This window comes from Mytilus californianus, unplaced genomic scaffold (assembly GCF_021869535.1).
Source record: "Mytilus californianus isolate M0D057914Y unplaced genomic scaffold, xbMytCali1.0.p SCAF_11, whole genome shotgun sequence".
NCBI classification, from domain to species: Eukaryota; Metazoa; Mollusca; class Bivalvia; order Mytilida; family Mytilidae; genus Mytilus; species Mytilus californianus.
This window is the reverse complement of record NW_026262593.1, coordinates 27,139,156-27,283,334: the sequence shown is the minus strand read 5'-3', so window position 1 is coordinate 27,283,334 and position 144,179 is coordinate 27,139,156. Positions and strand designations below refer to the sequence as shown.

At 31.5% G+C, this 144,179-nt stretch overlaps 2 protein-coding genes across 5 annotated transcripts; one reads left to right on the top strand and one right to left on the bottom strand.

Annotated features, from left to right (window-relative positions):
• Positions 1-61,293: 61,293 nt before the first annotated feature.
• On the top strand, positions 61,294-102,477 carry LOC127719826 (uncharacterized). Of its 4 annotated transcripts, XM_052226135.1 has the most exons (7): positions 61,294-61,458; positions 89,695-89,727; positions 91,261-91,299; positions 95,632-95,667; positions 97,450-97,476; positions 99,243-99,437; positions 101,838-102,477. In XM_052226135.1, the coding sequence occupies exons 1-7, from the start codon at positions 61,384-61,386 to the stop codon at positions 101,868-101,870; spliced, it is 438 nt and encodes a 145-aa protein (XP_052082095.1). In that variant the 5' UTR covers positions 61,294-61,383; the 3' UTR covers positions 101,871-102,477. The 4 variants fall into 4 exon arrangements, with proteins under 4 accessions (XP_052082095.1, XP_052082098.1, XP_052082096.1 ...); XM_052226138.1 differs by lacking the exon at positions 91,261-91,299 and having other exon boundaries at positions 61,299-61,458; XM_052226136.1 differs by lacking the exon at positions 97,450-97,476 and having other exon boundaries at positions 61,299-61,458.
• Positions 102,478-119,817: 17,340 nt separating this feature from the next.
• LOC127720850 (uncharacterized) lies at positions 119,818-131,503 on the bottom strand. Its single transcript, XM_052227599.1, has 8 exons — positions 131,338-131,503; positions 127,844-128,888; positions 125,327-125,619; positions 124,448-124,585; positions 123,100-123,198; positions 121,715-121,806; positions 120,555-120,702; positions 119,818-119,948 (listed from the first exon to the last, which is right to left on the bottom strand). Exons 1-8 carry the CDS (start codon positions 131,501-131,503, stop codon positions 119,818-119,820), a joined length of 2,112 nt encoding a protein of 703 aa, XP_052083559.1.
• Between the last annotated feature and the right edge of the window lie 12,676 nt (positions 131,504-144,179).

The following is a 144,179-nucleotide window of genomic DNA, read 5'->3' as shown; positions in this document are numbered from 1 at the left end:
CTTAAACGTTTAGGAATTTGGGGCCAAAAAGGGGCCTAAAAACAAGCATTTTTCTAGTTTCCAGACAATAGCTTGTGTTCAAGTGTATGGATCTCTCTGAAATTGTACTGTAAGGTACCATACCACAAAGGGAAGGCTGGGATTGAGTTTGGGGGTGATGAATCATAAGGGGGTTCAAAAAATTGGGGGGGGGGAGGGATTTTTTTTCCTTTTTTTTTCTTTAAAATTTTCCATTTTAAATTGGTTATTTCTGATTTATATATAAAAGCAAATAATAATGATATGGTTTGAATAGGTAAATTTAAAATTTGTAAGTTCTTAGACCACATTCATTCTGTGTCAGAAACCTATGCTGTGTCAAATATTTAATCACCAACTGTTCAGGGTTCGACCTCTGCGGTCGTTTTGTGGTAATGGTGAGCTGCTGATATATCCAGTACCCCATTTGTTTTAAGTATTTTGAATAACAAAAATATGCGTTGATGATTGAGGTTTTAATTACATCTATGAAAAAAATTTGATATCTGTCTCAGACTCAGACTTATGATCATATCAGCAAGCTTTTCATATACATGTAGTGCATTCTTATTTCTTGACCTTTTCATAATTTTCATTTTTATTTTGTGACCTTATCATATACCATAAAGCTTCCCTTACCACTCATTACATAGTTAGTGCCCCGCTTTTTGTTAACAGTTTTTTTGTTGGATTAAAATGTGGTTGCCAAATTTGCAAGTTAATATATTTTATTTATTTCTGTTTTAAGATAGAAAATACAACGTAGAATGATAATAAAGGCTTGAAATAGTAGCTGGCTATGGTTTCAGATTTATTTTAATTTTTTATAGTGTTCTTGATATTTTGTCAACTACATAACGAAAATGATTTTGCTTGCTTTAATATAACTTCTTACACCCCTTTTTAACTAGGAAGTACCTCAGCACTAACTCTACATATCATTATAATAATGGAAGCATAAAAAGATAACTCTGTAAATGGTATCAACAATTATTGGCTTATAAGTAAGTAGAGGTAGCCCTGTATTTTATAAATTATTCCACTTGGTAACAGATTTTTTTTTCGAGATAACAATCACTACAAACCAGTAAAAGTCTAAAATGGCCTATATCTGTACTTGACTGTAATGATTTTTACTCGACCAGTCTGAATTGGTCTGAATTTTACTCGACATTTAATACTCGACCCCAGTCTTTTTTTTTTTTTAAATAGATACTTGTTTATTCCAAAAAATTTCCTGTTTACATTTTCCTCAGTTGCCCAGGATGCAAACTGGGGATTCCCGTTTACATTTAAAACCAACTGTCCGGGAAGCAGGAGGCTGAAAAAAGTGCACGGTATTACCTGAAAAAGTAGTACATGCATAATAATACTTATTATTCTATTATATGACAATGAATGAAAAAGAACATCTTTTTAGAATGTAGTACTAGTAATAAATAATATAACATTATAACATAATCGAGTGCACCTCTAAACCATGGATTACCTAATACAAATTAAAGAGACATAAAAGGCAGACCACATAACATCGTGACTGTTATCTCCTACAAGGTTTGTAATTATCATATAAAATTAATTAATGTGTTTATTTTTTCTTTGTGTATTGTATTATTAGATAAATAACAGGGTACAGATTTCAGATGGGTTATCATGTATGATTTCCAAAGATTCAAAATATCTGTAGATGACATTTTTATCCCATCATATTTGATTTTGTTTCTTATTTTCCACAAGGACCATTTTGTCAAAATAAAAAAGAGATTTACAAGTAAAGTGTGGTTCGATTGACCACTGCTATCTCCCAAAAGCATAAAATGTTTTAAATTTTCATCATCTAATTGAACATTCCAAAATGTGAAAATATCTTTGATTTTACTAATGATTATTTTGGTTGTATTGCAATCGAAAAATAAATGTTGCAAATTTTCAGTATTATTGACCGTTTGGCAAATATGACATTTTCCATTTGACAATTGCATTTTTTTAAGTCTACTTTCCGTATATATGATATTGTGAATGCATTTCCATTGAAATTCTTTTATTTTATTGGTGATATTAACTTTTTTCAGATTGTCCCATACTATTTTCCAATTAATTTCGTACCCAAAAATTTCTTGCCATTTGTTTTGACATTTTGGATATATATTCTTATTAATTGTGTCTCGAATATATATACTCGACCCCAGTCTTAACCATACTCGACCGTACTGATTTGTACTTGACCCTTATCTTTGCCATTGAAAATAGTCTAAACTATTACTCGACCAGTCTGAAACAGTCTTAACCCATTCTCGACCTGTACTCAACCAATTTTTTCAGTCTAAACTGAGACTACTATAACTGTGTTATAGTAGTCTCAGGTCTAAACCATACTCAACCAAAGGTCTGAACAATACTCGTCCAGTCTGAACCATACTTGACCAAAAAACCTATACTTTTTTTTAATTTTAGCTGTTAAAATTAATTTCTTTTTTTCTGACATGACAACAGCCACAATAAAATAAAGATATATATAAAAACATATTTTTACATACTTACATGATTCTCAGATTTATCAAATAGAGATAGTTAAATTAAATTATCTTATACAATAATTTATTATATTAATTTTAAAGTTTTAGAGTTTTGTTAAAAAAAAGATTTTCTTTTAACTAAAAACCACACCTTTACTGAGGGTAATAAAACCTTATTAACATGATTAAGGTGCTTCTTGTTTGGCATGTTTTTTTTAAACTGAATTTTCCTAAATTCCTAAAGAAAAACTATATACGTTTCATGGTTACATACAATAGTTATATAATTATCTTTTTAATGAAGTAACAACAGCCAAAAAATCACTGGAATTGTTTAACCTTATATTAGAAATATATCTTTTCTTAATATAATTTGGGATATATTATATATAATCAGAAGTCCATTACTAGACTAGTAATGGACTTCTGATATAATATATATCAAAAAGGGATAAAAAAATTAAAGAAATAGATAAAAAAAAAATTCTTCTGATTAGTGGTAAAGTATAAAGTAATACCTCCTGCTTGGGGCAAACTCATTAAAAAGATCACACCTGGTCAGAGAGTATTAATTTCTAATTAACATTCATTAAAAATTGCAACATCCTGTAAAACTTAAATCGCAAGGCCTTTTGAATTCACTAGATAAGTAATACACGAGTTTAAAAAAAAGGGCTTTTTACCTGTAAAACAACATGTACTGAGGTAATTAAACCTTATTAAAGTTCTTCTTGTATGCCATGTCTATAATTTTGACAAAAGTTATTTGAATTTAATTGAAATAAATTTTTTCTGCAACTTTGGAAACACATTTCCTTTTTTAAATGGTTATCAAGGATTGCTATGGAAGTTCTATTATCATGATTATATTAAATTCTTGGTTTTACAAAATAAAGGTGTGATTTTTAAAATTTATTAAGTTGCTTTATATACTATTATAAATATATTTTAATGAAAAAAATGTTCACTGCATTATTAACTAAACACAACTGACACCATAAATCTATTCAAGGCTTAAGTAAATGGTGAAAATTTTCCAGTAACCATAAAATATATCTGAAACATTCAAAAAAATTTGAATAACATTGAAAATATTTGTCACAATTCAGTTTTGAGATTATTTGATCAGCTTGTTTTATTTTTATTTTAAAGGTGATATATATATGTAATTGTTGATAAATATGGTGTTGAATTTATATCATGTTTATTGTGAAATTTTGGTTTCAATGCCATATTGAATACATTTTAAATTTCAAATTGTTGTTCAAATTTCTAGCCAGGGGAAATAGCTGTTAAAACAGTTCCTAAATTGATGAAATACAATAGATAGATACAAAAATTAGGTCTAGCTAGGTTGGTTAAGACTTAGTCAAGTATGGTTCCGACTAGGTCGAGTATGGTTCCGACTAGGTCGAGTATGGTTCAGACTAGGTCGAGCATGGTTCAGACTAGGTCGAGCATGGTTCAGACGAAAATAAAATGGTTAAGTACTGGTCGAGTAAAGCTCGAGTACAAGTTCAGACTGTTAAGTATGGTTCAGACTACAGTCGAGTATTATCAAGTAAATTTCAGACCAATTCAGACTGGTCGAGTAAAAATCAGTACAGTCGAGTACAAATATAGGCCATTTCAGACTTTTACTGGTTTGTAGTGAATGGAACACCACGTCCACATCTATATCATTATAATCAATTTTCTGTGTTTTATAGAAAAAGCTCAGTGTATGTGATGTCGAAGTATCAGTGGTATTAAAAAATGCCCAAAGTGTGAATATGTCCACTACATAACGGTCAACTACATAACAATCACCTAATTTTGTTATGTAGTGAACATTTTTGTTGACAATATCGTTATGTAGGTGACAAAAAGCAAAAGTCAAAATAGGTCGTTGTACACTGTAATAACTAAAGTAATTAGAAAAAAGTAAATTTATCTTATAATATTTTAGCAAAAGGTCATCATTCATTAGTACCAAACATTAAGATATCAACATAATTGCTATCGGTATGTAGTTGACAAATTCCGTAATTTCTGTAATCTCATTTTGCTTTCAAAATGATCTTCTCAGTTTCATTAAGACGGCATATTTTAGATTTTGTTCATATAAATAATTCAGAGTTCATTAGACTAATTAAAATTGAATTAAATTGATAAAAATATTTTCTCAATTTCTATCTAAAATATGGACGGATTTTGAAAATGACCCATATAGATTACTCTAGAGAACATTTAAGCATATATTATTAGATGGTTATTTGGTAGCTTTATCCTGGGGACTATTTTCATATCCACTGTATGTTATATATATATGAATAGTGATCATTTTAGCATAAAATGTAGGTGATTATTTGGTTCAAAGATGCCCTTAAGATATTGAAATGTCAGAATGATTGATTCACTCTTAGTTTAAAAGATATGTATCTAAAAGATACTCACGAGACATCATCCAATATACAGTTGAAGGAAGTTAAAATTAAAATAAAATTTAAAGAGGTATCTGTATATGATCAAAGTATACAGTCTTGTGAAAACATCTGTCTATTGAATCGATTTGTTCATTGATCAATTTTATTGTCATGATTAATGACCTTGGTGTTGAAATATCAGAAATTAAATTTCTACAGGATTTGAAAGTTATGAAGTGGAAAGAGTACAATTGTGATGCAAATTTCAACTAAATTGATCTACATGTACCTGATAACTTGAAATACTAATATTCTTCAGGCAAATATTTCATTCACTTTAATGCATGTTTTGTCTATTATCTGGAAAACTGCTATAGATAGAGAAAATCTGACAAGGCAGAAATATTCAAAATGATCAGATTTTCCTACTATATATTTTTCATCAAAACTCTCAAGACGACTTCTATAGGAGTTAGTTTTTTCTTAAAAGACGAGATTTAGTATTTTCTTCATTTTTGCTGATTATCTTGAAAACTATCATAGAAAGAGAGAAACTTAGAGCAAATATGATCAACATGACTAGTTCTACAAATAAGTCAACATGACTGAAGTCGTCAAACAAGTCCTTATTGAAGTTATTGCCCTTTAATGACAATTTTTATCTCAATTGTTTGCATGTTTATAGATATAAGAAGATGTGGTATGAGTGCCATTAAGCCTGACAACTCTTCATCCAAGTCACAATTTGTAAAAGTAAACCATTATAGGTCAAAGTACAGCCTTCAACACGGAGCCTTGGCTCACACCGAACAGCAAGCTATAAAGGGCCCCAGCGGGTTAAAACGTTTTAATAGGCACCAACCTTCACCCTACCTGAAACAATAGTGTAACAGCACAACATAGAAAACACTATAAAATATCAATTGAAATGGCTTAAATCAATCAAAAGACATATTAACAAAAACAAGTGAACATACACTGAACGAATAAATTCGATCTATGACACAATGTAAATACAAAATTAATAAAATAAGGGGGTTAGGTGTAAAACAATATCAGAAAGACAACAATAACCTTGGAAAAAATGCTGCCAAATAAAATAACGTACACAGGTAAATAAAAATAATTTTGTTGTAAGGTATACATGGAGTACGGGAATAATTTTTACTAAATAAATAATTTTGTTGTTCCTAGTACGAGAACAAAAGTGAAATTTTTTTTATCGTCATACTACACACTTATTATTAGGTATTATATATTAAGGATAGTGATATAAAACTGATTAAGTAAACATTAAATAACAAAAATACATTACAAATTGTATCAACAGGTCAAATTAACACGCAAGTACGATTTGAAAGTACTCGCAGTTACTGAAATCTAGTTAAAAGCCAAAAACAATAAAAAATCATGCATCAGAGACTAAAATCAACTAAAACACATCCCAGGGATTTAGTATTTTAACGTCATGGACAGTCAAAGAAGACATGACTTGTGCAATGCCAAAATAAAAGTATCGACAGGCAGTAGGATAATTAGGAGTTAACCTGTTAATAAATGTGTATAATGTAATATATAGATAGAGTATTATATATGTGTTTGGCAAAACCTACAGAATGATACAGAGAAACTGTAAACTGTAAACAGCAAAATTGATCAACAATACAAGATCTACAAACGGGTTAATAAAGTCAAAATTGTGAGCCCACTACTTTAAAAGTTATTGTGTTTGAATGACAATTATCTAGCCTCTTTGTATTTAAGGGAAAACTATAGTAGATAAAGACCTAAAAACAAAAAATTAGCAATACAAGATCAACAAAAATGCCAATACAAACGAAATTATTGGATGACTCCTTAAGGAGTTATAGTCTTAAAAACAATTTTGGACTACTTTTCATGTCCATCATATACTTTTTCAAAGATCTTTGGGGTGAACGATCCTTAGGGTAACTAGTACTAGGTTTGAGTTTTTTTCACAGCGAGTCTATAAACATGGCCACATTGGCTAAAAAAGAACATAAAGGTAAAAGCATGCATTGTTTTATATCTTAATAACCATAATAAGTAGAGAACGTTTGACGGGGCAAAAATGCTCAGAATGTCAAGAAATACCTATTTCTTTTTTTCAACAAAATTATCAGATGATTCATTAGGAGTTATTGGCCTTAGATGACGATTTTTGGCTCATTTTCATATTTTGCCTACTACATTTGGTAGAAACTGTTGATTGTAAAAACAGATCAGCAATACATCATCTACAAAAATGCCAATCTGTATCTGTATATGTATAAGGAAGTTCTCCTTCAAAGGAGCACTTCGTTGCAAATATATATTCTTAAAATATTCTTTAAAGTCTATATGTACACTAAACTTAGAGATAAAAGGTATAAAAATATACGCCCCGTTGGGTGCACATTGGCTACAGTCGTTGACCTTTACGCTTGCTGGAAGGACAGGTTTTAAGAGTTCATTTATTTGGACATGCAAAGCAAAACAGAGTTTCCTGGTTATAATTATATTCGACTTTCTAGCAATTGTCATTACATTTGCACCTACAGCCACAAGCACATAGAAATTGACTTGGGTCTAAAATAAGCTGCATATCTATTGCTACATTGGTTAGGTTTAAGCATTTAGTACAGTTTCTAAACCTCCGGAGAAAGCCTTCCAGTTCATGCAGGTATGGAATACGTGTATCATGCAGAGTCTTACAGTCGAGAAGGAAATGATCTACCGTTTCCACAGTTTCTTTGCATAGTAAACAGGTTGGATCTACAACATTTTGGTTAAACGAAGCCTTGTTGCTTTACAGGTAGTAGGTTCCTGTCAGGAGCTTTAGTTTTGTTTGAAGGCGGCTAATATCCTGGATTGAAGAACCAACGCTTGCAAGACAGCGATGAGTGTTGCGCCAGAGTATCTTATTAGTGGATATGTAGCTGGGAGAACTATATAAAGATACTTTTGTTCTTAATTGTTCTTGCCAGACATTTTCAACTGCTTTTTTGACTTGTGATTTCCATCGATTTCTATTGACTGGATTGAGCATATGACCGAAACATTGGACAACTTCAGTCTCTTTGAGTAATTATTGCCCGTAAATGACGATTTTTTTTAATTAATCTAGTGCTTTTGTCCATTATCTCGAAAACTGAATTAGGTAGGTAGAAACTGTAAACAGCAAAAATAATCACAAAAACAAGATATACTGTTTCAAATATCTTCGCTGTAACAATTCCAACACAACTTGGGTGAATGATCCTGTTGGTACCTAGTATTATTTTGGTGTTTTTCCCGTCCAGTCAGAAAACATGACTGCATGCCTAAAAATAGACCATTAGGGTAAAACGCATTCAATGTCTTCTATCTTGAAACCATAAAAGTTGGAGAGGATCTGACAGGGCATACAATGCTCAGAATGTCAACTTTATCATACCTCCTTTTTCCCCAAAATAATCGTGTTGCATTGTAATAATTTATTTTGGCAAAAACATCAAGTGAACGATACGAGCTCCTGAGAGCCTCTTATTTATTCATAACAAGGAAATGTGGGGATTTACAATTTTGAGATGGCAACTCAATGACACACTACAACACAATAAAACACATTGAGGCTTTTTGACCCATTGCAATTCAATCTATCAACATCTCACAGAGTCCATCATAAACACTTATGATGTCTTCATAGGAAGTACATGTACTAAACAAAATGAGGCCAAACCTTGTATAAGTGCTATCACATTGTTTGACTCGTAGTAGACGGTTTCCCTCAAGTGCGAGATGTTGTGGGTTTCGTCGATAGCCTTTTCAAACAAAATATTTGATAATTGACGTTTGCATCTTGTCCCCTTAGCATGCTATATTAAGGAGTAAAAGCTAAGACCGGTCAGTTGGAGAATGTTGTGTCTAATAGGGGTGACATGTCTTTGAGTGGGGCCTGTTACTGCTTTAAAACTATAACTTGGCGTGTGGGTCTACTACAAAGCAAACAAATATTCTTTTGGAGATAAGTTCATCTGTTAGAAATGCAATTTATATTTACTGCCAATTATGGCTGTATAATTCCCTGTCACAACGGATAGCCGGGCTATAGAACTATCGGGCGTCCGTCCGTAAATCAGTTTGGATCATACTTTCCCAAGGATTGTGGAAACCGGATTTCTCATCATGTATTAATCAAATAACTAAGATTGTGTATAATTCGTCAATCTATGCATTTATTGTCATTTTCTTCACAGTATAGCCACAAACGGCAATGCTTAATAATTCTGAAAATTGAAATACCTTTATATTCAGGGCAAATTGGAATTGAAAGCTACTTTTTGCTCAAGGCTTTACATGATTACATCATTTTGAATGTTTTTCTACTTTGAATAACCGTTTACATTAATTGATTTGTTTTGAAGACTAATGTTTCCATTTCTCTTTTTGTTCACCCTCAATGCGTAACGAAATTAAAGAAATTAATATTGAAATATTTATAGAACAAGAGAGGGTCAGAGAAACTAGTTCTTTGCTTTGCACTTTTTCAATAATGCTTCTTACAGTTCGTTGTAAGTTTGCATACACATATATTTGGAACCCATTGACTCAAAAAAGTCAAAATCTCATATCATTTTTGCAGAGACATATAATACATTAGTAGTATTATATGGAAATCTGTAAAAGTAAAATGAGCTTAACAGAGACTACCAAACATGTATGCCTTAAAGACACGACAAGTGATATATAAAAATATACACAACTGTTGAAGACATTCCTTATTTCAAATGGGCACATGGACCTGCGAAGAAGATAGACTAATTTAGTTTTAGATTTTAACCCTCCCTTTTATCTCGATCAGTTGTAATTCCAAAAAATCATTGAAAAAATTGATTGATTTATTGTTTCTTGCTTAACGTCCAGTGGCAATTCAGTGCGAGATATTATTTTAACAATTAATACAAGAGGTTGGTTCTGTAAAATTGGACGGCGGGAAAATTGGACTGCCTCTCAAAAACATTAATCTGTGGAATAGAGTCAGAAATTAAGCAACACAGCAAGCCACCTTCGGATCCCCTGCAAGAGTTGTTGCAAGGGTACTTTAATATATAGAGAGCACCCTCTCTACACGACACATCAGATTAAACGTCCCCATTCTGATCGGACATGGATGCGAATTGATAAATCCCGAACATCCAATCAGTATGGCAAGCCGTTTTACTATTTATTCTAACTTCAAGATATCTCATATAATATATAAGATATCTCATATCATATATAAGATATCTCATATAATATATAAGATATAGCATATAATATATAAGATATTTCATATGATTTATAAGATATCTTATCCGAAAACTAGATTATAATAAGATTATATCACGAAAGGCTCCACAGTCCGCAGAATGAAATGTCACCTTAAATGGACACATAATTCTGAATCCGATCCGATTAATCTTTACTCTCACTCATATACGTATGTCGCGTATTTATAGATACAGCGTAAACAATATATAAGATATTTTATAGACTATAAGATATCTTACAGACTATATAAGATATCTTACAAACTATATAAGATATATTACAAACTATATAAGATATATTACAAACTATGTAAGATATCTTATAAACTATATGAGATATCTTATAAAGTTTATTAGATATCTTGAAATTAGAATAAATAGTAAAACGGCTTGCCATAAATCGGACGCCCCACTTTGGCACGGGTTTTCTTGCCAGTTTGGATGAAGACCAAGTTGACCATATTTCTATACCTCATCAGTCCCTCTTGGGGTACAATGTATGAAGAAATAAATTCCAAAAAAGGATACCTTAGCTTTTAGTACAGGTTTAAAAGGTAACAAAAGGCATAAGCTAAACAATAATAAATAAACCAATGGATGTATGGATTGGTGTTTACGGAAATACTACATGCATATATATATATATCAGAATGAGAATAAGTTAATGTGATATGAATATGAACTCTACTATGTATTGACCGACAAGCTAAATCCAATTTTCACAAAAGGCTCCACAGTCCGCAGAATGAAATGTCACCTTAAATGGACACATAATTCTGAATCCGATCCGATTAATCTTTGCTCTCACTTATATACGTATGTCGTATATTTATAGATATAGCGTAAACAAAATACCAATTTTCAAGTTTTTGGTTTGATTAGACTGGGGAATGAAAACATGACCTCCCGCACTCAAAATGATCTCGTTAGCAGTATACCGAGGCATTCTGAATCAAAGCATGACAATGCGTGCAGACTAGTTACTGAAAGTACGTAACCTGCTCATATGAAATCGTGCCGTCCAACAATTTAGAGTTGACTCTAGTTCCAAGGGAGTGAATATTTGTCAAAAAATAGTATAGAAGACTTGATATTGTTCAATGCCAAGTAAATGTACATTATTTCGTCGAAGAGATAATGAAAGAAATTAACAGTGTAGTCCCACATATATCTGAGGCAATTACTGAATGACAATTATGTAATTATCCGCTTTATCAATATGTCTGTACCTTGAATGGCTTGAAAACGTACATGTATGAAGAACTCCTATTCTTATTGCAATTAACGAGATAACATTAAAACCATGGGCGTATAGTGCTACTTAACAAATTCAATAACATATTATCTTTTTTAGCAAACTTGTTAATATTGTTGGCCACGTAATGAGATAGATAACTTTCGTTACTCCAGTTTTAAACGGTTTTTTTTTTGTAATGAAACTATTACATTCAATGAAATCTGAGATTTCACTGCAAACGCGCATATCAAACCAACTGAGAAATGTACAATCCATATGAAAAGCTAACGAAACGCCATACCAAGTAAATGAAAATTGACAATAATGAAAACACGAAGAGTTCCGTTTGTCAAAATGTTTGTATCAAAATTACCAAGTAAAACTCAGACAGTTGTGTAACAGCTTAAACACCTATTCAAATTAGTTGATAAGACTTGACTTATCAGAACGACACAAAGCACACAAAAACACTTACAAAAAGGAAAAAAAAACCGCAAGGTACTCGCCGTTACTGAAACCTAGTTCAAATCCAATTCCAACCAATAGATAAACCATGTTTTCACAGAATAAAAGAAAATTTTTGATCATTTTCAAAGAGTATGGCGTTTGATATATTTTCAGGTATTATTGACAATACATATCAGGTGTTGTTTCGCTAAGCCTGAAAATAGTCTGAAAGTTCTATATGCATACTCGCGAGTCTTATTGTTGGGAACGTTACTGATAATCAAATCTCCGAAAGGAATTGTTTTATTTGCGGCAACATATTCAAGCTTTTAAAAGATAAAATGTGGGATTGATTCCCATGAAATAACATCAAATAATCACAACAGGAAATCCCTAAATAAGAATATCACTCAACCAATAATTATGACGCCATTGTAATTTATTTAACATGATCTTGGGTTAGGTAGGGGTTTTATTTCAGTAATTTTTATGCCATTTTTCTTTAACCATTATTTGTTTTTGCCAATTATTCTCTATTCCTTATATTTTGGCAACCTGTTAGTTTCTATTCTTAATTTGTCGGTCTTTTATTCTCTATTCTTCATTCTGCCCTTATATATCCTCTATTCTGTAAACCCCTTCCATATCCTCATATAAGATCAAAGTGTACCACCATCTGAAAACGTCTTTCTGTCATCGTTTGACCCATTGATCATGAAAGCATTTGCAATTGCACGATCGTTGTTATTGACATGAGTAAATATCTATGAAATTAATTATCTACTGGAATCAACGTTAAAAAATGGACTGAAGTGCAACTTTGATGCAAACATCTGATGCTGACTTCAGTAACAAATATATTCAGCTGATGACGTGATATGCTTATTTGTTTTTCGGGAAAATATTCAACTTTTAATTCAAAGTGTGTATTCATTTAAGTGCAATATCTATTTTTATTGGATGTTTTGTCAATTTAAAAGATAGTTAGCCAATAATTATTAGATAATTATGCATTTTCCGTCTCATTGGATTAGAAATAAACATTTTTAACGTCTTCGTAAGAATCACTATATCAAATAAAATCACATATTCAAGTAATCGGAGATTGCTCTGACGTCTAACGGCCTTTTTAAGACTTGCTGTGGCCCACTAAAATAATAAGTTGAGTGATGATATTTTGATGCCAATCAGATTCTGAACCATCATGCACCTGAAAAGAGGTTACTTACATGCATGTATTATGAGTATAATCATGTACAAGATGTATGTTTGATTCTCTCCTTCACGACTCTCTCTAAAAAAATAACATGTTAAACAAGAAATACGAATAAAAGGAGATGTAAAAAAAAACTGTTTTAAGAATATGACCGTGAACCTGTTACCTTGTCAATGCCCAGACAAATTAACCTTTTGTTAAAATATAAGACAATAGAATTTTAGCAGGTGAAATAACGAAAGCTTAATCTTATTTTTAACACCTTTGTTTCATGTAGGCTTACTATCATAGATATTAACATATCGTTAGGTCTAAATTGTCGCACTTCGAATTATGTTATTGTTGTAATTTGTAGCCTACATCCTTGTTTTTTCTCTCTCTCTCTTCAAACTTATGAGTGGATTTTTAAATAATAGATACAACAATCAGGAAGTGTAGTTGAATGCACTTACACCATATGTATTCTCGAGAATGTACCTTTATAGAAAGACAATTAGATTTTCTATGACAACTTAGATACAACAACATTATTGAATCAGTCGTATTGTTATTCATTATGCATTCACAAATTTCCGAATTGTATATGATATATATAAATTGTACTAAAACCGAAATTTACAGAGGTTGCAAATTGGACATAAAAAAAAGCAGACAGCATTTGATAGAATGATGAAGTGTTTTTTTTTTTCGTAGTGATTGCAAAAGAAAAACACTTTTAGATATGTAGAACGTTACAAAACCTTACTAAATTTAAAACGAGTTTCTGGTCAGTTTTGGTGAATTCACATTGAACTATTACCTATCGAACAACATGTAACATTGAAATGCACCCTAGAGTATTAGCAATAATGAAGACAAGTATTAATATTGGTAATAAACTTTTAACCGTTCGTAAATTAAACGGCAGTCTGCAGACGAGGTCGGACATAAAGGGAAAGGAGATTTTTCGGTTCAAAAGCTCCAATGCATGCGGCGACTGAATTATGTCACTGTAGGATAGTAATATAACACTCTAGTTATGAACATGTACATGTATAACAATTTTATGTTTAAAATTACCATGTCAGCAGATATAAGAGCAAAGGATTTTTTAAAAGATGAATTAAAGGAGATCTGGGATAAAAACAAATTAGGTTATCAAGGTATATGTTTGACACGGGTATATTAATATCTGAAGGGCTCAAACTAGACTGTTTATTTTTACATCTGAAGAAAGTTGCAAGAAGCCGTTCATATTCCTTTCTGCTAGTCTGTTTTGGCTGTCTTTCCCCGCGTTGGTTGATAATCTTGTATCAATATTTGTATTTGTAGTTGTATTTCAAATTTGGTATCTAGTCATTTAGAATCAAGGTTTGTTGAACTTTATATATATGTAAGCCTCAAATCTATGTCCAGCCTCAAATCTATGTCCTTCTCGCAAATCTATGTCCTTTTTAATATTGCGTCATAGACGTTCCAAATTTATGTCCTTTATTGTCTCAAATCTATGTCTTTTATTGTCTCAAATCTATGTCCTGTATTGTCTCAAATCTATATATATGTCCTTTATTAACTCAAATCTATGGCAATTTTTGTCTCAAATCTATGTAATTTTTTATTAACTGTGTATTTGCATTCAGGTGTCACAGGTCAAATTTATTCGTTCATTGTGTGTTAATTTACGTTTTTTGATTGAGTTAAGCCTTCCAATTGATATTTTATAGTGTGTTTTTCTATGTTTTGATGTTATACTATTGTTTCAGAAAAGGGAGAAGGTTTGGTACCATTAAAACGTTTAATCCCGCTGCAAATGTTTGCACCTGTCCTAAGTCAGGAATCTGATTACAGTAGTTGTCGTCTGTTTATGTAGTTCATACGTGTTTCTCGTTTCTAGTTTTTATATAGATTAGACCGTTGGTTTTTCCGTTTGAATGGTTTTACACTAGTAATTTTTTGGGGCCTTTATAGCTTGCTGTTCGGTGTGAGCCAATGCTCCGTGTTGAAGGCCGTACCTTGACCTATAATGGTTCACTTTTATAAATTGTAACTTGGATGGAGAGTTGTTTTATTGGCACTCATACCACATCTTCCTATATCTATATAAACACGGAATCAAGAAAAGCAAACAATTTGAAAATGTTGCAGTTTTACAATAAAATGTAAATCATATAATAATTACATTCGCATGTAAAAAAATTTAAGCACACATATGGAGAACACATCCCAACTTAACATTGAATTTTGGGAAATGACTTAATAAAACAAAAATCCTATAAGGCCGTACTTATTAGACGGGCGTAAATTTTCGCATGGCGAAACAAACTGGAAAAAGATTTAAGAAAAGGACACAGATTTGATGCCGTATCTTTTTTAACGGACATAGATTTGCGAATCACGTCACGATTGAAAACAAATTTGAAAATAGGACACAGATTTGATGCCGTATCTTTTTTAACGGACATAGATTAGCGATTGACGTCACGATGGGACACAGATTTGAGAAACGGACACAGATTTGAGGCCGTACACAGATCTGAGGTTTACATATATACATATCATATGCGATGCACGAACTTAAATCGTTGTTCAATCTTGGTATAGACGTTCGAAGAAGCGGCTACCTAAACAGGCTGTTTAACCCTACCCATTCTGTACCTGTACCAAGTCGGGCTATATGGACCGTATGTTGTTCTTTTTTTTTTTGTAAATGTATTTGTTTGTACGTCTATTATTTTTCGAAGAAGTCGGATGCTGGTTGTTGATTTAGTTTTTGTCTCGCCTGCGACGAAAGTCACGGAAAGCGAGACATAGGGATTGTTTTTCCGGCGACGGCTGCTGCGGTGGCGTCAACAATTGTTAAGTTTTCTGCTTAAGTTAGTTTGTTAGGAACTACTTGTGGTAGATCATTGATATCTAATACGAAGTTGCATTACTATCAGTACATATCAGTTTGACGACTCTGTCGAGGCTCTGCCCCTAGGTCATGGTCCAGCAACTTTGAAGTAACTAACAATTTTCAATGTTAAGTTTTCTGCTAAAGTTAGTTCGATAGGAACAGAAAATTTACTACTTGTGATATATCATTGATATTTAATACGAAGTTGCATTACTATCAGTACATATCAATTTGACGACTATTTTGAGACCCTGCCCCCTAAGTCATGGTCCAGTGACTTTGAATTAATAAGGATCTACTTTGTGATAGATGAATGATATTTTGTATGAAGTTGCATTACTATCGGTACATATCTGTTTGACGGCTATTTCGAGGACCTACCCTAGGTCATGATGCAGTGACTTTGAATTAATTAGCAATATTCAATGTTAAGTTTTCTGCTTACGTCAGTTTGATAAGAACTACTTATGACAGATCAATGATATTTTGTATAAAGTTGCATTACTATCAGTACATCTCAGTTTGTCGACCATTTTTAGGCCCTGCCCACAAGATCATGGTCCAGCGACTTTGAATTAAAATAAGCAATATTGCTGTACATCAGATTGTCTTTTTCTGAATTTTATGTAGACAGGCGAGACTCTGTGTCAACAGTTTATGTTTTTACTTTTGGGCTTCCTGTTATCCTTTGTAAGCCCTGTTGGACGTATATTGCTTAATTTACGTATTTGGCTAACGTATAATGTATAACATTCTGAATGAGTCACAATTTGTATTGTTTTAAGTCTTTACGGAAATGCATTTAAATATTATTTAATTGATTTGTTTGCTGGAAGCAATGTACAAATTAGAGTTTCAACAAGGAGCGATTTCATTTAAACAATGAATAACGTATCTATAAGGAATAATATCAAAAATATGGAGCAATAAACAATTTTCCATGGTGCAAGTATAGGTTAAACGGAAGACAGATCATAATACTTAATTTGTTTTTCGATAAACATAATTTCTAAGTACCAGGAGCTATAATAGATCTCAGATTGTAGGTGCTGGTGTCACTATTGCGTCCGTTGTTACATATAAATCTTTTTTTTTTCATGTATGTATTATATAATTACATTGTACAAAGATAAACAATACTTGATTATTAAGTGGTTGCATAATTGGAATTTCCCCAACATGAATAATAGATATGATAGGAAATTGCTTCTGAAATATGAAATGTTTTGCATGACAAATCAGAAGAATTGTCTTTTATACTCCGTGATTGGTTAGATACCTTGATACTCCCATAATAATTAGGCGCTTTGCCAGAAGGAAAAAATCACCATTTCATCATCAATTATTCTGTTAATATATCTATGCAACGCATTCGGTCCCCCAGTTGATAACAATTTATAAGTTATTCATAGGAACAAAATAGTTGTCATTTTTGTGTGCATTGATTGGGTGTCACGTTTATCTGCCATGTTTTTTCTTATTTCATACAGATAAACGATTGAACAACGGAAACAAAATAATAATATATTTAAAATTCGTAGCCAGGGGTCAGGGGTGGGACCCCCTTCCACCGAAGGTAAACCACATCATTAAAGATTTTCATATTATCAAAGATGTTTGATTTTTAAAGTCAGAGCGTTATGACCCCATATACCCACTTCCCCACCCTCGTTCCGAGTATGCAATTGCAAAAGCTTCCAAATAACAGTTGAGTGTTGATCTTCTTTCAGAGGAGCAATCAAATGAAAATTTATGAATGGCAAATGTATGGAATTCCAAAGGTATAGAAAATATCGAATGTCAAAAATCAAAGACGAAAATGAAAAGAAATATCTAACATATCAACTGATAGGTCCAATGAAAAAAATGTGTTTTATTCTTTACTTTGAAAAGTAGAAGAAATATTTCGCAAAAAGAGGTCGATTAAAGCAACTTTAAGTTGTCAAGACACATGCACGACAGGAGTTCTCATTGCTTTTTCGAAGTCTGAACTTATAAACAATGGCAATAGATGCTTTAACAAATTGTTATTCTTGGTATTCAAACTTTTTGGTCAAATAAACTACAAATCTTCATGTTTAGCGAAGTTATAAAAGGTTAATATTGGAAGCTGTATAGTTGTTTGCGGAATATATATCCATAAACTTTGTTTGTTTGGTCTACTAGTTGAATATATAAATAAATGTAGGATGAATAAACAATCAAGGAGGGTCCAGAAGGTGGTCTTCATTTCTGTATTTAATTTTTTAGGCTACATTTTTCGATTCTTTATTTGATGGCCAATCATTCTATATTCTCATATAATTTTTTTCAAAAACAAATGTATGTGTACACACGTTTGATAATGTACATGTTATTGATAACATATTTAGGCTTCGGATTAAGTGATTTGTGCTGTAATATTGTAATTTATTTGCAGTTAAAATCCATTTTACATGCTTGTTAAATTACGAATGAGCTATACCAATAGTTATCACTCTACTGTCTAAATTTAGTTGCTCTATCCTTGTTCTTTTAATTAAATGATGTTTGCAAACAGTTTGTAAAATAAAATATTCTTTGTTCCAACACCAGTATGAAATAATCGTACGGAGAAAAAGATATGGGATTGTTCATGTGTGTCTTTAACAATTCAATTCAATTCTATAGTTTATTTATGTCTCAGCTTATGCATACAATTACACAATACAATTATAAAAGCTACATTTTTTTTATACACACTCCAATCTATATAGATTTATGAGAGACTATAACTAATAAAACAGCATGTATACACATTAAAAATTAGACATGAATGATAAAATTATACAGCTTAATTATGATATTATTTACAATATAAAACTTCTCGGTGTCTTTTCGAAAAAAACATTACAGGTTTTGGATCATAATCTTATCATGATTCGAAAATAAAAATACCATTTTCTGACAGTCTATAAAACTATCAAAATGTTCATTAATTTTAAGAGATTCAGTAAAAAGATCTAAGATCATTATAAACAGGACAATGTAAAGTACACGTAACATGATATTCATCTTCAACAGTATTGAAACAATAAAATATCTCTCTTCCAGTCGCAAATTTTCATACCTCTCCCAGTTTCCAGCCTAATAGAAGCCACACCACATCTTAATTTTGCATAGGCACTTCTTTAACTAAAAGGTATCATCAGTTAACAAACCTATGATATAAATAATATATCAATTAGAAAGTTAAAAGTTTTGTTTTTTATCGAATTATATATTAGGTTTTCATAATTTCAGGCTTTTGAAATTTTTTCAAAGACATTTGAACAAAGAATGTCTCGACACACCATTTACTTGTCCACTACCCCTCCCCCGAACTACATGGGAACGGATTAATACAGTATAACTGGATCTTAATAATTATTCAAATTCTTATGCTATATTCATATATTGTTTAATTCAATTTGATTTATGAAAAATGTTTTTTTATTAAAAATACATTTTTGTAACTCCTTTTTGCTTGCTGCATAACACAACATTTTTTGATTGAGCTTTTAAATTGGTTTTATCGATAATTCATTGTTACCGTGTTGTCGTCCCGAATAAAAAAATATGTTGTTGAAAAAAGAGACAAAAGACCAGAAAAGCAATCAAAAGTAAAACAAACAAAAAATGACAAAACCATGTCACAAAACGAAAAGCGTTGAAAACAGTCCACAAAACACTTCATAAAGAGACAAAGTAACAACAGTTCGTTGTGTAGTGTTTTAGTACGTATACCAAACTAAATATTGAGCAACACGAACCCAACAAAAAGTCGGGGTGATCTGATAAGTTCCAGACGGATAAACACATGTGGCATCACATGTGGCATCCGTCGTGTCGCTCATTGCAAGTACAAATTAGATGAAAAGTATCATTTGCTAATGTCTCAAATGCGTCAATTGGACAACAATACTTTATAAATCTCGTGCGTCAGACGCGTTTTTCTCGATCAACCTTCAAAAACGCTTATACCAAGTTGAGATTTTTACACAATGTATAGAAATGGCGTTTTTATCGAAGGGAATATATAAATACATGCAACTGAAATATATTATGCCTAGAATGCTTTGTTTTTAGCGTGCGAAACTATTTAGAAATAAATATCAGCACGACATAACATTTTTGTGGTTCTTTTTATAAAAAAATATCAAGACAAATACATCTTCTTGCATCAATTTTAAATGATCTAAACTTAAACTTATTTAACATTAAAATGTAATTAATATTCTAATACGTGGATGCTCAGATGTTGAAAGCCCATATTTCAGGAACCAGTTAAACTATAAACAACTAACAATAAAATCAACATGAAATTTGATAAAAACAACAATTATGCACAACCGCTTCAGATTGATTATTTTACTTTGTGGGAACGCTTTTGTTTACAGCATCATGAGCTTGGTTTGTTTGTAGGTTGCTTTGTTTCTGTCTATTTACAACCAGATTTCCTTAATTAAGAAAAACATTAGCACGTATTGTATATCACGTAGGTTGCGCCATTTAATCTGTTAGTTTATAACTCTTTTTGAATATGATACTTGAAACTATTCAAATGATCTTAACCAATAAATAACTTCTTATTTCAAAAACCCTGTTATTAAAAAAAAAAGACAAACAATTGAATTATTTAACATTTTCTACATTTTGAAATCGTGCTGTTAAGTATGGAATAAATGCTCATCCCGTTGTCAATTCTTATCCTCCAGGAGGTTTTCCATTAATGGTTTATATAACACTTTATCAATTTCAAACGAAATTTTTATGTAAAACTTGATATTCTGAATTACATGAATGAAAATGATTTTATAATATCGATTACTAATTCTGCTAGAATAAATTAAATTTGAATGAGAAACAAATATGAAGTTACACTTTCTCTGCACAGGATCGGTGATAATTTGTTTCTCGGTTGATAACTAGATGCATTTAAAATTGATATTTTTCACATCCTAAATCCCGGCAGTGTAGCTCAAACGAAATTGTTTTATTTATAGAAAGACATTATAGCAATTAGTATCATTTTTATATTCTTATTTCAATAGTTGCTTGTGGTTCGTTTAAACAGACAAGTACCCTAAATATTAATGAACGAAATGTCACATGTTACGTAGATAATTTGGATTTCTTTGTATTTTCTTTTCTAAAATTAGGGACAGCTGTTTTTAACGGAATAGATAAATAACGATATTTAATACATATACGTGTATGATGATAAAACAACCTCTCTTTATTTATCCATTGATTGCTCCTGTACTAGATCGATATTAACCCTGGTCCATTGATACATCCCCTTTTCAAAGAGCTTTTTTTAAACTAAAAAAAAATAATTTCAGGATATACTCACTGATAAGATTAATAAAATTTCTTTATTCACTTTTTTGTAACTTTCCTTTAAACTTAGTTTATAATCATAAATGTTAGTAAAATTGTTATGCAGAGGAATTGTTTGTGTAACAACGCATTTTCCCCAACTTACTTTAAAACTTCTTCTCCACACTGGTTCTCAATTTACCATTTACCATTTATCATTCCCCGAAACATGTTTGTATACACCACTTAGCACTTTTTATAAACACTTATTAATGCTTTGCATAAACTTATTCTGAAAGGATATCAGTTATAAATAAATTGAGTTTTACATTGTTTGTTTTTAAAGAATCGAAACATAACTTAATTTTCTATTATCTTACAGTTATAAACACATAATGGTCCTACAACCTGTCCAAACTTATATTATGATATTGCATAAGGTCAGACATTTTTCAGACTTTTTTCAGACTGTTTATCACGTTTTTATATTAAATCTTTTAGAGGTGTTCTGATTTATTTCATAGTCTGGGAAAACATGATTTAATTTATTTGTTGAAAGATTTGAACTAGTTCAGAAAAAACTATTAGTTCTCTTAAATTGGTACCTTGTGTTTTTGTCTTCTATATTTTAGAGTTTTGTGTGCTTTAATCCAATTTAATGACCCGAGGCTTTTCAGGCTTTTGGCAAGGTATTTTTGAGGTGTATTGATTCATTTCATATCTGGAAAAACATGGTTTTATCTATTATTTGAACGTTTAAGAACTACGAGTACTTTCACATCGGTACCTTGTGTATTTGCCTTTTATGTTTTGGATTTTTGTGTGCCTCAAGCCGATTAAATGACCAAGCCTTTTCGTGATTTTGGCAAGATGTATTTTGTCTGGTGTTATTTGGTCTGTATGGCTTATTTCCTAGACCCTAAAGGATAGACAAGTTTTCGAACCCAAGGATGGTCTGCTTTACAAAAAACATGTCATTCTTACAAATAAGATAACCTAACATTGCTTGTATTGCATGAAATGAACAAATCTCAAAATTTTATTATTGCATTAAATTATTTGTTTAAGTACATCAGAATGGTCTGTCTTCAATTAATTTGACTTCTACATACCTTTAAGCTTTATAATATATATCGTGTGTTAGTACACATTTTAATTTATACCTTTTAAATTATAATTAATATTTATACTACTAATTAGTTTGATGCAAACGAAACGCTCGTCAGGTGTACCAAATTATAAGCCGAGTATCTCTGATGAGTTTTAACAACCACTGGATCAATGCCACTGCTGGTGGATGTTTCGTCTCCGAGGGTATCACCAGCCCAGTAGTCGGCACTTTTGTGTTGACATGAAATATTATTATATGTTAATTTTCTGTAAATTTACTGCTTTAAATTATTCGAAAAACTAAGGTTTTTTAACACCAGACAGGTATAGATTGCCTAATAGCCGTATTCTTCACAATTTTTCTAAATTTTCGAATGCTCTTTAACTATTTTCATTCGAGCGTCACTGATTAGTCAGATGTAGACGAAACGCGTGTCTGGCGTACCAAGTTATATTGGTATCTTTGATAAGGGTTTTTTTACAGACTTTAAGTACACATTATCAGAATGTTTACATCCGCCTTCTTTCATTGGGTGATACAGGTTTGTTGTGAATCTATACTTCAATCTAGTAACATTAAACCCATAAAGCTGGAAAAAGGACACCAGTTGGGTTATATTCTGTTTAAATATGTTCCACGTTGTAAGACTATAAATATCTTATAAGACCTTAGTATGCAGTTGTGAAAAATTTGAAAGTAATCATCTAAATCAAAAAGAGTGCTTGTTATATCAAATAATATTAAGATGTTCGAAAAATGCTGATAACTTGAAGCAAACATTCTGTACATATCATAATTTGAAAAAAAATTACAACTTGTACATAACATGTACATATATAACCATGATCATATCCCATTCCACAAAAAAGGCTGAAAGCTAATATTAAATTGACACAACAAAACACTTATTCTTTAACCTAAGTATTGCATGAATCAGGACAACAATAGTAAATAACAGATATTATTCCACTGTATATTAAATTTGATAGCTAAATCAATGTTTGATTGGTTGAGACCATTCCACGTGACACTGAACAAAACTTCATATTCCCCTCTGAGTATCATATTCCACTCACATCACATTACACAGTCACGTCTCAGTCATTACAACTGAACGGACGTGCTGGGTCAGCTCTCCTTTACCCGATGAGGGTTTACAGTTAGATGGATCAACGACTTACTACTTTCGATGACAGAAACCAATCCAACGCTGTACAGACTACGTTAGGCTATAATCCGCGTAGGGCAAATTCCCGCGCCAACATACACTCCAAAACCCATTATGGATGGGGGAGTGGTATGCCGAGTGACGTCCGAGGGCTGTATCCTAGGTGTTAGATGATGGACCACCATTTCACTGTCTCACGACTTTGGTCCTGATAATGCTTCCTGTCATCGTTAATACTACATCCGAGACTCATCTACCAGTACTCCATCATCGAGGTTAGCGGGCTGCCAAGCTGACCAACCTGGCCCTGAAAGCAGCCGTTGTGAAGACATAACATCAAAATAGTCAACAAAAGAAAAATCAAAACAACTCACAAAACCAAGATGGCGGCCTACCAAAATGGCGTCCACCACCTGTTCCTGACCGATGGCACAAAATTATTTAAACGCTCACCAAACGCCTTCGGGCACCGAGCCGACCGTGCAAGGGCTGTATAGCCAGTCAAGGTCGTTAAAAACTTCCATTTGTTTGTATTCCACTCTGAACATCGGGACTTGCCCATGCGACGTTACGCGCGGTTAATATAAGTAACGTTTTGAACGTTTTTAAATTGCGATGGTAAAGTCACTATCGTGTTCAAAATTATTTCAGACGTAAAATAGATAATTATCTTTTGATCGGCACTGTTTATCAATGTTTTAAATTATGTCGTGTTTAGTTATGAAAACAAGTGGTTAAGAATAATGTATATAAATTATTGTTTTATGTTCAGTTACTTGGTAGTAAACAAAGTATAGGCAGTGGAATAAAACATTCATTTCCCTTGACTTAGGGAGATATGAAGATTTCTTCACCCTCGAAAAGTCATATTTCCCGAGGGCGGGGCCCTCGGGAAATATGAATTTTCTTGGGTGAACAAATCTTCATATCTCCCTCAGGCACGGGAAATAAATGTATAATGTTACACAACATGCTGAACGGCTTGAAATTTTCAGCATCAATTTATTTATGATAAACAGTATTTAATACTACATAACAGTATATTGTGAAGAAACTTAAAATATATCTAACATATATGAAATCAAATAAAATCAAATTTTGAATCAGCAGGAAAAAAAATTTGTAAAATATATTTGACTAGCATGACAAATTAATAGTTGTTGTATCCAGGAATGTTTTGAATTCCATAACGCATAAAACTTTGATTATTCGGATAGCTTGTTGTTTTCATTTTTTACTGCAATGGGTTGATACCTATGCTGGTGGACTATCAGTCCCCGAGGGTATCATCAGCTCAGTAGTCAGTACTTCGGTACTGACATGATTTATAACAAACTTTTCTAAAATTTTCCGTTTATACATTTTGAAATTATAAAGAAACTAAGGTTTCAACTCCCTCAGGCAAAGTTGACCTTAGATGGATTTTTTAGTTTTTTTTTTGGTCATATAGCTCTTCAACTGTTCCGGTTCTTATAATCCTCGGCTTTCAAATATTCGCCTTTGAGCGTTCTTGACGAAGGTTAATCAAGAAAAGCGCTTTGGACGCATGAAATTATTTAATGTGTTGTTTTCATTTTTTACAGCACTGGGTCGATACCTCTGTATCTATACCTAAGAATATGGAATATAAGTATTCATAGGAATTGTTATAGAATCAATTGGGTTTTTTAACTGTAAACTGCAATTTACTTTGATGTTGTCAGTCAAGGAAATGGTTGTCATCTCATTATCAGTGATACATTGAAACTATAGGGTCCTAAATCCTCAAGCCATAGTTCACATAAGGTGGGGTTTTTTTATACGTCCATCATAATCAAATAGCTCCATAACGGTACCTATATTTTTGCACCAGATGCACATTTCGAAAATAAATGTCTCTTCAATGATGATCCATATGCTTATGCTAGAAATTTAAGGCAACCAGGAGAAAAATATTTGATCTTTTCTTAAAAATTGTATTGTGCATGAAGACAAATTTGACTTCTGTTTTCTTTTTTATTGACTACAATAACTAAAAAAAAATGACATTTTACAATAAAATAGATAAAAGGTCAGCCTCTCACGAAAAGATTATCGCAACTATTTTGTTTTCGAACCGAACTTACAAAAATCACATCCCATTAATGTGCCACACATTTCCTTTCATCCGTTCTAATTGAAACATACAAGCTATTGAAGCAAGTGGTTGAGTTGAATTCATCCCTGTGAAAGATTTACGGACGCCATCACGAGTTAGTTGACCATTATGGAATATCTGTGTCACAGATAACGACGGATATGTACCAATTGTCGTAACCTCAATCCGTGCTCGTTTCCTCGATGATGATATCACTGAATGAGACATGTCACCACATTTTCACGTGAATGTCCTCATGCCAAATTAATTAATCATCAATAATATTTCCTCATATAACTATCCCCATTTCACATCTCACCATTTTCTCTTTCGCCATACTCGTTTAAATGGAATGTTTACAAGAGTCAAAGATTGTATATTTCATTTGATATGATCATTTTGTTTAATTGTTCTGTCTGTTTACGTGTTTATTATTGCCTTTTGTAACGTCAGACATTCGATTTTTTATTCCTCTGATATATCTTTTAAATACTTATGATAGTTCTGATTCTGAACATTTCAATATTTGAAATATATTTATATAATGGTTATTCACGAAAATAACAATATGTCTGTAGTGAAATATTTATAGTTAAATGTCTAAATGCTAGACGATATGTTAATTAGCAGGCTGTAGCCAGGAAATCTCTCAAAGGGGATATTTGGGTTCATGACGCCCTTCCTTCAATATCAAATTTTCAATCTAAATCACGTCTTAAAAAGTTTTTCTTTTCAAGGATGATTGGTTTGTCCGAAGTCCTCAATCCCCACTTGCTCTGTGTGTAATAATGGTTACTTGTTTATGGTTCTGGTTCTGTCTTGGATACAACTTTTAAGTTTGTGATTCAAATGAGATATATAATTATGTATAGTTTTGGTATTTACTATACATATTGATATACTAAATATAAATTACAACCGTATGTATGAACATTTTATTTTTCATTTCATTGCGGTCTCAAATGATGATAGTTTATTGATTGTTAATGTGAATGTCATGTTGCCCATCAAGGGTCACTGCGGTAAGAAACATTTTCATTCGTATTTGTTCAAAATTTACTGGTAATTTTTTGTTTGTTTGTTTGTGCTGACTTCATGTGTTATTGATGAATTGTATATTGTGAAAAAAATAAAAAATAAATGAAAGAAATGTTGCGTACTGCAAACTTCTGCCATAATGTGTTTTTCTATAATTTTTTTATGATTGATTCGTTTCATTTATGTGTGGTGATATTAAAACAATTGAGAAAAAAAACCATTCGTACACCATTTCAAACCAGAAAAAATATTTATCCGATGGAATATTGTAATATTTGTTTTTGGTTGACTCAACATTCACAGTACTGTTATACAACGTGTTAATGATATTTACTGTCTAGAACTTTATGAAGAAAAAAAAAACAAAAACGATAAGAGAAAGAATCAGTATTGTTGTTTATCTTTTGAAGTATTTCTTCTGTTTGATAAAGTGTCGATACTAAGGTTATGATTGATGGCCCTTGCTTTTATTGGATCAACATTTTACAGTACTTTTGAAATAGGTTAGCACAGCAATCCTTCGGCATATTTTCTGAAATGAATTTACACTGAATCTTAGATCTTCTTTTAGTTGTATGCTATGTGGTGTGTTTGACATAATGATGTCACGTAATATTTCTATTAATTTTAAATAGCCTTTGACTCATAAAACTGACACAAAACACGTAGTTACCAACCTTAATCAGTGAGTGGTTATCAACACAATACAAATTCAGCTTTTTGTGCTCAAAATGAAGTTTCAAAACATTTAAACATTTATTATTAGCTCTTGGCTACTTAAAATACAAATGCAATACTTTAGAAAAGTACAAATAATTTATGTTTCTATTCAATTCAGTAATTGACTAGCTTAAAACATTTTTTAATGTACTCTGAATAAATGTGGTAATTAAAGCAAAGAACCCATGATTTCAAAATTAAAACAGTATCAGAAATGATATATCTTGAATGATGACCAAATTGAATTGCCTTTATTGGCAATGCACCAGTAGTAAACATAGACATCAAATTTTATTGGACAATATAAAACATAGAAATAAAAAGAAAAACAATTCAACAAAGTAGAAATTTGAATAGAATAGAAATAAAGTCATTACCGTCTTCGTTATATAAACAAGATTTTAAGTTAATTAATTTTACCCATCTTCGCCAAGCTAGAACTTTTTTAAATAAACCCTTGTTATAATGCATGAGTGTTATAAAATTTATTCTTATGTATGTGCAATATTTATGATGAACATTCAAACAAATTATAGGTAACACGTGTTGTCATATACTTCAATATATTATGAATTCAATACAATTGTACAAGGATTTTCTACGAGATATTTTTCTTTAATGCCAAAAAATAACATACTTGATTATGAACAAAAAAGGCGGGATATACCTAAGGAATAATCAAAACTCATAAGTCGAAGAGAGACAAACAAATCATGACAACAATTGAAAAATGACAACAAAAACCAACAATAGCAGCCTGTAAAACACAACATAAAAAAACCGAAAGCTTACCAACATGAACCCAACCAAAAACCGGGGGTAATCTCGGGAGCTCAGAACATCTCTGTCTCGTTTCTTTTCTAGATTTTAAGAAAAGTGTAATAGCAGATGGAACCTGGTCAAATCCGAAGTGTCTGTGTCATATCTAACCGTTAATCATTTGGATTTGCCTATTTTTCTGGCCATTTTCGTTTTTAGGCTTAAGGGGACGGATACTATTTGTTTTTTATGCTTTCTTTTCACTATGACTTTTTATTACACTAACATAGTGATACAATATGAATGGAAACGACTGACAACCCCGTAGAAAATGTATTTTTCCTCAATCTCTTTATTTTACCTGACATTGTATTGCTATCTGATTCATTATATATCTAGTTACAATTTAATGTTATACCTTACAGACCACAACATAATTACAGCGTTTTAAGTGTATAAAACAATTTCAGTTTTAATATTTTGGAAACAATACACATAATTCTTGATCGATTGAATATAAAATTATCTTTGTCATAGCACACTTATAAATAAAGGCAATAATAGTATACGGCTGTTCAAAAGTCATACCTATGGCATTTTGAACAGCAATAAAATCATTTATTTACACATACTTCATTTTGTGCAGTACATATATGTTTTTATTACGTTTAAATACTAATGCATCCTTTAAAACTTTTAAAAATTGAAAACATAATTTTTCTTGATTATTAGTTGTCAAGCAAGTGAATAAAATATTACAATTTGGCATGGTCTATCATATTGTTAAATCAGAGCCTACTAAACTACCAACGAAAACTGTCACTATATTAATAAAATCATTAGGAATAAAACAAAATGTTCTCTTCAATTGTAAGCACTTGCCTTTTGTTATTTAGGATGAATAAAGAACATAAATATGATTAAGACTAAAAGCATAATACTATATGAGATATATATATATGCACCATGTCTTGTTCATTTACCAAATAAAATTCTTTTGTCCTTTATTTTTATAAAGACTCATCAGATACCAGGCTTAAAAATTTTGGGTACGCCAGACGCGCGTTTCGTCTATCATCAGTGGCGCTTGAATCAGTTAAAAGGCAAATCATACAAATATAAAACAGCCAGAGAAACATATTTTGTTATAAAGCAGAACAAACAATAAACACACACCAACCATGTAATTGTATTTCCCAGGAAAATCAGACAATCCAGGAAAAAGTAAAATAACAAAAATACCGAACTCCAAGGACATTTCAAAATGGAAAGTCCCTCATCAAATGGCAAAATCAAAAGCTCAAACACATCAAACGAATGGAAAACAACAATTCATATTCCTGACTAGCATACACTTATTATGATAGCAATGTCAAACTTTCGAGTATATGGCAATTTTAAAATGATTGAATTCAAGGTGTAAAAAAATAAGTGGTATAAATATCACGATGACGTATTGAGCGCTATGTAACATGAAACACTTTTTCACTCTTTAAAAAGGCAGCTGTAAGCAGAATAAATGTTACCATTACTGTAATGTGTATTCCTTTGTTAAGCTACCCATGCGGATCCTATTGCCTATATAAATATTTTCTTATTTTTCCATTTAGTCATTAACTTGTCCTTATAAAGGATCAAATCTTCTTTATGCAAGAATAATGCTTACAGACCGTCATAACTCAATTCTTACATTAAATTGACTAATATAAGATCTTAAATCATACTGCACTAACCATTGTCCGAAACACTGATAATGTCTCCAGTCTGTGTTAGCCCGAAATAAATTCGATTAACACCGTTATTTTCTTACTGAGATGAACATAGTTGACAGATATATTTTTCCCTCAAAGTGTCATTGACATTTTAACATTTTTCTATCCACCTCCTAAGACAGCAATGGGTTGTAAATTGTGTAGTAAAATACCTTTTGGAATGTTTCAGTTAGCGTATTATATAAAAATAAATCACTACTTGAGTAAGGCAATTGAGAAAAGTGTTTTGTCATTTCCAGTGATATATCACAAAACAGTAATTGAGCAAATATAGTGTGGAATATTATATGGTAAAATATTAATTGCACTAACATGCTTGTGTAATATACTGCATGAAAAGTATCAGCAGGTGCATTTTGTAAGTTACCATAGACTTTTGCTAGAAGGCTTCAAAACATTCTGTTATCTATTGCAAATCTTACCAAACTTGACTCATATATTTGAAAGATAGACTTGAACACTGAGCAAAACGATGGAAATTGCATGAGCAGGGGGTTAGGCTTTCGGAGGTATTTGAACAACAATGGAGTAGTATTTATACATAATAACATTTTAAAAGTTTACCAAAATCTTAACAAGATGTAGTTAATTCAACAGATTTAAACATTTCTTAACAGTATAATAGGTATTTACGTTTCATTTAATCAAAACGATCATAATTTGATTGTGAGTTTAAAGATATGAAAATTAACCCTTTTTTTTGTATTTGAAAATATTTACAAAAAAGAAATAACATTCACCTTAAACATATTCATGATAAAAAACAAAAACGAAACTGAGTTCCTGGTATGGGATGATCTATTCCATTCAATTTAAAACTGAATACATCAGTATATCACTGCCTGTTGCATTATATTTGCGCGCAGTTTTTGGTTACATTTGCGCGCATTATTTCATAGGTAAACTCAGGTAAATACAGGAAGATTATACTTATTTATTTATATTTAACTATTATATTCGAGCAGGATAAGTCCGTTTTATTATGCACAAGCACTTAGTCCTGGACAGATAAAAGTGTAAAAACATAGCAAATCTAAAGATTTTAAGTTCTGATTTTACATGTCGTAACGTTCTGAATATTTGAAGTCCACTGCTTTAAGAAAACACAAAACACAAAAATACTATAAGTACATGAATGTGCTGCATAAAATTGCTCATTGTACTGAGCTTGGAATGATTCCGGGCTGTTTGTAGTATAAAATTGAGAATGGAAATGGGGAATGTGTCAAAGAGACAACAACCCGACCATAGAGCAGACAACAGCCGAAGGCCACCAATGGGTCTTCAATGCAGCGAGAAACTCCCGCACCCGAAGGCGTCCTTCAGCTGGCCCCTAAACAAATATGTATACTAGTTCAGTGATAATGGACGTCATACTAAACTTCAAATTATACACAAGAAACTAAAATTAAAAATGGTACAATACTAACAAAGGCTAGAGGCTCTTGACTTGGGGCAGGCGCAAAAATGCGGCGGGGTTGCATGGATTCTGCTGATGGTAGCGATGCCCAAAGACTTTGAGGAAATGGAGAATTGGCTGAAATACCTTTCCAATTATTTACGGTGCATTGCCATGAAATATCCGCTGATTTGTGTGTTCCGTCCTAGAGGGCATTACCAACCCAGTAGCCAGCACTTTTGTGTTTATATGAAATATCATTGATATGTTCAGTTTCTGTATATGTACTGTTTACAAAATGTTGAATTATTTAAACACCAAGGTTTCTTAATCCCATGGCAACGTTTTGTAATTTTTGGTTTTAAATCATTTTCAACATTTTATTTTTGATTTGGCCTTCCAACTGTTTTGATTCGAGTGTTACTGATAAGTCTTTAGTAGATGAAACTCGCGTCTTGCGTACCAAACATTAAGCCTGTTATCCTTGATGGTGTTTAAGATATATCATTTTCAATGATTTTGAGTCTTTTTACGCCATTTACAGAAAGGATGAGAAAATCCTATGTTTTTTTTACGAGAAATATTATGTTAACAATAAGATGCTGATAACATCTGGTAAAGTTTTTAGAAGTATTCAAATGTCTGTTGCACCTGTAGCCATGTAAACATGTCAAATATAAGCTAGAGAGTTACAGAGAGAGGCGTGTTTAAGCCGAATTCATTGTTATACAACAATATAAGAAATGATTCTAAATAAACGCTCAATTGATCAAAAGAAACACATATTGCACATTGAAATAAACTCCTCATCAATATTAATGTCAAACTTCAATTGAAAAGAATCATTAAAATACAAAGAAATGAATTTCAAATATAAAAAATAAAATGTTTTTTATTCCATTTTCTAACATAGTTTACAATTTTCATAGGTATTTTGTTTAAGCTAGATATATAATTTATCCCTATGAGAATAATTCTCAGTTTGTTCATTGTTTTCATTTTTGTTTGAACTACTTTATAGATGCAGAGCATCTGATTATAAAAAGTTAACGGAGTCACATCAATTGAAAACAGTTAATGGAATAAATTTCTAAAGAAAGAAATTCAAAATATAAAACCAAAATGTTTTTTAAATTTTCAATTCCATTTTCAAACATAGTTAAGTTTACAATTTTCATACCTGTTATTTAAGCTAGATATAATATTGTTCCCTATGAAAAAAATATTTGTTCATTGTTTTCATTTTTGTTTGAACTACTTTATAGATACAGAACTTCTGATTAGAAGATATTAACAGAGTCACAGATTACATCATGTAATATCATTTATTATTTGTAAACTCCAATGTTTTTATGAATACTTTACAAATCGCAACCATATGTTCATGTTTTCGCATAGATAGCTCAAATCGTTTTGTTCGAATGAAACGACAGGAATATTTAGTATACATTATATACTTAATCAATGACCCTATTTTGTTTATTCAAAACACTAGATTTTTCTAAGTAGAATGCCCCTGGACTGACGTATCGAAGTCTTTATCATTCTACGAAATTCTAAAGGTAGACTTGTACTTATTATCTTATTCATTCCACCAGTTTTCCTTAAAGTCTGTTTACATCATATATACGCATTGTCGTTCTTCTGAGGTTCACTCTGCAAATTAACATTTCCTTCATCTTGAAGAACATGCCTTAAATCAACATTGACAATGTCGATGACGAAATATGATGGTAAATACTTAGTACTTGACCTCCATGGAAATTGAGTGGGAGAGATATTATATTGAAAATAATGTTTTTATGATGGTAATAATGATTTTTATTTGTTGTCTTAACAAAAATATTTTATAAGGTTAGTTTCAGGATTCACAAACTGAAAGTGCAAGTGCAAGCTATATTACATCTTGACAACTGTAGTTTAAATGAGAATGGCATACATGTTCCAACCTTCTTCAAATATTTACAACGTATTGTAATATATAATGTCGATATATAATTTTTAGGAAAACTACTCTTTTACATCGGGCACCACACATCGGGAAAATGGCGGTGCGTCAACAACAGTTTAAAATATAGCAAACAGTTGAAATGATTATCACACAAGTTATACATTAGAATGTTGTGAGAACAGATTATAATAGAAGTATAAAAGTGTTTAAATCATTATTAATGTTTATGTATAGTATAAATACTTCACCCCCAGTTGTTTGGTTGCGTTCGTGTTGCTCAGTCTTTAGGTTTTTAAGTTGTGTTTTGTAAACTGTTGTTAGCCTTTTGGTCGTTTTACTTTTTTTTCCATGACACTGCCTGTTTGCTTTCGACTTATGAGTTTGATTATCCCTTTGGTATCTTTCAATTATCATTATATATCCCGAATCCATAGGTTGCACAGAACTATAAAAGTAAGATGAGAATAGACCGCTGTACATATATAAACGTATCGTTTGCATACATTAACGTGGTATTTTTATGTATACATAGCCTCAATCATGTATAGTTTTACTAGAGACAACGGTAGTACCCCTTCTTCCCCCCTTTTTTTCCCTCATAGCTAACTTTTTTTTCTTAATTTGCTACTTTTTATAATAAAAACCAGGACAAAAATATTGTCTTCATATTAGTACTTTATCAATCAGAAATTGAATTCACAAGGTGTCATGTATATTTCCATATTTCTGGAGAGCTTATTTATAGTATCAATGACTACCACCAATTGACATCAAATTTATGAAAATTTGGAAGCTTTTACAAACAATTCTTAAGAAAATACTTTCCTAAATGTGTTAACACAGCGCTTCAAAGTTGACTTCCATCACCTACGTTGGGGACACAAAGGCCAGCCTAATGCCAGGACAAGAATTTGTTTTCCACAAGGTTGTCCGACTCTTTTATCTACTCAATGTGATTGAGATTGCGTTACTAAAGGTTAGTGAAATTCTTGGTATAAATATAGGACCTCAGATAATGCGGCTTAACACTGTATTTAGTGGAGGATTATTTAATCACGAAAATGTAAAATAATATATGGATTCATGGTAATTATATAGTTTATAACAAATAACTGTGAAACTATAAAATTTGCTTTGGTGAAGACGACCTTTAAGTTCTTTATTTGATATTCTAATTTCTACTTAAGTTTCTTCAAACTAAATGTTATGTACGATTTTCTGTTGTTTAAAATCTAAATCTATAAAGGCATCACACTGTATCCCCGTTTATGCATTAATATTGCTCATCAAATCGAGTATTAACATTTTGGTTGATAAAAACAGTGTTAAAACAACAAATTGCATTTCAATGTTAAACTTCAAGAGTCGGGCAATTGACAAAAAAATCAACCATATCCTTAACAGGCGTAAGAAGGTATTTATATGAAAATATATAAATATGTCGTGCCTGATTCTTTCCCTGTGTTGGCTTTTATTGGATGTTTATTGGATGTGCTTTCTGTTAGACCACTTATCAAGATTAAGAAGGGGAAGGTTTGACGACGTCTAAAAACAGTATAACACCTCTGTTCAAAGTCAGGAATATCATTGTTAGATGTCTTTTCATATCTTCATGTTTTTCTTACTTTTTGAATTTCGGTGTTGATGGAAGGTTTTTGATAATCTTTTTTTTTACTTTACGATTTGGAGCTTGACATATTTTAAAGATGTCTGTCAATTGTTTAAGTTTTATATTGGCATCTAGATGCCTTTTTGTCATATTTGGCGTTGGACCTGTCTCATTAACGTAAGTTCCATGTCTTCTTTAGTCAAAATTCTTTCATGATCGAAGACAAAAAAAGATGGCCTCTTGGCTATTGAATAGGTAAGCACCATTTCAAAATATGTCTCTCTTATCAATAGAAATGCTTGATCTTTAAAGGACATAATTTTAATTTTTCATGGATAATTTTCTTTTTTTAATAATTAACCCGTGTTACACATTGCAAACACTGCTATATTGTTATCGGGCTGGCTTAAATGTTCAGAAAAAAAATCATGCGGTTACTTGTTTCGGGAGACATGATGTTCGATACTACAAATATGATCATAGATCTTAGATTATCAAAAGCAAATTAGCTTTTGTAAACTAAGATTCTCAAAAACTAATCAGCGTTTGTGATCAATTCTTTGGTATTTTTGGTTTCTTATGCTCTTTAATTTCGTATTTTATATGGCCTTCCAGTCGTTTTGATTTTAACGCCTCTTGCTTAGACAAGACGCGCGTCTTCCGTAATCAATTCATAGCATGTTATCATTAATGAGTTTGTACATTTGCTGGATCAATGCCACTGCTGGTATCAACAGCCTATGACTAAGCACTTCTGTTTTGACATGTTATATCACTGATATAGTATTTATTTTGTTACAACATTTTTAAATTAGCCGAAACCCTTAGGGTTTTGTACCCAAAATCACAAATAACATTAACAGTATTTTACCACAGTTTGTCGGTATTTCTTAGCTTTCAATGCTTTTCATATTCGTATAAGATTTGACCTATTTTTTTTTTTTTGATTCAAGCCCCACTGTCCTGTGAGAGAGAAACGCTTTTGGCGTAACAATTTATAAGGCTTGTGTCTTTGATGAGTTTTTTTAAAAACTTGCCTAATAATTGGTATGTTTGACAGTGTACGTCTAGATGACTTAAAATGGAACAAATTTTACTGCAAAAGATGCACATTCCGACAAAACATATCTTCCCAGTGATGCTCGATAGGAGAAATTATGTAAATCCAAATCTAATACGAACATAAGCACATTTAAGTTTTTTTTACAGACGATCAAAACGAGTGAAAATAAAAATGCGTGTTTTCTCCATAAACTTTACTTGTTTATATGTGGTAACAGAAAAGGCGTGTATTTATATCTGATGTTGTTACAATGTTTAAAAATAGACTCGAACATTATCTCAAATAATATGCTGAAACAGAAGAAATATTTCCATAAAACTGGTGTGGAAAAAACTGTCACAACTTCTATTACAGAGCGTCGTATTCGTATAGAATATGACAATGCCTTTGCTCGCTTTATTAATTTACATACTGGTGGAATGTTCAGTGGATGGATAGCTGCGAAAACGACTATCAGCTTTCCAGTGTTTTTGTATTGCAAAACTGGTAGCATTCATGCCTCAAACCGATGTGAAAAATTTGCAGACAGTGTCATACTCCTGATAAGTACACAATTTAACATTTTGATCTGTATTGTACAGTACTTGAGGATGTTTGTGACAATTTTTCGATTAGAGTGCTAACTGTATTTGGAATTCAAATTATGCTCTTCTTTACAATCTGTTCTCATCATCCACGTGCGTTCTACTATACGTTCCAATTGAACAAACAAATGTTGTCATAGATACTCACTTGATATGGAATGTGATATAAACATCTTTGTGAACGTTTGCGCCAAGTTCTTACGTGACACTGCTTGTGTGTTTTCTCTGAAGACGAAGATTTTCTTTTGGTCATTTGCTTGCCAAAAACATTGATTATTTATGAATAATTTGATTTTATAATTTTATAATTGTTATATATATTAAACATCTCTGTACAAGGGGAATTAAAAGATATATGTGTAAAGAGTACTTTGACGCAAGGAAAGCTTGAGACACAAACAGCTCCTGTTGGTAGTAAGTGTTCTGAAATTAAAAGATATCAAAATAAATTCTTTTAAGGCCGCAAATTGTTACTTTTTAACAGATTAATCTTAAAGTGACCATGGTATAAACACATTCGTTATTAAGCTTATACCTATAACCATTACCTACATGTGTATGCCTTGAATGTTTTGTCATTATTCGTGTTTTAAATTCTAATATGGGTTTTTGAAAATCATTTGACTTTTTTTTATTCTTTTTTGTTAATTCTAGTCTCCCTTTTGTTGAATTTTAAAGTTTTTCTTCATTTAAGCATCATTATTGATAATTGGATTTTATTTTAGCTTAATTACTATTTCTTTAAATTTACATTATATTTTATTCATACAGTTACTTGTATCATCATTGTTCTTTTGTGACACTCTATGTGTTCTATATATATCTCATTTTGAATTATGATACGTGTACCTATGATAGCAAATATCAGGATAATAACTCGATTACAGTTTCTATTTTGGAGTCTTCGGTGTTGATTGTTGCCGAATATCTGTAATTCATGATGATGCTTTTACTGCCGACATTCATTCAAGGCAACCCACTCTTTCGCAATTATTTGGTCGGTACTTCTATAGCCGGGTAAAATGGCGTTCCGGCTAAATGGAAATCAAGAAGGAATATTTCGCTCCTTAAACTTTTATTTTAGCAGTCCGGCATGACCAAACAACAAACTCCAAACCAAATGTAAAGTAACATACAAACAATAACAATATATATAAGCACAATCAATTAAAGGATTAAGAAGACTAACATATGCCAAATAGAAATAACAATAGATTAGAAGAGTAATTAATGCCCGACACGTATAAGTAAATTATTGTCTAAACTGTTACAGAGAAAAAATGATTAAATGAATAGAGTAAATGAATTTAAGTCCTTTGTCCAAGATTATGACACATAATCTGTGTAATGAACTTATGCCTAAATTTACGACAAAGTTCAGAATAATAAAATAAATGCAAAACAAGAATATACATTAAAACAATTGAATTCATAAAATGTTGTTTAAAAACTAATTTCATTGCACAGTCCAAATTGTCCGGTCATATATTCCCGCGGCCCTTGAAGACACGACCCGGGTCTTACTATTTATCTGAAATTGTTACGAAAGTTTCTTCTGTGGTTGTGGCGTCCTCTGTAATGATAGTTTTGGTTTGAATAGTTATCTTCTCTTGTATTTTTCCGAAAATTGTCCAATTCGTCTTCTAGTTTTGTGATTCGATCCCGCATATGTTCTTTATCGCGTTGTAGATTGAATTGCTTATCGATTGCTTCACATCTTTGATCGTACAGCCCAAAATTAGATTCTTCAAGGTTATTAATGCGTTCACGTAATTTTTCCATTTCTTTTTGGTCATCAGCGTTTTGTTTTTGAAGTTTTTCTAGATTGCTAACAACACTGGTATGCTTTTGATTTAATTCTTTAAATTTCTTTTCATAGTGTACACTTTTAATTTTGAATTTAACTCTCTCGGAATTCACTCGGTCGTGCCTGAGTCTTACGTTATCTATGAATTCCTTGTTATATTCTAAGGTTGGAAAGAAGTCCATCAGTTCTATGGTATTAAGTTCCGCACAAGGAAACATTGACATAGCTTTCTGTTCTTTGAATTTTCTCATTCTTTCTGCGTCACGACGTAACTTGGATTTCGATTTAACCTTAACAACTTTCACGTCCGGTTGTCTGTGAAAATTACACATTCTTGCGTAATGTCCAAAACTTCTGCACTTATAGCAAAATGACGTTTATGCTATACAATGTCTAAAATGAAATTGATTATTCAGTCTTTCCACAAAACTTACATAGGTAGTTGTCCATATGTTGAAAATTTCTTGTCTGAAAGGTAGTTCAATGATCAGACATCTGGTATCTCCAGTCTCGGCCAAAATTTCTGGTTCTCCGCGTATCCATTTTTCTGTTTGCTGGGGGATCAGCTTCACAGGTAGAACAAGGTATCCGATAGATGCGTTGCCCGGATGTCCTAACACCAGATATAGCCGGGTAAAATGGCGTTCCGACTAAATGGAAATCAAGAAGGAATATTTCGCTCCTTAAACTTTTATTTTAGCAGTCCGGCAAGACCGAACAACAAACTCCAAACCAAATGTAAAGTAGCATACAAACAATAACAATATATATAAGCACAAATAACAATATATATAAGCACAAGCAATTAAAGGATTAAGAAGATTAACATATGCCAAATAGAAATAACAATAGATTAGAAGAGTAAGTTAATGTCCGACACGTATAAGTAAATTATTGTCTAAACTGTTACAGAGAAAAAATTATTAAATGAATAGAGTAAATGCATTTAAGTCCTTTGTCCAAGATTATGACACATAATCTGTGTAAAACACTTATGCCTAAATTTACGACAAAGTTCAGAATAATAAAATAAATGCAAAACAAGAATATACATTAAAACAATTGAATTCATAAAATGTTGTTTAAAAACTAATTTCATTGCAGTCCAAATTGTCCGGTCATACTTCACTAATTTGTCAACATGATGTTCTTATATTACTTTCTTTGGAACATTTTAGCGTGTGTTATTTGGTGTTTTGTAACGCTTCCATGTGATTTCATTCTATATGATCATGTTTAACGTTTAGGTTACCAAGATTTACCAAATTCAGTGGCCCACAATTCTAATTTTATATAAATGTATTATTTATTTGAAAAAATAGAAAGAAAACAAAGAAAAACAGTTCAATATATTGATTCTAGATATATATGCCGGCTTGCTATCTTGAACAGCACCAGGATATACAGTAGACTTCTCCGAGTTGATATATTGCAGTTGCAGTTCTTGCTTTCCCTTTTACGATTTTTTACTCATTGCCAGGTTTTTTTTTTAACTGAAATGAGCAACATGACGACTGCCACCAGTGGAGGAAGAACTGCATATTCCCTGTTTTATGTTGATGCGTAATCTTTGATTTTCTTTGTAGTATTTTGTAGACTATGGTTTGTCTATTCGTCTCTTTTCTAGTATGGTATATATCGTCCCCTTGTTATCTACTGTTCTAATTTACCACATAACGTTATACTTCTGGGTAAAGATTGAACAATAAGAGATCATAAAAACTGAGAATAAATCAGGTGCTATTGAAAGTCAGTCCTTGCTCCATTTGTGCATGCCGTCGCACTGTTAATGTTTAAGTCTACTGGTAAGGCAGCATGAAATGGCATATTTGTTAACCTTTCCTTGACATAATCATATTCATAAACTATTGGAAGGTATGCAGTTTCTTCCCCTTACATATATATCTTTATGTGAAAGCTTAAAATCATCACACAGTTTTAAAGCACATATAAAAGACAGGACCATTACCCGGAAAATCAACATATACATTCAATGTGGAACAGATTTCTCAGGGCATCTCAGATCAGTCCCGGTTTTTGGTGGGACACGTGTTCCTCTATCAAAACATTTTCTAAGTAGTGTTTTATTGATTGTTTGCCTTTCTGTCGGTTTTTTTTTGCCATGAGTTGACAGTTTCTCTCAGACTTAAGAATTTTTTATGTCCCCTTGATATTTTTCGTCTCCTTTTCAATACCATGAAGTATACTACAGTGCAAAATAGAGAAGGCAACACGAATCCGTCTGACAAAAGGCTTGGTCTCACTTCAACTAAAACTCTGAGCAGTTTTTGCTGTACTAATGGCAATCGTAGGGTTATTCGTGACAAAAATATGTATTAGCCGTTTTATTGGTAATGTCAGAATTAGAACGGATGGTCACGTTCCACACTTCAAAACGGACGCACCTCTTGACATTTTTAAATATTGTTTAAAAAAAATGATTTTGATAAAAAGTTCTAATTTCAAGCTACTCTTATTTTCGCGGCTTCTAAGGTTTGTTATATTTATTATTTATTCATGTCAAAATTAAAAGCATCATGACGTCACACCAAAACGACATTGTATGGTGTCAGCTATTACATCTTTCTGACATCTTTTAACCATTACAACATATATATAGTGTACAATTTTGTCTATAACTTTTTCAATTGATAGAATCATATTTTCTGGTTAACATCTTTTTTTGAAACACTAATTGATATATGTCATGAAACTTTTTTAAATATAGAACAATAACCTCTGCTTACAGGGTGTTATCAGCTCGGTTTTGATAATATTATCTTACATCCTATCCATTCTAAAAAAACTATGAAGAGAGTAATGTCCGTTTCATAATTTAACGTACAAGACATATTCTCTGGACTAATGCATCTTGATATCTTTGAGCATTTTCGCCCGTAAATAAAATCATGTAACATCCCACAATCGCTATTCTCATCTTTTGTAGTTGTCATTTTTGATAAGCATGACATAATCGTTCTACTAAAACAAATTGATTGGTTCCACGTACATGTTCTGTCTTGTAACGGTATTTCATGACCGTTGGCTTCACCTTTTAAAGGATATTGACAGGATCTTTATCTAGTTTTGTTATTCCTAGATTCATTGATACTCTAGACTGCGTCAACATTTTGGAACTGTCGCTTATGATAGTAAATTTGAAAAGCATGCATACTGAAGGAACCATACAGACTATGAACGACAAAGAGATATAAATAAACTGAGATTTGCTTAAAGGTGCATTAGCTGTCAAATTCATTTTCACCGATTTGACTCAAATTCTCATATTTGATTTATAACATACTAAAACGTATATCCAAATTACAAAAAAAGTCTAAAATAAACAATTAACAATGCATGGACTCGATAATATGTATCAACATTTCGTGTATTTTTTGTCTAGACGTCATCTAATTAACAATCGAGATGACCCCCGAAGACTGCCGACGGTCATATAACCCGATATAAAAATAAATATAGATATAAACAGATAACGTCCATGTGCAATTGGATTTTTCTAGGTCTGTTTGATTTCATATTGTAGGTTAAAAAGTATGTTTATCGTCGTTTTTATCTGTGTAAGAATGATTTTTTTTGAGGATCGAATTAGTCAACCTAATGATTCATCCTTGTTTAACTTTCATTGTTGACATTCTTTTCCTTTTAATAGCTGCATAAATGCGTAACCCATCTCCAGCTAACGGGTTAAATTAAAGGTGGCATGAATACGGACTCAATGAGGTCGAATTATTCACTTGCAGTGATCTCATTTTGACAAAATTAAACTAAATTGGCTGCTAAGAGCGAATTAGTATTTCACTATATCACTTTCATTAATGATTGAACAAAAAAAATCATATTTTATTTTTTTTTATACCTCTTAGCTAATGCTCCTTTAAATTATTCGATTTTTTACAATATTTAGTGATATTTAGAAGCAACAGTGGTCTACTGCTGTTAAAATCTCATAAAATTCATTATAAGAAGATATAAATCAAAGTAAAAAGAAATCGAGAGACAAAAAAATAATATTATATCGTTATCTCAATATATTTATCGTTATTTCGATATAATTAAATCGTTATCTCGATATATTTATATCGTTATCTCGATATTTATATCGTTTTTATATCGATATATTTATTTCGTTATCTCGATATAATTATATCGTTATCTCCATATATTTATTTCGTTATCTCGATATAATTATATCGTTATCTCGATATTTATATCGTTACATCGATATAATTATATCGTTATCTCCATATATTTATTTCGTTATCTCTATATAATTATATCGTTATTTCGATATAATTAAATCTTTATCTCGATATTTATATAGTTAAGGTGGGGTGGTGTTATTGCACCTTTTTTGCAAATAACTCAAAAACTTATACATATATCAAAATTCTAGCAGAGGGTTAAATTGATTAGTACATAATGATCTGCCAAAATTTAAGTTTAGGTTGATCGGAAAACTTATTAAAGAGCTATGGGCCTTTATTTGCAATTTTTTCAAATCTTCATCTTAGTTTTGACAATATCTTGAAAGTCGTAAAAGCTAGAGCCTTTTTTTAGTTTATCATCAATATTCCATAGTATTTCCTGTTTACAATTATCTTACTCCTCTAAGGTTCACTGTTTACAGAAATGTCATCTATCCAGGAGCAATAGAAAGCTATCAAAGTCCACTGTAACCTTTATTTAACATTGAGTTTAAAAGAAATACATAGTTCCCTATGCATTATGATAAGCGCATACAATATCAAAAAAATATAAATGCATGATAATTACATAAAGGCTTTCATTGGTAGTAGATATGGAAATATAGAAACAGTAATTTAGAAAATTTAGGCGAAATGTGTTTCTTACTCTAAAAGAAGAATATAAATATATGCAGTGTTGTCTATGTATATGTATTTTAAAATACGTCTAAACATCAGCCCAACACTGTTAGTCTGTAAATTTGCTCTCGCAATTTTTTTGTTCTTCCCTCGCCGGGATTCGAACTCATGTTCCTGAGATATCGTGGCACCAAATCGCCTTGCACTATGCCTGACGCGTTAGACCACTCGACCACTTAGGCTCTACAATGATAAAGCTTTCGGTGGCCGGATGTTACTTTTCCTCGTCGTATATTTTAAAATATATATACATATACAACACTGCATATATTTATATGCTTCTTTTAGAGTAAGAAATACATTTCGCCTAAATTTTCAAAATTACTGTTTCTAATTTGTTTTTATCGATCAAATCAAATCCATTCAATTCAAATTTTAGATTAACAGCTAGAGACTAAGTTTAAATTGGAAATTTTTCAGATCAGTAAGCGCTACAATAAAGTCTTGTGGGCAAAACTTCCAGATTTTGCTTCTCTTAAAATACCCAAATTTGCAGATTTTCGCATATTTTTGCTTATTTATTGAAAACTAAAGACCCCAGGTTTGCTTGAACATATTTTTTTTATTTTATTATATACACAAGGTCAGTAACTCGACCCAGAGGCTCCTGAATTGGGACAGGCGCAAAAATGCGGCGGGGTTAAACGATGTTTTGTGAGTTCTCAACTCTCCCCCTATACCTTTAGCCAATGTAGAAAAAACAAACACACAGCAATACACACAGTAAAACACAGTTTAAAAGAAGTCCTAGTCCGATGTCAGAATAGGTAACAAAAGAAACTAAACAAAATGACAATGATACATAAACTAACAAAGGAATACTAGCAGTTCTGACATGCCAGCTCCAGACCTCAATTAAATTGTCTGGATCAACATCTTAAAATTTTCAAAGGTATATTTCATTTTCTTTAAAACGAGTCATAAACCGACATTTCACATGTTATAATAAAAAAGTTATGCAATGAAACATCTCATAATTTGAACCTATTTACCGAGGTCGGATAACTATCGGTCAGCGCCGGCTAACACCACTGGGAGATTAATCGAACATTCTTCATTTCGCGCGCTTCAGATGGATGCCAAACCTTGAAAGACATTAAACAGGCTTATTTTTTTTTTGATCCGCTTGCTTGATATGTCAATTTCTGTTCACATTGATTGATGTTTGCTTAACGTCCAGTCGCAAATATTTCATGTATAATCAGGACGAAAAGAAGAAAGCGACAGACAAGGGAAGCCGATCGAACTGCCGGTGCAATGTAATGTCGTTAAAGTTTTATATTAATCTGTAGCTGACGCGAAAATGCGTAGAACTGTCGATTTTCAATATAGGTCCCAGACACGCTTGAAATAGTATATATATCTGTAATATACACGAGGTCGGACAATTATCGGGGAGCGTTTGCTAACCCACTGGAGGATCAATCGACAGATACAGTAACTCCTAACAACAAAACCATATTTCCCTGTGTACATTTTTTTTATTACAATAACGCCAATTTGTCCCAGGAAAGAGTTATCTTATCAATTCTCTTACTACATCTCATTTATTACGACCTCGTATATATTAAAGATATATATACTAGTTCAAGCGGGCCTAAGGCATTTAAAACTTAATGTTAAATAAAGGTTAACATGGACTTTGTTAGCTTTCTATTGCCCCTGTATAGATGGCATTTCTGTAAACCGGGAACCTTAATCTGTTACCTGGACGACTAAGATAATTGTAAACAGGAAATATTTTGGAATAATAATAATAAAAAAAGGCTCTAGCTTTTCAAAATATTGTCAAAATCATAAAAAATTGTGAAAAATTGCAAATAAAGGGCCATAGCTCTGAAACGAATTTTCCGATCAACCTGAACTTAAATTTCGGCAGAGGCAGATCATAATCTACTGATCAATTTTACTCTCTGCTAGATTTTGATATCTGTAAAAGTTTTTGAGTTATTTGCAAAAAGGTGCCATAACCCCACCTTAACTATATAATGATATCGACATAAAGACATAATTATATCGAGAAAACGATATAATTATATCGAGATAACGAAATTAATATATCAATATAACGATATAATTATATCGTGATAACGAAATAAATATATCGATATAACGATATAAATATTGAGATAACGATATAAATATATCGAGAAAACGATTTATTTATATCGAATTAACGATATATATATTGAGATAACGATATAATATTATTTTTTTGTAGGTCCTCTATGGGCTTCCGTACACGTTTCATTTTGGTTGAACTACTTAAAATTATGTTGTCTCATTCATATCTCCTTATGTCTGTATATGTGAACATGTTTGTAATTACTTATCCTGAGTGATGTCAATAATATAGGTAATACCCAAAAATGTATACTTCTTTGACTCTTGAACTTGTTTATAAATGCATCTCTCGTTTTATCATACAACATAATAATAACATGACATGATATTTGTACACGCAGAATTCAATTATATGTACACTTTTGTTAGTATAGTAAAATGGCCGATTGGAGGATAAAAGGATATTTTGGATTTATGTTAATTATACAGCAACGCAACATCACACAATAAAACCAGAAAAGGCATTTAGAGGTCAGCATGTATTAATTTTCATTATCTATACCATACAGATAATTATGTCAAACAATGAATCGTATATTTTTTTTCTAATTTGATTGTGTCTAAAAAAAGTCAAATATATTGTATAGATATAAGAAGATGTGGTATGAGTGCCAATGAGACAACTCTCCATCCAAGTCACAATTTGTAAAAGTAAACCATCATAGGTCAAAGTAAGGCCTTCAACACGGAGCCTTGGCTCACACCGAACAGCAAGCTATAAAGGGCCCCAAAAATGACTAGTGTAAAACCATTCAAACAGGAAAACCAACGGTTTATCTATATAAAAAACGAGAAACACTTATGAACCACATCAACAAACGACAACCACTGAACATTATGTTTATTATTTAAAACGTCAGACGTTGATTTAGACAACACAAGACTCCTTAGAGCGCTCATATCAAGTTGGAAGGACAACTAAACTACAAAGCTGGAGAGTATTGAACACAAAAACATTATGTCAAATCTGGGTAAGGCCATCTATGCTTGAGGGTAGAAAACCTTAGTTAGTGATTCGAATAATATAAACATTATATGGATAGCAAACTCAGAAAGTGACGATATCAATATTTTTTTTTTATGTGAGATTATTTAACCGTTGATCTAAAAAGTTATTTTATATGGTATTGATATATATGTTTTTGTGTACGCTTTAACTTTATCAGCGGAATTTAAATTAAATAATCGGATAGATTTTTTAATTAATTTTATTTTGTAAGGAGAGGGGAGCTGATTTTCAATTACGTGAAAATGATGTACAATGGCTATATCGATGACCATCATTATTTTAGATTTGATCGAAAACATGTCTTCGCAGAAACGCTGAATTCACAAAGAAAATATGGATTAAACGATTGACAATTTCCAAGAAAAAAGGATATTGAGTTCAATTTTAATAGTATTTAACAATCTACTGAGAAAGATGCGTAGCTTTGTAGTTCTAACAGGAGAATAACTTACGGATTTTATTTGTGTCGAGGCTGCTTGGCAATGTTTCTTGTACGTCATTTAAACGTCGAGTAATTACTGCTTATCATTCCCAAATCTCGTTAAATATCGCTTTATTTACGATGTAATTGTGCACAGTGATCATGTTTGTACAACTTGCATAAAATTAAAGGATAGCTCATATTGACACTAGTAGTAGAAGGTTAATCGATTATCATTGAAGGACCAAACCATTGATTTAAAAAGAAAGACATGATGAGCCCTGTTTTGCACGAGATCTAAAAAGTAAAATCACACAAAAATACTGAACTCCAAGGAAAATTCAAAAAGGAAAGTCTCTAATCAAATGGCAAAATCAAAAGCTCAAACACATCAAACGAATGGATATCAACTGTCATATTCCTGACTTGGTACAGGCATTTTCTTGTGTAGAAAATGGTGTATTGAACCTGGTTTTATAGCTAGCTAAACCTCTCACTTGTATGACAGTCGCATCAAATTCTGTTTATCATGATAATTAAAATATGAATTGGTTCCTGATATAAAATTTTTTATATAATTGTAAATAGTTTACAAAATGACATATTAGTGAGACAGCAGCCTATAGAAGTCAACATACGGTCTTTGTACTAACAACTTTTAACCAAAAACAAGTTCATATACATTTACATGTATAACAATACATTACAAAGATCGGAAAACAAGTGACTAGTCACTTATGCAAATTCCTGTCCTAAACATATGATCTTCAACAATAGGCCAATATATGTACAATATAGTTAGCTCTGAATCGCTCCGATTAAAGAACAGTTGAGAAGAAAAACAGATACTTTCAAGGATTTGTCACTAATACAAAAATCCTTAAGGCACTGGCCTTCAACTTTTGGAGGAGGGCTTGGATTTTGAACTAAATTGTTTGATTTTTTGTTTACTGAAGAAATATAATGTGTTTCAGAAGGGGGTGAAAAAATAGTTTGTTTCTATTGACAACTAGTAAAAAAATGAAATTAACTGATTTGATAACAAAAGATGCATAGTCGGTGCCTAAACATTTAAAGATACATGTAGCAAAAACAACCACTGGCGGTGTTCTTGATTTCTTGCAATCTGTGGCGGGGTTAAACATACAGTGTAGGACGGGGCTGCTACTTTTTGGAGTTGGTATAAATATGTAGAAGAATTATATATGCTTTTTGTAACCAATGATTTTTAGCTTTTTGATTGGTTTTTGGCATTAACAAATTGCATCTTTGATACAACGTTTAAAATTTTCTCCTACCGTTTTAAATATCTTAGCAGACTGATGCTACAGGTATCAATAAATATATTCAATTAATTTCAAGTATTAAAGTTTTATTTTCCAAATATAGTTTGCAGCTTACACGTTTTACATTAGAACATTGATACGCTGAATGCATATTGTTTACTGATGGTTAATTTTTTTACTGCATCCTTTAGACGTCACGTAGTTCTCAAATCTTTTGGGATGTCGTTTTGTTTATTTGATAATCTGACGACATATATGTGTAAAAATGAAAACAACACTGCTACATTATATTCATAAACTGAAAGATGAAACTCTAGTTATACGATAATGAATAACCCCTAAACAATTATGTAGTAAGTTTTGAAATCGAAATACCATATAGTTCTTATTACATGTAATAATGATTTTCTGTACATTATAAATATAGATCATGTTTTTTTTATATCCATGGATTGTGCTGTCCCATGAAGGTTTACTCCTACTTCTACTTTCAATGAAATGTAAGATGTGATACTGCTGATACTTGTCAAAGGTACATGAAGTTACTGTCGCTTTAACCACTCATTCTGGACTCTCTATTGATAAAATAAAAAGATATAAATTTTTAATATTTAACTTAAGTTTTCTTGCAAATGCATGGCAAGTCCATGGCATTCAGCATTATTTATATTTTTTCTAGAACAGAACATAATTACTGACAGAAAAAGGATACAATTTTCTCATTCAGTTTATTACAATAAATACTATTTTGTCTTTCCATTGTAAACGTATTCTTATTATATGATATAATAATTGTTTACTAACGCACTCATTATTTAAAAAAAAAACAAATACGAAAATGAATTGTCTGCAGAATAAAGAAAACAAAATTATACACAATACACAAACATTAAAAAGACATGAGAGATTTGTAACTTATCATTTCCAGTTAAAAACACATTTTCTTTTAAAAGTACCAAGATTTTCACATACTAGTAGTTTTATTTCATTTGGTAGTTAATACCAAAGTATAAAGGAGCTATATGTGAATGATTCTTTCATCGGATTGGTATTAGGCTTCTTAGATTTCTGCTGTTTAGGTTTATTATTGGACAACAGAGTTCTTTAAGGTAATTGGGTGCTTCATTATTGAGAATTTTATGAACAAGAATCAATTATTTTAAGAAATCCTGGATTTGAAATTTAACCATTTTAGCACTTCAAATCAATTTACAGTAGTAGGTCTTAGTATTGGTGCATACAGTATTATCGTGGCAGCTTTTTTCTGCATCTTTGCAATTCTTTGACTTCCATCTTCACTACAATTTCCCCATATTGAGCAACAAAAATCAGACATGGGCAGAATATAAACATTATTAAAAAAATTTCTACAACTGATATCTTGATCTTTATCAATTCTGGTTAACAGCGCAATACGAGAACTTATTCTTAAATACAATCATTGTTAATTTGAAATTTTTTTGTCAATATATATACCTACACCTAGAAGTTTTTGTGTATCAACAGATGTTATTGGGCTGTCTTGTATTGTTATATTTAGTTTAAGACCATCAAAGCTCTTTTCTTATTAGTTCCAATCAGCAAAGAAGTTGTCTTTAAAGGATTTATTACCATTTTGTTGTTTAAACACCTATTTAATATTTATAGTGTTGGGTTCATAACTAGTTTTCTTTCTATCTCGTCCTTGTTTATACATATAATAAAATCATATTAAAATCATATTATCCCATGAATAGAACGAACAGTATGGGACCCAAAATGAATCCTTGGGGAACTCCATATTTTATATATTCAGAATCAGAAGCAACAATACGTGAACACACTTTTTGTTGGCTATTAGAGAAATATTACTTGAACCGTTTAACTAAATGATCTGAGACTTTGTATCTATCAACTTGGTAAGGGCGGTTTGGCATGAGTGGTTTGATCTAAATCCAGATTGTGCCTCATGTAATAACTTATATTTTTACAGATAAAGATAAAATGTTTAGCAACATGTTTTTCATATATTTTAGATAAAGTAGAAAGTATTGATATAGGCCTGTAGTTTTGTGGTATGTTTTCATTGCAAATTAAATATTGAAATCAATATTTTTATATTTTCTATATGAAAATAAGAAAGATGTGGTATGTTTGCCAATGAGACAACTCTCCACCAGAGACCAAAACGACGTAGAAGGTTAGCAACTATAGGTCACCCTACGGCCTAGCAAGCTATTAAAGGTCCCGAAATGATAAACGTAAAGCAATTCAAACAAGAACACTATCGGCCTGCTGTATGTACAAAACATTAATCGAAAAACAAATATGATAAACAGCAACAAACGACAACCACTGAATTACAGGCTTCTGGCTTGGGACAGGAACATACTGAATGTGGCGGGTTTAAACATGTTTGTGGGCGCGCCAAACCTTCCCTAACCTGGGTCAGTGGTGAAACAGCACAACATAAGAACAAACTATAAAAATCATTTGAAAAGGGTTCAACTCATCAGATCGACAAAAAGAAAAAACACTAGCTTAGAAAGTAATTTCTTAGTTTCATAATTGAATCTTAAATTTAACATCTGGGGGAATTTTTATCTTGCACATAATTATTTAATTTATCTGCTTGAAAGGATGTATTAATTGTAATATATTTATCCACTATTGTTGTAAAGTGTATGAGTTTAAATTGTTTACTTTATCACGAATATACTTTATTGCTGAAAGTCATGGTAGATTGAAATTCATTTTGAACTTTAGGTTTTAAATCTTTGAGTAAGGTCCAAATTTTTGTTTGTTTGTTTGTTTGTTTGGTTTTTTTTTTTCATTTCCTATAGCCTGCTTGAAATAGGACTGACCGTCTAATTTTTTCCATTCATTTTGTACATTTATTGCGCCAATAACGGAAATTATTCCAGTCCACTTTACTCTGGTAAAAATAAATTCTGAGCTTCTTTCGCCTCATTAAGCCAATCTGGTTACCGCACATGTTTTATTCTTTTCACTTTAATGGGAGCATATTTCTTAATTATTGACAGAAATAGTTGATACCACATGCCATTGGCATATTGAATATCACTAATTTGTTCTATTTGTGTAAAAATTGTTTTATTTAAATCCTCCAAAAAATGTTACATCAAAGTTTTGAAAACATCGATATCTTATTTGTTTAACTTATTTCCAAGTACGTTCTTCTTTTGTAATTTAAGGAGGACCTAAAAACTCATGCAATTACACCCCCTCCATATTTCACTTCTTTCACTTCGATTTTGCGTTCACGATGAAACCTTTTTATACCTAAAAAGTTATCTTCGATGTTTCTTGTTAGAAATGTTTCACATATATTCCCATAATACGACTATTTTTTTTTAATTTTATCAAAATTAAGGTGAGAGAAACCCCTTTAAATGTGAATAATTATTCCTTAAGCCAAATTATGTTTCTTCAATATAATTTCTATTTTTACTGTTATTATTTTGATATTTATTACTCCCATTGATTTGATTTTATTTGCCATTTGGGATCTATTTTTTGTTCTTAAATTGTATTTTGAGAGTGTTGAGTTTTTACATCATTTATAGAAGAAAACAATTGTTATTTTCTGTTTCCTTATATGTGACCTGCCATGACATTTCCAGGCTTATGGCGGTAAACGTCATAATGAGAAAACGTCGATGCAAAGTCACGTAACGTAATCGGAACATTTGTTATTGAATGTCCAATTATTTAATGCGGTAAAATTAAGTTTCATTTTTTTCATGAATTGAGAAAATTTGAATTTTATATTAAGATATACAAAACAAGTTAGATTGTTACGTAAAATTAATAATTCAGGTAAAAATCCCGTTTAGAATCGCGTTCTAAATTCACACAATTTATCTTTTAGATTTCATTGCTACTAATAAAATTGAGAATGGAAATGGGGAATGGGAAATGGGAACTAGTTCACTTTCTCCTGAATCATTAATATGTTTTCAGTTATAAAAAATGGATTAAATTATATCATCATTGCGAGATATTTTTTAGAAAAATATAAAGTACCGAAAAATTAAAACTTTCCCGAATAAGGTTGCAGCATGAACACAAAAATTTTGGAGTAAATCTCATTGTTTCAAAATTTTTGGAGTAAATCTCATTGTTTCAAAATTTTTGGAGTAAATCTCATTGTTTCACGTTGTAAGGGAAAATATGAACATATACGTGAATGGACATATATACCAGTAGCAGATCCAGAGGGGGGGGGGGGGGTGTTTGTTTCGGGGGTTGGAAGCCCCCTTTTTTTGACGATCAATGCATTTGAATGGGAACATATAGTTGGCACCCTCCTTTATCCTGGGTTGGGACACCCCCCCCCCCCCCCCCCTTTAAAAAATGGCTGAAATCGCCCCTGTATACCAGTACATGTAAATCAAACAATATATACCTGCCAATTAGGACCCCAAAAGTGTCTCATAACATGTTTATTGCCATTTTTTTATGCTTTTATTTCTGACTGTCTTAGAAATACACAAACAAGATGTATGTGTTGTTGAAAGTTTTCTTACATTCCTTTCACCTACATGCCCTAATATTATTGATCATGCTGTTTGATTTTTCATCTTACTCTGCATTAACAGATCTTTGATTTAATCCCTTTGTCAGGATACATGTAGAAAATGTATTCACAATAAGATAATAGATGAACATTATAGAAAGCATATTAGATAATACACAACTCCTTGATGGTTTATTATATATATCTTAGTATTCACTTTCTTAATTAGCATTGATGTAGTTTTCCTTATTATGTTTATTGCAGATTCCGGTACATTGTTGCTATGACATCCGAATTAAAATTCTTCAGATATTTAGTTATTAAATCTACAATTACATTTTGATTTAAAAAGACTTGACCCCCCCCCCCCCCTTAAAATCAAAGAGCTGAAACCTCTGAGGAAAAATGACGCCATTGTCTCTAATATTGGGATATTTTTGATGCAAGTCTTGATTTTCACATAATTTTTACCTACTGAATCTTAGGAGACTTTTCAGTTCATGGTATGTAGGTTGACTGACAATAGAATAGATATGAATTGTTTTCAATGTCTATGGCTTGTTCATTTGTTTGTCAAGATATATACATATATATATATATGTGTGAAGTGAAGATGACTACTGGTTGTTCTGTTGTATAAAGAAATAGCTCAAGACTACCTGAACAATCTAAAATATTCAAAGTAACATGTGAATTTGTTTCTTGCAATTTCATTATTCTTAGTCAAGGATACATTAACAGACTATCCCCTTCTTTGTAGAATTATTTAACAAAATGATTATGAGGAGCCTGTAGTGAACAAGCTCGTATACCCCACATAGTCCTTATTTAAGAGATAAGTTACAGGTGACCTAGTGACATTGCTATTTCTGTTACTTAAATTAGAATACTATTAGATTACCTTAGCCGTATTTGGCACACATTTTTGAAATTGGGTCCTCAATGCTCTTCAACTTTGTACTTGTTTGGCTTTATAACTATTTTGATCTGAGCGTCACTGATGAGTCTTATGTAGACGAAACGCGCGTCTGGTATATTAAATTATAATCCTGGTACCTTTGGTAACTAATTAAAGCTTGATCAATTTCTGTAGATTTAGACAATAGTATTGTTATACTAGTTTGACAATTACAAACATAGTGACACCGTTTATACAACTTATTGTTGATATATATATAAGCTGAAATCTTAAAATGACAACATAAATTATTGCAGAATTATTTTTTCAAATGCTTTAATGTTTGTTAGTCATTTATTTCAAATAATTAACCCTATTAAAATAAGGAGAAGTGGTATGATTGCCAATGAGATAACAGTCTGATAACTATCCATCCGAGTCCAAATAATGTGGCTGTTGGCAGTTATAAGTCACTTTACAGACCTCAAGAATGAACAAAACCGGTTCATTGTTTTCAGACACCATAGGAAAAAGAGGAGTTATGGCTTGGTGGCTTACAAGAAAATATAAGAAATATAATAATAATAATATAAATAAGAAAATAAAAGAGACAAAAAAGACAGGACTAAGCCACTGGACTATTATATAAATTGCTCCATTACTAATCCTTAGAGGAGCTGCTGATCTTTACTTAGAAAAGAAAGATGTTGAGGACTTAGTCAGGGCGGGCAGATTTTTCAGACTTAGGAACAACAGAGTAGATGTGGGGACACCGCATATATAGGCCAATCTGCCCTATTTTCTGCCACCTATTAAAATTAATGCCTAGGTAGGTAAGTAAACCCATGTGCATTTAATCTGTTGTTCTCTATGTACATATATGATATATATTAAATGCAAAAAATGCAGCTGCAATGTAAATATGGTAATTTTACATCATTATAACCTCAATTTTTATAAGGACCTAGCTGGACCTATTTCTTAGGCAAGATGTATTATATAACTCTGAAAGCAATACAATCCAGTGTTCTCCCAAGGATTTTTTTATAGCGCTGTGGTAAGCGTGCGATATTAGATTATTTCACCTTAAGTTTCGTGTTTGCGACTTTATGTTACATTTATTTATAACTACCAAGTTGGTTATATTATATTAAATAGACAAAGACCTGCATTTTTTTATACATGTGCCATGTGCATTAACAGAAATGCAAATAAGTGACATCTTTATTATTAAACTTTAAAAATTAAATGCCTAGATAACTTAAATAATTTGATTTCATTTCCACCCGTCTCAAAATGTAGAACAGTAGGTATATCTTTTTTCTCGCTTTTAGTTGTTTGACTTATAAACTAGTTATATATCCTTTACAGCTTTGTAATTCACTGACACATATTTAAAGTAGGTTTTCAATGACAAAATTGGAATTTTTTCATTAACTTTTATTCACATCTATCAAATTACAATTTTGCAATTAAAATTGGTATATCCTTTTATATCAAAGGAAGAAATGGAATAATTCTTCTCTTAAGCACTGAAATATTATTAAAGATATGTTTAAAAAAGGCTAACATATTTGATCATATTCCAAGATGAATATGATAGAAATCTTTTTTTTTATTATTATTAAAGGTGAATTATCAATAAAGAAATGTTTGCCAATTGAAACATTACAACCACCTTTAAAAGTTTTGTTTGGTAATTTTATGAATATTTGAATTATTGCCAACAGAAATATTTTACAAGATTTGACAATACTGGTTTTAGCACTTTTGTCCACCAAAATTGTCTCCCTTACGCAACTTCCTGTTTACACTAATGGCTGTTTCTCTATGAATCATTAAATGCCATTCCTAATCCAAGCCATCCACTGTAACATTAATTTTAAAATAATATTTAATTAATAGAAATTGAAAAGTGGATGGCAAATCTCGATATTTTATATTTATTCACAAGAATTTTTCGTTTAGTTATCCTCTATTTGATTTTGAAAATAGAGATGCAAGGAAAAGGAAAAGTAAAATACGGGCTTGTAATGAACCCCTCGACAACGGGAATGCTTTTTTTTAAACAGTACAGGTTCAACAGTTTCGTTGTAAACTCGAAAAAAAGTAATGAAACAATCGTAGAAGTTTCAAAAAATGGACGAGACCACGTTGTCAGATAAAGGGTAAAACTTTCCTTAAATAATTTTGGTATGATTAATTGAGCACTGTCTACTCCTTTCATAAAGTTTCTGCATCTTTTAATTCTTTTTAAAGTGAAAAAATCCAGAAAGAAATAAAGTCTTTTTGAGAGAAAAACTTCTTCAAAAGCCGCCATTTTGGTCTTTAATTGAACTGGCCTCTGCGATATTTGACCTATATGTCTGCAGCTATAACTTTCAAGTTTGTAAACAAAATACATACGCACCGCGTGGATATAACCGTATTACTAATTTTTGATTCGTAAAAACTTCTTAAATTTTAATAAAGAGCATTATCTTTCGTATAGATATCAAGATGATTCCGATTTATATTTTTTTAATGATTTTAAAGTTCAGCTGACAAGAAAGATTGACATTCTTTCAAGAACTATTTTGTCTAGCGATTGGTTATCATTGGTATGTAAAAAGTTCAAAACCATAACAAAACGGAACTATTTATATTCTGATTTTTTACGGATTGTAATGACATGCACATAAAAGCGAAAGCTCGTATAAATAGGAAAAATATGCCAAAGGGATAGCTCAAAATACCATTTAATAACAATGAAAATATGGACAGGTTAAGAATGAAATTCTGTATGGTACATAAGTATGTAAAATACGGAACCGAGATCGGAAAGCGGCTTGGAAGCTGGTCAATGGTATAGAAAAATTGACTACGTCATTTTCCAAAAACCAAAACAAAACAAAACAATATAACATAGCAACTATGATAGATGAACATAAACGTGAAAAATTGAAAACAAAAATGATAATTTTTAATAAAGTCGAAACTAACAAAAATAATGTTATTTGAAAGAATCTAGCAAAAAAAAATTGTCAGTGTGTTTTGAATCATGTTTACTTCATAAATAAAAATGCCAAAAAAAAAAAATCATTTTGAACCTGGATCTCCCTTAGCCTGAAAATCTCATGGCTGGTCACATATTAACAATCAAGTTGATCCCACAATGTCATGTAAACGTTCACATTTGCACAAGGTAAGTTTCGACATAGCATGCTACGATTGCCGAGATCACACAATGTCATGTAAACATTTACATTTACACAAGGTAAGTGTCGGCATATCATGCTGCGATTGCCGGGATCACACAATGTCATGTAAACATTCATATTTGCACAAGGAAAGTTTCGGCATAGCATGCTGCGATTGGCGGTGTCCTAATTCACACGGGGTATCCCGATCGGAAACCGCGGAGAGATCCGAATCCCAAGGAGCAATTATTGAAAAGTTTATAACGATGGGTAAATTAAATCTGAATCCGATTCCCACGGAGTAATTATGCTCCATGGGAATCGCATCCAATTTTTACTTTCCCAACGTTACAAACTTTTTTTATTTTTTGTCCAAATTTAGAAAAGTTCCAACATTGTACTTTTGTTTCATGGCGACAAAATCGAAAAAATGTGTTCTTCGCCACAGAAAAAATTAGCACCGCTATGGTAGTGGTTGGAATTCATAATTGTATTGTCCCACCCACAGATCATATAAATATTGCTCTCTACACTAGATGTTGTACGTAAACTGTAGTTTGTTATCCTAAATAAAGATTATTTATTTTTGGGGTAGTTGGGGAATAATTCAGAACAAACAATTATATTCTGAAATCCTTTCCGTCATTACCATCGATTTCGGATTTATGCCAACTACTTCAGCTTCCTTCATGAGCCCACACAATTACTTTTTGCAACCCAATAAAACTAAAAACAAAATAAGGATAATCGATGTCTTCTCCACTCTGACACTAGCCCAGCTGCTCACGGAAAAATCCAGTGGTAAGATGTCATGTAAAAACGAAAATTGTCCACCTAATACGCTGCGTGAATTCAATAGATGACAAAAAAACTCACGGCCAAAAATAGACGGACCTATCAGTTCACTCACGGAACCGTGATCTCGCGGAAGTGTAATTTAAATAGACGGGTGCATAAAGCTTATGTAATTTCTTATAATGCATACTCAAAGACCTTTTTCACATTTTAGTGACACGTGGTGATCTAGTCTAAGATCACGACATATATAAACACTTGTCTAATCTTGAATACTGAAGGTTGACCTTTGTATGTCTTTTGGTTATTTTTGTCTTTTGGTTGTGGTCTGATTGACGTATACGTCGATCACGTCTACCTTTATTCATAACAACGACTGCCAGTGAACATCGCAATTGAAAATAAACACCTTTTATAGCCAACTATACACTACAGTATGGGTTTCTCTCATTGTTGAAGGCCGTACGGTTGCCTATGATTCCTCACATCCACTTTATTTGAAATTTGGTGGATAGTTGTCTCATTTGCAATCATACCACATCTCCTTATTTTGATACTGATACACGATACTATATGGTTTGCGTCATTACTGTTAATGCATACCCATTGAACTTGTAATTTTGATTATAAAAAACGTTATCTTTATAAGCACATCATACCCTTGTTAAAAACATATTCAAATTATTTGGTCCATCTCCAGGAATGAAGGTAATTGACTCTTATACCTTAGTCTAGTGATGACGTTATAATTAGATCATATAGTGTAGTAATTATATTATCGTCCATATGTTAAGGATAAACTAGTTAATACTAAACAAGAGCATTACGCGGAAACCACAAAGCCAATTTGTTCTCTTTTATTATATGACATGAGACTTGAGTTATCGATAACCGTTCCTATAGCGTGTATATAACGATATTTCTATTGAGAATGCACCTATTGGAAGTGTAATAATTGAGAAAACTTTATATTTTAATTGATTTGGCAATGTTAATCTTTTTCTATCATGACAAATATTGCAAATATCAAGGAATAATAGAATGTTATTTGATATTTGTATATGGCTTATGCTTAATTAAGATATGTGTGCGGTTTTTTTTATCTAGTGACTTGCTAAAAATAACCTTTCAACATTAATATTCCCAAGAATTTTGAAACCACAAACGTGTTAAAAAGAAATACTTATTGATTGTAAAGAAAGATGTACGGCCAAATCTCCCTGAAGCCATTCCATATCTTGGCCATTTTCATAAAGTTTATTAATTTTATATATTATTTTCAAATAATAGCTTCAGATGTACTTTGAGGTCCTCATAACATTGACTAATTCCTAAACATAACCAAATATCAAATACTAAAAGAGTACCTACAAATAGCTCAAAACAGCAATATTGATACTGATATTTAGCAAATGATTAGTATTAAAAAAAATAATGCACAAAAAGAACGCTCTAAATCAAAACCAATGTTTAGATTTTATTGAAAGTAATTATATGTATTTTTTTACAGATACATATTAATTTATTTTGCAATTGTTACAAGTATCCTGCGAAAAGTTTTGTAACAATATTGAATTTCTCAGCAATACATAGCGCCGAATACCATTTTAGTTTTATGGAAATACGTAAAATTGTTGAAAACTATTGCCTATAATAATTCAGTGTTCTTTTTTTAATCTTTCTGATGTTTTTATTCTGAGAGTGAAACAAATACAGGTGAAATCCTGTATTAACCCTGCCACATTCTATAAATCCTGTATTAACCCTGCCACATTCTATAAATCCAGTATTAACCCTGCCACATTCTATAAATCCTGTATTAACCCTGCCACATTCTATAAATCCTATATTAACCCTGCCACATTCTATAAATCCTGTATTAACCCTGCCACATTCTATAAATGCCTGTTCCAAGTCAGGAGCTTGTAGTTCAGTGGTTGTCGTTGGTTCATGTCTGCCATATTTGTTTTTCGTAAATTGTTTTGTTATAAATTGGGCAGTTAGTTTTCTCAATTGAATTGTTTCATATTTTTTCATGTCGGGGCCTTTTATAGCCAACTATACGGTATGGGTTTTTTCTTATGGTTGAAGGCCGTACGATTGCCTTTAATTGCTTACATCCATTTAATTTGAACTTTGGTGGATAGTTGTCTCATTGGCAATCATACCACATCTCCTTATTTTTATATGTTATTATAGTTATGTATGGCATATTTATCGTAATAATATATTATGAAGAACTGTAGAATAGACAACAATAAATGTCAAACTTTTTCCATATTTATAACTGTATATATAGTTCTTATGTTTATAACTGTATACTAGTATTGTACAAAAATGTAAAAACTGAAAGACTGACTGACTGACTGACTGACTGGACTGACTGACTGACTGACTGACTGACTGACTGACTGACTGACTGACTGACTGACTGACTGACTGACTGACTGACTGACTGACTGACTGACTGACTGACTGACTGACTGACTGACTGACTGACTGACTGACTGACTGACTGACTGACTGACTGACTGACTGACTGACTGACTGACTGACTGACTGACTGACTGACTGACTGACTGACTGACTGACTGACTGACTGACTGACTGACTGACTGACTGACTGACTGACTGACTGACTGACTGACTGACTGACTGACTGACTGACTGAATGAATGAATGAATGAATGAATGCACTTGAATGAATGAATGCACATGAATGAATGAATGAATGAATGAATGAATGAATGAATGAATGAATGAATGAATGAATGAATGAATGAATTAATGAATGAATGAATGGACTTACTTTATGATAATGTGCTTGAAATGTGAATTCGCAGCTGATGTTAGGATTGACGTATCCTCTACAATATCAAGTCCAGTGAAGAACTGTTATTGTGTTTCCTTTTTAATTTAAGTTAGTATGATATAGAATTTTAATTTGTTTAATTTCCATCGTTACATATTTTTCATACATAGATTTGAACTTAAGAATGGACGTATTTGTTCAAGTCTTTGAGATTATGTACAAAAATCAGACAAGTAAATAAGAACTTAGCATTTCGTATAGAATATCTACACCTGCTGTTATTTTGTTTATATTATTTTTGATGGCATATTTCATGTGCATGTAATTGAATCGAAGCGAAACAATGATAAAATTAAAATGATTCTTATAAATCATCGCTACATGTAGGATGAATAAAATGACAAATATTAAACCATGCACATGTCTGTATCTAGTTTCTGCGTCTAATGTAGTTTAAGCTGATTGATATATACATGAATTATATAATTTTGTTACATCAATTGGAATAGTCATGTAAGGAAAGAATGCATGCAGTATGAGAAATGAAATTTCATTGTGTTTTTTTCTCATTATCAGTTACTTAAACAAACTTTATTAAAGATTTTTCCTTCGTGTAATTTCTGTATAAAATAACTACATTGATATGGATGGAGCTAAAAGTAATTTCAGAGTGCAAATTGATTTCCGCAAGAACAAATATAGAATCACATGCATCAATGACCCCTGTTTAGCATCTACTATTGAAATATCTCAATCTACCTGCTAACATCAACATCGAACATAAAACAATGCCCTCCGCAGTGCGATATTCCCTCACAAATATTTGTCCGGTATTAGTTTGAATTAATTATTAATATAATGATCTTTTTGAAACGTGGAACGTTGACTACGGCGTGTCACGTGGTATGACGTAGATCTGGATTGTGGGTGTGTTTAAATGATACATATATAGGATAATATTAAGGACTTGGTCTTTTCAGTATAAGTGGCATCAGATAGAGTGATACAGATAATTATGGCTTCGTTAACTTTTCCTGTTTTAGTTTTAGCAGCAGTGTGTATATTTCACACAGAAACTGGAGACGCAAAGGTAAGATTTTATTAATGTTTTACACATTTTTGTCAACAATTTTTTTTACCGTTATTTTTACGTATTTTGAATTTAACAGGCTGGACTATTGAAGCTGAATCATTGTCATTAATGAGGTTGAAAAATAGTGAACATGGGTTTTTGTATTAAAACAGTGTTCCACAATAAATAATTTAATTATTCGAAAAGAATTTCATTCAAATTTGCAATGAAACAACTTTGCTTATTTCAATAAAAGTCAAATTAAAATTTTGATTAAGATCGAGGCTAATCAAAATTGAGGATAAATACTGTTTTTCTTCTCCGAAAATTGACAACTATTTATGTTTTATGTTTATTCAAATGTCATATTAATAAAATAAATGACGTAAAATAATCCATTTAGCATAGAACATTAAATGAAAGTATGCTTTTGTTTACATATAAAGATTCTTTTAGCGTAAAAGCAGTATATAGAGGCTGTAAATTCAGAATAGTCGAATTAAAATGTCAAATAACGAGCAATAACCATTTAAATGATAGCTAACTACTAAAAGGCGAACTTGATTGTTCTGACTAAATAAAATTCTACAATATTTTACTAGTATTTATTTTTTGCGTCCACGAAATGAATAGGAAAATACTCGTTATTGTTCGAATTAGTTTTCCGTTGATGGAATAACATAAAAACAACCGCTGCAACAAAACACTGAAAGAAGCAATTGCTATTTTGAAATTAGATCATTAATTGTATAAAGTGTTAAGTGTCATTTCTCTTGCGAGTTCATCTAAGGATGGAAATACAAAAAAAAAAATCTGCATCACAATTAAAGTAAAAAGATATTAAAGACGGCCTCACGAATGACATTGGTGGTAAAACTCAGTGTTTGAAAATTTTGTAATGTTCTCTCATGATGGTTATTTTTAAATGTTGTGTTGCTGATTTCTCCGTGGTTTAGAAATTCAACTGTCTTTTAAATCGAATGAAAGACACGCTACAAGTAATGTTTCAATAAGATCATGCTTTATCATAACTCACTGCGAAGAAGTAAAACCCTTGTAGAATATGAGCCTTTTACAAGTCACATATGCTTTGATGAAAATCATCCCTGTTAAAACATCGACGGAGCCGGTAAATAAAATCTAGGACATTTAATGTCACATATTTAATAATTGTACAATTTGTTTTGTAATTAAATAAAGGAAACTCCTGTAAACCGTTAGGATTAACATTTTTCTATCAAATATATAACATAACATTTTGAAAATAAGGTGCATATAACTCATTTCAATGACACAAGTTATAATTAATCATTATCATGCTATTTGTAAATGTTGATAAATTCAAATTTCACAATAGTAAAGTTCCCTTTTCTTACAAGTTACACCACATATGTGAGGTGAAGAAACTGCTCAATTATTTGCCTATTCAATAGATTGTGTATAGTATCAGATGAAGCACATAAACTATCACAGGAACTACTCAAATGAGTCATACACACTTTGAAGGTGTTCAGTCATTGCTGTAATATCCTACATATGGCCCATGTTACCAATTTTTTACCTCTTAAATCCCAAATGTTTGTTTATACATGTTTCCATGTACAAGTGTCCGTTGTTTTCTCCATTAGTTGTTTATTTGTCCGAACATTTTTGCTGTTCACCGTTATTGATTTTAATTCATCCGGATAAATATTTTCAGACGCGTACCTTTTAAACGTTATGATTGATTAAAATCGTCCGAAATAAAGGCAACAGTTGTATACCGCTATTCAATAGTCATATTTCGATTAAGCATAAACAAATCCGGGTAACAAACTAAAACCGAGAGAAACACATCAACCATCCGAGGAAAGCAACGGAACAACAGGAACACTTAACTACAACAAAAGAAAACGCCAACATACATAGAAACCTAAACGTTTGATAAATAACCAATAACGTAACGTCATATTAATTATTAGTTTTGATGTACATGTACATGTACGAACAATAAAATCATTCTCAATCTTTTAAATTCTAACACGACGAAAAGCAGCTTGGTATTGTATTGTCCTTCTAGATTGTTTATTTCTGAAAATCTGACTGTGAAGTTTCGGGAAATCTGGGTATATTAGTTTTTGGAACACCAAATTTACCACACTGTTATTACTGTGATTCTAAATAAAACAATGAAATGTATAATGTTTCGTGAGAAAAATCGTCAAAATCAATTTTTGATGCTCGTGCATACTGTATGTTCAAATCGTTGTCACTTGAGAACAAGGTTGGACACAACTAACAAAATAGAGAATAGTTCTGCAGTTATGTAAATATCTCTCTTTCGAGGAATATATTCTAAGTGTATACACATTTTAATTGTGTGCGTACAACATACTTTATTACCAATTATGGATCCATAGTGGTACATATTGAGAAAAATGATAGTGTTGGATAACTAGCATAAACTTACAGACAAACCAACTACACAGACAAACCAACTACACAGACAAACCAACTACACAGACATAAAGACTGTAACATGTAGTATATAATACTAGTACAACAGTTAAAATGCAATTAAGTTATATAATTAAGTTTCTCGTTTCTCGTTTTTTATATAAATTAGACCGTTGGTTTTCCTATTTGAATGGTTTTACACTAGTCATTTTTGGGGCCCTTCATAGCTTGCTGTTCGGTGTGAGCCAAGACTCCGTGTTGAAGGCCGTACTTTGACATATAATGGTTTACTTTTACAAATTGTGACTTGGATGGAGAGTTGTCTCATTGTCTGATACCACATCTTCTTATATCTATATAAATACAAAATTATAAGCCTGGTATCTATGATTATTTATTTTTTATTATCATTATCATCTGCCAACTGCATTTTGGACCTGATTAATAAATAAATAAATTTATGTATGTCTTCTTACAGCTGATTTCCTATTTACTTGATAAATTTGTTTAAAAATTAAAGAAATATAGTGTTGAAGGGTTTCGTTCTACTTCCATTTACTGTCTTTTCCGTCAGTCTGAGCACCAGATAAGAATGATGAATAGCGGAATAATTCAATAATATTTACTAAAGAAGATTTTATATTTCCTTTTCAGAAGTATTCGCTTGCATGTTTGAGTGAATTACAATACATTTTCATTAAAATAATTAAATCAGTGAAGAAATATAAATACCAAGGAGTGGAAAAATTGTCTAGTGTTTTTAAGAAGTGTCAACGTACTTTCTGTGTTTTTGCTATGTTGCTGTAAGGCTTATAGCATGAGTTATGTGCTTTGTTGCTAACAAAAAACTAATACATTTGTCCAGTTTCATCTTCAGGAAGTAGAGCTAACAACTATTGCTACTATTTATCATCTGATTCTAACAGATGATTTGCCCACTTGGTATTAGTGCCATTTATCATAGCGCACTTTTCTTGAGAGTAAGACATTTGTTTGAAAGGATGAAAAATGTTTATTATTCATCTGATTAGCAGTATACTTACGACCACTTCATTTTTTTTATAACCAAGAGTGAAAAGAAATGTGGGAAATGCTTTAAACATGCAGCAACCTACCAAAACCTTTAAACAAAAAAGAACAGTATGATCGTGTTGTTCGTGATTTTATTCATTGTATGTGCAGTATTTTTTGAAGTATTAAAATATTGGTAAAACCTTACTCAAACTGAAAAAAAAATGTTTCAGTTAAAATGTAAATGAATGATCGGGATGATTTTAAGCTTTTGCTAGTTCGGGGACACTTTTATTGCTCTCAGTATACATACACCTTTGCTCTTCTCATTAAACTTGTGTAATTTACCGAAATTAGTTTAAAAATTATCTCTGACCAGAAACTTGTAACGTAATCATGGTTAAAAAAAAGTTTGATATTGATTTCAGTGAGAACGTCAAGTGCTCCTTGAATAATTTTAACGAGGTACACTTTAGACCCCCAGTTAGAAAAGCCAAAACTGCAAAAGACATGTATGGACACTCTGTTCTCTGTTGAATTAATTTCTCATTTCAAACTTGATATTTCTCGTTTCCAAGTAATGATTCCAAATTGACATTTCACAGTTCCAAATTGACATTTCTCAGTTCCTACTGGACATTTCTCAGTTCCAACTGGTCATTTCTCAGTTCCGTTTACATTTCTCACATCCACGTTGGACCTGAGAAATGTCAACTTGGAACCGATGAATGTAAAAGTAGAAATGAGAAATTTTAAAAATAGAATGTCCCTATCTGACTTTTGTACAAAATACACAGAACTTGCGTGAGAATAAAACTTAAATTAGCTGTTCTTATAACGGAGTACATACGATTTCTTATCCCTTCTATTCTGAAACAATTAATTAGAGGTATGAATTGGTTTAATTTATTACCTAAAATTATGAAAATCAAGCTGCAGTGGGCTAAATATAACCAATATATTGACACGCACAGGAAACCAACAGTAACAGCTAGCAGTCTTCTTTTCTTAAGTGTCTTTACCAAGCAAAATATCTGTTTGGCAATGTTGGGTTGCTGTGACATTGAAATATCACCCACATCTCAAATGAATACTTTACAATTGCAAATACTCTTCTTATTTTTAGTTTAATTTGTTTATTTTGATACTCATTTGTTTAATTTTTATCTTTTTTTTGGGGGGGGGGGGGTCTTGTTATTTTTGAATGGATATGGGTTTTGGTGATTTTTGTTTGTTTGCATGATTGATTGCTCTTTTTGTGCGGGGAGGAGTAATTCTGTACTCTATTACCATATTACCACTGAAAAAGTTGTCCATGACAATTAGTTAGACAGAGATGGATACAATGACAATAAAGTGGTGTTGTCTGTCTGCGAGAAGCTCGTTGATTCTACTTAACTATTCATTCCATGGAATTTAATCTCTTTTAAAAATTATTCCATTAAAACAGAAGTTGAAATCTAAAACATGATAGGAGTCGTTTCACAATTTTTGAATTAAATATTGGTATTAAAGAAATATCATTTCCCTTGGGGTGAAATTAAATGCGTGAGAAGTATGCGGAATACATTATGAAGGAAACTTTATTGTCAAAATATCTCTAAGAACTATTCCTTTTTGCTTCATTATTTCGCCATAAAATGTAAAATTAGGAATCTTACTACACTTCTTAAGTATCAATTTTTGATTCATGAGTGTATAAATGGCCTGAATCATGAACTTCAACTATGTTTCGAGTGTGTAACATTTCAAATAGCGTTTTAAAGTAAAATATTTGAAGGTGCCCATCGATAAACGGAACTTATTGCACTAGTATTGATTTCACTTTTGATTCCATATGAAATGTTAAACAAGAATGTGTCCATAGTACACGGATGCCCCACTCGCACTATCATTTTCTGTGTTCAGTGGGCCGTGAAATTGGGGTCAAAACTCTAATTTGGCATTAAAATTAGAAAGATCATATCATAGGGAACATGTGTACTAAGTTTCAAGTTGATACGACTTCAACTTCATCAAAAACATTAACCTACTGCGGGACAGGCGGACGGACGGACAAATGGACGGACGGACGGACGGACGCACAGACCGTAGGTGGGGCATAAAAACTCAGGGCTTGTTGGTTGTTTACGACGCTTAAGAGAGGGCATACATCTTTCATTCAGAGGCGAATATAGAGGGAGCACCTCCACTTACGTAGAAACAAATATCAAATGTATCGACATGTTATAATTTATGGTTTTAATTTTACTATTTTAAAACGTTTGATTAAGTTGATACTGAATAAAAGGTAAAACTGGATATGGATCCGAAGAACACGTTACTAAACTGATATGCGTATTATAAACTATTTTAGAAAATATCACTATCAAATTAGGTATACACTTGATGAACTGTTTAAGAATTATAATTTCTAATCACTGCCATGTTCTCTAACCTTCTCAAAATTATGACTTTTAAATGCTTTATTGATATCTTTTTACTTTTGTTTACCATATCTTGGTTTGCAAATACGTTTTAAACCATTCCTAAAAGTTAATATCTAGGTATTGTAAACCGTGGCTCTATGATTGGTGATTCGTTAGCACAAGTTCCCGTCAAATACATTCAACAAACTTAAGTGTGAAGATGATGAATTGTCCTGATAACATGATGGTCACTGCAGATGGAAAGTGAACTTCGGTCGTTAAATACCTGATTAAAGCCACATCTAGACGTAGCAGACATAATCTAGAGTGAGTTTTGTACAAACAAGACAGCTGTTCAAGGGAAAACTTTTTAATGATAGCAAACATTTTTATAACATTACGCTGCTTATGCTAATATAAATAGAAATAAGAAGATGTGGTATGAAGACTGTTTTTTGTAATTTTTAATAAGAGTTGATTTAATTTTAATTCATGTATATTATGACGACAATTTTAACAGTGAACATCCTTTATTTATTCAATTTCTTGACGTAAACAATGTCAAAATTATAATTAGGTTGAATATTATTCATATTGAACAACTTCAGTTTCTTTTGAATGGACTTCCAGTACTTTAAAGACGTATGTCAGTTCAACCTAATAATGAACACATTCAAATTAATTGGATATTAAATAAATTTTCGATATAACTCCTTCAATTTGACCGCCATAATTTCTCATCAGAATCATGACATGGCATTGACAAATCCACAAATAGCCTATTCGATTTAAAACAAATTATTTATATAAAATCTTTAAAAAGTAAAACAATGACTGTCATATCCTGTCACCTTGAATCTTAACTTTAAATCCATTTTTCTATTCATTTCTATATAGACTATTCATAACTCTAGTGAATTAGTTAATAATAATTTTGATTATTCAAGCTCCTGTTCGTGATTTCAATTGTAAATCACCAGCTCACAGTAAAGTTATCATATTATAGCTTTACCATGTCAGCAAGAGGCCAACAGATCGTGAATAATTGATCAGATCATCCAATCTTGTTACATTTACAATACAATTTTCCGTTTCCTTAGAGAATAGAATTATTGCGTACTATTTAGATTCAACATCTATATGTCAAATTCATCTGTTTATACGGTAAATGAATAAATATTGACCAAATAAAGATGTAGTGCATGTGGCTGTTTACTTGGACACCAACATTAAAGCCATCACGTGTTGCACAAAACCAAAGTATTTATACAGTAAAAGATAAAGATTTTGAAAGTCACGCATTCTTTATTGAAAGTTAGGATCATCAAAGATTTCTCCGTTTAATCCTGCTGCACTTTAAACCAGACTGTAATAACATTTCGAGATCTTCTTCGAGACAAGATGTCAAGGATGCAGAATTAAGCCTAAGAACTTTTTGATCACGAAAATTATTGGCGTTTTGATTATCGCCATGAGTAACAACGCTTTGATTATTGATTTAATTCGAATATTTTTCACATTACTCAGAGATTATTTGATGGTCAAATTTACATTTAACTCTTACGGCTGCGACGGATCGAACATCTGACAAAACAAAGTTACGTTTACCGTCAACGTCAGTGACAGCTGAATCATCTGACAAAATAAAGTTACATTTATCGTCAACGTTAGTGACAGCTGAAGCATCTGACAAAACGAAGTAACATTTATCGTCAACGTCAGTGACAGCTGAAGCATCTGACAAAATAAAGTTACATTTATCGTCAACGTCAGTGACAGCTGAAGCATCTGACAAAATGAAGTGACATTTATCGTCAACGTCAGTGACAGCTGAAGCATCTGACAAAATGAAGTTACGTTAACCGTAAACGTCAGTGACAGCTGAAGCATCTGACAAAATGAAGTTACATTTATCGTCCACATTGTCGCATATTAACACATTAGTCAATAGGTAATCATGTACTACATGAAACAAAATCAAAATTTTAAACTTTTTTCATATAGCCAATTTTGTAAATATTATTGAAATGAAAACCTTTTTTCGTACAAATGTTATAAACATTTAAAACACATATAGTTTTTATTTACTCCGATTGTTATGTGTTTTTGTGCTTGAAAATTTATACTTGAGATGGTTTTATATGCCGATGCTTCAACAGCATACAAACCAGCAGAGCAAAGCTTAATGTACCGTAAGAATTATATTGTTTGTAAATATTTGCTGTAGCTTTTTTTATTTATCTTCCAAACAGCTAGATATGATAATCAAGGGTAGAGATGGCTGCAATAGAAAACAACGGACCCAAACCCTTTGATCTTTCATGAGCGTTTTGATATCAATCGCTTTAAAAGGATCATCCTTTCTGCAGTGTTTAACAAATTTTGCAGAACTTTAAGCAATTAAGTATTATTGCTTTGGCGGCCTGCTGGAAGCATGATCGAATTTCATATTAATGTAACAGAATATCTAAATTACTATCAAATTGAATCATTTTCAACATAACCTGCTTTTTCACATTTTTGGGGTTGTTTTGTGTTTAAAAAATTCAAGAGCATCTAAAGTATAGCATAATCTATTTGCATTACCATTATGAAGGCACTATGCTATAGGTTTATTGTAACCACTCAACCACTCAAAAACATCGGACTTCTTTAAAATAGATATAGGAAGATGTGGTATGAGTACCAATGAGACAACTCTCCATCCAAGTTACAATTTATAAAAGTAAACCATTATAGGTCAAGGTACGGCCTTTAACACGGAGCATTGGCTCACACCGAACATCAAGCTATAAAGGGCCCCAAAAAATTACTAGTGTAAACCATTCAAACGGAAAAACCAACGGTCTCATCTATATAAAAACGAGAAACGAGAAACGCGTATGAACTACATATACAGACGACAACTACTGTAATCAGATTCCTGACTTAAACCATGTTTTGTTACCTTTTGCGATTTGCGCTTTGCACGTAAAAAATTTCAGATTTTGATAGGAGTTAGATTAACGTAGTCTTTACTAAAACAAATATATTCCTTTTCTACACGTCTTAATTTTTAAGTGGCAAACATGATATTAGAACTCTGTGGATTCAATACAAACGAGTGCCTCAATAAAAGAGATGCAGCTACTAACAAATTAAAAACAGCAAAACATGGCATAAAAATGTCTATACATTTAGAGGTAACCGGACAATATTCTACTTTTTGTAAACTTTCCATATGATCGCATAATACCTAAATCGCCCCCCCCCCCCCCCCCCCCCCCCCTTTCCTTTTCCTAACTCCAAGCGTATACAACTTGTGAATGAATTCTACAGATTTGATTTTGAGCCATATAACACGAGCGTTACACTGACAATATGAAAAAAAAAAGATATGGTATGATTGCCAGTGACACCACTATCCACCAGAGACCAACATGACGTAGTTGTAGGCGATCTAATAGTTGCTTACAACTATTTCATGGAGTTAGGAAAAGGAAGGGGGGGGACGATTTAGGTATTATGCGATCATATGGAAAGTTTACAGATCGCCATACGACCTTTCACAATGAGCATAACCCATACCTCAACGTCATTTATAAAAAGCCACAACATGAAAAATGCAAAACAATTCAAACGAGGAAACCGACAGAATGTTGCGGGTCGTGTATACATATCGAACTGTGCTGTATTTTGTCGTTCAATATATATCTGTGGTTTCAACGTAACAATGTAGTAAGTAAATGTCACGTTAACTGGTGTAATCTAATACATTTAATAATTAAAAAAACCAATACCTAAATAGTTTGCGCCATAAATATCGATTTATTTGTTGTTTTTTCCCACTGCTTTTTTTTTCTCCAGAAGCACTTAATTTCCCATTAACCGATTGTAATTGTATACGTTGGTAATTCACAATCGGTAATGTAGTATATTTAATTATTTGTTAACATATTAAATGTCAGCTGAATTTTATAAGTATCATGATGAATAAGCAAAGTAGAACACCCGTTCAATTTATCTTGCGCTCCAAATAATATGATGACATTTTGTCGATGATCAAGCTCTTTGGAGGTGGCATGGAACTTAAAAATCAGCCTCAACAGTTCATTTTTAATTGTTTAACCTGAATTTAAATTGGTTTAATTATTTATATCAATAAACTCAACGTTGACATTTAACGAGATGCTTTTGAATTAGAAAAAAAATAGAATACTTGAACTATAATACTGTGTATTAGATCTAGACTTATTTGTTTTCTCTCTTTAACCTTCTCAAATGTTGAAATGTTGAGTTGATCCTTTATAGTACACTAGTCATTTACTTTGATCTTCATTAACATCAGTTGCCTTTGAACACACTTTTCTCATGATGAAGTTTTGAGACACTTTTATTCGGAAAAGTTGTTATTCAATAACGTCATGTTTGAAATTGAATAACAAGAACAATTTGTAGATGTCGACTTTTTGCTATTTAAAAAAGTTCAAACAATACCCATTTTGATGCAATAGAAGTGCATTTGGTTGAGGTCAACACTTGCGAAAATCGATGGAGAAACAAAACTAAGTAGGGCTAGAAAGTACAAGCAGTATAAAAAAAATCAGAAGATACCAAAGGGACAATCAATAATCATTAGTCGAAAAAACGACAAGATCATGGCAAATAAGAAAAACGACGAAAAGACAAACAACAGTTTACAAAAACTGCATTAAAACTAAAGACTGGACAATCAGCACCCACACAAACCCGGTTTAAGATTGATTAAAGAGAGGCTGAAGAGTCGAAAAAACGACAAGATCATGACAAACAAGAAAAACGACGAAGAGACAAATAACAGTTTACAAAAACTGCATTAAAACTAAAGACTGAAGAATCAGAACCCACACAAACCCGGTTTAAGATTAATAAAAGAGAGGATGAAGACACTGACATTGGCATGACAGAAAACGAAAAACTACCAAAAGACAAACAAGCCCACAAAACACAGCATAGAAAACTAAAGACTGAGTAAGAATAACGCCACCAAATCGGGGGTTATCTCGGAAGTAGATCCTGCTCCACATGTGGCACCCGTCGTGTCGCGCATGTAAAATAGTATCATAAAACTCAACCTCAAATCCTTTTTTGTATCCTATAAAATTTCATAAAAACAGTTAAAAGTGTCCATTTTATTGTACTTCTATAAACCCCACTACTTTATCAAACACCAATGAAGAAAATTGGATAATTGTACAATATTAAACAAAACTAAAACATATTAATGAAAACCCTATAGACTCAGTAAAAGAGATAAACAAAGATTTTCAACAATTTTTTTCTGAAATAATGTAATATTTGGGAATTTATGTTTAGAGTTGTACGCAATTACGTCGTAAAACTGAGCTGTGTAATATTTGAACAAATTTTTCCGTGGTTAATATCACTACTCCCCCATTACTACAGGCGTTTTATGAACTATAAAATCTTTGATAATGAACTATACCATGGAATTTATTACCAGATGTAGTTTACAAAATATAAAACTTGGTTTGTGAAGAGTTAATTCAAGACATCAAATCTGTAATTCTTGAAATATAATCGAAATCATTGTATCATATATCATATGGGGACGTTAATTGTTGGTACAAGTTTATTTACACGTTTAACGATTGAAGAAGTCTTTAATAGGTTTTTCGTGATTAAGTGGTATTTTGTTATTTAGCCTAACATTGAACATATTTGTCTGAGAACTCAAATAAGTTATTCTATGCATGTTAATAATTTAATTAACGTCACCTCATCAATTGGAAACTTCATAAAAATGAGTACATTGCTAGCATTTCCATAATTCAGTTTCTTAAATCGATATTATAACAACTGAAATTAATATAACAAAGAAATTGGGACAAAATTAGTACAGTTCAGATAGACCTCTGACGTAATTAATTTACATCTAATTGAATGAACGGAAACGTAATTGAAAAAATATAATGCTGATATTGGTACTAATTTAAATAATTAAGCATTTCGTGGTATACGAGTTTGACAGCATGTTAAAATAAATTAGAAAAACACGATAACTGTAAATTTTGTAATTTTTTCAAAATATATTGCTTCTTTGTGTAAAACTTGTACACATAGTAATCATTATAGTCAGTGGTGTCACTGTGATGGCCTTCCGGAGTGCAAATAGAGTAAAGTTTGTTATACACAATCAATGAAGTATTATTTTACATTGAAATAAATCCTTTGTTAGTAAGAATTAAGATATATTTAACTGCAGTTTAGTTGTCATTGATTTCACGTTCGTCACATTTACGTAGAGGATGACACTTCTCATTTTTACAATAACGTCAAATATACATATAAGGGGGAGGGCACTTGTCATTTGAATATCATATCGTCATAATAAGATGTAATAGGATACAGTATTCAGTCGAAACAGATTTGAACATACTTCTTTTACAGACCCTTCAACCGGTTTACCCAGATAGAAAACATATTCTTTGAACACAAATATATGTGAACTCTGTATGCCACTGTAACGTTTCACTTTTCTTCAAATATGTATGCAAAGATCAAATCAGACAGAACCATAACCAAAAGAAAGTAAAAGATAGGCGAAAGATATCATAGGGACAATCAAACTCATAAGTCGAAAATAAACTGACAACGCCATGGCTAGAAAAGAAAAAGACAAACAGACAAACAATAGTTCACAAAACACAACATAGAAACTAAAGACTGAGCAACGCAAACCCCACCAAAAACTTGGGGCGATGAAGCGACAAGCATTAGTCTATAGTCAATAGTGCACAGAAATCAAGTATTTTGACTAAAAACGGAGGGTTATTTCAGATTACAATTAAGAAAACATTCAAGTTCAAGTTGATGACCTAGGGAACCGTGGTGAATTAAAATAATTCCAATGATTAATTCAGTCGGACCGACTACGTGTTAAGCCTGTAGGTATGCTGCTCATTCAAAGTATATTGATTACATATAGTATACAAACAAGTGTAATAAATCATATTGTCCGGTGGGGAATCGGAACAAAATGACCAACGGTCTTTCAATATTGAATATGTGATGCAACTATAAAACAAACTTGTATCATTCGAATGATATTATTCCGAATGGATGTACAGTGATTATAGTCTATGTCATTAATTACATATAAAATCAAACTGTCGTGCATTATTTATTGATTCCTTGATAACCCAGACTTATTATTTGCCTGTTGAACAAAATCATGTCAAGTTGCTGTTTTCGAACTTTGAAATTTATATAATAGACTTTTCGCTTCAATATCAATTCCCCATATATCAACTTATTTAGCAAAAGGAACGTTTTGGTTGTTTCAATCGCAAAAGAAAAGATCCCATCTTAATTATACAATTCGATTGATATTTATAAGACGTGTTTAAATCGTATCATGTTTTTCAATACTAGTGGTATAGGAATTTCTTGTATAATACTAATCACAGAAAAAAAAAATATGATTTATTACTAACAAATCTAAAAATTTATACATGGAAAAATCACCAATTAGCTATTATTATAATATATAACTCTTAATCAAGAGCATCTCTAAAGACATTCTTACATTTTCTGAAATGTAGTTGCTGTCACGAATATAACTCTTTTGTGAACTTACTAACCGATAATTTAATATACTTCATACACCTTCATGTGTCATTTTCAAGTAATTCCTTAAGACTGTTTAACACGGAACGTCAGAATATAGGAAAGTAACTTTTATATGATTTTTCCTCTCTGTGTTCTCACATGTCTTCGTAACGTGGGATTTTAAATAACTTTAACGTTATATTAAGTTAAATCTTATGGTTTATAACCTAAGTGTTTATTTTTTTAAATATCAAAGATATCGGGTCTTGTAATATTAGGTATCAAGGAAGTTATGTATAAGTATAAAAGTAAGGTGATGTAGTATGATTGACAATGAGAAAACTCTCATGACGTAACATGCTTTGTCTCGTTAGTTAAGATATATGAGGAAAATTTTACCATAAAGAGTTGAATTACTAAATCTTATGTTACTAAATCAACAGAACCTTTTGAAAATAAAACATAAAACCAATTTTCTGCTAAAGACATTAAAATCTTTTAAAAATTGATTCCCATTTTGGGAATTATTATTTGATAAATATCATGTTGTCCTTTCGATCTCAATTGACAAAGTATCTTTTCGGAGAACACTATAATACAATATGGATGACATTAGTACTTGTAATATAAGATATGCTGACATCATTGATTTGTAGAAATTCTAGACTTGATTAGTGCATTGTATAGTCGTTGCACCTTATTTCTGTGACCATTCAATGTCAAACAGAATTTAATTACAGTTATCTATAACTTTGGTCTGCATTGTTTCAATTTTAAATCGACAACTTAGAAATTTATGTCAAACGCAAAAACGCTCTTACATTTGTAATTTGTAATTACGTTAATTCAATTGATATAGATTGTTAAACAGAGTATATGTAATAGACATTTCTTAATATAAATTGGTCATCTTTTTCGATGCAATGCATGTATGCAGCAAATTTTCTGTGTCTTTTCAAATTATAATCATTCTCTGTTGTATTTTTTAAAGGGTTTATTTAGTTATAATGCTAATTGTGCATAAAATGTGTCCTTTTAAACAATTATCATAGCAAAATAATCTTGTAAACAATTTAGAACTCATTCACCAGTTGATTTCTAAAAAAAATACTCCTTAACACTTTCAATCGACTTTTAAGATGTCTTTGCTATTATGAGTTATGTAAAAAGTTGCCGTCTAAAAGCTTTAAAACAAGTTAAAATATAAGCGTTCTGTTGGTAATGTTTTTCAACATGTTTAATCCAAAAGCTTTTCCATTACAATATCTCTACTAAATTTTGAAAATTTTAAAAGTTAGGAATGGAAATGGGGAATGTGTCAAAGAGACAACAACCCGATCATAGAGCAGACAACAGCCGAAGGCCACCAATGGGTCTTCAATGCAGCGAGAAACTCCCGCACCCGGAGTCGTCTTTCAGCTGATCCCTAAACAAATATGTATACTAGTTCAGTGATGGACGTCATACTAAACTCCAAATTATACACAAGAAACTAAAAATTAAAAATGTCCTTATCATTTTTATTTAGCATAATAATACTATTATATTATGGACAAAACTTTTTTTCTAAATCACATATTCAATATTGAAAGACCGTTGGTAATTTTGTTCAGTTTTCCCACCGGACAACATTGATAAACGTAAACCAGAGTAATGGCCTTTCAAAACATTTAGCAATGTCCTAATTCTCTGATACGGGACGATTGAAATTAAATGAATTACAGATCGATTAATGGTTGGTAATTGCCCAGCGGAAAATATTATCTGCATACATTATATTAGGCCGAAGGACGATTGCGACATTGAATCATTGATCCTGTTTGCTGAGATAATAACATTTCTAATTTTATATTATTAAGTGACAAAGCATAAATGTATACTCTTAAAGATTCCAAAAATATAATATCATTCCTAGAAATCAAAATTAGGAGATATGGTATAATTGCCAATGAGACAACTATCCACTAAAGTTCAACTGCCGTGAATGATAGCAGCTAATATAGGTCAGCGTACGGCTGGTAATATTGAGCAAAACCTCACCATATAGTCAGCTATAAAATACCCAAACATATCAAAACAGGAAAAAATCTAAACGAAAAACACAAGTTCAAAACAATAAAAGAAAAAGCGATATAATAGACAGCAACCAATGACAACGACTGAATAACAGGGTCCTGACTTTGGGACAGGCTAAACATATTTGTGAGCTCTCAACCCTCCCCAAATCTGGGACAGTTGTGTAACAGCACATCATAAGAACTAGATCAGTCCCTTTTATTTTCATTCAAATATCTGACTTTATAATAAACAAGGATTTTTTTGTATTGTCCATTGGTATCTTCTTACTATTCGCCAAACCCGTATCTATTTTCTTTTTTAGTGATAGCGCATTGGTGTACTTGTACCAACTCTGTACACTTGAGAATTGCTTGAGATCTTCTTACCTCGTTAATTTAACAACTGATATACATTATTATCACGATTCATTTTTCTATTTATAAATAAATTGTGGTGGATCTTGTAATCAATTTTTATTATCTTTCGAATTCATCAATGTAAAGTGGAAATATCTTGATTAATTTTGAGTACGGTCATTGACAATTGCGACTTTTTTGTGCAAGAAAGATGATACTTTGGTTACACATATCATTTCAATAATTTTATAAATATATGGTTTATGGCTGCCTTCTAAAGTAAATTTCATTAAGTCCTCACCAAATTAATTTGGTGTTCGTTGGACTTACCTGTGCATCAATTTTTTAAATTAAAAAAAAGTACTAAAATTTTTATGCCTCTTTTCTATGTTGTTTTTCTAATTTCAATGTTTAATACTTTGCAGGTCTATTACTTTAAGTTGCAAACTTAAATATAAAAAAAAAACGATCCTCAAGATAACATAAATAACGACTGAACAAATTGAAGTCTATCGAATCCTATAAGAATAATTTGCCCTATTCAACATTGTATAATAATTTAGTTTTTCAAAAGAAATGCTGGTTTGCGGTTTGCTCCTATTTCTAATACACAAAATAACTAGAAATATAGCAGAAGAGAACAATAATGTGATTAGTACTAAGATAATCGTGTGTATTTGGTAATATTGACATTAAAAAAATACATTTAGCTGGAAATGAATTTTCTGTCATACATACCCCTACCAAACCCCATTTAAAGGGGATAAATGTCCTATGTGCACTAATTAATTTTCTAATATTCTGTGGTATGCTTGAGACTAATGCTGACAGATAAATTTCGTCTAGCATTATTTACTTCCCGGATATAAAATTTAAGAGGCAATATATTATCTTTTTATTCTGGCTATGCTAATAATTATGTTGTTACCTTCTTATCTTTATAATTAAAACAAGATTATGTTGTTGTTGTTCTCGTAGAATGGAAGCTTATTTAGATATCAGCGGTCAGTGATGTTTTCATTAAAGTTTCTTATAGTTCATGATATTTTGTGGTATAATTAGTGTAATATCTATATCAACTTGGAAGGGAGACATTTTATGATATGCGTGGTGAAATAGGAAATGAATGATCCTTTTTACGTTAGTAGGAAGACATTTCAAATCATATTAAGATCGTGGCGTTTTGATCTAGTCCTCATGGAAGCTTTTTTAACCTGGCTAGACATTGTTGTTGTAATAGTTTCCTCTAATGTGTGCCTGATGTGTAGCTCAGTATAAAGGCAACTTTGAAATTTCATATACATGGCACGAAGTTAAAAAAAACAAATAATGATCTGACCCATAAAGATTTGCTTAAAATAAAGTGTAATGAAATGGTAGAGGTATTATCAAAAGGATTCTTTTGGGAGGCATGTAGTTCTAGGTCTGTTGTTAGTATAAAAAGTAGTGGTCGGAATGTCCCCATTTGCTCAAGGCTGCAATTTGAAGTATTTCGTTAAATCTTTATTATGTTAAATTATACGAAGGGAAGGGATAACGTTAAACTAAACTCTATTGGAGAATAACAACAAAATATATACCAATTAATTCGATTTTTGTTTTGAAATTGTTTGCAGGAACAATTTGTCAAAAGTATGTAAAGTTTCCATATACAGAATGTACTAGTATTGTATCACAATTGTCTTCAACTGTATTACAATTGTCTTCAACTGTATCACAATTCTCTTCAACTGTATCATGATTGTTTTCAACTGTATCACAGTTGTCTTCAACTGTATTACAAATCACTGAACAATATCGATGTTACTGTTGCATGTTGGAATATCTTTTAAGTGTTCTAGTAGCATATAAACTTTTTGATATTAAAATGATACAAAGTTTCACCAACTAATAACTGTTACTCCTTAGCTGAACCAAATTACCCTTTTTAACGAAAGATGGCCATATATCAAAGACGTCAAAACATTTTTGAACTATGTAATAAACTGAATGCTGGAATTATCAAAATGGAGCTTAGACAATCTTATCGGCTCACTAAAAACTCATGAAAGATATCAGGCTCATGACTTGGTACACTAGACAAGCGTTTCTTTTACGCAAGACACCTTACGCTCAAATCAAAACAGTTGGTAGGCCAAATCATAAACGAAGTTATCACTAAAACAGTACTGTTCTAAGACATACAAAAATAAATGTTGTAAGGTTTACCAGTACAAGCTTTGTAATTACCTTTTGTTTAAACTGTGTTTGCCATAATGATTTGTTAATTCAAAGCAAATATCAGAGGCGTACGTCTTTACACGTGCTTTGCTGTGATAATCGGAGATCCAATGACAATATATTGACAGTGACAACGACTTATCCAAAATCGACAAGATTTACATATTCTATTAATCATTTTTTATGTTTAGAGTTGTAGCTGAGAAACTGTTTTACTCATAATCCTATTAAAAGTAATTATCTTTCTGTGAATAAGAGTTATTGGTTTCTTCTGAGCAAATATTGATATTCATAAACGTTAATGCCTATTTGAAGAAGCTCAAAATTGTAATTAAGTTGGAATTCATTTTTCTAATTGATACACGAGGTAATATTATAATGAAATATCATATGGAAAATGTATTGATGTTTTTACTGGCGCTTTAATTACTTTTCATTGAACTTTTATCATTTAATTTAATTACAAGTTTAAATGATAATGCTATTTTCGTTTAACGTTCCAAGAGGATTATAAGTTGACATGAAAAATGTGTTGCAAACACATATACTCGTAAACATGTCAGTGAAGACCATTGATCGATTAATCTATTCATTTGGAGATGGTCAATTCTCTATAGATTGTTTCAAGAGAAGGCAAAGAGAGATGCAAGTAAAGTTGGATTGCACAGACATGACTTAATTTTAGATAAAAATACCAGAACAAAATTCGTTGGGTTTAATACTAGCTTAAAGTTAAATGTTCCCTTGAAAAACAAATTCCTTGATTTTCAAAAGACATTTTAAAATATGTTTAATGTTTTCTTTTTTATAAGAAATATTTGACCTTTATCAACATTTTAGAAAGCGGACGAAAAAAAAACCAACACGTAACTTTTGGTTTTTCATAAAGCAATTTTTTAATAATCATTATAATGCCATTTCCATATTTACAATCATATTATAATTCCATGATAATATTCACAAAAAACAACAATTACTTTATAGCCATGATAATCATTGAGATTTGTGACAACATTTACAAATCCTTTGTAGTAAATTCATTACTGTACGAAATTTGAATTTTGCTTGCGGTCAATGAACTCTATTCAGTCTTTTTTAGAGATTCGGCAGCTATCATTTACATTGCCAATAAAATAAACTGAATTACCTAAAAAGTGGATGAACATATAGATCTGCAAGTTTAATGTCTTTACAATAAGTTCAATAAATGAAAAAAATGCTATAAATTTTATGTTGATTTGATGTTTCAGACAATTGGGATGGTTTAGATCAATGTTGTTGTTTCAGACGGAACAGTATTTACTAGTTAATTTTTTTTCTGGTGTTCTATAAAAAACATCCAAGAGTATATAATCATTTTACTTATATAACTGCATGTCGTCGAACACACACAGAATGCTATATTTTTTTTGCAAGGTTTATACTTAGACTTAATCAAATTTGTTTTTTTTTTGTCGTTTTATGTATGTAAGACATATTTGCTATTATTACTTGTACAAAGTTTGTTATAAACATCCTTCAAATGCGGGACCTATTCACGTTTCTATGACGTTAGAAAAGCAAAAGCAGATACCAGTAACAATCTGCTAGCTCATTTATTTTCATTCACTTGTAATTATGGAAAAGAGTACTCACTGACTATAATAAATATATCCAAAAAAAAACAAAACAAAAAGAGTAAGATAGATATCTGCATTTAGACTTGCAAATTCAAGGAGAAAATTATTTAAAAAAAAAATCTTAAGTGTTGTAAGATTTTCCGTTTATAATTGACATAAATCTATAGGTATCCGTTATGGCCTTGTATGCAACACATGAACTAAGTATAGATTCCTTAAACAAATATTTAACGTATCTTTTGGATATTTATCAATGTTTATGGCAAATGGATTCGTAAGGTCGCGCATTGTGCAGTTGTCATTTTTGTTACAAAAGGGTTATTCACAAAGTCAACAGACATTTGAAAAAATTGAAAGCATATTCAATACATACTAGACTTTGTCAATAAATCTTATACAACATAAACATCAATGTTTAAGATACCTTATTGTTCAACATGAAAAGATATTCAAATAATTAATGAAGTCTAAGGCTTGCCATGATGAATTCAAATAACTTTGTGTTGACAATCTTTAGGCTTAATCAACCTTTTTCGGTGTTTAAGTAAGAACATTGACCAGAGATATACGAAAAGAATATTTTATTTTTGATTCCAAAGTTTATCTAATGCATGTAAAACAAAAAACTCATTAAGGATTCCATACTTATAAATTTGTACGCCAGATACCCAATGTCAATATCGGTTTTTCATGAATAAAGTGTTGGTCTTTATTTGATTAAAATTGAAATTAATTTTAATATATTCCTATTTATTGATATCAACTTGAACATTTTAAATGTAAATCCGACGACCGGCAATAATCAATTGCGGCTTAGTGCATTCCACAGTGCAGTAAAGTTTTACGTGGTTGTTTTAAAAAGCAAAAAATAAAAAAATATACGTCGTACAAACTTTAAAGTGCAAACTCCTAAGTAAATTGGAAAAGAGAGAAACAAAAGGGGAAAAAATGAACGACAAAATTTAAAACAAATGGAAAAAATAATGTTCGTCGACTCGGTCAACGTTTTGTACAGCGCTTATTGCATTGTTGTTATTTATCCCATACCCGGCGTCCATTCTACTTTTAAGGATGCTTTCGCAAGGTCGAGATGTTTCCTTTGTGGTCTTTTTTCATAAGTCAAGTCATGAAAAATTGTAGGATTTCTCATATAGTCTTTTATCTAGAATAATAAAAACTACGATCTAACTTGGAATAAATGATTCAGTTATATTGTGCGTCGATAAGAAGAAAATCCTACGGGACTTCGTAAAATATGACGTCAAAGGGAGCGTCGAGGAGAGGATAAAACATTTTGATCTCGATTAGAGACTGTTACACTACGGACTACAATTTTAGGAACGTATGTAAATTAGAGACCGGATGTAATCTTAGTCAAACCTATTTCATTTTTACTGTTAAATGTAGCCGCATAAAAAAAACTTTCTTCACTGCTTATCTTTCAGCGATAAGTTGTATATGTTCATTGACGTGCTTTGAATACAACTTCATAGAAACTGTCAATACATCGATTTGTTAAAATATTTTAATCACTTTGCTTTGTTTTGTTTAGAATTTAGATTACATAATTATAATTTGAAACATCAAATCAATTTTTGTGCATTTCGATAAACTTTCGTTACAAAATACTTCAATTGTTATACGTGATGTAATAAAGAAAACACCATTAACAAGTGTTGAGTATTTGGGTCAATCTTAAAATGTTCAAAATGCATTGTTCAATTAATTGAACCGTTTATTGAATTGGGTGTTTCCTTAAACTGAATTGAGATGGTGTTTACAGATATTATAAAATCTTCATTCAGCTACTAACGTGACAAATATGTAAACTCATCATAGATACCATGCCTAAAGTTTTGTACGCCAGATGTTCGTTTCGTCTACAAAAGACGCACCAGTGACGCTCGAATCAAAAATGTTTAAAAGAGCAAATAAAGTAAGAAGCGGAAGAGCATTGAAAACCCAAAATTCCAAAAGGTTTTGCTTAGTTCAGCTTATTTAATATATTACTGGGGTAAAAAATCCTTAGTATATGAAAAGTTTTGTAAACAGTTGATTTATAATTATGACCATTTAAATGATAATTCATGTCTACACAGAGATACTGACTACTGTGCTCGTAAAGACATCAGGGGGAAACCTCTACCGGCAGTGGCATCGACCTAGTTGTTTTAAATAAACTTAATATGGATACCAGGCGTAACGTTTTGTACGCCAGAAGCGCGTTTCGTCTGCAACAGACTAATTATTGACACTCGAATCAAAAATTGATAAAAAGGCAAAAAATAGTACGAATTTGAAGAGCATTAAAATTCAAATACGATATATATGAAGAAAATATTAAAAAGGATTGAAGTAAGACTGTTATTTATCTTCTCAGTTTAAGTTCATAATATTACGCATTCTATAATGAAATGTAGTTCCTCGGGTTTAAGATTAAAAACCACAACTTTTGACTTTAATTAAGTAATAAACTATATGCAGTTATTGTCTATGGATGATGGCAATGTAGTTTACAAGATGAACATGTTGATTTTTGCTACACATTGTTGAATAAATTTGCCATGTCCATACCCAATAAAGTACTTTGCCGACATAGTATCTTAGTATTAATGTCATGATGCAATATATATGTCTTTTGTAAAGTTTGTGACATATCTTTATATCGATATCAAGATCTCAAATTGGCATTTTTTAAAGTTTTGCATAGAATGCTAGAGCCAAAAGCAAAACGTGCAAGACAAATTTCGAAATATACAAAAATGCCGAACTCCAAGGAAAATTCAAAACGGCGAGTCCTTTATCAATGTATTTATACATATATATATATATATATATATATATATATATACAAGTCTTAATTGAAAACTACGTTCAAACCTATGATTGCGTTGGATAAAAACCGCAATTTTTATACGTGTGCTTGCAAAACAAATTTCTAGGTAGAGGGGTCTAAATACAGCACAAACAACATTATCCAAAAGACAAAAAAAGTAAAAAAGTAAATTTTAACAAAACGCATTTGACCAGCAGGTCGAACAACTGCTGTTCTTAAACCCTGATATATATATATATATATGCATACTAATATCTTTCCAGCTACGTGTAATGTCTTTTTAACCCCTTAAAGGGGCTATTTGATAGATTATTAAAACTTTCATTATTTTAGAATTCAAAAGGCAAAATGGTACATGGCTTTACCATACCTTCCCCTTTATATAAACGACAATATCACATAAGTGTTGTTTTTGACATTTTTACCTATTGTGTCTGTTTGTTTTGTTCACGCATCGTTGTCAATAGAATGGAATTTGATACGACTGTCATACAATTGAGAGGTTTAGCTAGCTATAAAACCAGGTTCAATCCATCATTTTTTACATAAGAAAATGCCTGTACCAAGTCAGGAATATGACAGTTGTTATCCATTCGTTTGATGTGTTTGAGCTTTTGATTTTGCCATTTGATTAGGGACTTTCCTTTTTGAATTTTCCTTGGAGTTCAGTATTTTTGTGATTTTAATTTTTACTGCATGTTCTTTGCTCATTTAATCCACGCAGTACGAGTTTTATTGTAAATGGAGCCAATCCATCAAATATTTTTTTTCCGTTAAGCTTTCTTAACTCTCTAACAATTCTTTGTTTAAATGATTTTAAGGATGTTCGCTACTATATTTTAAAACAAAAAGCTTTTCAAAAGACTGTTATAAATTGATAGTATATAAATAACGGAACTAAAAAAGCAGAAAAAAATGAAGGGTTCATTTTCGAGATACAAGCCATTGAAAAATTGGCGGGAAATGATTCTCTCTAGATTGTTCATACATTTAAGATTGGCACCTTTTTCTTTCAACAACTATGAAAAAATAACAAAAAATTTATAAGATTTTCAAATATGGCTTTTTAAACTATATGTAATAAAAGAAAAGTAGGGGTTAGCGGCCAAATATTTATAAGCACTACATGGATAAAACCAGAGGATTCCGAATATCTGACAAAAATTCAAAAACAAGATGGGCGAACATCCTTAAAAGACCAATTACAGTTGTGCATGTGATGATTGACAGATTACCAGATGGTTGATTCAAAATTTCTCTGTTCAAGGATATATACTGACTGACTTTAAAAATGCAACACTCATTTTGTTGATTTTTTTTACCAAATCATGGTTGATCCTCATACAACTACTATTCATGCTTACCATACTTCTTCCTCTTTCGAAAACATCAACATCTGACTTTCCTGTGGTTATTTATCATACCGGATTATTAAAGTCGCACGAATTTCTTAAAGCGAAATTTGGAATTCAAAAAAGATTTTTTCAGTTTTGTTTTCTTCGTGAAACTGTTCTTTCAGTCCATGGCCATACTTAAATCAGTTTAAACATGTTGCAAAGACTGAGGAATAAAAAACTGAATCAGCCCGTAAGAATATTGTAAACAGGAGAACGTGAACGTGCTGCTACCAGACAATTTGACGGCAGAAACTCTTCTTACTGTCTTTCCGATAACGATACAGGCAAACGGGATTTGTTGATGACCATCAATGACCAGGTCAACATGTAGTGACAATGCAACGTCAATAGAATTTGATTACGCAACGTCATTTGCGAGACATGTTTACGGCCGAAACGTCATCTGCTAATCAAATTGCCGAATACCATTGCACACAGATTCATACCATAAATGTTTACCATAAACTGAAATGCCAAAGAATCGACTGCAAAAAAACATTCTAAGCCCTAAAGGTTCACCCGCATATTTGCCAAAAAAAAAAACACACTGTAATGGGTGGAACAAAGGCAAAATCAGAAGGTGAAAAGCAAAACCCAAAACATGCCGAACAGAATTGGTTGACCTTTCTGACAATCATTTTGGCGTTTGTTACAGGCAGTCATTGCTTTCGACCGTGACACATCCATTGGTAAGGGGAAAACCAGGGTTTCAGTGTATACCACATGATTTCAACATTAAAAATGACGTTATCAATTCATCTTTCGAACTGCAATTTTTTTTTAAACAATGTAATAATGAATGAAATTTCTGTTCATAAGTTTGTTCAACAAAAAATGCATATTTGAAAATGGGAATTAAAAAGAATAATCTAGTGTTGCGTTTCTAAAGTCGGTCAGTATATTTCTTCTTCTTACATAATTCTGTAACTTGTCTGACACATTCATTAACTTGGTACGGAGTGAAAAGGCGAGTTATGTTAGAATTGCAGATGTTTAGAAATAAATGAAAAGAACACTTGATAGATTTGTATCATCGAAAGCGCTTCGCAAATTAAAACCAAAGTTAAAGATGTTCTTTTATTTACTTTACGAGCTATATATGATGATAGTAGTTCAGCCTGCATGTTCAACATGCGTTGGTTAAAACGACACACGCAAACTCTTTGGACAAAGGAGGAAATCAAATCAAACACTATCTTTTTTTAAATTACATGAAAAGCAAATATTAGTTTTGGAGATTGGTTGATATATAAATATATAACTAAAAAAGGAATATACAAAGAATAGACACAACAACATAAATACAACTTTGCTTGACGGAGTTGACAACTTAGTTTCTTAGTCATTAGTACGGAACATTTTCAAACTCACAATTTTTTCATAGAGGTGATATTTGGATACAGCAAGGTTCTTTCTTGCCTGCTAGAAACACCAAATGATATATCTCAATTGCCCTAGCTATGTTAGCTATAGTTGGTTGATTCTACCAAAGGAGTAAATTCACGAAGGGTTGAAATTGGCCCTAAGAATTTGATGTTTTTTAATCAGGCCAAAATACTACAAATTTCATATAGAAATACTCAATGTATAACTATTAATACAAAATTACCTCATTTTAACACATCACATTAAAAATGACGAAGAAATACCCCTCAAGTGTGCATTATTTGTGTTGTAACGTTAGTTTTTGTCAAATTTTCAGTAATTCTTAACAGTTTTTAACATAATTTACTTTGGCCGCCATCCCTGATCCAGAAAGTTTTAGTGATTCAATATCATCATTGGAATGTTTGGGATACAGAACATTTTGGATCCTAGATTGCAGCCAAGGCTTTCCTCAAGTTTTTAGGTCAGAAAAATGCTGCATATCATTGTTATTTTGCGATTTATTCAAAATGTGCTAACTTCAATGCACTATAATGCACTCTAATGAAGAGATTTGTTTAATCTAGTGGTAAAGTTTTGAAAAAGATCAGTTTAAGAACCAAATTATGGCCATTTTGATATTTTATGAAAAAGTTTAATTTCTAGGCCATATTTGCATATAATGAACCTTATTCTGTAGTCTTTCAGTTTTTGTATAAATGTGTCCATTTCTTCTGTAATTGTTCAAAAGCTAAACATGACCTTTATTCATTTAATCCAAACGCGAATTTTGTCAGTTTTAATATTCCTCGACTGGATATGACGAGAATCTACAATGTACGATATCAACATTGACATTTGTATATATGTTTGAATTGAAGAATGCTAAAATATGATATCCAAACTCAAAACTTTTACATGACTACTGTAAATAACTTAATAAACCATATCATTGTCAATTTAGAAGGATGTTAATATTTCATAATATATTAAGTTTCTTTTATTATAACTGTTATAATCGTAGAATAGAAAAGAGTTTTTCTTTTTTTCTTTTTATACATAACAATATGGGGACATATATGTATGTGCTATATTAATTCAAGAAATATTTATATTTAGCTGGTAAAGTGTCAATCTGAACACTTAAGCATTAAATTGGGTTCATTTGTCGCTTTCAATGTAAATTTCAACATTTAATTTGAGAGGCTTGTTGATATGTTGGTCAATAAGCGGATATGATAATTGTTACAACAAAAGTTGCAAGATAATAAATTGCGCATATATTTGTAACATTGATATTTTTGGTTGTCTGTTTCATTTTACATGAATATTCCCTTTAGAGATATCCAAAGTGAGCTGAAAATGGCTTTTATCTCGAATGCATTTTTTGAAATTTTAAAAGCTATGTATGCTAATGTGGCTTCGTTTTATAATAGCTGATAGCAGTAACTTCATCAACGTTTATTAATTTGTCCCGACATAAAATCATTTCAGTAAATTTTAGCGTCGTGCATCAAACCTAAAGTAGACGAGGATATATGGACATTTCAGATATAGCGTTAAGTGTTTTACTATCAATGCTATTCATCCAAAAAGTTATTTATTTGTTTTTCTTCTACACAATATAGAATTGATTGTGACATCACTTGAAAATGACAGTGAGATCAAGATATTGATAGCAAATAGCAATGAAAGCAATTTACTCAAAACATTCTAGATTACTTAATTTTGCTTTGTGGAAAGCCATTTCAACATCCTACAGTGTAAAATGGTTGCTGTGTTAAGAAAACAACAAAGAAATCATTGCCGTTATTGATGAAGCTATTAGAGCATAATTAGTATGTGATTTCATGAAATTTTAAAGATCCTTTTAAAGAAGTGTTTAATTATACTGCATCGGTTGTCGGTAATGGTTTATGTAGACAGGTTGTTATTACATACCAATTGTAATGATAATAATCTTTTGGTTGTAATTGGCCTATCCTTTAGCAAGTTAATGATGCATGAACATTAACATTATTTTTTCCCGATTCAGTTTAGCTTGTTAGCTGAATAAATGGATGGTGTCAATGCTGTTGCGTCTCTAGAATGACAACGGGAAATTATTATACACGTTTTTTTTTTTATTATTATCATATGATTTTTATCCATTCTTCACTACACGACAGAAAATGCTTAAACAAAATTTAAACTTTACGATTTTTAAAAATAATGTTTCAAATTGCATACAAATTTGTCCCTTCGTTTATTTTATCTAGTGTAACAAATATCTTTATAGTATCTTGTGTGTTAGCGAATATGGACCCAACAAAACATATATTCCTTTACAAGCATGCTATCGTTAGACATAATATTAATTTGGGATTTGTTTCAATCTTTGATGATGATAAATTGGTGTATATATACGAGGGGAACATAGCAATTGGTCAAGCCAAAAGGTTTCCGTGGAAGTTTTAATTTTCCGTCTGCCTGTCCGTCCGTTTGCCTATTCAATAACAGTTTGAATTTTTAGGTCGGGACGTCAAACTTAGTACACATGATTATAAGACTTTATTGTCTTTGTCGTAAGAAACGATAAGTAATTGCAAAATGCAAAATTTTTGCCTATAATGCCAAATATAGATTTTTGACATCACAGTCGAATTTGCATCTTAAAAATTGTTGACTGTTGAAACGACAGTTTTTAACCCTTGCAAATTTCGGAGTTATTTATCGACAGAATGATATCAGAGGTTGGTTTCCCAATTTTCTTCCCAAATAAGACAATTTGAGAGGTGGCACCCCGATAGACAATGATAGTGTCATCATCAACAGCATGTTGTCGAATAATGTCTCAATCGTTGTACAACTTTCATTGCAGTAAATTATGTAAATTATATAAAAATTAGATACTCTAAAATCTAAGTGATCTAAGATCATTCGTTGTCTTTGTATTAATTGGCATGTCTTTACTTACAGGCTGTAGTATCACACAGAGAAAAAAGAGCACCTGTGAGTATTTTAAGAGCCATTTATAACAACTAATATTTTATATGCACATTTAAAACTATTTAAATATTCATGTTCCATTTGTACATGTACTTAGAGTATATTATATCACTGTGAGTACTATTTGGTACTTTCACTCACAGCATTACACTAAATAACTTCTGTAGTGGGAGTTATAAGTGTATACAAATAGACAGTGTAAACGGTTGACTGATGCTTCCTCCAAATGAATTGAATCATATTACCAGAAAATATAGCATTGTGCTAAACGGCAAAATTTCGTGGTGTACTGCATAGATTGTAAGATGATGCTACTCGGCTGTTTTATGCTCCAACTACGGTATGTTCGTCCAGCTGTGAATCCGTAAGTCCGTGCGTTCGCACGTCCCATACCAAGTTGAATTTTCGGGTTGAGACTTGAAACTAAGTACACATGGTCATTATGATATGAGCTTTTTAAAATATATACCAAATAAGGGTTTGACCTATATTTCTATATTTCTCTTTTCGCTGATTATGAAATTGCGAACTGAACATCGTGTCATATGAACAGATATTATTGTTAATTAATATTCAACATATTAGTAACATTGGTTTGTAAATGATAAAATATTACCATCTTAATCATAATAAGTATCATACAAAAACACAAGGAACAATACATTTTGAAAATAAATACGATTTCAGTCATTAAAACATTTGAGTCTTTCGAATTAATTTCAGATATAGAGCTACCATTACTAAATAACCGTATTACTGTCTGCTTTCATTAGTATCAAACGCCACTTATTTCCAATAAATTGGTGACAATGTAATGAACTGGTAATATCTAATTTTATGATGTAATTGTAACACTGAGCAAATTGAACGATAACAGGTTTAAAACATTTGTGATGTAAGAACTAAAGTGCATTATTTAATTATGATATCATTATTGTATCAACTGTCATAAATTAGTAAGGTTTTTATTAGCAGTGTTAATGCATATACAATAACGTTTGCTTGTACAATTTCATAGTGTTAACCGAAAATACAAAAATGAATATTTTAATACAATAAATTGTCATTTCTATAGTTTCTAAGCGTTTTTGGTAATGATAAATTTACAAATTGAATCAAATGCTTGGGTTTTCTCATATTTTAAGTTTCGATGATAGCAGAAACTAAGTAAAACTCAAGTAGTTTGAAATCGTGTATTACATATAGAAACGGTGGTAATTATTCCAGGTATTAGAACCAGTATGAAACGAGATATATATTATTTTGATTGATTTATAATTTCAGCAGAAAAGCATAATCTAGTACTCGTTACAAAATATATTCATAATCAAACATGTCACAATCCATGCGCAATTTCCAGCATCTGATCTGCATCTCTATATTGCGCATATTGAAACATGGAAATAAAAATGAACTTGCACAGAACAAGCTGGCAAGGGCGAGCATTGATCAAGGTGAATTGTTATCTACATCAGCATCTGAGAATGTTGTTTTTTGGTTTATTTATAAATACTCATAATCATGGCCTTTTATTAGGGTCAGTATTCACCCAGACTTGGGCGGCGCTCAAAAGAGGTAGGTTTTTGCACTGCGCATTTTCATTTATTCGTAGCGAAAATCCGTTCCTTATTCTAAATATAGTCAGTCTAAATACATCTGAATTCCTAGCGCAAATATTTTCTATGCTAATAATCCTGTTGTCCCCCTTCTTAGCGCAAACCTTTAGACCGTTCTTAATTTTCAAGAACAGCATCTTTCAAGCAATATTCTTATACTCACATTAACCTGAACTATTTCTATACTGATATTTTTTCAAATCTACTTGATGTTTTCATATCTATGTAGCAATAGCTATTTTTATAATTTTATCGTACAAAATATCCTATATGATTTAAAGCTCCATGTGAAGTATATGATACATAACATTATTTTAAAGTGATTTTGAAGCAAATATCATGACCCATCGATTCAAACCTTTAGAGTGAACATGAAAGATTATTATTTTTACACGTTTTTCCATTTATATCGACACGATATGGAAGGAGTAGTTCGTACAATAATTTACAACATGAAAAACAATAATGCAAAATACTGTTAAGAACCTGATCAAATTCCTCAAATCCAACACACAAAAGTGTATTCATATTCATATTCATTTTTTTTTTAACAAACAAGACTATTTTAACAATTATAATATTCCGAGTAGTTTTTTTTTTAAATGTTCCATCATAAACTCCTTTCAATTCCTTACTGTTGTATCTTCATGTCATTTACTGCAAGCACCTACGCGCTAACAAGTAATGCAGCCATAAGACACGAATGGGTCGAAAACGGTCACATAATCATACTTCTGAACATTGGTTCATCTTTGGAATACAATTTCGCTTACTGTTCATTAGCTTTTCAGACAATTCAGAATGTTATTGATGTTTGCGGGTAAATAATAACTACTAAACATTTTATCTATATTTCCATAGATATATGTTGAATTGAAATTTTAAAAAGTAACACATGCATAACAGTTATTCAACTCATTGCACAAACATCACTTACCAGTTATTTGTTTCAATTCATCTGGTCTGTCCAGCCATGTTCTTGTTTCGAATGACTTACAAGTAAATGATATATATAAATTATTTAATTTGTAAATTAGTTGATATCTAAAATATCTCATCCTTAGCGCTGGCGTTCTTTGCTATTTGCATTTTTATACAGGTCTACAGTTTCTATAGTTTATGTAATAGAGCCTGTTTTATTTTCTTAAGTTTTATGTAACACAAAATGTTTACAGACTGTTCCAGACGCTGACCACATTAAAGAGCTCTTATCACTAGACCCCAGACTGAAAAAGGAATACATAGAAGTATTCCTTAAACTTTTAAAAGAAAAATTAGGTGACAATAAACAGCTAGCAGAGGTTTGTGGAGCACACCATCGTCTATGATGTCATGGTTCTCAATTGTTCTTGCATATTTATTGTAATTCTAAATATTGCATAAAATTCTTATGCTCAACTTTATCTGGCATGATGTAATTGTGATTAAATGTTAACGGTATTATATTCTTATAAACTAAGTTTTTGGTGTTGGTAAACAATACTATGTGGACTTTTTGAAGGATCTTACTCTTCTAACTTTCTTCATATATTTCTTGCCAGACTTTTTTTACTTCATAAAAATCTATTTTTGAATCAGTTTAAGATATCATAAATGAAACCATTGTGTAGATATTTTCTGTTTTTCTTCCTTGGTTACTCAAAATGCCAAAAAAGAGTAATATCTTTTACTTGGGTTGAAAATCTTCAACAAAAGGCATAGGTTTATACACGGCTCAATTTTTTTGAATTGCGTAATGGTCACATTACACAAACTGATAAATATTTTCGAACCAATTACGATCATGAGTTCAAATCAACAGGAATATGTAAGTATTTCTCTACAGATAAACGCATTTTATCTCCATTTCTTCTTCAGCTAAGTGTTCATCTATCTTACTATCTATACCTGATAATGTGCATATTGTTAGGGAAGCATTTATCTGTCTATTTTACTTGATACCCCTTTTTTCCTTATATACCTGTCCATTATAATAATCATATTGTTTATTTCACAACAACATAAAACAAATTAAAAGTTCATTTGCAACATTTAAATATTAATTTGTTATTCCATTACTTTCTATAATCGTTACTCATCTGTTTACATTGGTCCTCGTTAGTGTATTTTTGTGTTTGAAGACTTTTTTGATACGGTTCTCAATACGGGGTTGTACTTTGAATGTTTGGCCAAGACCAGTATTTTTAAATATCTTTGTAATTCATTATCTTAGTTGGATTTTGTATTCATCGTGTTATCTCTTAAAAAAAGAAAATAACAGTTAATAAATTCGCTGCGTCCGAAGCGGTTTTCTGGACTAAGCGATATGATCAAAATGTGACCTAAAATAATAGCATAATCCTTCTATGGTCAATTGTGCCTGTTATAAATCAGGCCAGTACCAAATCAATGACTAGTGAGTTATTATAAATGATACCAACGGGGTCGAATAGTTCACCAGCAGAGGTATAGACCCATTGCTTCCGAAGCGCTTTCTGCCTAATTTAAACCCTATTCTATATTTCTTTTATATATATAAATTTTAAGAAACGACTTTTCATCATAGGCTCGAGTTAGTTTTATTTTTAAAAAAAATCATGTGTTTCCATTTGTTGTAATATCTTACATACTTCTTCAACTTTTATGAATATATTTCATTTTGTGTTAAAAAAAATGCTTTGTATTGAACTATTCCGGTGGTTTCAGTGGCTTTCCGTCTGCTTGTCATTTCTATACATACTTATCTTTGCATTTTACATGTTCTCTTTTGTGAGTAGAAATAAACTTATTTATTGTCATTCTTAACTATTATCTTGATAGTGTGTAACTTAAACTCTCTATGACACATACGTCATCTATTTAATGCTTATTGTTAACAACACTACCATTATCATGTCTAATAATTCTATTCAAGTTACCTGAATTAACCATCTTCAAAGGCAATTTAATAAAAGACCTCTATGGCAATCCCAATACACATTACAATGCATTTGTAAGTAAATACTAATGATCGGATTTCATATAAGGCATTGTGTCGACTTCGTTGATTCTTTCGAGTTTATATAGCAATCATGGTAATTCTATGCAAAAACAACAGAGACCGGATGAAAAATACAAAGAGAAGATACTTCTTTTTATTATGGTTTCATATGCAGCAAATGGTTCAATGTAATTTCATGATGATTAAAATTGAAAAAAAATTCTTGCCATGCTTTTTCTAATGCTGTTTTTAAATTCTGAACATTTTACTAGATTGGGGTATACATCAGAAATTAAGCAAACAATTATTTCCTAGAAGTAAGAAAATACTTAATGTTTTCATTATTTATTTTGCTATTATAGAAGCAGATGTATCATAAACGTGTTGTATGACATGTTTGTTTTAGCTACCCGAGTAAAATTAAATTCACATCACTCCAATCAGTATATAACATTTTATACTTGTTGATTTTCTTCATTCATTATTTATATGTAATAGCTATATTTTACATTAGACAAAGAATGCTTAATTAAAATAATTCTTGATCAAAGATCTTTATTCCCAAGACTATCATTTTCTGTTACCTATAAATCTATGCCTGGCAAACATCCCAGTATTGCCCCCTGCAGGTTCAGCAGTCAGATTGAAATCCTCATATCATCCACGAGATGTGTCATTGAACCGTATACTAACAATATTGTCGTTTCCTGGAGGATTTATGGCGATATTAGTTGCATTTCAGCAGCCATATTTTAATATTAAGATGATATTACCTCAACGTTTACAACTCATATTGATGGGACAAATGTATATTTGGTGCGATCAGCTAATCATAAATGTCTTAATATGAAAACACAACCTAGTTATTACGTGACATATTTATATTAATAGATGTTTTTATTGAAATGCAGAGAATAAATATAATTTATATTAACGTATGATTCAAGTTATCGTCGAACAATCTAATAATTCTCCATTTTATGCAGGATCTTTTGACCATATTCTTGGGTATATTAACAATATTTGCTTACAATTGATACAGTTTAGCGAGATATTATCCCAACTTCTTGCTTATATCTAAAGAGTCGTTATTATAACCTGATAACTACATTGAGATTGTGATGTCAATAGTTTATTCTATTTGAATGCAATTCTAATTTTATACCAATATTTAAATGCAATAAACAATGAATATATAATAATTATTTTCAGTTTGAAATTTTGTGCTATAGATCATAAGATAATATTTGCATACATTAAAACAATTTTTCGTCGTTTATGAATAACATATCTTTAGCCGAGTGTATAATGCAAATTTTCTTTGTCTTTCAGAATTTCTTAGCTTATCCAAGACTAGGAAGAGCAATGGTAAGTTTTCGTTTATTTTGTTTTATAGAGAACTTTTGTGGGGATATCAAAACAACAAATAATTATGCAAATGCAAAATAGACAAGATAAGAATGAATTATGTCAATATTTGCAGCAGCATCAGGGAATAGTATATATTCATATTACCATGTTAATCATCACCTCTGGAAATAAAAACACCACAGAGGAAGTTGCTATTTTCTATAAAGGTCTCGCCTCTTCCAACCTTACATTTTGTTTTCGATAATCGGCAAATGTAGTATACAAATCTTGAAACTGTTGAGCATGTTGTAACTAGAAGTCAAATAAATTACGATATCAAATTTCTAAGATTTCACTTGACGATTATTAATTTATTATGTTATTTTGAAATTTACTTTTAGTTCCTATTCAATAAAGACTGATGAATTTAAAAGAAATATATACAAAGACTGATGAATTTAAAAGAAATATCCAGTTTGAATTGTTTTACACTAGTCTTTTGGGGGCCCTTGATAGCTTGCTGTTCGGTGTGAGCCAAGGCTCCGTGTTGAAGGCCGTACTTTGACCTATAATTGTTTACTTTTTACACACTGTGACTTGAATGGATAGTTGTCACATTGGCACTCATACCACATCTTCTTGTTTATACTTTTTTTTATAACCTAATAATTTTCAAAATTAATATTTCTGGTAAATTTCAATGAAGTATTCCTTTAATCACTTAGTTAGATAATTGAAAACTTAAAAGACAAAAACATATGCTAGTGTTTAAGCACTTGATATCAGACGGATGTAACTTGGATAACTGTCAGTACTCCAGAAGCTGTACTGATCAAGCTAAAATATTTGGAAAGTCTATTATAAGGGTCATGGCTTTTTGTTATTTTTTGTTATTTTTTTATATTATACCTTATTTACCATGATATTTTCTTACCGTTAAATACTTTTGAGCTTTATCATTAAGAGAGACAACAAGCAATCATCACATTTATTTGATCAATCTATTTTGATAAAAGATTTATAGTGAAGCTGTAAGTTTAAATTTGATGTTATCAAAATATAATCTCATTTACAACATAAACAGATAGATATAAATACTTTCAATTTCATCAATACTATAGGAATGATTGAATCGTCTTCACATCATAATTAAATTCTGTAAGTTTTAAAGGAAACTAAAACTTAACTGTTTCATTCAATTTCAAATGTGATTTCCCTATACATTCAGAGATTTTTGTTATGAATGTTTATGTTTTCAAACTGATTTTTAAGACAACTCAAAGATAATTAAAAGTATAGACATTCTATTTATGGAGTTTTAAGGAATATAATATCTTAATATCATGCACTTCATATTCAGCGTCTGTTAAAATAATTTCACAGAATTGTAAGAGTTTCATCCATTGTCGAACCAGAATTTTTGTCTTGGTCTTTTTTGTGCAAACATTGCATTTAAAACTACATTATATGAATGTAAAATCAATCGTTAATAACGTCTTCCTAAATTGTTTTAGAAATATTTCAAATACCATAAATTGTCTCAATGAATGTCATAGTCCGAACTGAGAATCTTAAACCAAATTAAAAAAATAAAACACATTAAAATAAAGAACAAGTTATTAACATTTAAAAGATATAGTCCTATGGTATATAAACATCATTTATATCTTCATATGTTAACCCGTGTTATAGTCATATTACATGAAATAGTTATTAAAGATATCTATAGGGAAAGAAAATTTTTTTTTTTTTTTTATTTTTGAATATGCTTTGATCTCAAATTTCCTAATTTGTCTCCAGGATCAGCATAGCATGCGCTCAGAACAGGTAGGTGTATGCAATCTGCGCTATAACAGCGTCATATTCTTTCGTAACTGTTTTTCAAGTGTATCCTATCTATCTTTTTTGTCTCATGGTTCTGTGGTACTTTCGTCCATGTTTTAATTATCATCAACATCAATATTTGGTTTTGGTTGATTTTCACCCGTGATTTCTTTATAAAACAAGTAAAAATAGAACCAATCTACAGTTATTTCATTTATCCTGCAATTGTTGTTCTTAATTCAAATTTGACCTTTCTAATGCGGTAAACTGCTTTTTTCTTCTACAAAAATTACCAATGCATAAGAAAAATCATAAATCTGCTGTTAACATATGTATCTTCCCTGGGATTATCACTGTTGTATACAATGTTGTGCCTTTTTTCTTAAAGTGATAATTTAAACAGAAGTATCGATAATATTTCTGTATTTCTATGTCTGTATAAAACTGTTTATCATACTTAACTTGCTATAGTTTTTTTTCATTGAACTCGAATGTGCATTCAAAATTTTCTAAGTTCCGTTTTTTAATTAAAAACGGAATAAATGGAAACGAAAATTCTGAGAATTAGAACTTACTTCTCTTTTTTCTTTTCTTTTTTGTACTATGTCTTTCTTTTTTCTTTTTTGTATGACATAATTTACATATGGGTGTGGAATATCGCGCACATTATATCTAATGGCTTTATGGTACAGGCAAAGTAATAAGCTAATAATGGAGCTTTAGTACAGAACGCTCCTTAGGATAAAACATAAAGATCGTAATAAAGTTTTCTGTGTTCATAACTGTAACAAACTCTTTAATGTGTATAATTAGTGAAGGAGCTTTTCCTAATGGGCATATCCGCCAAATTATAAAGCAATCTAAAACGATATCGAAAATAATTTTAGAAAAAACATTAACGGATGAATGCGTGTGAAAAATGTTTTGTATAAATGTACACGAAATAGATACAAGTATTATAGAAAACAAGTTGGACGAACTTCCGAACTATAGAAACAAATATAGATATGGGTTTTGCTCATTGTTGAAAGCCGTACGGTGACGTATAGTTGTTAACTTCTATGTCATCTGGTCTTTGTTGGAGAGTTGTCCCATTGGCAATCATATCACATCTTCTCCTTTTTATATATGAAATGATTTGTATTTGCACAACAAGTGTTTATAGGAAAAACATCAGGTACGCTCGTGATCGAACTTTTTGGTGGTCAGATATATAAAACGTTTAAGAATTAAAAATCAGTGAAACTAATGTCAACTTTGAAAGTTAATTGAAATATTTTGATACACTTTAAGGTTAAAACAAAACGTGTTTTTAAAAATATTCTTATATCGGAGCACTGGAAATTGGCCTGATTTTACCATAAGTACTGAAAATCTAAGCTACAAAGCAGCGGCATCGACCAAGAGTCGGTAAAAAATATATTAACATTTTTGTGAACACAAACAAGCGTGTTTTGTTCTTCGGGTACTGCTGTGACCAACATTTGAGAGCATCAAAACAAATAAAGACATATACCGATATCTGTGTAAATATCACAAAATAGGTGTCCAACAAGAAACATATATTAATGCGAACATTTCTCGAGTTACATCATGTATGTAAACAGGGTCGATATGTTTATATAGCAGACTAACTTCGATCTGAAATTACCTTTGCACTTATTGGCAAATTATTACTTGTAAATTAAGAGGTATGTCAAAATGTAGCAATAAAAATATGCATTTATGAGAAAAGTGTTATGTAATATTTGTTTTAAAATATTTTGTAGAATTTTTTCCATTGGCCGAGATCAGGAAAGCGAGGTGATGCCGAAATGTGTTGTGACGGTCTTATAGCTTACTTGAACGATGATGATATCTTTACAACTGTATGTAATGCACCTCAATGTTGCGATGGATACGAAGAAAAAATTAAAAGACCACACAATAGTAAAAATATATTTTTTGTCTGCGTAAGATCAGAGGTAAATTCTTCTCTATTCTTTATTTTTTATTCTCCATTTTCATTATTCAAGTAGTTGATTCATATATGTAGACTTCATTTGACATGACTCTTGTGTGAATCGACTTGTATATAGGCTTTCATGCCAGATACATTTCTGCATAGGTAAAACAATGAACTGTAGATTAGCTTAAAACAAAATAAAATTTACAGAAGTATGGCGGTCCTTACCGAGGAAATATATATATTTTTTTAAATAGAATATCACAATTACTTTCCAAAGTGCCTTTTAAGAAGAGAATTAAACCTTAAATATTTGACAAACCCCGAAGAGATACCTGAAGCAAAATAGGAATAATATTGAGAATGTTATTGGAAGCATGTTTTGCATTTGACAAGCATCCTTCCGGAGCCCTTGAGACCACTCCCACTTTTTTTCTTTTGGTACGTGTTGCTCAGTCTGACGTTCCTTTGTATGGTTTTGTTGACTTGTTTGACTTAAAGTCGTCCATCGTTTTCTGGCGTGTCGTTGTCAGTTTGTCTTTGACTTATTATTTTTTACTATCACCTTGGTATCTCCCGCTTGTTTCCTGACAAGTTAAAGCAGGTTGACTAAGAAGGCCATGGAAACAGTTGGGTTCATATGCACAATTCATTTCAGGTAGGTGATGTTGGTAGTCTTTTCTTCCATTCCTCTGTCCTTATCATGAACTTGGATATGTATGATGGCTTCTTTCGAAGCTGAGCCAGTAGAAGTTCATATTTTCACATACATGTAGTTGAAATCTTTTCAAGTACCAAATACTAAGAGTTGTCGAATTGAAAGTTTAATTTTTTGGTACAGTGAATTAAATATAGGCTTGGACTAATGGTTCTTCTGTCATATTTTATTATCATGAAATTAGATTATATCTAAGCTGAAAGTACCAAGCATTAATAGTTGTGGAATTGATCTTGATTCAATAACTATACAGGTTATTTTGCAACCAAATATAGGCATGATAAGTATAACAAATTCCTGTCATATGAGTGGTTTTGTCAAGAGACAAATGGCTTATAATATACTGTCATATCTCATTTGTCGCTTTAATTGTGGCTTATATCTTTTTATTTCATATTGAAAATCTTCGTAAAATGACAATTTGCCATTCGTATATTTATATTTTTTTACATAGAATTCTAAGAATGTCATTTGCAATTGTTTTATGACACGAATATTTAATTCCCGACATATCTGTTTGTTTTATTGAATTTGCAATACTGCTTTACTGTTACATGTTCAGTATATATGTTCAGTGTTACACTTTTAAGTCCCTTGATCGCGGTGATAGTTGACTCTACTTCATATTAATATTGACAAATGCAGCAGTTTTATGATTACAGCGTACATCCAGTTTTCAATTATCAGTTTTAAATATTGCATGAAAAATAAGGTTGCTTAATTATACTGACACTGTAAATTATTGCTTTTTAAAAAATCAAACCGTGCACACTTTTCCAAACCAAATGGGACAAACTCGGGTCAACAGTACTGTTAGCAAAAGGAGATGAAACAGTATTATATAGTATTTGTATAGTTGCATCATGATAAGTAAAAGACACCGATTTCTGTTATAATTACACCTTATGTAAGAGTCCTGGGTTTTGATTGGTTGATAGCCAGTGTATTTTTCACCAATTTACTGTTATCAAATGAATATCGTTCATTTTTTAACGCCGCCGGGGTATATGCAAAAAGGATATGCCTTTTTTACCCTCTCTGCCATGGTATTTGCCAAAAAATACTCTCTCCGACTGGACGCTTGTAACGTCACGATCATCAATGCGTTTTTGAATGTTAACATTCGGTGTAATTAAACAGATATAGCATGTTTTTGAGGGGTATTTGCGAAAAATACCAGTCTTGAGAATGAATTTCCCTCGCCTTACGGCTCGCGAAATTTAACATTCTCTCGACTGGTATTTTTCGCAAATACCCCTCCTTAACATGATATATCTGTTCAAAACATACCTTTATCATTATCTTTTGACTTTGCGTTATTTGATAATTTACTACAGCGCAAAAAGAGGCGAACAATGCCGAAGGTATTCAAAACTCACAAGTCGAGGAGAAACTGACAACGCCATGGCAAACACGAAATGTGATTAACAGACAAACAACAGTCCAAACTGAGCGACACGAACCCCATCAAAATCCGGAAAAAAATGAACTGCTATAAAACTCGTTATTTGCTAAATATATAGCGATCAAACCGTACCTGAACTCTTTTGTAACCTATCGTTATTAATATTTTAATTATTACCTTGCAGTTTTTAGGTACATATTTAATCACGGTATTCATGCTATGCTTTAAGTTAACTGATGCTATCTTTTTATAACATAATACCGAATATATCTAATATTTAATTTTCAATATTGCAGTATGATGAAACACAGGGGAAGCTGGAAGCATAATGGTATGTGAACACAACCTCAAAAATCATCGCACCTCATCGTCTATGCATATGGCTGCAGAACAGACAAAAGTCGTGTTAACAAACATGTGATCATTTTTCTACTAGTTTACTAATTTACAAAGTCTGCCGTAAAGACTACAGGACATGCGGTCATAATATATATATATGTGTGTATACGTTTTTTAAGGTGGTGCATTTTTTTATATGCGCCATTACACAAATTATGTATTAAACTGTCTCTGTCATTTCTATCTTTGATATGAAATTCATTTTGCAAACACATTTAACTAATTCATCATAATGTAATCCTGTTTAAGAAGGATATGTTAATAGTTTACTTATATTCTGAAGTCACTATTCCAGTTATCTTTAATTATTTTTTTAAGATTGGTGCACATATGAATATATTTTATTTTACATTATGTATTTTCCTTTTAACAAAATGTCCAAGGGACGATTTTAATAACTTGTATCTGATATGCGCCACTTTAGGGCAATTATAAACTGTTTAATCTTGAACAATACTACAAACTTTTAGCTATTTCATATTTACAATAAGTGATTAACTTTTATGGTTGCAATTAAATAAATTTACCTTTATTTGATGAGGTTTATTTCATTTGTTATCCCTTACATTATGGCCTCATTTTCCGATTAGAAAGTGAGGACACTTCCACCAAAAAACACACAGACACTGTTCCAACCCGGTCCACGATTTGCATAATTTTCTTATTTAGCCGTTATTTACTTGGTTTTTCGTCCTACGAATGCATGAACAATTTACATCTGGTTATTGAACAAACGATTGTGAAAACTGGTCAATAATTTGTCTATGTCGGCAATCATACTGATTAAAATCATTTTTTAAAACAAATGGTACATTGAAAAAAAGATATATAAGTCACACGGATATTTAAAGCAAAATCGTTGCAACCTATTAATTAAAAATATGGAAAACTCTCATGCGATTTTTTATAGTTTTTAGAACTAATTTTGTACGGTATATTTTGCACCCTACCATTATTGTAATGTTGCAAATGGAACTTAAACATTTATATTATATTTTTAATGTGAGGAGGATCTTACATCTTTTAATAGCAAGAACTCCAGTCGTGATATATCAACTAATTCGATTTCAATGGTTCTTTTTTCAGGTTGTCTGCCGATATTATTCTGTAGTTAGTCCCCACTTCGGTTTTATCATGTATATTTATTATATAGTCATTTTATAAAATTTACTGTTTGCAAAATTATAAATTATTCTAAATAATAAGGATGTTCTTGTCCCAGACAGAAAACCCTGGCCGTGTTGGGCGCAACTTTTTGGAGGTTTTGGTCCTCGGTGCTCTTCGGCTTTGTACTTGTTTTGGCTTTCAAACTTTTTTCATCTGAGCGTCACTGGTTGGTCTTGTGTGGACGAGACGCACGTCTGGCGTATTGAATTTTAAGCCTAGTACCTTTTGTTAGCTATTATTCGTGTGTTTCTTTGTCCTATATGTTCTCCCATTTATTTGTATTGTGGTCCTGTCATGTGATGTTGTCGTTTTGGTGTTGTGTTTGACGTTGCCGTAAAAGCGGGAGGTTTGGCATGCCACAAAAACAGGTTCAACCCACCATTTTTTTCTTAAAATGTCCTTTACCAAGTCAGGAAAATGGCCATTGTTATATTATAGTTCGTTTCTGTGTGTGTTACATTTTAATGTTGTGTTTTTGTTGTGTCGTTGTTCTCCTCTTATGTTTGATGCGTTTCCCTCAGTTTAAGTTTGTAACCCGGATTTGTCTCTATCGATTTATGAGCTTCGAACAGCGGTATACTACTGTTGCCTTTCTTTAGATGCTTATTAACCTCTAACAAATACTGCCGATATCATCTTTATTTTATGATGAGACTTCATGAAACATATTAGGAGGGTTTTTCGCATTCTATTTATTTTTCGCATTAATATAATGCTATCTGGAGTATATGTTATTATTTGCTGTTCGTATATGCTTATCCGTCTGTTGTGTAAGTGTGTGGAGAAGTCGAGCGTTTGGTGTGGTCCGGACAAAAAAACCCAAATTTTCAAGGAAATGTTAGTTATATAAATCAGCTAAATTAAAAGGGGGTAAAAAATACAAAGTCTACAATAAAGAGAAAAGCCAAAGAAAAAAGTGATCATGACTAAAACGAAAAACATCAAAGTACAAAACATTATACAGAAAATTGAAATTTGAGCAACGCAAACCCAAAAAAAAAACTAGTGGTGTTCTCAAGCGCTCTAGAAGGGAAAGTAGATGCTTCTCCATTTGTGGCACACGTCTTGTGGCTCTTGGCAACTAATAATCTATGATTGATGTATTCGGTGATGTCTTTATCGTTGAATATAGTATTGTTTCTACGATCATTTGAACATATCCGAGGTCATCCGCGACCTAAAAATCAAAAATTGGTCTATAATATCACGATGGCGTCCGTAAACCATTGAAGGGATGACTTTAATTTGCCATATACACCCTTGATTCAATAGCTGCCTTGTAAACATCACCCCTCTTTCAAAGATGTGGATATCATTATAGACAACGAAAGCTCTTGATTATATTATTAACTGGGAGGGAGATATGTACTCATATGCAGGCGATGCTAGATTGTCTCTGCATTGGAATGAAAAACTTTACAATTAGAAAGCTGAAATTATCTCTTTTGTCGTAAATTTAAATTCTAAGTCGACTTTATTGTCAATTTCCAAATGTAAATCTATATGAATCTAACTGCATATGCGGTATCCTTTATTTCAAATTCGTTTAAATAGATGTGTCAATGTAGTCAGCAATATATAAGGTGTTGATTAAGAGAAAATCATCTATAATTTGGGACAAGAAGTTGAAAGATGATGTTACATTCTTCTCAATGTTATTGAGAGCTCCTGTATGCCATCCGATGCATATGCATAAAGGAACAATCGACACGAAGATGCACACAATCGATTGTATGTTGACGTCCGCCAAAGTTTGAAAAATATGTCGTCAATGAAAAACAAGTATCTTGATGGTGTACGTTTCAGAGAAGTTTCTCTTTCAATCAGAAAGTTGGTTTTTTTTTTTATAAATTACCATTAATCACTCTATGAAATAAGCTTTTTTTAAGAAAAAAAATTGGTCTAATTCTTTCATTTGTCTTTAAGATTTCAATGAGAAATACTTGTGAAAAGGGAAGACACCATTTTTTTTTAATACTATTGCACGAGGAAACACACTCAGATTGTATGCACTCATACACATTTTTGATTTTTTTAAGTATCCATATCTGATTTACAGCGCCCGTGAGTAGGTAGTTACACAGAAACTCTCACGTCCTGCTGAGTCCAAAGAGCAGGAAATAATAAGGTGACAGATAAAAACCATAAGGAGAGAAAAAAGAGAATACCATAACAAAAAAGAAAAGCGACGACAAGACAAACATCAGTTTACAAAACAATAGACATAAAACTAAACACCGAGCAACATGTGCTCCATCATCCATAGATGGTGATTTCATGAGCTTAAAAAGGGTACATAGATATTGCTCCACTTGTGACACCTGTCGTCTTACTAAAGAAAAATTCATAGCAATACCTGCAGATATTTAGATGATGTATTACTTGCAACAATCCAGTTTTTAGCTGAATATACAAATGAAGTTGAGGTAACTGAACCCATTTGTGCCAAATCAATCATTAATTTTGACCGGGTCCTGTTTTATGCAATGAAATTATAATAGCTCCTGGTAATATTCATACCAATATATAAGATAAACAGGATCACATTTTCTCTCAAATGCTAAATTTTCCTTTTTCTTGATGTTGCTGATACGTTTTCTTATTATCGAGTAAATATTTCTAGTTTTGTTCGATTGTTGATTGATTTCAGTAAACTCTCAAAGAAGGATTTGTGATAAGAACCATTGTTTTATCCTTGAAATTGCAAAAATAGTTAATTTATTCTAGCATTTCTCAATAATACTAATTTCACTGATAAATAAAGAGGTTAATAAATTATGTACTCTTCAGTGCTAAAATGTTTGAACACTCATTTCTAGTGAACACATAGTTTTTAAACAAAATAAATATGCATAAAACCTTACTGAAAATACCTTACACATTTTAAACATATTTATACAATGCATATTATTACAAAACAATAATTTTTGCGTAAAGGCTTTGATCTTATATAAATATTAACGTCCAGATCTCCAAAACGGTAGCTTTTTGACAACTGTTGCAGTTTAACACTAGAGTCACCAGAAATACCAATTTACAGATCTTTTATTGTTTTTATTTTATTCATTTACAACATTTACATTTTGCATAAACATATCATCGGACTGATTAGTATACCAAATGACTCTAATGAAGGTCTTTTAAATCTGTAACAAAAAAGACGGAAATTAAAAATCCCATTTCACACATAACTAATTAATTTTCATAATAAGGTGTGTTCACGTTCCAATTACCATTGTCTTCATCGTAGCAATACAATGCACCCGTTTCATTAAGATGCAGACATTTGATAAATTTAATTAATCTGCCGAAGACATGAAACCCTGTCAACTAAAATTTTCAATAATGTTTTCCAAGGTATCATCATAACTAATTAATTTTCATAATAAGTTGTGTTCACGTGCCAATTACCATTGTCTTCATCGTAGCAATACAATGCACCCGTTTCATTTAGATGCAGAAATTTGATAAGTTTATTTAATCTGACGAAGACATGAAACACTGTCAACTAAAATTTTTGATTACATTTTTTACGGTATCATCATAACTAATTATTTTTTGACTGCAAGGTTAATATAGTGGATGCAACAGTGTAAAGTGCAGTTTTAAATTAAGGTTCGATAAAAAACTTTTCTATTTTTTTTTTTCTTTTTAGTAACTTCTATGTATTTTACTAAGGCAACACATTTGGATATCATGTTACTTAAGCTATGCGTACACTCTGCATTCATGAACCAAAAATTGTGCAACAAAAATTGAGAACTACAAGGTAAATTATAAAAGTGGGAGTCCTAAAAAACTGTTAAAAACCAAAAGCTGGCTTCTATCAAAAATCAGAACGACTGGAACACAACTGGCACATTCCTGACTTGGTGCAGGCATTCCCCTGAAGAACATTGTTCAACCTGACATTAATTCGGAATTTGCTTTGCACAACTCTTGATTCAAGAACCAATGATGATTCTTTTGTAGACGAAACACACGTCTAGCGTACCACAATTATAAATCAGGTATCTTTGAGTTTTTTTACAACCACTAGGAGGATGCCACTGCTGGTGAACGTTTCGTCCCCGAGAGTATCACTAGCCACTGCGCAAGTAAACAGTATCGTAGTATGCATAGCAATAAAAGCGCTGTCCCTTTGCTTTTTGTGTGTTTTTGCTGTTCATGTAGTGATTTTTGTGTCATGGATGGATAACCCATATCTGTTTTTTCTATTATGTGACCCATCTGTCACTGCAGACAAATTTCTGGTCAATGTAAAAAAGAATACTTTGGTTTTGTGAATTTGAATACATATTTGTGTCATAAAACAAAGAAGGTAAGTCCTCAGATTTGTTTCTAAAAGGAATATTCAATGAGGCAATAAACTTATGATTTTGTGAGTGGGAATACCCAAGTGTTCATTTTTCCTAATTATTTTATAAGACACTTTTATTTACAGACAAACACGTTATTGTTTGAAACTTTTCCACGGGAACAACAACATATGTATCGGAAAGAAAGGATAGATATTTCAGAGCTTCTTTTGGTTTTTTTTCATGGAATTTATTTTTGACTTATGAGTTTGAATGTCCCTCTGGCATCTTCCGCTTCACTTTTTTGCCTGAGAATGAGGACTAGGGTCGGTCGAACATTAGCACAGTTTTTCACGTTGTGAATTCGCGATCGATTTTGTATTAAAGACCTAATTGCTTTTATCCATTGTGACAGAGTGTGTAGTTCCACTTTTCTCGTTTTGCCTATTCTATGACTCAAAGTCATAGTGTCACTTGTTTATTTAGAATAACTCCCAAAACGAATTTCAATTGAAAAATGCTCCTGTTTTGTGCAACAACTTTTGTCCTAACGCACGACTTCCTTCTCAAAACAGTCATTATGATTTGGTTCCTTGTATACACAATACACACTTTGTTTAGAAACTTATGTCTTCGTACCTCCAAAGCAAATATTCATCTTACAATTTAGATAAATCAGACTAGGCATAAACATATTGTCTTTAACACACCCATTATATAAAATAATAAATTGAGGGCACTGGCGTAAAATCATAAAAACCCAATCTTAAATATTTTCACCTCAACTATAATGTTACAGATAATTTTAACTTTGTCCAATATGGAAAAGGAGAAATAAAGATATAGATATATCAAAGCAATATCAATGTCTGCTGTAAAATAAACAACACTATATTAATTCTGTGCACACAAAAGCGTTTTTGGATTAATCTTCATCAGAGACATTCGTAAGGAAAACATCTAGAAAGCCGGAAATCTAAAATGGTTCAGAGAAACAAAACCAAAAAGGTCAAAATAAAACAGTCTTTGTGTTTGTTTTTGTTTCAAATTTCGAATATAGCAGTTGTTTTTCACTTTTGTCGTTGATTGATAGCGTTTGGTTTTGTAAGCTTTAGTTGACTTCCCCTTTTTGAATTTGCCTTGGAATTCGGTATTTTTGTTATCCCTTTTTCTCTTCGCATTGTTGTTAATTTTAAACATGTTTGGTTGTTTTTGGCAATCCTGAAATAAAAAAAATGAAAGGTAACAAGACAAAATTATTTTTAACCCATTTTAATCAAATTTCATGCAATAGAAAACTACTTAAGAATTTTAAAATAAAATATATATAAAGAACATGTTAAATTGATCTCCAATTCCTTTTTATTATCTGTATGTTATAACTTAGTCTATTTCATTCACCAGTCGGTTAATTTTTATCACGTAGGTGCAAACTCGATTTTAGCACGACCGAAAGTGATACAATTTTTACCTAGTCTCAGGATTAATAACACCCTTCATACAATACGATACCCACCGTTTGTGTTTAACAGACCTCTGGGAATTTATCTTCAGTTTAAGGATTGTAGCTAGTGAGGGAGTGATCATTTGAATTTTTGGCGGGTTGAGGGGGCAGATGGGTTTCTTTATGAGCTGAATTTTCATTTTCACCTGTTCCTAGTCTGGCTGATTTTTCGACCAGACAATACATTTTCAAAATCCTCCTGCCCCCTCCCCACATAAGAATATGTGTTAAAATTCATGTTATGCCGTTGCCCATTAATCGAGGTTCATTTCTGAAAAAATTGAGATTAAAGTTATCCCATACAACCTTTCTTTGTTACATATTCGTGTTATTTACATGATATACATAACTCAGTTTAGAAGAAGGAGTCATTTTACAATTCACGGGGTAGGTGTTATGTTCATTCATGGTTTAATTGTATTTTTCATACGTCAAAATATAACTTGGTTCAGACAATATTTATTCATTATACAACATCGTGCAACATAAGATCATATACAGTATGGACAGATCGGGTACATAAACAAGACGTATTGCTTATGTTAATCTCTCTTCAAAATTAGTAACATACAAAATAAGATATACTATTTAAGCATACAAACATCACGGTGTTTCTCTCGCACTTGCCCTGTGCAGTTTCTAACGAGATGTGTCATAGGTAAGGGCATTGCATAAGGAAAAGCAATCGTGGAATAAGGGCACGGGAAGACAATAATTCAATAATAGTACATTTCTGAGGATTTGGATACAAAACAAAGGATTTTATTGAGAAAAAGTCTTATGTGTACGTCTTTTATAGTAAAATTGAACATTCAAGTAATAAAACATGTTTAACGTGTGTGTGTGTGTGTGTGTGTGTGTGTGTGTGTGTGTGTGTGTGAAAATCATTACATAAAGCACATGACTTTTGTCAGGTTGCCTTTTACCAGTAATGGAGGGGCATGTCATGAATACAAATAACTCTTTATAAATTTCGTGCCTCCGCATCGCTTTCCCCTTAATCAAGAATTCTAAAACCTAGACATTTTAAAGTGAACGATGTACAAATTCCTTAAACAAAGTAAGGAGCTAAAGCAGTTGCTAATTTCATATAAAGTTAACTTTGCTTGATGAAGTTGGAACATTAATTTCTCTGTAATTTGTTTTTAAAAAAATACATAATCCTTTTCAGGAAACAAAACGTGAAATATTCGAGCGAATTAATGAGTCGATGAGCCAATTTTTTTTTCTTTTTCAATGGTTCAGAATGTGAATTACAATTTCAAATAACATCTTTATTAAAAAAGAAAGTTGTAATGATAAACTAAATGGTAACGGTTTATATACAAAACTGTTTATTCTATGTTGTTTTTGATGCGACTATCATACAAGTGAGAGGTTTAGCGCTATAAAACCAGATTCAATCCACCATTTTCTACATTTGAAAATGCCTGTACTAAGTCAAGAATATGACAGTTGTTGTCCATTCGTTTGATGTGTTTTATCATTTGATATTGCCATTTGATTAGGGACTTTCCGTTTTGAATTTTCCTCGGAGTTCAGTATTTTTGTGATTTTACTTTTTTTGTGACATATAACGATTAAAGCATCGTCAACAAAAACGATGTATGTTGAAGTTCTGTTCAGTTTGTTAAAGCCACTATATCTATAGTTACCAACTAAAATTTACTCTTTCTTCAATATTCGGTGTGCTATGTATGTATGTCACTTTTAAGGGATACCAAATCAGTATCTGTTTATTTTTATAACCAATAAGGTCAAACAGGCATCTAACTTTTATTTAATGTCTCTAACCTATTGATATACTGGAAATTGTTGGAATCGATACCTATAAATTTCAAATATGGACTCGTGATTTTTTTTTAGAATTTAGTTGAAATAAAATATTTATTATACTTCTATATTAAGATCACATGATCAGAATGTACATATACATTACCCTTTGTATGACGTTTACCTATCTCAATTAATATATCACGAACGTGCATGTTCACATTGTCAAACTTCATTAACAAAGGTTATGAGGAAAATCGACTGAAATTTACAAAACATAAGTCTTACATCTTTATAATAGTCGTCATTGTGACATTTTCACAGAGTGGTTTATACATGCATTTAATTGATAACTTCAACAACACTTACCGTTATCTTGATGATATTTTTTGGTTAAATAATCAAAAATTCTCTAACTATACTGCTGAAATTTACCCAAAGGAACTTACTTTAAATAAATCTAATATCAACAGCAATAACTGTCTTTTCCAGATTTCGATATTAAAAAATATTACATCAGAAACTCTACACAAAAATTTACGACAAAAAGGGATGATTTTTCTTTCCCTATTGTTAATTTTCCCTTTTTGGACGGTGATGTTCCTTTGGCACCGTCTTACGGTGTTTATTTATCCCAACTCGTTTGCTATGCTCGTGTCTGTAGTGACGTTTTGGATTTTAATAAGCGTAATCTATGTATTACTAGTAAATTATTAAGTCAGGGATTTCGTTACTACAAATTACTTAAAACCTTTACTTACTTCTTTCATAGATACAAACATTTGGTCTGCAAGTCTGGCTGTACCTGTAGAAAACTTATTTAAAACGGAATAGCACATCCTAAGTTTTACGGTGATGATGTAAACCGAGCCCGAAAACTTAAAAACGATCCGTGTAAACTTATCAAGCCTTTAAAAAAACTTATTCTAAAAGGTTACTTATTCAACACTGTAATTAAATCTTTGAATATTGGTATAAGTATTGATTTTGTTATCAGTAAATTAAAACCATACTAAATGTTACACATATGTTCTTTCACGGTACTACAATCTGTCGATACCTATAGTTTGGCATTGCACAAGGTCATGATTTCTCTGACTGTTAATGACGTTTCATACTAAATCCATTGGATGTTGGATGTATACTGATTGATATTTTAGTCTTAGATACATGATTTCTTTTTATTAGTTGTTATTGGCTTTGAACTAGCTGTCAGTAACTGCGAGTACTTTCAGATCTGTACTTAGTGTTTTTTTGTTTTTGTGATATATAAGTACCCGTTCACGTCCACTCTGTGTTTCTGTTAGATGTATTTCTATTTGTATCCATCTGATGAGTTAAGCCTTTTTCAACTGATTTTTATAGTTTGTTCTTATGTTGTACACCACTGTCCCATGTTAGGGAGGGGAGTTGAGTGCTCACAAACATGTTTAACCCCGCTACATTCTTTATGTGCCTGTTCCAAGTCAGGAGCCTGTAGTTCAGAGGTTGTCGTTGGTTCATGTCTGTCACATTTGTTTTTCGTAAATTGTTTTGTTATAAATTAGGCCGTTAGTTTTCTCAATTGAATTGTTTTATATTTTTCATGTCGGGGCCTTTTATAGCCGACCATACGGTATGGGTTTTTCATATTGTTGAAGGCCGTACAGTTGCCTTTAATTGCTTACATTCACTTTATTTGAACTTTGATGGATAGTTGTCTCATTGGCAATCATACCAATGATCTCCTTATTTTTATATAACAGGCAAGGAGACTCTTACCTCCGTTGACGCACCCAGTCTCACACCTTTTGAAGTTTATAAAAATCCCTCTGTGTTTGTTTATTGGCCTTTATGTGTAGCTTCTAACTGAGATTGATGAGATTTAAACATTTAAACATCGGTAGATTACTGTTTCTTAAAATGTACATCAAAAATCGAGATTGTTATATATTGTAATTTTTGCTTTAGAGACATAACACCTGTTGTGTTTGTCTTTATAAAAAAAAGCTCTAGGAAGCATTGTTGCGCGAAAGCTGCCAAAGGGATAAACAAACGCATAAGTCGGAAACAATTTGACAATGCCATAGAAAAAAAAACGAAAAAACAAGAGACAAACAACAGTATACTAACAACACCATGGAAAACGAAATCCAGAATGATTAGTCAGCACTATTTCTTGGGAAAAATATATGTATTATATATATTAACCTACGATTATGCATTCTTTATAATATCCACTCTAGCAGTTGTTTTACTAAAATATAAAATTACAGTTTTTATTTTAACAAAGAACATTCAGTTGCAAACTTGCAGGTATTGTTGATTACATTTCTGAATTTATTGTATATGAAACAACCACTATAGGAACTACAATTGTCTAATTGAGGATATAATCTCCATTTTCCTAAGGATGCAAGAATCTCGATACAGGACTAATCCCTAGAATAATTTATGATTCTAATATAATACGACGAGACGACAACCCAGCGTAGGGTTTAACCCTTTCTTTACGTAGACACAACCATAATGATCTTCTGTGTAAGTTATCTTCTTATGGTAATCTTGTGGTCATCAAAGACATAAAACTAAATTAAGTATCAGAGTGCATCCACCGAGTAAATATCTCTCGACGTCTTATTTTTCTTGACCTGTTGATTTGTGTATATTTGATAATCTTTATGAATGAGGTTCTGTTCGGGTTGTTTTCTAGGTAGTTTTATTTTTATATTTATTTGGATGTATATTTGTCAGGAATATGACAGTTGTTTGAAGGGACTTTCCGTTTTGAATTTTCCTTGGAGTTCGGTATTTTTTATATCTTACTTTTGAACAGTTTTCAGCTCAAATGTTATTTGCCATAATAACATTAACGGTATCAAATGTACTGCACCAGATGCGCATTTCGATATTAAATGGCTCTGAAATGATGATCGACGCCAAATTGTTTGAAAATACAAATCCTAATACAAATATCGAAAAGCGGATTAAATGAAAAAGGGCATTAACTATATTGGATGTAGATAAACTCGTTTATGATCTCAAACGTTTCATATTTTGTCAAGCTTTTGATCTCTAGTTATCAGCTGAGGGTTAATCGTAAGCCAATTGGATGGATACATATCTCATTACATTGTCCATGATTTGATTTTGTACAATGTGAAATCCTTTTTTTACAAGATCAGTCTAATAAAAAAACACGTCCTTGTCTGTTTTCATTGTCAACTCATGAAATACCTGTTGTGCTACTATTCATGCAGTACTAGTATTTCTGAACAAATAGTATTAATGTGTGTACTTTTAATATGGGTTCAATACACAGAAAGTATTTTTACACTAGATAGCATGATTGTTTTGTTAAACGAAACTGGTAACATCTAATTCAGAGGTGTCTCAAACTCCAAATATATTAGGCCAGTTTAATTATATACAGTGCCATGAAATGCTAATTACATGCTCCTTATGCATATAGGTGAGGGATTTATTTCCCAAATCTGGATGCAAAATGGGAATTGAATTCTTAAATCGTAGATTCACACCGGCACTTATTAAGGTGACTGTCCCAAGTCAAGAACATTGTTAGTTGTTAGTGGTCAGCTGATATGTAGTGGTGGTGTTAATGACATATCTTAAATAATTCTTTTTTTTTTTAATTTATTAGAAAACTCTATTAGACTCTTAACAATTTAGAGCTAGCTTCACTCATTGTAGAGCATTTTTTATGTTGTTGCAGACTGTGTGTTTACCTGTTGCTTTTTGTTTTTTTGTTTTTTTTTTGTATACTAGAACACACCTGCGACATCGCGAGTTCGTGACTAAATTAAAATACCTATGCCTTATTTTTAGCCTGTATTGATAGTATTCATATTGTCATCTGATAAAGTCATGCTGATTGGAAGGTGCACAGTTTTCTCTGATTTCAAAATCTTAGTGTTTGAACCCGTTTTGGTTTTCTTACTACAATAAACTTACTATAAATTAAATTTGATTTTTTAATTAATTAACCAAATTATAGTAATATTGAAGTGGAAGACAACAGACTTGTGGAATAGTGTACTTTAGTGTATACATAGATATATAACAACTACCTAGAAGAATTCTATGTTCTCCTGATAGAGGAGGGATTTACAGAAGGTAACAGGAAAACTACATACATGTGACATATACTATTGGTATTGGTATCGGATTCAACCCTGAACTTGTTAATTATTGGTAATATCAATTATGTGGAAAGTGAAGGGCCTAGAATGGTGTAATTTTAAAACAACACAATTGTCCTATATTATTATACATAAAGTTGAATTCTTTGATTTGTCGTTTTAACATCATGCTGACTTATAAATTGGACTTCGTTATTTTAGTAGTATAGATTTACCTATGGATTGTTGTCTTATTGACTAGTACAGAAACTACTTCCATTCATATTTATAAATCTGAGAAAAATCGGGCCTCTTGATGGTTTCCAATGTAAGTGGTCATCCTGTTTGTATCTTCATTGGACATGTTTTTCATTGTGTGTTTTATCTTTACAACATAAGGTCTAGGTAGGCAAACGGGGAGGTTGTGTGCACGTTCAACTGGCTAATCGCACCACGAACCATGTCAGGCTATCTGAACTATGTGTTACCAGGTGTTTTTATGTTTGTACTATGTCTGGGGAGTCGTGAGTTCGTGGTTGGTGTCGTGTCATTTACATTGCGGTAATTTTGCCGGTACCTGTTATCCTTTTTCATGTTTTGCTATTTGAAAAAAGAAAATTTAACATATTGTTTAAATTATTTAGTGCACATCCCTCTGACTTTATCTATTGCTGTCATTAATGGAGCCACAGTTTTCCTTGTAGTGTGCTTTTCGTATGAAGTTCGAGAATGTCGCTCAGTTTGCAAGTATTTAGTTGAAATAGATATTATGGGTTATCATGAGAGAGAGAGAGAGATGTTGGGGACAATGTAGGCAATTAAGAAAAAAAACAATATTAAATCTTAATAATAAAATATTGAATATATTGATATGTCATAATACTGTGTTTTTTTTTGTTTTGTTTTTTTTTTGTTGTTTTTTTTTTTTTTTTTTTTTTTAAATTCATGGATTGGAATTATTCATTTGACGGTGTTTCTATGAACAGTATATACCTGTTTTAAATAAGAGTTACGGTCATATTTGATTTCATACACCTTTTATTTGCTAGTTTTACTCATTGGAGGGAAATATATCGCAATTAATTCACGGTGGAAAGCAAAACTAAAAAGGTGGTATTGTAATGGCTATACGGATTAGAGAGAATTGTTTTTCATCCAGATACACAAAACAATTCTTTGTTAATAAAAAAAATATTTGTGGAAAAAAGTATTACAAATTCAAAGAGAAATACATAAAAATTGACATAATACTTTATCAATCAACGGAACGAGCGAAAAACAATGTCGTGTTATATTCCTGACTTGGTACATGCATTTGTCGAAGAAAATGGTGGATTAAACCTGGTTTTATAGCTATGACAGTTGTGGAACCATTACTTACCAAATATTATCAGTACCAAAAACAAAATTTTTTTATCTGCACACAGGAATCGTGGAACATGCGTCATAAACACACAAAATATCAAAATACAGCTGCAGAGATATAATGAAATATGAATGGTAGTTGGCATAAATAAAGCAAAATCTTTATCAAATATTGCTAACCTGATACTTTTTGGATTTGTAAGATTCTTTGATAAAAAAAAAAAATAAAGACGGCAATAAGTTCCTACAAAATAATATTTTATATAGCTTATCCCTATAATACACCTTTGCAAACTTTGTAAATACCCATTGCCAGTTAGTTAAGGTACATAGCATACATGGCATTTGTTTGAAAGAATGGTCAGTTTTCCCTGAATTTGTTTTTAAAGGATAACAAAATCAAAAACTTGAGGAAACTTAGTGGAATCTGTATTTGTAAAATGTGTTAACAATATACCGCATAGGCATATTTGTATCACTTGCAAATATAGCATGTATTCCAAATCTCTGTTTTTTTCATATTTATTATGGATATTGTAAGAATTTTCCATATTACCTTAATAAAAATTGATGTTCAGTGCTATACATTGCCTTTTGCTGCATTTATTTTTTTATGCACATAGTGAAACGCAGAACATTCACCGTAAAGGAAACCAAATTAATTAGTATCTGCAAGATAACATTTGATTTCAGTTAAATCTGTCTCTTTGATTATTTTTTTCCGATTAATACTAAAAATTCGCCTTATTCTTCCAAAATTTCAGTTTCCATCTATTTTTAATAATCTACGACGTACACAAGAATAGGTTTATTCGAACTCTGTGTTGGTTTCTTTAGCAACGCTAAAACTTTAATGTCAGTGAACCGTATCATATCAAAATATCAAAATCATGTACTCAAGTGAAGATTTTATTTCATCATGTCGCATTCTTAATGTTCTCTAGTAACGAGAAATTTAATGAACAGTAATTTTTATCGAGCTCTCATTAGCAATCTCTATGTAAAACTGATCATAAATGTCTTTTTGTAATAATGAAATCGCCATCCCTGTGTCACAACGGTAAATATCATTATAACTTAATTACAATGATTGTGTACATACTCATACAAATATAATTGGGAAAGTATTTAACCTATATGATGAATGTCTTAAACTAAATGAAAATTGTCAGTGGTGTTAAGAATAATTCCAAGCATCGTGAAAAAATAATCTGTCCTTGATAGTATAACTCCCACAATGTTCAATCATTTCCATATTTATGTTCATAAGAATGCACTGGGATGAAAGCAAAATATTTTCTGTTAATATCATCATTGTGTTGTTTTTATCAAAGTATGATTACAATTCAGTAAATGCGTCACCTAATGTTTGTAAACAGAATTTCAAAGTATTCCTGAAAATCTTGGTTTTGTTTTTTTCACACGTTACGCTTCAATATGTTTTGTAAGCGGAAATATGCTTTGAGCAATTTAACCTAGATATCTGAAACTGCTACTTCAGAACTTTTCCTTTCATAAGTTTTATGAATTGAAATTTCAGTAACATGGTAATCAAACATTTAACAGTTTCATTGAATACTTTCACTCTTTAATTAGAAATCATCACGAACAAAACCATTTTAGAAATAGAACTAGTTTGTATGATGTTAAAAGAAGAATCATGTCGATGAAACATTTTATTTGATAAAACAACCATAACATAAAGTGTAGAAGACAATTAATTGAGGAACAATAAATGTTTGAAAACAGCTTCAATACCTCTAAATTGTTATTGCTATGCTTTATCAATTTACGACTCGGAAGTGTGTCTCCATAAATATGATTGATTTTCTCACCAAAACCTGACTGAAATCTACTTTATTTACTACTTTTTTTATTGGTTTTTTTTTTCAAAAAGAGAGTCTGAATAACAAAAACCGTTCATATCATTCTTTCGTTAGAATCATTCGGGATTCACACTCTCGATCTTGATTATAACTTAAAGATAATAAAACACCAAAATTGCAGTAAACAACCATATATCGAAGACAGACAAACGACACCGTTGTTAAAAAGATTTTATAGGACGTTTAAGTTCTAGGTATTTGATAATCGGTTTCAGAAAGGTAAATATTTGCATCGAGAATTGCATTTGAAAATCTAACCACAGTACCATTGTCAAATAAACAGTTTTTATTGATACGAATAAATCAGCCCATGGAATTGGAAAATAATCAAAATTGTTGTAAGGCCAAATGAAGTACGAATTTGAAGCGCGTCAAAAACCTTAATTTCCGAAAAGCTACTCCAAATATGACTAAGGCTATCTCATAGACGCTCCTCCCTTTATGGTTGAGATATGAATGAAAACATTCATATGATAAAGGTCAAGGAAACAGCAACCAAACGACAAAACAAACTATTTTAAAAGATATCTGAAAGGCAACGTAAACAAATTTCTACACAATTTATCATGCTCTTCATCTTATCCTGCCTAAACAGTTATGAATGAACTACACCGATAAAAATCAGCCTTCAAAACCTTGATCTCTAAATAACATAAAACACTATAAGTATAAGTTTTTACACTTAATCGGGGGAAATTTTCTATAATCCATCTGCGTAAGATGAATTTCACTAAACTAAACAAAATAGAACAACTATGCAATAGCGATATTTTCATGTTTTTGGAAAAAGATTTGGGTTGAAATTAATAGACATCAATAAACCATGTTAACGCAGATTAAGAGTCTTTAAAAAAGTATTGCCATTCATGGTAAATATCAGACGCTGATAAAAGAAAGTATCTCTTGAAAAAAAAAGACAAAAATTGTCTAAGTCTCAGGAAAATTGTTTGCTTACAATGTCTATGTACTTTAATTTCCTTTTTATTATATTGATGACGTGTTTATTGGTAAGTATTAGATTATGAAGAAATATAAAAAGCAAATAAAATGTACTTAAGCAAAACATAATAAAGAGTAAAAAAGATAAAAAGGGAGATAATAAAATTACAGATCTATATTACATAGTAATACATGAGTTAAAATTATCATAAAAACAAATTGTTTACTATTTTGTCAACGAATACACTAGCAAACAAAGTTTGATCTGAAACGGTCATTTTGAACTGAACGGCTTTTAAATGACTGAACAATACATTAGTATGTCATTTTCAATCTTTCTGTCAATTTTCATACTTATCCACTGTGGTAAACTCAGTATGGTTTATTTAGGTCGCTTGCAGTCAATTAAGATCTGTTCAGAATATTTCCAGAATGTTAAGTTGTTGTTATTCACCTTAACACGTTATACTGAATTGATTAAAAGTCTACTGAACAGTATTGCATTAACTGCAAGCGAATTTTCTAAAACGTACTGAAATTAACCCAGTGATTAAGTGATTAAAATTGACTGAAAGACTTAACATGACTGAAATTTTCATTGTTCAGACTTTTCAGATGATGCTAAATCAAATGACCTTTTTAGACTAGTATTCATTTAATAGTCATATTTTATAAACCATATCGTGCAGTCTGGGGATACCATCATGTCGTGTCGTTCAGTCATGAGGCATCATTAATGGGGCAAATACGACTTCAAACCTGAAAAAAAAATGACAATATGAAATGTAATACAATCTGTGTTTTTAAAAGCTTTCAGGATTAGAGTGTTACAGTTCACATTCACTAAATATAAACAAATGAAGGTTGGGAACATAAGTCACATGGATTCTAAAAGTAATGGCTGATGCATTTTGGTAATGTGATATTGAACACTCATATCGATCTCGTCTTGGTTTGTCTATAAATAATCATATTGCAACTCATTCTATAAAATTATTATTTCGTACTTAATCTTTTAGGTTTTTGTATTAAGATATTTGATTTCATGTTTATAATCTCGACAAATCATAATTTTTTAACTTCGATATTTCCAGATCGCCAAGTTATCAATATCGCTCAAGGTAGGAGAACGTGATACAGATAAGACGGAATTACTCAATAAAAATAAATTCCGTGTTCTGTATACAAAATGCTTAAACGAATCCAGATCAAGATCGTTATGTTGGAACGTGAGTTAAATTAAACTATTTTACAATTCAGATAACATAGATGATCAGAATATAGTAGGTTTAATCGAAAGTCTAACCAGATCTTTTATAACAATCAATACAAAGAAGTATTGATGAACGTAGTTGATACAACATTAAACAGTAGTTTACCGCAGTTCAAATCTCATAAGTGGATTATGACAATTCAAATCAAGGTAACAAACGAAAACTAAGCGAATAACATGAACTCCAAAAGGAAAAGACCGAATGTGTCGACAAGGTAAGCGTTGCTTTTTCGAGCGAGATGCTTTAATTGATATATTACTCTTTTATCTTAAAAATATATATTGCCTGACCTCCGGACTTTCCAGTGCTTTGAATTGGATATTCCGGAGAGGTTGATCTTGAGGAATCATCATCAACGTCAGACAGAAAACCTTCACGATGAAGTAACCAGTATGTACGAACGTAACCATGAAAAGCATTCAGAACATCTCGATCTTGCTGCAATATAGTATACAAATGGCCGACTAAATGATAAACTTTTAACAATGAAAAATATATAAATATATTTCAATTGTTAAGCACAAACAATGTCATTTAAGGGTTATGTTCCAAGCATTGTGTCTGTACTGCTAGTTGACTATCAACCGCAGAGGGCACTGTCCCACTAGAACCAATTTCGTTTGTACGTGCAGTATTTGAAATAAACATTCTATTTAATTTTTAAATTGAAATATTGCGATAAGAAATTTAATTTTAAACATATTAAGACTTACACAAACGTAGGTCAAGTTTACTTTAAAATTCCTTGGCTGTTATTTTCTGGATAGGTCGTTTGATGTGGTACATTGTTGCGAATAAAATGAACAGGGGTCTGTCCGATATTTCAGAAACACTGTTTAGTATTACCGTTACCCGTTTAAATGCCAAACACAAGGAATCCAGTTAGTTGTTTTTCTCTCATCAACTTTTTTTCTTTTCTTGTGTATGTGTGTAGCATGTATTCATGATTATACCTCTTGACTAAAAGAAGTCTAATCATATCTCATTTTTTTAAAATAGGATGTTAAACTAACCACTATATTTCATTTAACCGTATTTTGGGTGATTTTCAATAAAAAAAACCACGTTAGTTCCTGTAAAAGCACCTTAATTATCTTAACTTTTTTTAAATGGCTTAGGATTGGATATAAGTCAAATACCAATCCGCTATTACGTGATGCTTAATCACTTTATATAACTTATCAACATATTTTATACGAGTAACAAGAGTGTCACACCTTAAACAGGAACTCTTTACCCTTCTCGACCACCAGAGGCTTTTCCGATTTTTTTGGTGTGGTTCGTGTTGCACAGGCTTGAGATTTCTAAGCTGTGTTTTGTGGTTTTTGCCTTTTGATCGATTTTTTTATTGCCAAGGTAGTGTTTTGCGCCTCTCTTTTTCAAATAGATCAGTTAAGTATATTAGTTCTAAAAGTAAAAACAAAATGTAATTCATTATATTGAAACTCACTCTCATTTCATCATCCCGTCTTTCTTCCATGATAAAGCCACCAAAAACCTTCAATAAATCTCTAGTAGTATGGCTTATTTGTATCTTGTTTGCTACAGAAAATATAGGTAATAAAATTGAGAATGGAAACGGAGAATGTGTCAAAGAGACAACAACTCGACCAAGGAGCAGAAAACAGCTCAAAGCCACCAATGGGTCTTCAACACAGCAAGAAAATCCAGCACCCGCAGGCGGGCTTTAGCTGGCCCCTAAACAAAATGTATACTGGCTCAATATCGATTGATTCTATACTTTTCTTGTGAGCAAACACTATATATCAAGAAAATTATGATAGAAAAGTTCTTGAATTTATGAAAGTTATATAATTTGGTGATATATACACTCAATATACAGGTGATGCAAGAATGTTGGTACATAAATATAATGTTTGCTAAGTGAAATGAAACTATTTAGTTCTCAATCGAACCTTACTTTAAATAAATAAATTGAAATCATGAATTAAAGATTATCTTACTGTATCTGCGGTATCTCTTAATTCAAATTCGTGGTTTTGAAACGTTGAATAATGATAGGACATCATGTTTATATCTTTTTGTATTACAATGTACGGAAAATTCAGAGAACATATTACCTTCTTTACATTTTTCTTGATAAACTCCTTTTTTTGTCTTCCTTATAAGAATAGGGTGAATAACGGAATTTGTCGGCGAAATGGAAACAACGGGTTACCATAGCAATTATGAATGATTGTTCAAAAACATATCAATCGAATCAAACTATTTTTTTTTCCAAATCACGCACCTCGATAATTATATTTTTATATCTTATGATTTTTCTCTCCCTAGATAAGATATTGTAATAAACCTTATAATGATACTTATTTGTGTACAGGATAAAAATATCGGACATGTTTTCTTTATTTGTGAAAGAGTAGAAGAGGTCTGATTGCATGTACTTTGAAAATCTTTTTATTTTTTTAGTATCTTTAGCTGATTCACACCCCTTGGGAAGAACGTTTATATATTTTGCTGATAGAATAGATGTTAATGATTTAGAAAGAGGTATTGTGTGGTACAAAAATGTATCTTGAAACCGACCATTATAATGTTGCAATGAAATTTGTGTAATTAATATGACCATTCTTGTGAGAAAATTCATATTTTTGGTTTAAATTTAAAAGGAGTATAAAACAGACGTATGAATGTCCAGGATTTCCAGTTTATTCAATGTGGTTGAAGTATATTCTATGTTTCCAAATTTATTGGCAATACATTGTGCCCTTATCATTCAGTTTGTAATGAAATAAACGTCTTCAACATTTAATTATCATCAACCGTATGAATTATCATAGATATCCATTGGAAGACAATTATATGTAAACATACCTCTGCCCTGGGATTCCATTTTGGATGCAATGCTGACTGTTTCGCCAAATAAACAGTACCTGGGCATTTTTGTTCCAACAACTCCGGCAAGAACTGGTCCTGCATTAAGACAATTTTAAAGCAAAGTTTGAATTCGTAAGTACATCTATGACAGAATGGAATGAAACAACTATCCTATATTTTCATCAGATTTGGCTATTTTGTTTAGGCCTCTTTTTGGTTATAAAGGTCTACAACTCTTTCGGTTCTTATACATTATTGACTTTTAAATATTAGTCTTTGAGCGTTCCTGATGAAGGTAAATCCAGAAAAGCCCTTCAAATTAATGAAATTTATAACGTATTGTTTTCATTTTGTTTTTTATTTTGTCAAAGCTTCAGTTTTAATCAATTATCTTGTTCAAACTTATAGTAATGCTTTAGGTATTTGAATTTGCTTTAATGTTTCATTTAGATTTCTCCCAAAAAATTTACCAGCTCATATTTGAATTGAAAAAAAAACATGTTAAGGGTGTGCGGTATGGATACCTAAGCAGTAATGAAGTGACTGTATCGTAGTTAACCTTACTTGTAATTAGTTTTAACGATGTCCATTTGAAGATACGTTGTAAACTATTTTTACTTTTATACTACAGATAGCTAAACACGATTGAATGTTGTATAATGGTACTAACGGTCTTTAAAAAAGAATGCTATAAAAAAAGAAACGCTAACATAAAACCCAATTACACTTGCGTGTGCAATCTGCCACAATATAATAACTATGTGGTGTATCATCATGTTAATCTTAATAATTTGGACAACCAGAGGTCAGCTAATATTGTTTAGATTTAAATGCTATCGAAATGAAAGGATAGATATCTTTATGTGATGTACCTGTATATAAGAATTTAATAGTTTTATTTTTCATGTTTAATTCTTCAAAAATTATTTTCATAAGTCTGAACCATCACTTTAATATCTGTTATTGCATATTCGGCATTATATGTTTTGTATTTGTTTATCTTGTACACTGGATGGGGTGACTGGGTGAAATTTTAAATTTTAAATTATTGAACTCATCACCAGTTTCTTCCTTATAAAACCTTTTCAGGGACAACTTTCGCAAGGAATGTTTATAGGAAAGATTTTAGAAAGACAGTCAACATCATAGCTACAAAAGTAACAGGAAAACAGAATACCATTGCTACAATAACATGAAGAAAACAGAAACCTTAAGGTTGAGTGATATAGTTCTATAAGTAAAGTCAGATATACTAGTGGCATGGCGAGCTATCAAAGTTGAATGTAGATAACCAAACATCAACGTGGTGTGCGAGTCTAAATTCAACATACAATGTAATATATACCTGAGTGTAATCCGATTCGGAGTTTGAATTTGGTTCCAGGTAGGTGCGGAATTTCCAGCCTCTTAATATTATCTATAAGATCAAGTGCCATTGTTCCTATTTCCGATGCATGTCTCCTACCATTCCTCCTAGGAACACCTAATAATTATACACTTCTAACAATAATTTATGCATTTCTGGAGCATTTAGAAATAAGGAAAAACTAAAATATAAAACATTCCCTTTTGTAAAAGCATTGAACAGTTCTAGTTTGGCAAGCCACAAAACCAGGTTCAACCCACCATGTTTTCTTATAATGTCCTGTACCAAGTCAGGAAATTGGCTATTGTTATCTTATAGTTCTTTTCTCTGTGTGTTGCATTTTAGTGTTTCTGTTGTGTGTTTGTTCTCCTCTTATACTTGATGTGTTTCCCTCAGTTTTAGTTTGTAACCCGGATTTGTTTTTTCTCAATCGATTTATGAATTTCAAACAGCGGTATACTACTGTTGCCTTTCCTTATCTAAATGTATGTTATTATAGTTTTATTTGGTTGATTTTTTAAAAGCAACTAGTTATTCAGGCGTCATTAATCAATGACAATAATTCACGTCACTGGTGAGTTTTTTGTAGACCAAACGCGCGTCTGATGTACACAATTTGGATATTTGTATCTATGATGAGTTTATCTATAACTGTCATAGATTTTAAATCTTTTCTTTTTTAAATCTCAAAGAAAATTAGTTTGATGGACAGGAAATTCGAGAGAAACTTTTTGGTTATTTTTGTCGTTAGGTTATTGTTCCTTTGACAAATACCTCACATCACGTTTTATTTATATATAAAAACTTTAAATTTTGAAATTGCTTGTTGAACAATATACTTTTAAATTTAAAACTCACCAGATACGACCATATAGGCATCACCGATGGTCTCCACCTTATAAACGTCATAAATCTCGATTCTAGTATCAAAGCTTAAATACAATCTATTCAACATATCAACAACTTGTAGAGGTGAGCTCTGTGCAGATATACTTGTGAAGCCCACAATGTCACTAAAGAATATGGTGGAATCGCCATATTGCTCCGCATCTACTTCCTGGCTTCTTTTTAGAAGTTCTGCTACACTCTTTGGCAACATTTGGTACAGTAAAACATCAGTACGTTTCTTTTCTTTGTTTAGGGCTTTAGTCCTAAAAATCATGTTAATATAGTGCAATGATAATGCCTCAGACACAACAGTTCTCACAATAGAAGATTATAGTTTAAACATACGTTTCAAGATTTTTTTCAAACAGAGAAGAGTTTGTTATTTGAATTTCTCGGAACATTTATTTAAAAAAAAAAAATATATTATAGTATACAATTTGTTCGTCTGAAACCCCTTTCTGGATTTATCTTTATCAAGACGCTTAATTTTGAAAGCCAATGATGTATAATTACTTAATATTTTATAAGCTAATAACTGAAAGGGACCACAAAAAGAATATCAAAAAAAATTTCATCATGATTCTAAAAATTGAGAATTTAAGAAGGTTATGTTTCAATCATCTCATGATCAGTAAAGATCAAATTTATCTGAGTATCGTAGCCAAAATCATTATTTTCGTTTATTTACTCCTAAAAGCATGGGTCGTTAACCCTGTATGCGTTCTCATTTGTCTATTTAGAGGGCTTTTATTTGTTTGAACACAGAGGAAAAACTAAGACGATGGTTTAATGTGAGTCACAGCATGAAAATAGACTTGTGTTTTTTTTTACTTTTAACTAGGGCATAACGAAATATTTTCAAAACAAAGATTTTACTGTATCGGAGAATATACAATTTGGTATATGATTCTTAAAATTTTTTATTCATATTGATATCTTAATTATATGAAACATAAATGTTATGCCAATTGGTTCCGAAAGCATTCATTTGCAAAACTACAAGTTATTTTATTAAATAATAAAGAATTGCGTTTATAAACAATGTGTGAGACGTTTTGCCTATTATGTGATAATATACCCTTTAAATATATAATAAAAGCATCGTCATAAGTGGTGTGAAGTGAAACTAGCTTAAATCAAATTGAGCAGGTTTACAGAGAAATATGATATATGTCATTTCAATTCAAATGCTTAATAAGGTCATTTAAACACTGCACCTACAGGAAAATGTCAAAGAGCTCGCTTTTAGTACCATGCATACTGCAAACATGATAAAAAATTAAAGAAGTTGCCAGAGAGACCTTAGGAAATACAGACATTTTCAGAATTACAACGAAACAACAGTTCACAAAATACTACACAGAAAACCAAATATTTACCAATGCGAAATAGCTTTTAAGTACTATCAATCGGTATTATTAGTGAGAAAGAAGAGAAAATAAATAAATGTCAATAAAACATGATTAGACAAGATATGAGACAAACCACAAAACAAAAACAACAAACAAATTAGAGGGTGAACCGTACCGGCTCCATAAATGTTACCCGCCGTGTTGATTTTATCGGTTAAATTCAATGACTGTTTCTGTATATCTATATCAAACATTTCTTTTTTGACAGTATTTATAAAATATAAATACAAATTTAAGACACTCCGATTTATACATTTTCAAAATTATTACACAAAACACTGCACAATTAGATTAAGACATAAACCGTGATTTAATCATGTTCTTTTATTTAAAGACAGTCAAATTGAAATGACCATGCCAAATGTACAATCCACCTAAACATTATTGCTCAGTACTGAAACTGTATTTTGATAACTAAGTAAGTTTAAGGATTTTGAAAATACTGTTCAATTTAAGCATTACAATTTACATGTGTATTACTATTTTGACATACCAATTTATATTTGTGTTGTGTAATACGCTTTACTTTGCCGTAACAAGCAATGGTTGGCATTCGTATTCTTTTAAGCATATTCGTTCAGAAAACTGATTTATTTATTTCTTAGCTATATTTGTGTTAAAGCTGGGGATATTGTGTAGAAATCTGGCTTAATTGACGACAAGATATTGGCCTCTACATGTCTTTAAAGTTTTGTGTTATTGAGTTGTTGTTTCATTGATGTATTTCACAAATATCTTAAATAAATGCACAGAACACAGGCAACAAGAGCTGTGTACAGTAATTCGAATAACTTCAATACTGGTTCATTTTTGGCAATGGTACCAGAAATGAAGGAAATGATGAAACACACAAATACAAAGACATTATATTGTTTGTTTCTAGTAAACATCGAGCATCTTTTAATAAAATGGTTCAAAATGTTAGTTCAAGTACTAAATCTTTCATTATATTGTGATAAGGCAGCTGAAGGACCTGATTGTATATTTAATTTTTCGGTGAATTTATGTTGTTTTGCTGCATTGGTTTATAGGGGTTTTTATTCATATTCAGGGCTAAAGAGAAAAACAATCCTACCTGTTGGCGATGGAAATTGAATACTTTTGGATTTCAGATGTTAATGAGTACACTGCAAATACAATCAATGGGCATACAATAAGAATGACGCCAAACACAATGCATATAGTTATAACACTTTGAAGTTCCTCTTCAGATGCTTTGGCGAGACTTTCGTCAATGGTCATTGCGAGCGCATTTTGTGTTCGTGTCAAGACTCCCTGATATATTGTCATGTTATCAAACCATCTTTCAGCCTCATGGATAGATGCTTGTGTACTAGTATAATTATTTGACTTGATTCTGTTTCTATAATCTTCAATTGGAACAATAACCTCGGTATTTTTAGCCAGTTCTATGTTATAAATGTCAAATGCTATTTTAGAGTAGAATCTGGCCGATTCGAAAGTGACGTTTGCCCGATCCTGATTTTCCATAAACAAAAGATATTTTTCTCTTGTTTCAAAACCACCAGTTGCGTAAAAGGATACTCCAAGCGCCCTTTCTCTACCAAAGAGTTCGCTTGACACAATAATTTCTTGATATGCCACCACATCTTTCCAAACTGATCCAGTACTTGATTCGCTAATTGCGTCGTATAACCATTTCAATAAAACCATTATGCTGTTGGAATAGAAATCTAATTCAGTTTCCACGGACTGATTGTAAACGTCAAGCTGATATCGGTGTTTATTCAAATATGAGAGAAAACGCTCCCGTGTTTCCATTTCCATTACAATGTCGTCTCCTCTCGGCCATCTTGATAAATTTTGAATAGCAAGATCAGTATCAGGATATCTCTGCAGTAGAAAATCTTTTGTCTCTGGTTTAATATTACTGACATAAAGGGCGCTCATGTCTCGTTCAAATTGAATGGTACGCAGCAGTGCTCCCAATTCTATGCTGAAGAAGAGGAGTTCTCGGACATTTGCAGAACTGATGTAGTTGTCAATGGCAATGGCAAAAGTGTTTGCTGTCATACCTGTAATTACTAATACTGGAATCATTACAACTGACAACATTTTGATCATTTGCTTGCGTTTCCCTGCATCTGTGATGGGATTACCTTTAAAATAAAATGTTTGGTAGGATGTATTGGGTTTAATCAACACAAACATTTTTAGTCACTTCCAGGACTGATATATGTATGGAAAATATAAAGCTCGTACTATCATCAACGGTACCAATTTTACTGCACCAGATGTGCATTTCGACAATTAATGACTCTTCAGTGATGCTTGGGTCGAAATATTTTTTAATTCAAAACCTAATAAACGAGAAATTATGAATATCATTCAATTAAAATAATCACTTAAACTGGCATCATCAAGATCCTTGACAAGAAATTTGTTGCGTTTGGAGAACGGGGCTTTCAAAAGGCTATCGGTATTTCTATGAGAACAAACAGTATTCATCTTATTACGGACTTGTTCTGTTCTGTTATTCATATGAGGCTGGCTAAATACATGACTATGCAAGGAAGAATGGAAAGAAGATTGCGTTATCCTTTAACCCCCATGTTGCGCTATAGAGAGGATGAGGGGTTTTTTCATGTCCTCCCACAAAGAAATTAATTCAATGTTTAGTGACTTTGTTATACGCATCTATACCATCTGACGTGAAATAAAGGATACCACCGATACAGTAAAGTCTCATTGATATTTTGACTCAAATCTAAAAATTAAAAGGTAAAATAACAAAAATACCGAACTCAAAGGAAAATTAAAAACTGCAAGTCCTTTATAAAATGGCAAAATCAAAAGCTGAAACACATCGAGCGAATGGAAAACAACTGTCATATTCCTGACTTGGTACAGGCATTTCCTTATGGAGAAAATGAGGGTCGGTTGAGAACATTCCTTACTACTTAAGAGCTGATTTCAGCATCCATTTGGGATCTTTCCATTTTTTATGAAGCACCATACAATGAGCGCCTGCATAAAAAGTATATCTCCCAGATTATACAATATTCTAAAGCTTGCGTTTCTTATCATAATTTCTTTGATAGATGGTTGCTGTTCTATAGGATGCAAATATTACAAAGATTTTCAATATTAAATGATATTTAAGACACAAATAAAAAAAGAAAAGGATATTCATTGGTAAAGTTGTGTTCATTCCTTCTTTTTAAATCCGCTATCATAATTTGTTTGACCAGCATTAAATGTTCGTGTCACAAATGACCAAGAATAGGACTTTATCGTCCTACTTATTATCCCGTCCTCTTCTCATTGATAATTATATCACCGAATGTTTACTTGCCATGAACAACAAGACGAATGTCACTAGAGGAACAGTATCTGCTTAACCTTGCAGAGTGTTTAAGAGCCCAAAGGTCTTATCTATACTACTAAATAACGAGGTCCAATGTGTTAGCCGGCATGACGTAAAAACGACGAATCAAAGAATTCAACTTTATGTATAACTTTCATTGGACAATGGTGTTGTTTAAAAAGTTTACCATTCCAGCCCCTTTTGCTTTCCACATAATTAAAATAACCAATAATTAACAAGTTCCTGGTCGAATCCGATACAGATACCAACAGTATATGTCACTTGTAACTTCCGGTTACCTGTTGCCTTCTGTAAATCCCTCCTCTATCAAGAAAACCTGGAAATCTTAAAGTGGTTGTTTTATATCTATGTTAGACTATAGTACACTATTTAACAAGTCTGTTTTCGTCCACCTAATAACCACTATTAATTATGGTTAATAAGTTCAAAAATTAAATTTAGTTTATAGTAAGTTTATTGTACTAAGAAAACCAGGACAGGTTCAAACAGAAAGATTTTGAAAGCAGAGAAAACTGTGCACCTTATTATCAGCATGACTTTATCAGATGACGATACGAATACTAAAAATCCAGGCTAAACATAAGGCATATGTACTTTAAATTCAGTCACGGACCCGCGATGTCGCGGGTATGTTTTAGTATTATAAAAGCTAAGGTTTTTAACAGATAGGAATAACAGGCATACTGCTGGTTGTGGTAAAGGCATACCAATCCATATCACTAGATAATCGCCAGTCTTAGAAAATTGTTTCTATTAAAACCGTAGTTATCATTGTGTTGTAAGATAGGGATAGTCTTTGTTTCGGATTTCAGTCCTCGAAGGATCAACTATTATAATGTGTTGACCCTTCCGAAGCACCTGATATTAATTCCGGTTTCATGGTAGGTGGTTGTTTGGTGTTCGTAAGTTGGTGTATGTTATATATGATTTATTTGGTATAGTATCGTCTTCATTTAACTCCGATTGTGGTAACGTCGTCTCTGCTACGCGACAATAGAGAGAAGTCAAAAATGAAGCATATAATAGAAATATACTACTGTTTCTAAATTTGCTCCTTCAAGTATCTTTTATTTCTTTGAATGTTTAACTTTTGTTCTACTCTAATCTCTGTTTTCCAATCACAATATCAACTAAACTATTCTCTGGTATGTATGATAAGGTTTCTTTTATAGCATACCTAAACTTTGTCTATATCGTTTTATATTTGATTAGTAATTTACCTCTACACACTGCGTCACATCTTGTAGCTGCTTGTCTCATACTCAACATGTCCATTATTGCTGTATTAAGCTGTGATGGTGTAAGGGAGAGCATCGAAGTTGTGCTTGCTGACGAATTCGAAACATTTTTCTCCCTATCAGATGGTTTCACTTTCGTTCCAGTCATTTTGTCTGTGATTGTTATTTAACTATCTGTCTTCCTTTTTTTAGTCCCACTATTTAAACTTAAAAATAAAAGATTATTGATTACTAAAAGAGTAGCAATTCGCTGTGCAAATTAATTATTGTAAAAACTGTAATGAATAACAGTTTCTAAATAATTTTGTGTCTGTGCAGGCATATTTCTGAATTATTGCTAAAACAATTCAAAAGATTGGCTGTTATATTTTATGTTAACATTTATCAATAAAGATTTAAAAAGAAAGGTGATAGAGTGAATGAACTGACCATAACAGCTAATAGACTGGTCTTGATACAATTTTAATAACTATAATAAATATCAGAAAGGAATGCATATGTGTCAGGTTGACAATGATTCACACCCTTAGTGACAATTTAATGGCATTTTATTATCATAAAGTATGCCTGAATAGGATAGATTAGGAAAATTATTCATACTTTAGAGAATTAATAATCAATTATATTAAGTAAATGCCAAAAAGTCTGGCAGATTCTTATCTCTCAACTTCTGAGAACCAGACCTCGATTATATGTAATAAAATGCATTTTGTTTTTAAGGCCCAGTTAAGCACAGATACTGTTTTATAAGGATTACATTTTTTTACCACAAAAGCTTCAAATTGCCCAATTTTACTTAAGAAATATTAAACAGAGGTTTTACTTTTTTAATACTATGGAAACTCAAATGTTTAAGCAATATCTGTTCTAAGCAACTGTGTACATATTTTTGTTTAAGGAATCATTTTGAGAAATATAGTTCGTTTCTATGTATGTTGGCGTTTGTTTTTGTTGCACTTTAGTTTTCCTGTTGTTCCTTTATTTTCCTCTTATAGTTGATGTGTTTCCATCGGTTTTAGTTTATATCCCGGATTTGTTTCCTCTCAATCTATTTATGACTTTTGAACACTGGTATACTACTGTTGCCTTTATTGTGCTAAATCAACATATTTTTCAACAAAAATTCCCGAGATTTCCAAATGCAAGCCTCAAATTACAAAATATGGTATTTCAGTCTTGTTTGTCATAAATCATACTCATACTCATGTTCATATCGAAAGAGTACCAAAAGAATACCGTATCTAAATTATTCAAATCAATACCACAGGTAAAATTTTTGGCCCTTTATGCTCTTTAATTTCACATTTTTTTGGGCCTTTTATATTTTTTATTCGGGCGTCACTGATAATATTTTGTAGATGAAATGCACGTCTGTCGTACACAATTATCAGTCTGGTATCTTTGAGTTTTTTCTTGGACTTATTCATAGTATTAAGATAGTTTTTTTTTAAATGTTTTGTTATTCACGGAGATTTTCTTGTGACACTTCATCACATAGGCACTTGATGTGAACGTGAACTAGAAGTTTTAAATCTCATTTAAAAATCAAGTGGTACCCAGTTAAGCAATTTTAAAAGCTGAGGGATATTTAATTTCCTTCTATGTTCATGCAATATATACAGACGTATTGCTGATGCCAAATATGCCCTCTTATCACTGGATAAAAGGAAATAAAATACTACAAATCAAAACCAAGCTTGATTCAACTAGATAATAATTCGAATAAAAGTTGTTTATGTTTTATGCGCTAGAAATATACCATAGACCTCAATAAGATATAGATGAATTCAGATAAACAGTTTAGTTATGTATACGTTTAACTTGTTGTGTACTAAACGAACCGGACCGTATGAACTTATTTACTCTTCGATAAATGCTTATGGAGCCCATATAGATGTCATCTACTTGAACTTTATACTTTTAGGAATATGTCGAACGGAGGTATACCGACCGTTTATATATATTTATCTTACAAATTTATTCTGATTCAATGGACGTCAAATGTTTCGAAAACAAACACGCATAGTAATCGATATTTAAACTGTAAAATTGAAATTCTGTATTAAACAAATGATTGATAATTTTAGTCAACATGTTTTTGTTTGTTATCAAATGTTTTTGATGAATCAAACGTTAACAGAATTGGAACGATCAAGAACTGTTATATTGTGTAGACACCTGTCGATTGTTGAAGGTTGTGTGTTGCTCCCTAGATCACTTTTGGGTATTTTGTTGTTGTGTTGCTGTCGTAATGACGCTTACCCCAAACCTATGTTTATTCCTATTCAGTAAAAAAATATGAAGCATTACTAAATTAAACCTAAACGGATTATCTTTCACTAGGACACGAATCAAAGCATGTGTAGACAAAGTTTGAAATACTTTAAATTTATCTGAATGGGGCAGTAGTTAGAGGGCAATTTGATGTTATGAGATAGAAAACAAGTTGCCAGTAGAGTAACATACATCACTAAATATACAAATCAGAAACATTGAATAACTGTTAAGATAACAAAGAAAATATATTATTTTTTATGAATGTTATTGTGAGATTTTTCTTGCGAGTGTACACTATATGGGGGAAAATGTACATTCGTTACAATTGTCCCTGAAGATTTATACGATCTATATACTTAAGCTTTGTGTTGCTTCTTGTATGTATAGACATGAACAAATGAATAAATTATCATTGAGCCTTGTGTAGAAGTCTTGAATATAGAGATATAACCAACTGAATAAATTACCATTTAGCCTTGTGTTGACTTTTTGGATGTAAAGACATGAACAATTGAACACATTACCCTTGAGCCTAGGGTAAACGAAATGCGTCAACGTCTGACATGCTAATTTATAAACCAGATATCTTGGCAAATGTTTTTGTTCTTCCCTCAACGGGATTCACACCCTTGATTCTGCCTGCACTGCACCGTGCCCAGCGCCCTAGACCACACCACCACCTAGGCTACATAAAGATATAGCTTTCGGTTGTCGATGTAATGCCTTTCCTAGTCATATATGTATACAATGATAGATATCAAAATGAAATATTTATCTGTTTTCTTCAAGCATAAAAACACATATATTAGCTAAGAAAGTAACGGTTTTTTTTATACATGTAACTTTTCGATTTGCTAAGACTATATGTAGCGGATAAATTTATGTCAAAATATTATTTTTCAAAACGGAATGCAAAGTAAATGAAAATGTCTACCTTATATCAGCTTGTCATAAATAATCGTAGAAGTAGTCACATTTCACTATGTAAATAGTTGCTATGGTTACCCTTAAAGTTGGTAAAATGTGCTAACTTGTTGTCAAATGTGCTCCTTGATATTTATAATAAATTTCTAGATTTTGTTTTTCTCTGGAAGGTTAAACTGTTGTTTTTTATTGATAATCATTTGAAGACTTCCATAAATAGCTAGGATATTTCGTGTTTGATAATTAAAACTGTTTTTGCGAAAATAGTGGTATGATGTTTTGATGGCCGTATTTGTTTGGTATATTCAGTAAAAGTATTCGAAGTTAGAATATATGATTAATATGTAATTATATTATTTATGCAACTAAATTAAACATCAACTGAGCATAACAAATCCTTGAAAACTTTAATACATGGATACTTTTCTGTTGGACAATTACTCAAATACCACATCAATCTTATTTTTCGTTTGTAATGTTTGCATTGGCTATAGTGCTGTGTTTTGTACATGGTCAACTAACACATAGTATTATACAAAAATGTTTGTTACAATAAAGGCAACAGTAGTATACCCTGTTCAATAGTCATCAATCGATTGAACTGAAACAAATTCGGGGCATAAACCAAAACCGAGGGAAACACATCAACTATAAGAGGAAAACAACGGAACAACATGAACACTGAACTGCTACAAAAAAAAACGCCAACATACATAGAAACGGACTATTTGATAACAACTGCCATATTCCTAACTTGGTACAGGACAGTTTAAGAAAAAATGGTGGGTTGAACCTGGTTGTATGGCTAGTCAAACCTCCCGCTTATATGGCAATGTTAAAAATACCGCTAAAATGACAACATTACGTGACATTAACCCATGAAGTCTTTTTACATTGTCGCTATTTCTAATTGATACTTTGAAATTTGTTTGAATGTATGTCTATTCGGTATTCTGATTTAGCCAATCATGTATCCTCTATTTGAATAGCATCATCTCTTTTAGTAACATCATCAGAAAATGTTTTGAAGAACCACTTTCAGGACAAATTCTCACGATATCAGTTTTCAGGTGCTCAAAATATTACAACATCAAATTTACATATAATAGATATTATCAACCTGAACAAAAACTGCAATTACAGATATATCATAAGCTTGAAAAAAATACACCCAGACCGTCAAATGATGTGAATCTGAATTTAAACATTTGTCAAGAAGTCGTGAGAAGAAAAATCTTTTCAATTATTTGATATTCTTTTAGTTGGAACATTGTGTTTTCATAACTTCATAAAGTATGTAACAGTTCAAACAGTTGAACAGTCATGTTCATACTTATACGTGAATTAATCATCGTACAACTTCAAACGTGACAGAATAATGAAGCAAAGAAAGTGTGCCATCCATTCATGAAAATAGGAAATGTAACAAAATTTATGATAGTTGTTAACTTTCATCAATGAGTATAGAACTTTCTTTCAATTATTGTCTCAATCTATTAGCCAAATGACCCTTGTTAAGGTCACCGAAAGTGTCAATTTAAGTATAAAACTCTTTTATAATGAAATTGATCATAACCTTTTTAGACTCATTTCTTGAATCGACTTCGTAATGTATCGTGTTGATGTGCCAATTACCCAATTTTCTTCACTGTATCAATAGAATATACACGAGTACATTACGGTCATTTAGTACACGTTGACATTGTAGACTTTTGCTGAGGTTTGATATGTTCCGTTAATTATTAGACTTCAGAAAACATGAAAAACTGTCAGCCAAAATTGTAATTTAAAATATATTGAATATATTATCATCGACATAATTACTCAGCTGCAATATATTTATATTTAGAGGACTATATAGTTGATACAACAGGTATAAACTATTTTTATAATCAGTTCTATTTTCAAGCCATAATATTCCCTTTTTGAAAACTTCAATGTATTGTTTAATTGGCAATGGACTTTGTTAAAATTGTTAATTGTACAGTATCCGATCTTATCAATTGAATCGTTTAGAATATTTTTCTAGAGTACATTATTGAACTTAGATTTTAACGTCTCTATCGCATGCAACATGTGTTGTCCTCCCTCATGACAAGTTTATACATTTGGAAATGGCGGATGATCCATGCAAAGTAGGCGACGCTTGCAGTATCGACGCATCCGGTCTCGCTCTTTTTTGAGGTGTTACAATTCCCTTTGTTTTCGTATTTACCTTCATTTGTATCTTCTTATTGTATTTTTTTGATTCAAATATTGGTAAGTTACTACTGTTGCCTTTAATTCATAAAGTCAGACTTGCGTGGATGTAAATATAAGGCTTGGTTTCATACATTTTCGAGTATACTCAATACATATTTTGATTATACATTTGCTTCCTTGTCATTTTGTTTTCACCCAAAATAAGTAACATTATTTTCCGACTACTCCTTGTAGCACAAAGGAAAGCTTTGAAAGTGTTTCGATCTTTTATTCAAAACGACTTACCTTCGCTTTCCTTTTAATGGACACGAAATTGGTATTTTTATCAAATGCGGGTCATCGGGATCATATGCACTAATTACTTCTAAAATTATATGAACACAATATGATTCAAAGCAGTCACCTAAGATCTTTTTCATCAGTCACACAGCCGAAGATGGAATGTGAAAGGAAAAGGTTTTTGTTATGTATATCTTACTTTCCTACCTAATAATGAATAATACAGATTTCAGATTTTTATTAACAAATGGTTGTTACCAGAAACTACGTGGTAGTTGTATTCTTTTTTTTTTTACACTCCTTATATCAGATGTAAAAAAAAAGTATAACAACTTTCACCAAAATACATGTAGGTTTTGGTGCTTTCGATTTTCAATATTCCTTTTTTCAGGTGATAATGCTAATCAACTTTAAGATAAATTTGTTATTCCAAGAGTTTAGAGTTTAAGAGTTAGAAGAAACATAGTATATCGTTCCAAATTATAAACCTTTATATATATGAGAATAGCTTTTTCACATGAAGATGACCACGCATCTTTTATTAGAATATCTGTACTTACTGGTTGTTTTTCATTCACAGTCAGTAAGGTCAAACTTTTGTTGAATGTCTATCACACATATGATAAAACGACATATGACACTGTTAATCATGCGAATCGATGTTCAAAGATATGGAACAGTGACTTATTTTACATAGAAAGCAGTACATCCGTGATTATTATATATGGTAAATACCAACTTACAACCTTGCCATATTAATCCATTTGATTACTGCACTTGCGATAAAAGCACTGGTGAACTCAGGCTGGCAGCGAATAAATGCGGTTGACCCCTGTTTCTCGTTATAATTTTTTATTATATATTTTTGCAGTCATAGGCGAAGTTTTCTAGAATAAATTCTATGTTAGCATCATCTTTTTTATCTTATGTTAAGGTTTAATCTTCACTTTTTGAAAAGTAAAACGTCTTGTATATATTGTTGTGGTAATATTAACTTCGGCAAGCAATTGTAAATTTTCATGCAGAAAATCAGAAGATGTTAGTAACGACTTAGAATAAAAATAGGTATCTTCAGAAATCGAAAAGTACAAAGAATTAAAACATCCAAGAAACACCGCATACCCAATAAAGAAAGAAAATAATTGAGTAATCCTAATGAAAAAACTGATTAAAGCAACTTATTTCTTTGTGGTTAACCTAAGTTCCCACTTTTTACAACAACGGGAATGCAGTCATTATTCACACGAACAAACTCCAATTTCCAAATGAGCCTCCAAGTGAGGATCTCGGCAAGTATATGTTAACAAAACATCGCTGTTCAATGATATTATAGTTACATTCTGCTTTTTCCATTAAGTGACTGTGCTAAACCAGTTGTGTTGGTTTAAAGAACAGAAACCAATAGAATAAAGATGTAAAAACTATGGAATCATTAAATGTCCGAAAAGATTTGAATTTCCTGAAAATTGGTTGCGTGAAAATAGGTGTTTTATTTTCCTCCAAAAACGGCATTACAAAAGACTCTTCGAGGGGTGCAGAATCTGCGTTCGTACCCTGACAATTAAATCACAAATGTAAACAAGAGGCAGAAGATACCAAGAGGACATTGGAAAATCAACAAGTTGAGATAAACTTACCTATTGTTAAAGGTTATCATTTAAACACAGCAGTAAAACCTTTAAGTATTGTTATTATCACCATTGTCATTGAGTTTGTTTTTGCAAAAAAATAAAACATAAATATAAATATATTGCTATATGTATACAGTTATGAATACTCATGATCTTACAGCCTGTCGATACTGTTTACTTATACTTTGGATTTGCACAAGATCAAGATTATCAGACTATTTATGACGTCTTTATATTAAATCTGTAAGATAGTAAAATGTGGTATGATTGCCAACTCTCCACAAGAGATCTAATGACACAAACAACAATAGGTCACCGTACGGTTTTCAACAATGAGCAAAACCCATACCGCATAGTCAGCTATAAAAGGCCCCGAAATGACAAATGTAAAACAATTCAAACGAGAAAACTAATGGCCTAATCTATATACAAAAATAATGAACGCAAAACAAATATGATTTAATGACTGTGCATCATATTTGTTTTGCGTTCATTATTTTGTAAAAGCTCATGACTTGGGACAGGCACATACAAAATTTGGCGGGGTTAAACATGTTAGCCAGCGCCCAACTCTCCCCTAACCTGAGAAAGTGGTGTAAAAGTACAACATAGGAACAAACTATAAACATCAGTTGAAAAAGGCTTAACTTACAGATGGCTACAAAGTAGAAATAATTCTAACAAAAACACAGAATGGACGTGACAGGGTACTTATACATCCCCACAACAAAAAGACACTAAGTACAGATCTAAGAGTACTCTCAGTTACTGAGAGCTAGTTCAAAGCCAATAAAAACTAATAAAATAAATCATGCATCTAAGACTAAAATATCAATCAGTACACATCCAAAATCCATTGTATTTATTGGAAAGACGTCATTAAGAGTCGGAGAAAAACATGACCTTGTGCAATGCCAAGATGCAGGTATCGAAAGATTGTAGAGCAATGAATGTGCATATCTATGTAAAAATAATATTTAGTTTGATTTTGATTTAAAATTTCAAAGATCCAATTACAGTGTTGAATTGGTAACCTTTTAGAATATTTTTTTTAATGATCGATAAGTTTCCCCGGATCGTATCTAAATTTCCGGGCTTGGTAAACAACATCTCCGTAAAAATTAGGATGTGTTATCCCGTTTGAAATATGTTTTCCAAACCACATATTTATATCTATGGAAGAATTTGGTTAAGATTTTAAGCAATTTGTGGTGACGAAATCCCTGACTTAATAATTTACCAGTAATACATAGATTACGTTCATTGAAATCCAAAACGTCACTACAGACACGGGCATAGCGAACGAGTTGTGATATATAAACGTCGTAAGATGGTGCCAAAGGAACATCACTGTCCAATAAAGGAAAATTAACGATAGGGGACGAAAAATAGTACCTTTTGTCGTAATTTTTAGTGTAGAGTTTCCCGTGTAAAACTGAAATGTCTAAATCTAGGAAAGGACAGTTATTACCGTTTTATATTTGATTTATTTAAAGTAATTTCCTATGGGTAAATTTCGGCAGTATATTTAGAAAATTCTTGATTTTTTAACGAAAAATATCATCAAGATAATGGTAAGTGTTGTTGAATTTATCAAATATATGCAATTATGACGGGTCTTTACTGACTTTGGTCATAAACTGTGATTCATAACAGTACAAGAACAAGTCTGCTATTAAAGGGGCGCAATTGGTACACATAGGAATACCTACAACCTGTCGATAAACTTAATTGCCGAAACGTACATAAATATTATCGAGGAGAAAATTAACAGCTTCAATCCCACCTCATCACACCTCTAGTAAGTATATCTAGCATAATTATCTTTTTCATTAGAGAAGAAGGCTTTAAATGAGTTGCAGCAAATATATTTGCATTCAGATTTACCAAACAACCATTTAAATAAATAGGAAAACTGTTGTTTGATAAGATTGTGTGAAAGTGTAGTGTAAAGAGTTGAAAGTCAAAACTGTCAACAGATTCAAAAGGACCATCAAAAGCACGTAAGATATCTATAACATCCAAAGACTTTTTTACACTACAAAAATAGTTCATTTCACTATTTTCATATGTTTTATTACAAAAGTTAATGATAAGTTCTTTGATAGTAATTAAGGAACTAATTAAAAGCACTGAAAGATTATTTGTAGAACACTTACTAGAGGCCGAGACGAAACGATACTTTATTGTTTTTTTCTTTTGTGTAGTTTATGTAACCAATAAATAGTAGCCTTCATATGTTCAGAAGAGGCCTTAATCTGTGAAAAGTCAAATAACAAAAATACCGAACTCCAAGGAAAATGAAAATCGGAAAGTCCCTTATCAAATGGCAAAATCAAAAGCTCAAACACATCAAACGAATGGAAAGCAACTGTCACATTCCTGACTTGGTATAGGCATTTCCTTATGTAGAAAATGGTAGATTAAACCTGGTTTGATAGTGTTAGCTAAACCTCTCCCTTGTATGACAATCGCATAAAATTCCATTATATTGACAACAATGTGTGAACAAAACAAACAGACATAATAGGTAAAAATGTCAAAAATAGAGGTACTGCAGTAAACATTGTGTTATAATCTTTATCATTATAAAACAATCAAATATGTTAACGAAGAAAAACTAAATAGCATATAGACAAAGCACATAAGCAAAAATGAAAGACAAGAATACAAAAAAAATACCATAACACAACAACACATTGGCGGGATGCATAAGTACCGAGCCACGCCAAAAGGATATTACCAAAAATGGACTCAACAGTAAAGGTTAATAATTTCAAAGACAAATAAAAAGAACACTATAACACCTAATTAAGATGATTAACAACGTCAGTACATAGAATATATACTTCAAAACCATCATGTATTATTTGTGAAGTTGATACGGAATATTTATCAACAAGGTATTGGTATCTTCAAATGAACTTTCTTAGAAAAAAGACGAGACGTGCTTTGACATAACCCTGGACTTGAATGTAGAAGAATTTAAAATCTCATTCGTAAGAACGTCCATGTAGTATTTACAGCATACCACCACCACATTGTTGGCTGCTTTGTCGGCCGGTACAAACACAAACCACTTTGAAAGCACTTGAAGTTTGTTTCCTATTCTAGGAACACGGCGGACATTATCTGTTAACCAAGCTCTGTTCTTTACCTGTTAATAAATTACATCAAATTTTAGAGGATTGCCACAAAATTCCATATTGCAGTCCTAGTTATGAAATCGTCCAAATTATAATTGCATATTAATTTTCTAAACTGTTTCCCATAATTAATCGCCTTTTATTAAAATCAAATATGTCAATGTCAATAAAGGTTTTGATTTTGTAAATATTGCCGGTATTTTTAATGATCATTCTGTTAAAAAACAAATACCTGGCTATTTTGATAATACTAAACTCCCTCTTATTTGTTATGTTTACAAAACTGTACCCGGAAATATGTGTTTAATTATAGCGAAGTGTGTAAAGATGTTGATATCAGTGACAATACACCTACGTCATGAAATTGCAGTTATTCTGAATACATTTATGGCTGCAGTTCCCATGTTATAACAGGACACCTTAACATCGTTCATGACCGAGAGTTGAAATCATACCTCAGTAGAGGACCTAAATATCATCCCCCGTCAATTATTAATTGGAATGAGTGTCGTAACATCATCCATGACTCACTCCGTACTTACTGTTCATTCAGTAATTCAGTAATGAACATAGTTGATATTCGTATTGAACATTTAAAAGAACATTTTACTCCTACCAACAACCATAATAGCCCTATTTCTCGTATCAAACATAAGCTAAAAGAACTCGTCAAGGAATTTGTTTTTGTCCCGGCTGATAAGGCTGCTAATAATATCATTATTGTTTGAAGTAAATTTTACATTGAGGTTCTGCAAAGGGAAATCATGAATTCACCAACATTCAAACTGACTCCATTTTCGGAAAATGACATCTGTAACAAACATAAACTTTTATCTACCTCTTTACAAGCAGAACCTAATACAATGAAAGTTCCATCTATGTACTGGCTTCTGAAGCTGCACAAAACACCTTACAAATATAGATTTATTTCGTCTTCAAGCTTCTGCTCCACTACTGAACTGTCTAATCTACTTACTAGTACACTTGGTACAATCAAAAACCTGTAAATGAGTTGTTCAACTAAGGCCTTTGAAAATAGTGGAATTAATTACTTTTGGAGTGTTAAAAATTCGTTTGAAGTACTTGATAAATTGCATGCTTATATTGGTGATTTCGAATCTGTTCAAAGTTCTGCTTTTTCTACCCTATATACCACTTTGCCTCATAATCTTATTAAGAAAAAATTCACACACCTAATTAAATGGGCATTTATAAAGTCAGAATGCGAATATATATGTTCTACCACTTTAAAGTTATTTTTTAGTACCAACAGACAAAAGAACTATGTCAATTGGACCTGCTTTGATACGATAACTGCCCTTGAATTTTTACTAGATAACATTTTTGTTCACGATGGAGATTCCGTATATTGTCAAGTTATCGGAATTCTAATGGGAACTAACTGTGCACCACTTATTGCTGACCTGTTTCTGTATTGTTATGAGTTACAATGTATGACTAAAATCAGCAAAGACCCATCGAAACAACATTTGATACAAAAATTAGATAACACTTTTAGAAAGTCGGATGATATATTTGCTCTTAATAATGACCACTTCAGTATGTACACTACAGAGATTTATCCTGCTGAACTGACTTTAAATAAAGCTAATACTAACAATGAGCACTGTCCTTTTTTGTTACCTATTCTGACATCGGACTCGGACTTCTTTTAAACTGAGTTTTACTGTGCGTATTGCTGTGTATTTGTTTATTCTACATTGGCTACAGGTATAGGGGGAAGGGTTGAGATCTCACAAAACATGTTTAACCCCATCGCATTTTTGCGCCTGTCCCAAGTCAGGAGCCTCTGGTCTTTGTTACTCTTGTAGGTTTTTTTTTTAGTTCATTTATATGTTTTGGGGTTTAGTGTGACTGCTCATTCAGTAATTCAGTAATGAACATAGTTGATATTCGTATTGAACATTTAAAAGAACATTTTACTCCTAACAACAATCATAATAGCCCTATTTCTCGTATCAAATATAAGCTAAAAGAACTCGCCAAGGAATTTGTTTTTGTCCCGGCTGATAAGGCTGCTAATAATATCATTATTGTTTGACGTAAATTTTACATTGAGGTTCTGCAAAGGGAAATCATGAATTCACCAACATTCAAACTGACTCCATTTTCGGAAAATGACATCTGTAACAAACATAAACTTTTATCTACCTCTTTACAAGCAGAACCAAATACAATGAAAGTTCCATCTATGTACTGGCTTCTGAAGCTGCACAAAACACCTTAAAAATATAGATTTATTTCGTTTTCAAGCCATTGTTCCTCTACTGAACTGTAAATAAACCAGATTTTTCAAATTATACAAATGAGATTGATCTGCCTAAAGAAATCATAATAACACTTA

Bases quoted from the DNA above. Each gene is read 5' to 3' on its own strand.
- LOC127719826 (XM_052226135.1), top strand. From the start codon at position 61,384: ATGGCTTCGTTAACTTTTCCTGTTTTAGTTTTAGCAGCAGTGTGTATA. The intron at 97,477-99,242 runs GTAGGTGTATGC...AATATTTTGTAG, and splicing joins ATAGCATGCGCTCAGAACAG to AATTTTTTCCATTGGCCGAG. The intron at 99,438-101,837 runs GTAAATTCTTCT...TCAATATTGCAG, and splicing joins TTGTCTGCGTAAGATCAGAG to TATGATGAAACACAGGGGAA.
- LOC127720850 (XM_052227599.1), bottom strand. From the start codon at position 131,503: ATGACTGGAACGAAAGTGAAACCATCTGATAGGGAGAAAAATGTTTCG. The intron at 125,620-127,843 runs GTAGGATTGTTT...CATGATTTTTAG, and splicing joins TCAATTTCCATCGCCAACAG to GACTAAAGCCCTAAACAAAG. The intron at 119,949-120,554 runs GTCAGGCAATAT...GATTATTTATAG, and splicing joins AAGCACTGGAAAGTCCGGAG to ACAAACCAAGACGAGATCGA.